At 41.7% G+C, this 118,659-nt stretch overlaps 1 protein-coding gene across 1 annotated transcript; it reads right to left on the bottom strand.

The window, feature by feature from the left end:
• Positions 1 to 15,682: 15,682 nt before the first annotated feature.
• On the bottom strand, positions 15,683 to 82,175 carry LOC132398692 (carboxypeptidase M-like). The gene is made up of 8 exons (XM_059978466.1): positions 81,804 to 82,175; positions 57,028 to 57,125; positions 38,231 to 38,406; positions 32,865 to 33,052; positions 27,957 to 28,109; positions 25,195 to 25,347; positions 21,596 to 21,744; positions 15,683 to 18,054 (listed from the first exon to the last, which is right to left on the bottom strand). The coding sequence occupies exons 1-8, from the start codon at positions 81,967 to 81,969 to the stop codon at positions 17,812 to 17,814; spliced, it is 1,326 nt and encodes a 441-aa protein (XP_059834449.1). The 5' UTR covers positions 81,970 to 82,175; the 3' UTR covers positions 15,683 to 17,811.
• Positions 82,176 to 118,659: the final 36,484 nt, after the last annotated feature.

The following is a 118,659-nucleotide window of genomic DNA, read 5'->3' as shown; positions in this document are numbered from 1 at the left end:
GAAGTAGACCATTCGGCCCTTCGAGCCTGCACCGCCATTTTGAGATCATGGCTGATCAATTACTATCAATACCCGGTTCCTGCCTTGTCCCCATATCCCTTCATTCCCCTATCCATAAGATACCTATCTAGCTCCTTCTTGAAAGCATCCAGAGAATTGGCCTCCACTACCTTCCGAGGCAGTGCTTTCCAGACCCCCACAACTCTCTGGGAGAAGAAGTTTTTCCTTAACTCTGTCCTAAATGACCTACCCCTTATTCTCAAACCATGTCCTCTGGTACTGGACTCTCCCAGCATCTGGAACATATTTCCTGCCTCTATCTTGTCTAATCCCTTAATAATCTTATATGTTTCAATTAGCTCCCCTCTCAATCTCCTTAATTCCAGCATGTACAAGCCCAGTCTCTCTAACCTCTCTGCGTAACACAGTCCAGACATCCCAGGAATTAACCTTGTGAATCTACGCTGCACTTCCTCTACAGCCAGGATGTCCTTCCTTAACCCTGGAGACCAAAACTCCAGGTGTGGTCTCACCAGGGCTCTGTACAAATGCAAGAGGATTTCCTTGCTCTTGTACTCAATTCCCTTTGTAATAAAGGCCAACATTCCATTAGCCTTCTTCACTGCCTGCTGCACTTGCTCATTCACCTTCAGTGACTGATGAACAAGGACTCAGAGATCGCTTTGTATTTCTCCCTTACCTAACTCTACACCGTTCAGATAATAATCTGCCTTCCTGTTCTTACTCCCAAAGTGGATAACCTCACACTTATTCACATTAAACACCATCTGCCAAGTATCTGCCCACTCACCCAGCCTATCCAAGTCACCCTGAATTCTCCTAACATCCTCATCACATGTCACACTACCACCCAGCTTAGTATCATCAGCAAATTTGCTGATGTTATTTTTTATGCCTTCATCCAAATCATTAACATAAATGGTAAACAGCTGTGGTCCCAATACCGAGCCCTGTGGCATCCCACTAGTCACCACCTGCCATTCCGAGAAACACCCATTCACCGCTACCCTTTGCTTTCTATCTGCCAACCAGTTTTCTATCCATGTCAATGCCTTCCCCCCGATTCCCTGAGCTTTGATTTTACCCACCAATCTTCTATGTGGCACCTTATCAAATGCCTTCTGAAAATCGAGGTACTCTACATCCACTGGATCTCCCCTGTCTAACTTCCTGGTTACATCCTCGAAAAACTCCAACAGATTAGTCAAGCATGATTTGCCCTTGGTAAATCCATGCTGGCTCGGCCCAGTCCTATCACTGCTATCTAAATATGCCACTATTTCATCCTTAATAATGGACTCTAGCATCTTTCCCACCACCGTTGTCAGGCTGATAGGTCGATAGTTCTCTGTGTTCTCCCTCCCTCCTTTCTTAAAAAGTGGGATAACATTAGCCATTCTCCAATCCTCAGGAACTGATCCTGAATCTAAGGAACATTGGAAAATGATTACCAATGCATCCGCAATTTCCAGGGCCACCTCCTTTAGTACCCTAGGGTGCAGACCATCTGGACCTGGGGATTTGTCAGCTTCAGTCCCATCAGTCTTCTCATCACCGTTTCCTTCCGAATGTCAATCTGTTTCATTTCCTCTGTTACCCTATGTCCTTGGCCCATCCATACATCTGGGAGATTGCTTGTGTCTTCCTTAGTGAAAACAGATCTAAAGTACTCATTAAGTTCTTCTGCCATTTCTCCGTTTCACATAATAATTTCACCCAATTCATTCTTCAAGGGCCCAACATTGTTCTTAACTATCTTCTTTCTCTTCACATACCTAAAAAAGCTTTTGCTATCTTCCTTTATATTCCTGGCTAGATTGCGTTCGTACCTCATTTTTTCTCCCCATATTGTCTTTTTAGTTAAGTTCTGTTGTTCCTTAAAAACTTCCCAATCGTCTGTCCTCCCACTCACCTTAGCTCTATCTTATTTCCTTTTTTTTAATGCTATGCAATCTCTGACTTCCTTTGTCAACCACTGTGGCCCCTTTCCCCCCTTTGAATCCTTCCTTCTCTGGGGGATGAACTGATTTTGCACCTTGTGCATTATTCCCAAGAATACCTGCCATTGCTGTTCCACTGTCTTTTCTGCTAGGCTATCCATCCAGTCAACTTTGGCCAGCTCCTCCCTCATGGCTCCATAGTTTCCCCTGTTCATCTGCAACACTGACACCTCCGAGCTGTCCTTATCCTTCTCAAATTGCAGATAAAAGCTTATCATATTGTGATCACTACCTCCTAATGCTCCTTTACTGCGAGATCACTTATCAAATCCTGTTCATTACGTAACACTAAATCCAGAATAGTCTTGTCCCTGGTCGGCTCTCGTACAAGCTGTTCCAAGAATGCATCCCGTAGGCACTCTACAAACTCCCTATCCTGTGGTCCAGCACCAACCTGATTCTCCCAGCTCACCTGCATGTTGAAATTCCCCCATAACTACTGTGACATTACCTTTGCCACATGCCAATGTTAACTCCCTATTCAACTTGCACCCAATATCCATGCTACTGTTTGGTGGCCTGTAGACAACACCCATTTGGGTCCTTTTGCCCTTACTGTTCCTCGGTTCTATCCACACAGACTCTACTTCTCCTGACCCTATGTCCCCCTTTGCAAAGGACTGCATCTCATTCCTCACCAACAGGGCCACCCCACCCCCTCTGCCCACATTTCTGTCCCTATGATAGCACGTATACCCTTGTACATTCATTTCCCAGGTCTGATCTCCCTGCAGCCATGTCTCCGTTATCCCAACAACATCATAGTTACCCATTCGCACCTGGGCTTCAAGCTCAACCACCTTATTTCTGACACTTTGTGCATTCAGATACAGAATTTTTAACCCATTTCTCCTCTCTCTCTTTGAATCGCTGCCTATTGTGCTTAACCCAGCTCCCCGAACTCCCATCGGGCTATACGCCCCTAGAATTTTGTTGTCCTTCCTAAATTTACTTATTCTTTCAACACATTTAACTCCATGTTCCAAATGAGTCCTCCTTATCACTTGTTCCGCCCCACCTTCCTCTACTACACAGTATTCTGGAACCATGTAGTCCCCACCTCACCTTTATTCTTCCTCTCGCTATCCTCCCTCACAATCTGGATCCCCGCCCCCTGCAAATTTAGTTTAAACCCCCCCGAGAAGCACTAGCAAACTTCCCTGCAAGAATGTTAGTACCACTCCAGTTCAGGTGTAAACCGTCCCTTCGGAACAGATCCCACCTTCCCTGGAACAAATCCCAATTATCTACAAACCTGAAGCCCTCCCTCCTACACCATCCTCTCAGCCACGTATTAATCTTTATAATCCTTCTGTTCCTTGCCTCACTGGCATGTGGCACAGGTAGCAATCCTGAGATTGTTACCCTGGAGGTCCTGCTCTTCAGCTTCGCACCTAACTCCCTGAACTCCCTACGCAGTACCCCCTCCCTCATCCTACCCATGTCATTGGTCCCTACATGGACCGCAACATCTGGATTCTTGCACTCCCTCTCGAGAATAACCTGCACCCGATCCGAGATGTCTCGGACCCCGGCACCAGGGAAGCAACGTACCATCCGAGACTCCCGATCTTCCCCACAAAATCTCCTATCTGCCCCCCTGACTATAGAATCCCCTATCAATACCGCTCTCTTCTCTTCCCTCCTCCCCTTCCTAGTCAAGGGTCCAACCTCAGTGCCAGACAGGACCACTGCAGCTTGTTCCTGGTAGGTCATCCCCACCAGCAGTATCCAAAACGGTATACTTATTGTTGATGGGAACGGCCACAGGGGTGCGCTTCTCTCTCTGTCTGCTCCCCCTGCCTCTCTTGACTGTCACCCATTTGCCTACCTCCTGTCTTTTCGGTGTGACTACCTCCCAATAACTCTTATCTCTCTCTGCCTCTGCCTCCTGAATGATCTGTAGTTCATCCAGCTCCTGCTTCAATTCCCTAACTCGGTCTGATAGGAGCTGCAGCTGGATGCACCTATTGCAGGTGATGGCAGGGGTAGGTTTTTTACTCAGAGAGTGGTGAGTGTGTGGAATGGGCTGCCAGCAAAGGTGGTGGAGACGGATATGATAGGGTTTTTTAAGAGACTTTTAGATAGGTACATGGAGCTTAGACAAATAGAGGGCTACAGGTAAGCCTAGTAATTTCTAGAGTAGGGATTTGTTTGGCACAACCCTGTGGGTCGAAGGGCCTGTATTGTGCTGTAGGTTTTCTATGTTTCTATGAATCTGCAGAGGACCATGGAAGGAAGAAAAGAGGGAGGAGCACCAGAGGGAGGTGATGGGCGGGTAAGGAGATCAGGTGAGAAAGAGGAATGGTGAAGGGGGGACAGGCATTACCCGAAGTTTGAGAAATTGATGTTCTTGCCATCAAGTTGGAGGCTACCCAGATGTAATATAAGGTGTTGCTCCTCCAACCTGAGTGTGGCTTCTTTGTATCAGTAGTGGAGGCCATGGACTGATGTGTCGGATTGGGAAACGGAAGCGGAACTAAAATGAGTAGCCCGGGAGATAAGAGTGTAGGTGCTCGGTGAAGCACTCTCACAACTAGGTTGGGTCTCACCAATGTGCAGGAGGCTACACAAGGAGCACCGCATACAGTGAATTACCCCAACAGACTGGTGAAGTGTCGCCTCACCAGGAAGGACTGTTTGGGGCCCTGAATGGTAGGGAGGGAGGAGATGTAGGGGCAGGTGTTCCGCTTGCAAAGATAAGTGCCAGGAGGGAGATCAGTGGAAAGGGATGAATGAACAAGGGAGTCACATAGGGAACAATCCCTGTGGAAAGGAGAAAGTGGGGTGGAGAGGAGGTGTGCTTGGTAGTGGGAACCCTTTGGAAATGTTGGAAGTTACAGAGAATTATGTGCTGAACATGGTTGCTGGTAGGGTGATAGGTGAGAATAAGAGGAACCCTATCCCTGGTGGGGTGGCAGAAGGATGTGAAATGCAACAGATGCAGTTGAGGGCAGCATTGATGGTGGAGGAAGGGAAGCCCCTTTATTTTAAGGAGGACATCTCCTTTATTCTGGAATGAAAAGCCTCATCCTGAGAGCTGATGTGGTGGAGATGGCAGAATTGAGAGATGGGGATGGCATTTGTTATGTTCATACTGTATTTAACAAGCATAATTTTGTCCATGTTTTAAACCAAAATAAATGAGTTGATTGAAACTGGCCTGAAATGATAATTCTGTTTCCCTTCCAAAGATGCTACTCAAGAAGCTGAAAGCTCCTTGCAGTCACCTTGTCCAATGCAATATTAGATCGAAAAGTTGCAAAATTGGCTGGCATGGTTCAGCTGAGCTTTAGAAGTCAAGAACTTGAGTCTCAAAGTTATTTATAGGCGATATCATTAACCTTTGCATAATCTGTCTTTCTCAGACAAGGAGCTGTCAAAAACCGACCTGCCCCAGAAAAATAATTTGTCTGAAGCCACTCCTTTTGTCTCTTCTCTCCATACCTTTTCAAACAGGCTCATTCAGCTCCACTGTCACAAGGATCATTACAGAAAATCTTTACGACTAAGTGCAATAAGCATATACAACAGTTCATCTCTGTGACAGGAGAACACATCATAGCAAAATAGTTTCTGTTATATTATTTCATACATTATTATTGCACAGTATTGTGTATATTATTATTCTGTACTTATTATTCATTAATATTATATTACTATTATTTATTATTGCTGAGTGTTTTAAAATGTTACTGCTCTAACGAAATAATTTCCCACTTGGGATCAACAAAGTATTTATTATTATAATTACTATACACACCAGAGGGGATCTGAGTTTGAATGCTATCACTGAGCATTCTAGAGAGCTTGGAAGACTTAAAATTTGTTTTAAATAGCATATCAACAATACTATGTACATAAAGGTGATAAAGGTTTCAAAATGATAAACACAAAATGGATTTTTAGTATTAGGTATTTAGGGGTTTTTAGTTATCTTAATCTTGTTTAGAATTTTAACTTTTCTTGTTTTCTAAGCATTCTATTAAGTATGGAACATTCATGTATTTCTGTGTGTAACCCTTACCCAACAGGCTGGTATATGTCTAGGGGAAAAAGGAGATCCAGCCACTCACCAACCCACCTCCCGTACACGCAGGTGCTGTGAGAATCGAGTTTTATGCCTCGCGCCCGCCAACAGTATCAAACCCACAACAAATACCGTTATGACATACACTTTAAAGAGTTTACTAAAATTAAAAGAGTAGTAGACAATACAATATATATATATAAAAAAACAAAAGGCGCCAACTTATCAAAGTTCAGTCTGTTTAGTGCACTCGTTGGAGCTCGATCAACGAACCATTCGACCCCTCGTCGCTTGCCTCTGACCTCCATGTCTTCGCACCTAGGACCACGCCCGGTGGTCTTCCGAGCAGTGCAGCGCACGTCCACCTTCCTCGACGTCTTCCTCCCGCACTGTCCTCCCACCAAAAAACCCGCGAAAACCCCTCCCCCAAGTTCCCAGCATCACAAGACGCAATAACATTCCCCATGATTAACAAATGAATACAATTACCATATCAGCCATTCTAAAGTGAAACAACGGCGAGAGAAACACTTATCCGACAAAGAAGCATTCCTACTTGTAACAAACCAAAGAGGCCATTTTGAGTAACATACACAGGACATTGTACATGTGTATTTACATTACAAATTGTGAGTGCTCATAAAGGTCTCAAGTATTCAAAAGCATTCAGAATGCTTTCATACTTTAGAGAGTTCTGACTGGGTCACATAAGAGAACTTTTTTTTTAAATTAATGGTGGGGTTCACCCCCCACCAATTTCCCACCCAGCGTTCTCAGGTCACATTTCCGTTTCCAGCTGGGAAAATTAGCAGCTTTAACTTACTTTGCAGGTCGGTGATGATGCAGACACATGATATCTGATCACAATTTCAGAGTTACTGTGTGGGTATTCTTTTAAAAAGTAGAAGCATTACAGTATTGCTTCCTATTCCTTCCTTAGCTGAAACTGCAATAACTGAATAATTTGACCAATTGAATAATAGCAATTGAAATAAAATATTAATAGAATCAGTACAAACAGAATAATGACACATGCAGGTGAGAGCAGATTTACGGTAGATTCCTAGTTAACAAGTGTTCAGTCTGCTTGCTCATTTAGAAAATGCAGAAACATTCTAGAGATCATGTCCAAACCAGATCAGATATAGCAACAGTATCGAACTATTGCAACAATCAGACACTTCAGCTCTCATTGTTTTCTGTTGACAAACCCAAAATTAAAATGAATTGAATTTCAAAACTTACAATGAGACTTATATTCCAAATTGCAGGCACAGTATTTGGACCAATCCACTCCTATATTCTCATACAGCAGAGTTAACTCAATGTTAGGTGGCGGGGGGGTTGGGGGGGTCTAAATTTAAGCATGATGTGCAGAGGATTTTTTTTACACACGGAATGATGGGTGCTTGGAACAGGCTGTGAGCGGTAGTGGTGGAAGCGGATAGTCGCAGTAAGTAGTATTATAGCTAGGCACAAGAATATCCATGGAATGAAGAACTATGGATCATGTTTAGTTTAATTAGTTTTAATTGGTAAAGGCAATATGGGCCAAAGGGCCTGTTCTGTATTCTTCTTTGTTCTAAATGTTTCATATTTAGATTTCACTGCTTCACCCAATTATACAGTTCAGCAAGACAGCAAAAGATACCATAACTAAAATAGTGAAAATAGCACTCACTTAACCTCATTAACTAGAGCCAAAAGAATTGTTTACTGCTTTTGATTCATGACGACATATTTCTTAGTAAAGACACACACACTGAATTTCCATCAAATGTATTTATTTATTTTTATTGAGATATGGTGCGGAGTAGGCACTTTGAGCTGTGCCGCCCAGCAACCCCTGACTTAACTGTTGCCACGGGACAATTTACAATGACCAAGTAGCCTACTAACCCGTACGTCTTTGGACTGTGGGATGAAACTGGAGCACCCAGAGGAAGCCTACATAGTCACATACAAACTTCTTACTGACAGCAGAAGGAATTAAACCCGGGTTGCTGCTATTGTAAAGAGTTGTGCTAACCACTAGGCAACCGTGCCGCATAAGCTCTTCCAGGAAAATCCTGGAAGGGGGAAATGGTTAGATCGATGTTATTCTGCAATGAAACAGATAAAAAGGGTTATGTACTGCACCAAGCTATGTCTTGGAACTCTTCCATCTCTATAACCTGACCAAAGATAGATTGTGCTATTAGCAAGATCTATTAAGTGCTTGCATACCCAGTGAAATCCATGATGAAGGAACTGCAGCAGATTCTATGGTTGGAAATTTCCACTGTTTTAATCCAGAGAGGAAGGAACTGCAATATGTATTCAGGTCAGAGTAGCTCTCGACTTGGAAAAGATATTGGAGATGGTGGTGGAAGTTATCAGGAGTTTGAGAGGCCTTTCAAAAAGACTTGATGAGCTGTTGCTGTGCCTAGTTCCGCTATTTCTCCATTTACAAAAAGCTGCATTCCAGGAAATCTTTTATTAAATAAAAATGTATCAATCAAAAAAGACATTTTCTATTAATTTCAGTGTCTCCAGTACAAAGGATTAATGATTTTTTAAAAATGAAAACCCGAAGTTACTTTTAAAATGAGGGTTGAATTAATGACAAACATGAAAAAATCTGCAGATGCTGGAAATCCAAGCAACACACTAACTGCTGGAGGAAATCAGCAGGTCATGCAGCAGCTATGGAAAAAAGTGAACAGCCGATGTTTCAGGCCAAGACCCTTTATCAGGTCTGGAAAGGAAGTGGGGAAGGAGTCAGACTCAGAAGGCGGGAGAGGGGGAGGAAGAAGTACAAGGAGGCGAGTGATAGGAGAAAATGGGAGAGGGGCAGCACAAGATGGCGGCAAAGACAAGTTCCCGGAAAGGATACGTACGTGCCTGTGGTAGCGGGTCTGGGTGAGCATATGGTCAAAGAGTCAGAGGACAGCAGAGATCACGGAGGGTGAGCAGTGATAGAGGGTTTCACTGATCTTACATCGAAGGGAAAATATAAATTTCTTCAGGGTAAATGATTATTGACATGATTCAGTCTATGGGGGGAGGGAGAAAAATCTCCTTTCTGTTACTTTTTACTTGAGGTTTTTCAATTTAATTTATATCACCACAACTTCGATTGCCTTCTTATTTCAGAAAATTTGATTTATTATTTGCTTACCACCTGTTATGTGACTGGCACTTAGGGCAACAATGAAGGTCCTCCATCTCTGTCTGTTCAAAAAACAATTTTGTTCTTAGTCTTGGCAGTGTTCAGGGCTTCCTTCATTGTGCCAGTAGCTTCCTCTTGGTTTTCACTACTGTCAGCCGTTCAAGTTCCAGGTAGAGACCATCGCACACAGATGTAGGAGGATTCTTCATTGCTGTTTCCATAACAATTTTTTTTACCAGTCAGGGTTGTTAGCCCTGAGTTGAACTCCTGAACCCAGTGGACGACTCTTGGTGTGTTCTCTACCCTTTGACCTGTTTGGTATGGGTGACTCCAGCAAATGTCAAAACATAAAACCCTGACTCCAGCCAACATAGCTCTCTGGGTCATTGAGGCATGCAAGCCTCCAGACCTTATGAAAAGGCACTGGTCTTCTTGGAGACATATGGATTTCTAGTGTTCTGTAAATGATATTTGAACAGCCATTGATGAACGTGAAAGAGACTCAAAGCTTTTGTTTTCTAAACATTCTATTAAGTCTAACATTAATGTACTTATGTGTACTTACATTGTAAATTGTGAGAACTCATAAAGGTCTCAAGTATTCAAAAACATTCAGAATGCTTTCATACTTCAGACACTTTTGACTGGGTCAAATAGAAGACTTTTATTTTATTAATGGTGGGGTTCAACCTTCCCGAACTTTGCTGCCCCCGCCTCCAGTTGCATGACCTGTAGACAGTGTCCACCATTTCTGTTTCTATTTCAGATTTTTAGCAACTGCAGTTAAATTATTTTCAAAATCTGAAGATTAGATTCTTGGCAACATGGACACCTTCCTGTAAGAAAGGGGTCAGTGTCTCATTTAGGGCAAAATAAATTACTCTTGGACAGTCTAAAGTTTTTGGAACGCTCTTGCTCAAATCAGAATCACTTTATTGCCGCAGATACGAGGAAATCTGCAGATGCTGGAAATTCAAGCAACTCACACAAAATGCTGGTGGAAGGCAGCAGGCCAGGCAGCATCTATAGGAAGAAGCACTGTCAACGTTTTGGGCCAAGACCCTTCATCAGGACTAATGAGGTGCTGGAGAATGAGAGGTGACCCGATAGAGGTGTATAATATGATGAAAGGCATTGATTGTGTGAATAGTCAGAGGCTTTTTCCCAGGCCTGAAATGGCTAACACAAGAGGGCACAGTTTTAAGGTGCTTGGAAGCAGGTTCAGAGGAGATGTCAGGGGTAAGTTTTCTACACAGAGGTTGGTGAGTGGGTGGAATGGGCTGCCAGCAATGGTGGTGTAGGCGGATACAATAGGGTCTTTTAGAGACTCCTGGATAGGTATGTGGAGCTTAAAAAAATAGAGGGCTATGGGTCTCCCTAGGTAATTTCTAAAGTAAGTACATGTTTGGCACAGCATTGTGGGCCGAAGGGCCTTTATTGTGCTGTAGGTTTTCTATGTTTCTATATAGAACAAGCAGAGCAGGAAATACCATTTAACAGATGTTGTGCAGGGATAGTTAAGGTATTACCCCAAGTGAGTTTTATTGAGAAGACAGATAGCTACAAGAAAGAAGCTTTGAAGATGTGTAGTCCTGGTGATGATGGATTTGTAGTGTCTCCCTGATGACAATTTGGTGAATAGGTGAAATGCTAGGGTGAGGGGAGTAATAATTTTTTCAGCTCTTTTTTATCACTCTGACGATGAACAGGTCTATTTATGTCAGTAGCTGATGGTGGAATCAGAATATTCTTGTGAATAATGTAAAACAGGCAATGGTGGATGGTGTGTGGAAGTAATTTTCACCAGATTCTTAATGAGCAAAAGAGTGAACAATTACAGTGAGTAGGTGCAGATCTGGAGATGAGGTTTCAATAGATCAATCATGATCTTATTTGACGATGAACCAGTATCAACGGCCAAGTGATCTCCTTTTCTGAGTCATTTGTTCATACATAAGTGGTATGCTGGTTTTGCACATCAAGGAAGTGATAGTAGAGAGAAGAGACATTAGAAATTTGGATGATGATGGTGATGATGATATCAGGTTTAATGGAGTTTGCTTGTAGATAGCAAGGGCTAATTCTGATGGCTGTTTGCTAGAAGCTGATAAGCAAAGCTTAAAGAAGGTGTCAATGGAAACAGAATCTAGAACAGTACAGGCTTATCTGCCCACAACATTGTGCTGACCCTTTAGCGTAATCCATGATCAATCTCTTTTCTCCATTTTTTCTTTATTCCATGTGCTTGTTGATGAATTTCTTAAATGCCCCTAATGTATCTGCCTCTATCACCACCCCTGGCCACGTGTTTCACACATGTACCACTCTGTGTGAAAAAAAACTGCCTCTGACATCCCCCCCCCCCATACTTTACTCTCAACACTTTAAACCTATGCCCCCTGATGCTCCCTGGTATTAGCCATTTCCACCCAGGAAAGGGCTTTGGCTGAACACTTGATCTAACCACTTATCATCTTGTTCATATCTAATAAGTTACTTCTCATCTTCCTTCTCTCCAAAGAGAAATGCCCTATCTCACTCAACCTATCTTCATAAACTATGCTTTCTAATCCAGACATCATCCTGGTAAAACTCCTCTGCACCCTCTTTAAAGCTTCCACTTCATTCCTATAATGAGGTGACCAGAACTGAACAAACAGAAACCTAGACAATTATTGTTTTAATTTACTTACAACCGACCAGGGTGATTTCTATCATGCCACATCAACTAAATTCATGCTTTCTATAGGGATTGTCACTTTTGGTGATGGTTTTTATTTGCTCATTGCAGGAGAATATTTCCAAAATCCATTTAATAGTGAAGCCTTTTGGGGGGGCAATGCTGTTGATTGTATTTTATTCCTCTTATGACCTCTGTTGCTTGAGCTCCACCAGGTTCTCATTTGTAAACTTGTCATCATGTGATTCTAATAATTCTACTTCAACTATAAAGATAAAGAGATTAGCTTTGTTTGTCACATGTACAATGAAACATGCAGTGAAATACACCATTTGCATCGGCGCCAAACATAATCTGAGGATGTGTGAAGGATATCTTTCATGTGCTGCCATGCTTCCAGCAGCAACATAACTTGCCCACATCTTACTAACCTATACATATTTGGAATGTGGAAGAAACCAGAGCACCTGGAGGAATAGCACATGGTCACAAGGAGAACATGTAAATTCCTTATAGACTGTAACAGGAATCCCAGTCACTGGTGCTGTTAAGCTTTATGATAGCCACTAAAATACAGCATCGCCTGTCTTGTCAAACTTCACCTTATTTACCATCTTGGCAATGTTATTATAGATACATTTTCAGGTTTGTAAACTCACAAGAGTCATGTACACACTGGCCAAAATGTCTTCCATAGCTCATTCAATGTTGTATGGGTTGCACTACCCAAAGAGGTACTTATGTAATCTATGGCTATCTTGTTTTCTACCTTTTCCAGTTTTCTGGACTGATTGGTTTGTCATTGGACCACAAAGGTAATAATCTCTGGATTACTACCAGTGCCACGTGCTAGTCAGAGTAGAAATAGGAGGATATTTCAGATGAATACGTGGCTTGAAAAATGGTGTAAGGGGGAGGGATTCAAATTTCTGGGGCACTGGAACCAGTTCTGGGGGAGGTGGGACCGGTATAAACAGGACTGTCTGCACCTGGGCTGGACTGGAACCAATGTCCTAGGGGGAGCAATTGCTACTGCTGTTCAGGAGGCTTTAAACTAATGTGGCAGGGGGATGGAAACAAGTGCAGAAAGACAGAGGGGTGTAAAATGAGGGTAGAAGCAAAAAGTAGTAAGGTGAAAAGTAAAAGTAGCAGGCAGGCAGGCAAATCCAGGGCAAAAAGCAAAAAGCGCCACTTTTCAACATAATTGTATAAGGGCTAAGAGTGTTGTAAAAACAAGCCTGAAGGCTTTGTGTGTCAATGCGAGGAGCATTCGTAACAAGGTGGATGAATTGAATGGTCTACTTCTGCACCTATTGTCTATTGTCTATGATCTATTGAAAGAAAAGGAGGTGGGGTAGCACTGCTGGTTAGAGAGGAGATTAACGCAATAGAAAGGAAGGACATTAGCCTGGAGGATGTGGAATCACTATGGGTAGAGCTGCATAACACTAAGGGGCAGAAAACGCTGGTGGGAGTTGTGTACAGGCCACCTAACAGTAGTAGTGAGGTTGGGGATGGCATTAAACAGGAAATTAGAAATGCATGCAATAAAGGAACAGTAGTTATAATGGGCGACTTCAATCTACATATCGATTGGGTGAACCAAATTGGTAAGGGTGCTGAGGAAGAGGATTTCTTGGAATGTATGCGGGATGGTTTTCTGAACCAACATGTCGAGGAACCAACTAGAGATCAGGCCATTCTAGATTTGGTATTGAGCAATGAGGAAGGGTTAGTTAGCAATCTTGTCGTGTGAGGCCCCTTGGGTAAGAGTGACCAAAATTTGGTGGAATTCTTCATTAAGATGTAGAGTGACATAGTTAATTCAGAAACAAAGGTTCTGAACTTAAAGAAGGGTAACTTTGAAGGTATGAGACATGAATTAGCTAAGATAGACTGGCAAATGATACCTAAAGGGTTGACGGTGGATATGCAATGGCAAGCATTTAAAGATCGCATGGATGAACTACAACAATTGTTCATCCCAGTTTGGCAAAAGAATAAACCAGGGAAGGTAGTGCACCCGTGGCTGTCAAGGGAAGTTAGGGATAGTATCAAGTCCAAAGAAGAAACATATAAATTAGCAAAAAAAAAGCGGCACACCTGAGGACTGGGAGAAATTCAGAGACCAGCAGAGGAGGACAAAGGGCTTAATTAGGAAAGGGAAAAAAGATTATGAGAGAAAGCTGGCAGGGAACATAAAAACTGACTGTAAAAGCTTTTATAGATATGTGAAAAGAAAAAGATTGGTCAAGACAAATGTAGGTCCTTTACAGTCAGAAACAGGTGAATTGATCATAGGGAACAAAGACATGGCAGACCAATTGAATAACTACTTTGGTTCTGTCTTCACTAAGGAGGACATAAATAATCTTCCGGAAATAGTAAGGGATCGAGGGTCTAGTGAGCTGGAGGAACTGAGGGAAATACATGTTAGTAGGGAAGTAGTGTTAGGTAAATTGAAGGGATTAATCCCCAGGGCCACATGGTCTGCATCCCATAGTGCTTAAGGAAATAGCCCAAGAAATAGTGGATGCATTAGTGATAATTTTTCAAAACTCCTTAGATTCTGGATTAGTTCCTGAGGAACTAACCACCAGGAAACAGTTGAGACCAGTTCATTGGCTATATTTAAGAGGAAGTTAGACATGGCCCTTGTGGCTAAAGGGATCAGGGGGTATGGAGAGAAAGCAGGTACAGGGTTCTGAGTTGGATGATCAGCCATGATCATACTGAATGGCGGTGCAGGCTCGAAGGGCCGAATGGCCTACTCCTGCACCTATTTTCTATGTTTCTGTGGTGAGAGACTCCAAAATGACATGGTGCACACTTCATATGATCTTCCAACACTGTAGTCACATTTTGCTTCACGGTTTGCAACAATCAATTGGAATGGGAGTTGGCGTTGGGTGGGGGGGGGGTGGCAGCAGCAGCAGCAAAAACATTAGCTTGATGTTGGCAGTCATATTGAGCATTGATGACAATAAACAAGGTTTTTACTGTCTAGATTATTCCCCACAAAATATTGTCCAATGAAGAGGCAAAGAAAATGCATAACCCAAACTCAGAAAAGCAGTATCATCACCCAAGTGTTTTCTCAGATAACCACATCATTGGAATATTGGTCTTCAAAACACTCAGATTCTCCACACGATCCATTTTAAGTTTACGTGAACCTCCGTATTGCCTTCAAGAAGAATAAGGTGACCTTTAGCTTTCTTAAAACTGAAGCAGTTTTCTCATCCCTGGAATGAACTTTTGTGAGGGGTCTCTTCTTCCAAAGGAACCCATCCTGTTATTCTTAAACACAGAAAATAGTCAATCGTCAGAGTGGGAGGAGCAAAAAATGGCACCAGATGTTTTTGAAGTCCTGGGTGACTTCTTCCGGGCCACCCACAATATAGTTTAAATCTCCTGTTCTCATTCTTTTTTACCTTTTCAAGATGACTGAGGTCCTGTTGCAGTCCCTGATCTAGCTACGCTCAAACTACATTCTTTACCGGCAGTGGGTTCTCGCTCTTGGAACTCACCAAATGGCTTCCAAGGATAAGACTTTGGACATTGTCTTTCATTTTGTCCATGTTGTTAACTGGGGTGAGTGCTCTCCTCTTTCATTTCTACCAGTTATGTTCAGTTTAGTATCAACAATTACTGCATCCTGTGATTTATTTTTTTGATTAGTTGCAGCAATATTCAAGAAATAAGTGGGAGAAAATGATTCACCAAATGAGCAAAGATAAACACACCTTTTTATAGTGAACAAAGCCCTGCAAGTCAGGATGCAGTCATTTCATTTTCATTTTAAAATCTTTTTATTAATTATTATTGAAGATTAACAAAAAAGATACATTGTCAATATGTCATTATGTACAATAAAGAATTAAATTAGCAAATAACTGATTAACAAAGCTAAGCAATATATCAATAATAATAAAAAGCAAAGTGTTAAGGATTTTTTTTGAAAGAAAAAGGAAAAAAAAAACCCTACTAACTGAAAAATAAAAACCCATTGGGAGCACAACCCTGGAACTATACATCATACAAGCTTCCGTAAAAAAAACTTCAATCCGCCAACTCAAATCCATTTAAGGAAAAATCGGAAGGAAACCATATTAATTATATCAAATCAGATGATAGTAGCGGACAAATAAACCCCACCTTTTCTCAAAATCAAATCGAGGATCAAAAGTTCAACTTCTGATTTTCTCCAAACTAAGACATAGCATCAACTGAGAAAACCATTGTATCAAAGTAGGAGCAGAAACATCTTTCCATTTCAACAGAATAGCCCTTCTGGCCAATAATGTAACAAATGCAATTACATGTTGGTCAAATGGAGAAATATCATGAATATATTGAGGGATTATACCAAATAAAACTGTCAATTTACTAGGTTGTAAATTAATTTTTAAAACTTTAGAAATTGTCGAGAAAATAGACTTCCAAAATGTTTCAATACAGAACACGACCAAAACATATGTATCAATGTGGCTGTCTCGGTTTTACATCTGTCACACTGACTATCAACATTAGCAAACATTTTAGACAGTCTCTCCTTTGGCAAATAGTAATGATGTGCAATTTTAAAATGAATTAGAGAGTGATTGGCACAAATCGAAGAAGAGTTAACCAACTTCAAAATCCGCAACCAATCTTCTGTTATCAGGGTCATGTTAAGCTCTCTCTCCCCCAATCTTGCTTAATCTTAAGTGAAGGGTAATTGTGCTGTTGTAACAATAAATTATAAATCTTCCCAATAAAACCCTTCACTAAAGGATTCATTTTAAAAAATAATATCTAACAGGCCAGAATCCTGTATATATGGAAAATTACTTAAGTATTTTTGTAAGTGTCTGACCTGAAGATACTGCAGGAAATGTGAATACAAGAGAGAGCATTTAGTTACTAATTTCTCAAAAGACATCAATCGGCCATCTTGGAACAGATCTGTGAAGGAATGAACTCCTTTATTCCTCCAAAGAAGAAAGGTAGGATCACCTAATGAAGGTTTAAATAAATAATTCTGATAAATTAAACTAAAAAGTTTAAATTTTTTGAGATTAAAAAAATTACAAAACTGGAACCAAATTCGTAATGACTGCTTACAGGATATAAATCACAGGATATAAATTTAAATTAGATGCAAAGGAGTCAAAAGCATTAAAGCAAATGTACGCAAGTCATATGCTCATAAACAGGAAATCCCATACAAAAAACAGAATGCTAGAAGAGCTTAATAGCAGGTCGGTGATGTAGTGGCACCTGCACCAGACTTCGAGGCAAGTTGTCCTGGGTTTGAACCCGGCTGGCTCCTCACATACTTTCTGTCTGTGCTGGATTGAGCATTGAGCTAGCATCTCGGCATGGTAGAAACAGATGTGTTTAAGAGACAGCAAGGTTGCCACCCAATGTGCCATAAGATGTGGAGAGGAAAAACACAGAAGAGCACAATGAATCAAGTAGCATCTATGAAGGCAACAGGTATACTAAGTCAATGTTTCACATCAGGCCCTGATCACCCATTGGGTACTTTCAGTGTTTTGTTTCTGTTCTACGTTCCAGTTTCTGTGTTACCTTTTGTCTTTAATGTCTATACAATATTTTGAAAACAATTAGGCAAGTAAAACATAGCATTGGCCTCAGTTATTTATATTTGTTGTTTCCATTGTATGACTTTAATTTTGGCAAAAGATAGATAAAGAAAGATGGCTGTAACCATGTAATCAATAGAATTTCATTTAAACCACCATGATAGATATGTGGTAATGTTATGCAAATACATACATTTTATCATTTAGGTGAAATTTGGTTGAAGCTTCATTAAAATATTAATATTTTAGTCATCTTGATTGTCCAGTTAAGATGTATAATCAGCAGAATATGAGATTCTGATAGTTATTTTTGTAAATGAATTTAGTTGTGAATCATATTACAACATTAAAACATCCTTGTCTGAAGAATCGAATGTGAATTTAAGTGACAAAAATATAGAAGAGATTAACAAAATGACATTTATGTATGTCGTACTAGCTCTGTCACTAGCATCAACTCTCTCCTCTAGAAACTCATTTTTATCATCCAATCGAATGTTATAGACTAAAGCAGAGAAATTTGACAAGTTGTTGGGAATTTCCAGTTGAACAGTTCTTGGGTAAAATCCCTTTGCGCTGACCTGAAAGAAAAAAAGTTACAAGAATTGGCTTCTTATTTTTTTAATTCAACTTCAACTACCAAAAAGTGTACTTCCCTTTTGAAGTCCAGAAAATTCAGACATTTCTCATTCTCCTTATCAAATCAAAATAAGTAGATACCGATACAAGAGATTTTGCCGATGCTGGAAGCAGGGGTCACAGGGGCTGGGGGTGGGAAGCAGTGACAGAGGGTCTCACTGAACTCCCGTCGAAGAGAAGATTTAAACTTCTTCAGGGTATATGTTAAGAATGCATTACCTTTCACAAATAATTATGAATCTTGTAATGTATTGAATATTTCAGTAATATTTGAGTAATCTTCTGCATGTATGTGTGTGTGTGTGTATAGTTTGATTAAATATTGTTGTTCATTTAAATAATTAGTTATGGGTTTTATGTAAAAATATGTTAATTGCATATGTCATCATGCCAAAACACAATACGTGGGCACCTCACAAAGTAAACTTGAAATTAGACCTGCACTTTTGGACTCCTGTGTGTCCTTTTGAACTAGTTTAATGTTTTGAAGTTACAAAAAGTAACAGATCTCCACAACCATGGTAACTTTTGGAACTGTTACAGGCCTTATAAGAGGACCTTTACACTTACGACTATGTGGCTAAGCACAACTCCGATACCATATTCAAGTTTGCTGATGTAGGTCTAATCAAAGATGGTGAAGAAGCAGCATATACGAAGGCGACTGAAAATCTGGCTGAGTGGTGTCATAACTACAACCTCTCACTCAATGTCATCAAGACCATGGAAAATTGTAGACTTCAGGAGAGGGAAACCAGAGGTCCATGAGCCAATCCTCATCAGAATATCAGAGAGGGAGAGGGTTTGCAACTTGAAATTCATAGATAATCTGCCCAGCACATAAGTGCAATTGTGAAGAAAGTATTTCATGCATCAACTTCCTTAGGAGTTTGTGGCGATTCAGTGTGACACCTAAAACTTTGACAAACTTCTATAGTGTAGTGGATAGTTATTGACTGGCTGCATCACAGCCTGGTATGGAAACACCATTGCCTTTGAATGGAAAATCCTACAAATGTACTGGGTTTGGCCCAGTGCACCACTGGTAAAGCCCTCCCAATTATTGAGCACTCCTACATAAATGCTGTCTCAAGAAAGCACCATTCCATCATCAGTGGTCTCCACCATCAGGGATCCGCACCACCCAGGTCATGCTCTCTTCTCACTACTGCCATCAGATAGAAAGTACAAAAGCCTCAGGACTCGCACCACCAGATTCAAGAACAGTTATTACCCCTCACCCAGTAGGCTCTTGAAAAAAAGGGGATAACTTCACTCCGCTTCACTGAGTTTCGTTGAAATATTCCCACAACCTATGGACTCACTTCAACTCATGTTCTCAATGTTTATTGCTTAATTATTTTTATTATTATTATTTCAAAGACAGGTGTGAAATAAGGGCCTGAAGGATCATTGGAGATCCAAGTCACTGCAACTATGGTCTATCCCAGCTGCTACCATCCGGGAAATGGTACCACAGCATAAAAGCCAGGACCAACAGGCTCTGGGACAGCTTCTTCCACCAGGCCATCAGACTGATTAATTCACGCTGATTTGAGTGTATTTCTATGTTACATTGATCATTCTATTTATTATAAATTAATATAATTTACTATGATTACACATTGCACATTTAGACGGAGAGGTAACATAAAGATTTTTACTCCATGTATGTAAAGGATGTTAAAAATTTCATTTCATTTCTTTTCAATTCATTTCATTTCTTTTTGTACTCATGTTCTCATTATTTATTGCTCGGGAGGGTGGAGTGAGGCTCAAATATGAGGGGAACAAATGCAGTGTGATAAAACATGTAAGCTAGGGGAAAGTGCTGCAATTTATTGTGTTTTTCTTACTGTTCTTTATGCTTATTGTGTTTGTATGTGGCATCTGATCCACAGTAACAATCATTTGTTCTTTACATTTGTGTACATAAATGACAATAAACATTCTTGAATGTTGCTCAAAAAATTAAGTATTTTTAGCTTACTACAAACACCAATTTCTTTCTCTTTTTGAAAGGTTCTTCAGCTCAGCAGAAAGATAAGGATATCTGAATAACTCTTTCAAACAGCTTGACCATTCCTTTAATTGTTCTCTGGACAATACTACAAACTTTATTTCAAAGTGGATAGCCTTTAGTACAATTTATAGACAAGGAAGCATTTCTTTAGCCACTGAGTAGTGAATCTGTAGAATTCATTGCCAGCAGCCAGATGGAGGCCAAGTCATTGGGTATATTTAAAGAAAAGGTTGATAGATTCTTGTTTAGACAGGGAATGAAGGGATACTGAGAGAAGAAAAGAGATTGAAGCTGCGGGAGAAATAGATCAGCCATGCTGAAATAGTGGAGATGACTCGATGGACCAAATGACCTAATGCTGCTACTATATCCTATGGTCTTATGGTCTTAGCACATGATTTTTGTGAGAACTCCATTCTCTGTCACACAGTAATCATTGTAGACTGACTGTTCCATGAAACTGACACTTAATGTGCAAATTTTTACCAGCGTCATATGGTCGAAGAGTAGTTCGTCTTGCCAGTATTATTTATATATATGATCCTTTTAATTACCTAAAAATGGACAGCACAAAGCCTTCCTGTAAATGCTTCCTTGCCTCCCACTCAATAGCTACAATTAAGCTGTTGCATTTCATTACACAAAGTGAACAGATTGTGCCGTCATTCCCTGTGCTTTTGGACATTTGCTATTAAATATACTCATGGATCTGAGTTATAATGAAAGATTGAAAAGGTTTGGACTTAATTCCCTGAAATGTAAGAGAATGAGGGAAGATTTGATAGAGGTATACAAAATTATGACAATTATAGATAGGGTAAATGCAAGCAGGCTTTTTCCAGTGAAGTCTAGTGAGACTACAAATAGAAGTTATAGGTTGAGGGTGAAAGGTGAATTGTTTTAGGTAAAATGATTTAGGGGGCAAAAGTTTAAGGGAAACACAAGGAGGTATTTCTTTACTCGGAGAGTGATAGCTGTGTGGAATGAGCTTCCTGTAGAAATAGTAGAGGCCAGTTTAGTTGTGTCATTTAAGGTAAAATTGGATAGGTATATGGACAGGAAAGGAGTGGAGGGTGATGGGCTGAGTGCGGGTAGGTGGGACTAGGTGAGATTAAGAGTTCGGCATGGACTAGGAGGGCCGAGATGGCCTGTTTCCGTGCTGTGATTGTTATATGGTTATATGGTTTAAGGGAGAACTTCTTCATTCAGAGGGTGCTGACAGTGCAAATGGTGGATGTGGAGTCGATTTCAAAATCTAAAAGAAATTTGGATAGATACATGGATGAGATGGATAAGGAGGACTATGGTGCAGGTCAATGGTAGTAAGCAGATTAATTATCTGCCACAAACTAGATGGGCCAAAGGGCCTGTTTCCATGCTGTAGTATTCTATGACTCTTCTATACCAAAACTTAGCATAATCAGTGAGGCCAGGAGTAGAAATAACTAATTTGAACTTACCTCCAGGGTGTACGTTCCAGGCAACAGAAGCCTATAATATTCTCCAAGTTCATTAGTTTTAAAAGGAATAAGGTTTTCCCTGCTGTGCACCTTTATAATTGCATCTTTAATTGGTTGATTATGAACATCCAGGACTTGTCCTTTCACACCTATACAAATAGAAATTATTTAAAAAGAAAATTATAAAACTATTTTAATCTATCTAAAATGGGCAAGATCAACTTAGCTACAATGGATTTCAACCATTTATGTGGAGGTGTGTTCTGTAAGAAAGCAATAAAACTTTTAGATGAGTGTTTGGTTCAATATTAGAAACAAATGAACAAAACCCAAACATTAAGTTGTGTTTGGACCCGACCTAAGCCCAAACACTCACTATATATATATATAAAGTAACCACTCCAATCTGATGCAGCCACAGTACCAGCTAGGTATCATTTGGAATCCTCCAACTAATTATTTTATGATTGCAAAATCACGTATGCTTCAGGTACAACATCATGAATTAGTTATTCAATAGTATAGTGAGCAGTTTTAGGTTCCGTATCTAAAGAAGCATGTGCTGGCATTGGAGGAGGTCCAGAGATTTCTTGTTTACAACAATGAATCCAGGAATAGAAGGGTTAACATATGGGGAGTACTTGGGCCTATACTCACTGGGGTTTAGAAGAGTAAGGAGGGACCTCATTGAAATCTATCAAATATTGAAAAAGACCTGGATAGTAGGACACAGAGAGGATGTTTCTAATAGTGGGAGGGCATGGGACCAGAGGGCACAGCCTCAGCATACAAGGAAGTCCTTAGAGATGAGGAGGAATTTCTTTAATCAGAGGGTGGTAAATCTGTGGAATTCATTGCCACAGATGGTTGTGGAGATAAAGTACATAACTGGATTTAAAGTGGAGATTGATAGGTTCTTGATTAGTAAGGGCAATAATGTTACAGGGAGAAGGGAGGATGATGTGGTTGAGAGGGGTAATAAATCAGCCATGACAGAGTAGGAAGAGACTTGGTGGGCTGAATTGCCTAGTTCTGCTCCAATATTTTATTATCTTAAATTGTATGTGACTGAATCTCAACATGCAAAGAGTGAGTCATGCTTCAGTTCTGGCAAGCAGCCCTCCAAAAGCACACATTGCTGAGATAATTTTCTGTGTTTTCTCATTTTAAATCTATTCTAATTCTGCAATTAAGAAATAAGTATAAAGTTGGAGAAATAGACTTAATGATCAAAAGTACAAACTGTAGCCAGTGCCCAGATTATTGCAGTGGGGATCTGCCTGCTGCACCACTGATTGAGAGACCTCAAGACGCCAGTCTGCAGACGCACAAAATACTGAAGGAAACTCGGCAGGTTTGCCTCGGTTTTCTGTACGCTGCTGTAGTGAGCTTAACTTCTCTAATTGTGTAAGTGTGTCCTCAGTTAAGGAGGGTGATGGTCCGAAGGGCCTGTTTCTGTGCTGTAGGGTTCTATGACTCTCCTATACCAAAACCCAGCACAATCACCGAGGCTGGGACAGGCCATTTCGCTTCTGATCTCCCTGTCGCATCAGATTCAAGTCACTAGTTAATCCGTTCTGGACCTTACAATAGTTAGTTTTTACACTTTGTTTGTTAATGTGTAATCCATCTGTCGATTTCATCCTTATTTTCATAAGTTGCTATGTGCTTTGTGTGCTATCTATACTACAGTGCTTTACACCCTGGTTCGGAGAAACTTTTTTCTCAATTGATGGTATACATGTATATAGTTAAATGACAATAGACTTGACTTGATTTGACTGACAGCAGCTTTTCCACCGCCACTGTAATACCTTGGATGGTGAACAGAATGTGCAGACATTTAACTTTGTCAGACTGCCTCTCCATACAGGATCATTATGATCTTACGTAGTGTAAAACTTTATTTTGCAGATCATCTCACAACATCAGCACATTGATTTTGTACAAATGAAACACAAAGTGTTACTGCTACAGAGAAAGTGTACTGCAGTTCTGACTGACTGAGTGCTTCTTAAAATTCCAGATTGTGTGTTGCATTTTGCCTCTTCTGTCAGCATTCCCATGTTAATTCATTCATTTATTGAGCTACAACATGGAATAGGCCCTTCAAGCTGTGCAGCCCAGCAATCCCGCAATTTAATCCCAGCCTAATTATGGGACAAGTTACAATGACCAATTAACCTACCAAAATGTACATCTTTGGACTGTGGGAGGAAACCAGTGCATCTGGAGGAAATCCACGCTGTCATGGGGAGGACATAGAAAGTCCTTACAGGCAGTGGCGGGAATTGAACCCAGGTCACCTGTACTGTAAAGTGTTGTGCTAACCACTGCGCACCATGCCGCAACATTCAGATTGGTTTCTGGCCAATTAACTTAAATCTCCGGAGGTGGAGCCAGTCAAACAGCCTTTTAACAGGAAGGTTCTTAGAATCAGGCTGTTAGATCAACAGAGCAGGAAGAAGGAATGGGATGCACCCTCTACAACCTACCCTCCCCCTCCACCCCACAGTCTATACTCAGAGCTTGTCATCACAGTACTGAGCCATCTCTTTGGAACCCATCTAAGACTCAAACTTTGATGGAGCCATTCCACAGCCAGCAGTGGAGTAATTCAGCACTGGATTTGTACCAGTTCCATACACAGTAGCACCGTCTATAGCACTTCTGCCCTATAATGACTCCTTTTAGCACTCAGCTCTACTGAGAAGTCATCCTGTGCAAGAAGTGAGGAATTAAGTGTACTAAGTTATATTCCAGCAGGTTAAAATATTATTTGAGTTAAAATTTGAGACAGGGAGGCTGCGGGGTGGGGGGAGGGGTGCAAGCTGATGTTCGACTCCATTTTACTGTTTAAAGCTTCTGTTTTGGACCAATTAAAGCGACGACGGAATTTGAAACACCGAGGCGAAGGCGGAAGATGAGCACTGGCTGCCTGCCTTTGGATTGCTGATGGGATCTCTCTGCTGCCAGAGAAGGGAGCCTGTGAGGTCAGTCACTGAGGATGTTACCAAGGCTTTTCTGCATTTTAGATATGGATTTAGACTATGGATTATGAATGTTTTTAATCATAGTTTTTTATATTCCATGTTTTTCACATGAGCTTTCTTGTTTTTTAGTGCAGGGGAGGGGGATTTGGAGGCCAATGTTCTTTTCTCGTTTTCTGTGGGGGAGGGGGTTTGGGGGTCAATGTTCTTGTTGTATTCTTGTTCATTTCTTTATTTGGGGAAAGGGGTATTTGGGGGTGGATGTTCTTGTTCATTTCTTCGCCTGGGGAAAAGCGTATTTGGAGGTCGATGTTCTTGTTGCATTTTGTGTGGCGAAGAGGGTTTGGGGGTTGATGATCATGTTGCTGTTCTTTTTTCTTGGTTTCATGGCTATCTGGAGAAGAAGAATCTCAGAGTTGTATATTTTGGTAATAAATTAACCTTTGAATCTTTGAAAATGCCGTGCTCTTCAGACCTCCAATGAAGATCAGTAGCTCAGAAGCTAACATTGAAAAATACTGCAGAGAATGCTGAATACTGTGATGATTTTCTCCTTTACGCATTAAAGCAAATATTATTAGCACAAATAGAACAAGATACAGCACAAACCTAAATGGACAAGCTTGAAGAAATTAATCAGGGAAATCTTATTCTCATTCCAGAAGTCCTTCAGTGTGTCTGGTGGTGGATTCATACAACACGACATCTCCACAGTTAGTTCGAAACATTGTGCCTGAATATAGTTGAAGTCTTGCATTCCACCTAAGGAAAAGGGTTATAGTTTAGATAAAATATTCTTATGGCCCAAATTTAAACTTTGTCCCTGCCAGTGAAGAACAAGTCTACCTGAACTGCTGACTTACAGCATCAAAGACAACACACACAAAATGCTGGAGGAACTCGGCAGGTCAGGCAGCATCTGTGGAAAAGATTAAACAGTTGACATTTTGGTCTGGGGACCCTTTTTCAGGACTGGAAAGGAAGGGGGGAACTCAGCGTAGAAGGTGGAGGGGAGGAAGAAGTACAAGGTGGTAGGTGATAGGTGAAACCAGGAGAGGGGAAGGGAGAGAAAGAGCTGGGAAGTTGATTGGTGAAGGAGATAAAGGGCTGGAGAAGAGGGAATCTGATAGGAGAGGACAGATGACCATGGAAGAAAGGGGAGGGGGGAGAACTATAGGGAGGTGATGGGCAGGTTAGGTGATAAAGCAAGAAAGGAAAATAGGAATGGGGAATGTGGGGGCAGGGGGTGGCAATTACTGAAAGCTTGATTCATCGATGTTAATGCCATTAAGTTGGAGGCTACCCAGATGAAACATAAGGTGTTGCTCCACCAACCTGAGTGTGGCCTCATCATGTCAGTAGAGGAGGCCATGGACCGACATGTTGGAATGGGAAGTAGAATTGAAAAGTGTGACCACTGGGAGATCCTGCTTTATGTGGCAGTTGGAGCAAAGGTATCAAAGACCCTGGTTCAATCCTGACATCAGATACTGCCTGACTGCAGTTTACATAGATTTCTTCCGGTTTCTCCAGCATCTTTCCAAATCTAAAGGATACATAAGTTTGCAGGTTAACTAGCCACTGTAAATTATGCCCCAGTGTGAAGGAGAGTGGATAGGTGAATACAGAGAATGTAGAGTCAGAAACACAAGAGTTTCTGCAAATGCTAGAATTCCAGAGTAACACACGTAAAATGTTGGAGGAAGTCAACAGGTCAGGCAGCATCTATGGAAGGGAATGAACAATCAACATTTCAAGCAGAGACTCTTCATCAGTACTGGAAAATCCTACAAAAAGTAGTGGATACAACCCAGTCCACCATGGGTACAGCACTCCCAGCCATTGAGCACATCAACATGAAACACAGTACTGGGAAAGCAGCATCCATCATTAGGGATCCTCCAAAACCAGGACATGCTCTCTTCTCACTGCTGCAATCAGGAAGAAGCTACAGGAGCCTCAACACTCTCACCACCAGGTTCAGAAAGAGTTACTACCCCTCAACCATCAGGCTCCTGAACCAAAGGGGATAACTTTACTCAACTTCACTTCCTCATCATTGGAATGTTCCCACAACCAATGGACATTTTCAAAGACTTCATCTCATGTTCTTGACATTTATTGCTTAGTTGTTATTATTATATTCTCCTTATTTATTTGCTCAATGTGCTGTCTTCTGCACTCAGGTGGAACACCCTAGTTGGGCAGTCTTTCATTGATTCTGTTACGGTTATTATTCTACAGATTTATTGAGTATGCCCACAAGAAAATAAATCTCAGGGTTGTATATAGTGACATATATGGACTTCGATATTAAATTTACTTTGAACTTTGACTTGTCTAAATAAGTGGCTGCCCCAATTAACCAACAGCTCATTAACCAGAATCTACTGTATTCAAAAATAGTTGCCTTAACTGCCATAGATGTAGTTGCTTGACCCAGTGACAGAAGTAACTGCAAAGGCTGGAATTTGGAGCATGAAAAAATAAATTCTGGAAAAACTCAGACAAAAAAGTGATTCTGCAGATGCTGGAAATCTTGTGCAACACAAAGAAACTGCTGGAGGATCTCAGTAGGCCAGGCAAGTTTTCAAGCTGACTATTTAATTTTGACTATAATGCTGCTGGAGTTTCTCCAGCATTTGTTGAATGCTGCTGGAAGAACTCAGCAAGTCAAGCAGTAGTTGTGGAACAAAGGAATGGTCAGATTTCAACCTGCTGCCAGCTTGCTCTATTGGGATGAATGTTGTGGGTGCATTCCGAAATAGACCCTTGGTGCCATAATAGCATAGCGGTCAGCATGATGATATTACAGCGGGGAGTGTCAGAGTTTGGAGATCAATTTCGGCATCATTTGTAAGGAGTTTGTACATCCTCCCCATGGAATGCATGGGTTTTCTGTGGTTTTCTCATGCACTCCAAGGACATACCGGTTAGTAGGTTAATTGGTCATTACAATTTGTCCTGTGATTAAGCTAGAGTTAGATCTGGGGTTGCTGGGTAGCACAGGTTGAAGGGCTGGAAGGGTCTATTCCGCGCTCAATCTCAATAAATAAATACTTAAATTAGGCCTGGACTCATCTCAAGCACACAGCAGGGTGGCCTAAAGAAAATTAAGAGTGGTCATGTATAGTAAATACCCAAACAAATTCTGAAACACTCCCTTTATCATTCTGTTTAGGTCAATAAGTGGAAAATCTATCAATATTTATTTATATATTTATTCTGAAATACTTGTTTTAAAATAATATGTAGAGACAAGGATTAAAAGAAGTGAGGAAACTTCCATTCAAACACCTCCCCTTATTTTGCATGTTTAAGTTAAGAACAACTTAATGCCACTCAGAAATAATTATTTGCATATAGTTTACCTTCCAAAGAATACCAATCAGCTCCAATGGTAATTCCATCGATAAAAATTGGTGTTGTTGCACATTCATCTCCGAAGTGCATTCCTGCATGGTTATAAGAGAAGTTCTTTGCAAGATAAACGAAGACATCATTGTCAGGGCAGCTGCTGATCCCTTTGGAGTTGGAGTATTTTGCAGAGACATAAACCAGAGTTAACATGACAATTCCAACAAAAAATCTCAATTAACACAATGGTGAGTTTCATCTGTTTTTGTCACTCCTTTACAAGGTATGAGAAATGCTTGCAAAGCTAAGATTTATTGCCTGAACACTAATTAACTGCATGACTTGCTCATCAAATTCCAAGCAGGTTCAATTTTTATTGCTATAGTCCTTAAAGTAGTATTTAGTGACAAGAAGTCACACGTAGGTACATCCTTTCTGTGAAGGAACCCCATTCCCAATAGGGTTTTGATACAAATCACTGGTTTTATGACCAACATTGTTCATCGTAAGTTATTTTTAATTCCATATTATATAATTATTTATGAGTTATTATATATTATTTAATTATTTATGGTTTTATATTGCTTTATTTCTACACTATTCTTGGTTGGTGCAACTGTAATGAAACCCAATTTCCCTCAGGATCAATAAAGTATGTCTGTCTGTCTGTCTGTCTGTCATAATTAATAATGTTATCTCCCACCCTGTATTCTTTAGATTTCTTCCTTGTTTTTTGAACTGGCTGAGTAAATTTCCTTTAATCTGTCATGTTTGGGACTTTGTTTATGTTTGACTGGTTGTTTTCCAGACATGGTTCCAGACAGATATTATTTACTTATAAAGACCATAAGGCATAGGAGCAGAATTAGGCCATTTGGCCCAACGAGCTTGCTTCACCATTTAATCACGGATGATACTTTTCTCCTCTCCTCATTCTCTAGCCTTCTCCCCGTAACATTTGGTGCCCTGTTCAATTAAGAATCTATCAACCTCTGCTTTAAACACACCCAACAACATAGCCTCCACAGCTGCTTGTGGTAACAAATTCACCACCCTCTGGCTAACAAAATTTCTCCACATCTTTGGTTTAAGTTGATGCCTTTCTATCCTGAGGCTGTGCCCTCTTGCTCTAGAAACCCCCACCATGGAAAAACATCCTTTCCACATCTATTCTGCCTAGGCCTTTCAATATCCAAATGGTTTCAATAAAATCACCCCCCCCCAGCTTTCTAAATTCCAGAGCTATCAAACTTCCTTTATTTGATAATCATTTCATTCCCGGAATCATCCTTGTGAACAGCCTCCTGACTTTCTCCAATGCCAGCACATCTTCTCTTAGATGAGGAGCCCTAAACTGTTCATAATACTCAAGGAGAGGCCTCACCAGTGCCTTACAAAGCCTCAGCATCACATCTTTGCTCTTGTATTCTAGACCTCTTGAAATGAATGCCAACACTGCACTTGCCTTCCTCACCACCGACTCAATCTGCAAGTTAACCTTTAGGGTTTTCTGCACAAGGACTCCCAAATCCCTTTGCATCTCAAATTTTTGGATTTTCTCCCTGTTTAGAAAATAGTCTGCACATTTATTTCTTCTACCAAAGTGCATTACCATGCATTTTCCAACATTGTATCTCATTTGCCACTTTCTTGCCCATTCTCCTAATCTGTCTAAGTCCTTCTGCAGCCTACCTGTTTCCTCAACACTACCTGCCCCTCCACCAATCTTCGTATCATTTGTAAATTGGCAACAAAGCCATCTATTCCATCATCTAAATCATTGATATACAGCATAAAAAGAACTGGTCGCAACACCAGTTCCTGCGGAACACCACTAGTCACTGACAGCTGACCAGAAAAGGATCCTTTTATTCTCACTGGTTGCCTCCTACCAATCAGCCAATGCCCTAATCATGTTAGTAACTTCCCTGTAATACCATGAGGTCTTAACTTGGTAAGCAGCCTCATGTGTAGCACCTTATCAAAGGCCTTCTGAAAGTCCAAATATACAACACCCACTGTAACCCCTTTATTTATCCTACTTGGAATTTCTTAAAATTTCCAACAGGTTCATCAGGCAAGATTCTCCCTTAAGGAAACCATGCTGACTTTGTCCTTTCTTGTCCAGTGTCACCTCATCCTTAACAATTAACTCCAACCTCTTCCCAACCACTGAGGTCAGGCTAACTGGTCCATAGTTTCCTTTCTGCTACCTTCCTCCTTTCTTGAAGAATTGAGCAACATATGGAATTTTCCAGTCCTTCGGCACCATTGTCAAGAGTCCAAGGATTCTTGAAAGGTCATTGCTAATGCCTCCACAATCTCTAACACTACCTCTTTCAGAACCTTAGGGTGCAGTTCAGCTGGTCTGGATGACTTATGTACCCTTGGGTCTTTCAGCTTTTTGAGCACCTTCTCTCTTGTAACAGTAACTGCACTCACTTCTCTCCTCCACACACACAACATCCGGCACATTGCTAGTGTCTTCCTCAGTAAAGGCTGATGCAAAATACTCATTTAGTTCACCTGCCATCTCCTTGGCCCGTTATTATTTCTCCAGCCTCATTTTTTGTGGTCCTATATCCACTCTTATCTCTCTTTCATTTTTTATATACTGAAAAAGCTATTACCGTCTACTCTGATACTGTTTGCTAGCTTGCTTTCATATTTCATCTTTTCTCTTCTAATGATTCTTTTGGTTGCTCTCTGTAGGTTTTTAAAAGCTTCCCAATTCTCTATCTTCCCACTAATTTTTGCTTTGTTGTATGCCCTGTCTTTTGTTTTCACATTAGCTTTGACTCCCCTTGTCAGCCATGGTTGTGATATTTGCCATTTGAGTTGTTCTTCGTTTTTGTAATACATATATCCTGCACCTTCCTCATTTCCCCCAGAAACTCACACCATTGCTACTCTACTGTCATTCCTGCCAGCATCCCCCTCCAATATAATTTGGCCACCTTCTCTCTCATTCCACTGTAATTTCCTTTACACTGAAATACTGCTATGTCAGACTTCACCTATCAAATTTCAATTTTAACTCAGTCATATTGTGATCATTGCCTCCTAAGGGTTCTTTCACCTTAAGTTCCCTAATCACCTCCGGTTCATTACATAACACCCAATCCAATATAGTTGATCTCGTAGTGGGCTCAATGACAAACTGCTCTAAGAAGCCATCTCGTAAGCATTCAGCAAACTCAATCTCTTGAGATCTATTATCAACCTGATTTTCCCAATCGACCTGCATGTTAATATCTCCTATGACTGACATAACATTGCCCTTTTCTATTTCCCATTGTAATCTGTGGTCCACATCCCAGCTACTGTTGGGAGGCCTGTATATAACTGCCGTCTGGAGTTTCTTAACTTAACCCACAAGGGTTCAACATCTTCCAATCCTATGTCACATCTTTCTACTGATTTGATGCCAATCTTTACCAACAGAGTCACACCACCCCTCTGGCTACCTTCCTATCCCTCCAATACAATGCATAAACTTGGACATTCAGCTCCCAACTATAACCATCCATCAGCCACGATTCTGTGATGGCCACAACATCATACCTGACAATCTGCAATAGTGCAGCAAGATCCTCCACCTTATTTCTTATACTCCATGCATTGAGATATAACACTTTGAGTACTACATTTGCAACCCTTTTTGATTCTGAATCCCTAATGCATTGATACTCACCCTGCTGGCTGTAATTTTGTCTTATCATCTGCCTGTCCTTCCTAACAGTCTGACTGCATGCTATCTTTGCTTTTTACCATCTGTCCTATCCTGAGTCCTTTCATTTCAGTTCCCACCCCCTGCCAAATGGTCATACCTCCCCCAGAAGAGATCCCAATGATCCAAGAACCTGAAGCCCTGCCCCCTGCACCAGCATCTCTACCAAATCATCCTGTTTCTACCCTCACTAGCATGTGGCACAAGTAGAAATCCAGAAATTACTATCCTGGAGGTCCTGCTTCTCAGTTTTCTGCCCAACTCTCTAAATTCTCTCAACATGACCCCTTTGCTTTTCCTCCCTATGTTATTAGTACTAATATGTACCTAGAAATCTGGCTGCTCTCATCCCTCTTAAAATGCTGTGGACACAATTTGAGAAGTCCCTGACCCTGCCAAAACATTTTTAATTCATGTGTTTTTCTCAATTATACACAGTATCATAATACATTCTGTAGTCAGCCCAGTCAATTTCAAAGAGCTTATTGAACAGACACCAGTGAACTTTGGGCAACACATACAACATGCTGCAGGAACTCATGGAAACCACGGATGCTGCCCAACCTGCTGAGTTCCTCCAGCATGTTGTACGTGTTGCTTTGACCCCAGCATCAGCAGTGTACTTTGTGTTAGTGAATTTTGGGAGTGTATGGAGCAGGAATCCTGGTGAGTTTAAACAAAGTGCAGGAACCGAGACCCTAGTAAACTGGTAGAGAGCATAGGGACCCTGGGCACGAATAAGATCAAAGCAAGCCTCGACAGTGAGGCCCTGTGAACATGAAGATAATGGAGCAGGGACAAAGGGAACTGTGGCAAAAGTGAGTTTAAATGGACTATAGTAACTTTAAAGGCACCAAGTTAACAGAGCATGGGAATTGAGGCCCTTGCAAATTTAAAGACAGAAGCCAGGGCAACTTTAAGGAAACACAGAAAACTAAGCATCGATAAGTTAATGGTAGGTTGGAACCATGGTCCCACTGTGTTAACAGTGGCACAGAGACCAGTGTCTCAGTGAGTTAGTGATAACAGAGGAACCAGGGACCCTGTGTGTTAGTGGTGAGACAGGAACCAGGGCCCCCAGTAAAAGTTTTACTCTGAATGAATCTTCAAGGTATTTTCCATCACTAGTATTTAGACCAACTCTGTACATAAAATTGTTTCTTGAAGGAACAGGCAGATATTTCAACATTACCTCCTATAAAGCTGTCATATGGGTAGCTGACTACAACAGCTCCTCCATGCAAACTTAAGGACAGTACAAACGTTTCGTTCAAAATCCAGTTCATTACGGCTTTTGTTTCTGGTTGCAATGTTGATGAGGAGTTCTTTACAGGAAATGTGGGGAAGTTTCTGTTCAGGTCAATGCCTGCTTTGTTGTTTCTGAAGTGGAAGATAACAAAAGTTCAAAGTGACCTTCTGTTAAATCAGCGAGTTTCCGACCAAATTGCTTTCACTATGACATTAAATAACACCCCCAATTTCTTTTTTTTAATCATTTCAACAGGTCTAACAATACCTTTATTTTTCATTTAAAAATACAGTATCAGTCTTCCAACAAAAATGGGCAGTTAGTAGAATCTGCAAAATGCCAAATGTGTAATGGCGATTATTGATGACAAGAGATGTATGACATTGATTATTTTTAACTGATCTTTGAGGAAATGCCAAGAAAATAGTAGATTAAGTTTACAGTGATTTTGCACATTAAATGAAAATTTAATATGCCATCTAATTTTCCAGAACTGTTCTAGGATAAATATAAAGAAAATATTTCCTTCTTTGTACAGCTGTGTTTATGCCTGTATCTTGTTTTTCAGATTGTGTTTTCCTCTTTTTCTTAACAACACAATGCAATAGTTATTTGGATAGCTGCTTTGTTCTATTCAGAGAATGTTGAATCTTTGTGAATAGAGTTAAGAAACTGCAAGGGTAAAAAGAAACACAATATGGGAATCATATAGGCATCAAAATAGTAGCCAAGATGTAGGGTTAAGATTGCAAAGGGAGCCGGAAAAGGCATGTAATAAAGGCAATGTCACAATTCTAATGGGGGACTTCAATATGCAAGGGGATTGGGAAAATCAGGTTGGGGTTGGATCACAAGAGCTGGAGTTTGTTGAATGTATACAAGATAGATTTTTAGAGCAGCTTGTGCTTGAGCCTACTAGGGGAAAGACTATTTTAAATTTGGTGCTGTGTAACAACCCAGATTTTAATAGGGAGCTTAATGTAAAGGAACCCTTAAGAGACAGTATTCATAATATGATTGAATTCATACTGCAATTTGAGAGAGCGGCGCATAACTCACATGTATCAGTATTGCAATGGAATAAAGGGAATTACAGAGGCATGGGAGAGGAGTTTGCCCAGGTGGATTGGAGGAGGATACCGGCCAGGACGTTGGCAAAGCAGAAGTAGCTAAAGTTTCTAAGAATAGTTCACAAGGCGTAGGATAGATATGTCCCACAGAAAAAGTTGTTCTCAAATAGCAGGGGTAGGCAACCATGGCTAACAAGGGAAGTTAAGGATTGCATAAAAGCCGAAGAAATGGCACATAAAGTAGCAAAAGTGAGTGGGAAGTTGGATAATTAAAAAGCTTCTAAAAGCCAACAATAGGCAACTAAAAAAGCTATAAGAAGGGAAAAAAAAGAAATATATGGGCAAACTAGTCGATAATATAGAGCAGGATACTACAAGTTTTTTTCAGTTATATAAAGAGTAAAAGGGAGTTGAGAGTTGATATTTTATCCACTGGAAAATGATGATGGTGAGGTACTAGTGAGGGATAAAGAAATGGCTTTAAACTTAATTAGTACTTTGTATCAGTCTTTATTGTAGAAGACACTAGCAGTGTGCCAGAGGTCCATGAGTGTCAGGGAGCAGGAATGAGTGCCATTGCTATTACAAATGAAAAAGTGCTAGGCCAACTAAAAGGTCTTAATGTGGATAAGTCACGTGGACCAGATGGACTACATCCCAGGATCCTGAAAGAGATTGCTGAAGAGATAACGGATGCACTGGTCATGATCTTTCAAGAAACACTTAATTTTGGCATGGTCCCAGAAGACTGGAGAATTGCAACTGTCCTCCACTCTTTAAGAAGGGAGGAAGAGAAAAGAAGAAATTACAACCAGTTAGCTTAACCTCAGTGGTTGGATAAGTGTTGGAGTCTATTATTAAGGATGAAGTTTCAGAGTCAGCATGCTTTCTGTAAAGGGAAATCTTGCCTGACAAATCTGTTAGAGTTTTTCAAGGAAGTGACAAGCAGGGTGGACAAAGGATTTTCAGAAGGCATTTGATAAGATGCCTCAGGTGAGGCTGCTTAACAAGATACAATCTTGTGGCGTTACAAGAAATATACTGGCATGGATAGAGGAATGGCTGATAGGCAGGAGGCAGCAAATGGGAATAAAGGGGACTTTCTGGTTGGCTGCCAGTGACTAGTGGTGTTTGTCAGGGGTCAGTATTGGGACTGCTACTTTTCACATTGTTTGTCAATGATGGCTTTATGGCAAAGCCTGTGGATGAAACAAAGATAGGTGGAGGGGTAGGTAGTTCTGAGCAACCAATGCGATTGCTGCAGGACTTGGACAATTGGAAGAATGGGCGAAAAAGTGGCAGATGGAATTCAGTGACAGGTAATATATGATCATGCATTTTGGTAAAAAGAATGTAGACTATTATCTAATTAGGGAGAAAATTCAACATCAGAGGTGCAAAGGGACTTGGGAGTCCTTGTGCAAGACTCCATGGAGGTTAATTCACAGGTTGAATCTGTGGTAAAAAAGGCAAATGCAATGTTGGCATATATTCCAACACTGATCTCCCAAAAAAATTCAAAGGCTATCAAACCCCATATTGGCTTCCCAGATGGACCAAAACCCAGGGTTTGGAAGGAGGTAGCTGAAGAGATTATGGAGACAATAGTAGTGATCTTTCATGGTTCACGAGATTCTGGAATGGATCTGGAGGAGTGTGAAGTTACAAATGTCACTTCACTCTTTAAGACTGGATGGAGGTGACATACAAGAAATTATACGTCACTTAGCTTGACTTCAATGGTTGGGAAGATGTTGGGAGTCCATTATTAAGGATAAAATTTCAGGAAACTTGGAGGCACATGAAAAAATAGGCCAAATCAAGATGGATAAGTTGCCAGGACTGGACAAAATATACCCCAGGCTACTGTGGGAGGTGAGGGAGGAGATTGCTGAACCTCTGGCGATGATCTTTGCATCATCAATGGGGACGGGAGAGGTTCCCAAGGATTGGAGGGTTGCAGATGTTGTTCCTTTATTCAAGAAAGGGAGTAGAGATTGCCCAGGAAATTATACACCAGTGAGTCTTACCTCAGTGGTTGGTAAGTTGATGAAAAAGATCCTGAGATGCAGGATTTGTGTACATTCGATGAGATATAATATGAATAGGAGTAGTCAGCATGGCTTTGTCAAGGGCAGGTCGTGCCTGACGAGCCTGATTGAATTTTTTGAGGATGTGGCTAAACACATTGATAAAGGAAGAGCAGCAAATGTAGAGTATATGGATTTCAGCAAGGCATTTGATGAGGTACCCCATGCAAGGCTTATTGAGAAAGTAAGGAGGCATGGGATACAAGGGGACCTTGCTTTGTGGATCCAGAACTGGCTTGCCCACAGAAGGCAAAGATTGGTTGTAAACGGGTCATATTGTTATATTCTGCATGGAGGTCGGTCAGCAGTGGAGTGCCTCAGGGATCTGAGCTGGGACCCTTACTCTTTGTGATTTTTATAAATGACCTGGATGAGGAAGTGGAGGGATGGGTTAGTAAGTTTGCTGATGACGCAAATGATGGAGGAGTTGTGGAGATTGTGGAGGGCTGTCAAAGGTTACAGCGGGACATTGATAGGATGCAAAACTGGGCTGAGAAGTGGCAAATGGAATTCAACCCAGATAAGTGTGAAGTGGTTCATTTTGGTAGGTCAAATATGATGGCAGAACATAGTATTAATAGTAAGACTCTTAGTAATGTGGAGGATCAGAGGGATCTTGGGGTCCATGTCCATAGGACGCTCAAAGCTTCTGCATGGGTTGACTGTGTGGTTAAGAAGGTATACAGTGCATTGGTCTTCATCAATCATGGAATTGAATTTAGCAGCCAAGAGGTAATGTTGCAGCTATATAGGACGCTGGTCCGACCACACTTGGAGTACTGTGCTCAGTTCTGGTCGTCTCACTACAAGAAGGATGTGGAAGCCATAGAAAGTGTGCAGAGGAGATTTACAAGGATGTGGCCTGGATTGGGGAGCATGCCTTAGGTTGAGTTATCACAGCCTTTTCTCCTTGGAGCAAAGGATGATGAGAGGTGACCTGATAGAGGTGTATAAGATGATGAGAGGCATTGATCATGTGGACAGTCAGAGGCTTTTTCTCAGGGCTGAAATGGTTGCCACAAGAGGACACAGGTTTAAGGTGCTGGGGAGTAGGTACAGATGTCAGGGGTAAGTCTTTTACTCAGAGAATGGTGAGTGTGCGGAATGGGCTGCCAGTAACGGTGGTGGAGGTGGATATGATAGGGTCTTTTAAGAGACTTTTAGATAGGTACATGGAGCTTAGTAAAATAGAGGGCTATGGGTAAGCCTAGTAATTTCTAAGGTAGGTACATGGTCGGCACAACTTTGTGGACCAAAGGGCCTGTATTGTGCTGTAGGTTTTCTATGTTTCAAAATAGTGTAGTACAGTAGCGTAGTGGTTAGCACAGTGCTTTATAGTACAGACAACCCAGGTTCAATTCCCGCCGCTGCCTTTAAAGAGTTTTTATGTTTTCCCCATGACTGCAAGAGTTTCCTCCAGGTGCATTGGTTTCCTCCCATAGTCCAAAGATGTACCAGTCAGTAGGTTACTCACACAAAATGCTGGTGGAATGCTGCAGGCCAGGCAGCATCTATAGGAAGAAGTACAGTCGATGTTTCGAGCTGAGACCCTTCGTCAGGACTAACTGTTCAGTTAGTCCTGACGAAGGGTCTCAGCCCGAAATGTCGACTATACTTCTTCCTAAAGATGCTGCCTGGCCTGCTGCGTTCCACCAGCATTTTGTATGTGTTGCTTGAATTTCCAGCATCTGCAGATTTCCTCATGTTTGCCAGTTAGCAGGTTAATTGGTCATTGTAAATTGTCCCATAATTAGGCTTGGATTTCATGGGGGGATTACTGGGCTGGGTGGATGGACTGGAAGACCCTATTCCATGTGGTATCTCCATAAATAAATAAATAAAACAGCACAGTTTCCTTCTTGTGTTTGTCATAAATGTTAAGTAAGTAATGCAAAAAGAGGAGGGAAAGTAGTAATGGTGTTCATGGGTCTTAGAGAGGTATGGGTTGAATGTGGCATACAGGGCTAAGTTAGATAAGTTGGGACAATTTGGGACAAGATTCCTGTTTCTATGTTGTAGTATGTTACAGATCCATGAGACTTACCAGCTGCAGAAAAGATTGTAACACATGAATGACAAACAGAGATGCTGGCTTGCAAATCAACCATGTTCTAATCAAGTAAAAAGCAACTAAAGAAGATGTTCTTACCTGCCTTGAGAGGGTTTGCAATATTCTGCATTTTCAGTTTCTGCATAGCCATCTGGATTCATGGATGGCATGATGTGAATCCGGGTACTGTTTATTATCTGAGTTATGGTAGAATCTTCTCCATACTTTTCAACCATATGGTCAATTAAGTGGAGCAACATTTCTCTGCCCACTATCTGTATTAGATCACAATATTGTGTTAATCTGAATATGCTTCAAAATACACTCTGTGGCCACTTTATTAGACACACTTTGTACTCCTGCTCATTAATACAAATATCTAATCAGCCAATCATGTGGCAGCAACTCAATGTATAAGAACATGCAAACATGGTCAAGAGGTTCAGTTGTTGTTCAGACTAAGCATCAGAAATGTGATCTAAGTGACTTTGACTGTGGAATGATTATTGGTGCCAGACAGGGTGATTTGGGCATCTCAGAAGCTGCAGCTCCCCTGGGATTTTCATGCACAACATTCTCTAGAGTTTGCAGAGAATAGTGCAACAGAATAAAAAACATCAGTATGCAGCAGTGCTGTGGGCGAAAATGCTTTTTAGTGAGAGAGTTCAGAGAAAAATGGCCTGACTAGCTCAAGCAACAAGAATGGCGACAGTAACTCAAATAACCAGAGGTTACAAAAGTGGTGTGCCATAGCAACAGAAGATCACAAATATACATTAAGTGGCCACTTTATAGGGTACAGAAGGTATCTAATAAAGTGGCCATTTTGAGTATGTCTTCAAAACTTTTAGCACACAATGATCATGTTTACTTTCTGGCAAGGTTAAATTACGATTTGCACTAAAAATTGGATTTACTTTTTGTTCTGATTGTGTTCTTTCTTGTAGAATTGTGTTTATGTTTCGTTGATGCTTTTCTTGTGAATGCTGCTTTTCAATGATTCTCTGGTTCCATTTAATATCAGAGAATGTATACAATATACAACCTGAAATTCTTACTCTTCACAGACATCCCCGAAACAGGAAATGAATGAATGACAGAAATACATGAGAACCCCAAAGCCTTTCTCCATCTCCCATGCCCAAACAGCAGCAAAGCATTTACACTCTCCCATTCCTCTTCCCCACCCCTCCTCCACCCCCACCTCAGCACAAGAATCAGCTCCCTACCACCTGGCATGCATAACAATAGCAAAGCCCAGAAAAAGACCAAGAACTACAGTCCATCAAAAACTATTGTTCATCCCAACAGTTTGACATTCCCCATTTCTCTCTCACTAATGAAGGAGACAGAGGTATCACTCCTGCCACAGTGAGTGGGAGACCAACAGTTTGCTGTTCCAATGTTATAGTCTGAAGCATCACTTATTTCAACAGCAGTGTACACTGCTGTCCTGATGTTCCGATCTCCTGCGACGCTTCAGTTGGCAACATCAGCGAGGAATCGGGTCATCTGCAGAGCCGCACCCCAGTTGTGCATGTCTTCTAGGCTGCTCCTGGAGATATAGAAAATGATAGGCCATTTGGCGAGCTCTAACAGCAAGAGCCCACCACCATGAAGAACAGCAGTTTGAGTGTAGCTGCAGATCACAGACATGATTATATCATGCGATGTGTCTGTCACTGCACCTGTGCATACGACAGTAAACCTGTCATTAACTTTGGTTTGTTTATTTATTTATTGAGAGAGTGTGGCATAGGCCTTTCCGTCCTTTCGAGTCGTGCCACGCAGCAACCCTAGTCTAATCACAGGACTATTTACAATGACCAGTTAACCTATCAACTGGTAAGTCTTTGACACGTGGGAGGAAAGTGGAGCACCTGGAAGAAACCCATGTGATCACAGGGAGAACGTACAAACTCTACAGACAACAGTGGGAATTAAATCCAGGTAGCTGACATTGTAAAGCATTGTGCTAGCCACTATGCTACCGTGCCTTTGTGTTCAACTAATAGAACATCAAAAGGCAGCAGTATGTTTTTTTTATCTTTAAGGCCTCTAACATGTATGCATAAATATCATTATTTATAAATCTAAAATTACAAGCCAAAGGATAATAATGGATAAAGTTCAGTTAGCAGAGAGGGGAGATGATGCTGGTGTGAGAATAGGACAATCAACGTGACTCTAAATTTGCTAACCTATATCTGAATGTTTCTGTTTTCACTGTCACTGCCAGTGATTTGAAAATCTCCTCAGAGGGTAAAGAGTTTTTCTTCATATCCTCTTACACCTTTACCAAAAATGTTAAATTTTGTGTTCCCTGATTGAAGAATCATCTGTTTATGGAAATAGCAACATTCCATTTACCCAGTCAAAAGCAGTCATGGTGTGTATCTGTCAAAAACTTCTCAACCTTCTTTACTTGTTTCTTTAACACCCCTGATAAAGGACTTGGATAGTGACAGTAATATTGTAGATTGGGTAATTCAAAGTGTGGAGGATTACATGAAAAATGCCAGTCTTTGCAAATGGATACTCAACTGAAAAGGAATCTTGCTCAAATCATTTTGTAACGAACAGCCACCATTGAGTTTTGGTAGACGCATACAAAATTATGAGGGATATTATCTATGAGGGGTAAATACAAGCAGGCTTTTTCCATTGAGGTTGAGTGGGACTACAACCAGAGGTCGTGGCTTAAGGGTGAAAAGTGAAATGTTTAAGAGGAACATGAAGGGAAACTTCTTCACTCAGAGGGTGGTGAGAGTGTGAAATGTGCTGCCAGTGCAAGTGGTGCATAGGGACTCGATTTCAACGTTTAAGAGAAGTTCAGATAGGTACATGGATAGCAAGGCTATGGTCCTGGTGCAGGTCAATGGGACTAGACAATTTAAATGGTATGGCTTGGGCTAAATGGGCTGAATGGCCTGTTTCTGTGCTGTACTTGTCTATGACACTGCCTCATTGGTACAAAATAATTGTTTTTTATTGAAAGCATTCATTGAACGTGTGACAACTTCAGGGAACTATGCAACCAATTTCCAAAGTGAGAGTGGATCACTCAGCACATCTTTTGTTTATTTTTAGTTGAGAGATACAGAGTAGAACAGGCCCTTCCGGCCCCCTGGGCGATGCCAACCAACAACCCACTGACTTAATCATAACCTAATTGCAGGGCAATTTACAAAGACCAATTAACCTACTAACCAGAATCACAAACCCTTCCTTCACCTTCTTGCTCCGATTTCTCATCTTTCTTTCCAGTCCTGATGAAGACTCTCAGTCTGAAACGTCGACTATTTATTCATTTCCATAGATGCTGCCTGGTCTGCTGATTCCTCCAGCATTTTGTGTGTATAACCTACTAACTGGTATGTGTGAGGAAAATGGAGCACCTAGAGGCATTCCATGTACACACGGAAGGATGTACAAACTTTCTTGCTGGGGATGCCAGAACTGAACTGCGAACTCCAATGCCCAGAAGTGTAAAAGCATTGCGCCAATTGCTATGCTACCGTGGTGCTCTGTGAAAGGACACTGCCATATTGTTGTCAGTGGGGATTGGAATAGGCAATGCACTTTGCACCAGCTTTGGGGGCAGGGGGGCTTCACAATGTAAAGAAAGGCAAAGTACTACATTTTGGCAAGAAGAATACAAAGGCCACATGTCCTCTGGGATGTAGAGATACAAAGGGATCTGAACATATAAATACAGAAATCATAAGTATCAGTACATTAAAATGTCAAAGTACATTTATTATCCACGTATGTATACAACCATGAGATTTGTCTTCCCACAGGCAGCCATGAAATAAAGAAAAACCACACACAACAAAGACCATCAAGCACCCAATGCACAAAACAAAAGAACAATCATAAACAAGAGAAAATCTGCAGATGCTGGAAGATTTGGATCCAAGGCAGAGTACAAAGTAAATGGCAGGATACTTGGTAGTGTAGAGGAGCAGAGGGATCTGGGGGTACCTGTCCACAGATCCCTGAAAGTTGCCTCACAGGTAGATAGGGTAGTTAAGAAAGCTTATGGGGTGTTAGCTTTCATAAATCGAGGGATAGAGTTTAAGAGACACAATGTAATGATGCAGCTCTATAAAACTTTAGTTAGGCCACACTTGGAGTACTGTGTCCAGTTCTGGTCGCCTCAGTATAGGAAGGATGTGGAAGCATTGGAAAGGGTACAGAGGAGATTTACCAGGCTGCCTGGTTTAGAGAGTATGGATTATGATCAGAGATTAAGGGAGCTCGGGCCTTACTCTTTGGAGAGAAGGAGGATGAGAGGTGACATGATAGAGGTGTACAAGATATTAAGAGGAATAGACAGAGTGGACAGCCAGTGCCTCTTCCCCAGGACACCACTGCTCAGTACAAGAGGACATGGCTTTAAGGTAAGGGGAGGGAAGTTCAAGGGGGATATTAGAGGAAGGTTTTCCACTCAGAGAGTGGTTGGTGCGTGGAATGCACTGCCTGAGTCAGTGGTGGAGGCAGATACACTAGTGAAATTTAAGAGACTACTAGACAGGTATATGGAGGAATTTAAGGTGGGGGGGTTATATGGGAGGCAGGGTTTGAGGGTCGGCACAACATTGTGGGCCGAAGGACCTGTAATATGCTGTACTATTCTATGTTCTATGTAATCCAACGCCACACACACACACACACACACACAGAGTCAGGCAGCTTCTATGGAAAAGAATAAATAGTTGACATTTCAGGCCGAGATCCTTCTTCAGGACTGAGAAGGGCGTAGGACTTGGCAGAAATGCTGGAATAAGAAGGTGGGGTAGGGGAAGGAGGCTAGCTGGAAGGTGATAGGTGAAGCCAGATGGGTGGGAAAGGTCAAGAGCTGGAGAAGAGATAATCTGATAGGAGAGGAGAGTGGATCACAGGAGAAAGGGAAGGAGGAGGAAACCCAGGGTAAGCTTTAGGCAGGTGAGAAGTGAAAGGACAGAGTGGGGAATAGAGATGGGGAGGGGTGTCGAAATTTGTTCATTGGAAGGAGAAATTGATATTCATGCCATTAGGTTGGAGGATACTCAGACGGAATATAAGGTGTTGCTCCTCCACCCAGAGGCGGCCTCATCTCGGGGGAGGCCATCGAATGACACCTCAGAACGGGAATAGGAATTGGCCTTAAAAAGTTTGGCCACCGGGAATTCCCATTTGCGGCACATGGTGCGGAGGCGCTCGACAAAGTGCTCCCCAATTTTATGACGGTTCTCAACAATAGGCCACATTGCGAGTACCGGACATAATAGGTAGCCCCAGCAGATTCGTAAATTGCTCAACCAGCAAAAAATCAAGCAAATAACCTCATTAAACATCAAACCCAAAATGGTCTAGTAGCCACAGCCAGTCAATCAGTTCAGCACTGTGTACCTGGCTGCAGACCACCGCGCGCAGACACAGTTCCGCTGAGCTGAAGCTCCTCGATCAAATCGCACAAATAGTTAAGAAAGAGCAAACAAAGACACGTGGGACAGGAAGTGCAGAGATCCCAATAGTGAGCCCACAGCCGTGGAGCCCATTCAGCACTGAGGAATTAGGGTTAGTGCTAGGCAATAAAAATAAACAAGAATATTGTTATTCATATCCAGAGAGATAATATTGAAAAGCAGAGAAGTTGTAATTGTGCAGACTTTGGTTAGGACACTAGGAATATTGTGAATGGTTCTAGTTGACAGAGATAGACAGATATTGAAAAGGTTTTGGTCTCAGCTCTCGCTGTGGGAAGGGTGTCACCTCTCTGCTCCTTTATTGGAGGGAGGGAGAGAAAGACAGACAGAACTTGTGGCATGTCAAATTATAAGGTGTACAATTAGTTTTAGTTGTACTGCAGATCATAGTCTCTCTTTGGGGGCTTTGTGATTGCTTGTTTGATGAGAGGTGGGGGCTGATGCTTCCTGTTGAATAAGTGGGGGTGGTGGAGGGGGAGGGTTGATTATTTGCTGCTGTTTGTGCGTGGGAGGGGGAAAGGGGCTCTGGACTTACTGTCATTCATTCTTTATGATACTCTCCTGTTTCGTGGATGTCTATGAAAGGTTGTATACTGTATACATTCTCTAATATTAAATGGAACCATTGAACCATTGATACCAGAAGTGAGAGGTTACACCTTACGACTGAGGGGGCTACTGAATGAAGGAAATGAAATGATTAGGAGAGAGGATGTTTTCCCTTGCAAACAAGATCAGAATGTAAAAATATAGATTAAGATAACCAGTTATAAGCTGAAATGGGAACAACTAAATCTAAATATAAACTGCGATAAACCTGTGAGTGCAGAACTTCCCACAGAAAGATTACCTCATTTCCAGAAGGAAATGAGCTAAGAACATGATGGAGAAAGGAAGAGGAAAACTGAATGAAGAGCCTGATAAAGTGTGATGGGAGGAAGCTATTGTGGGACATAACACTGGCATGGGCTATAAAAACAAGTCACAGAGGTGCCCTTCCAAAGGCTGCTTATTTACTCAGTGGAAAATCGGACTGAGCCTCAAAAGTCTGAATTTAACTAAAGTTCAAAGTAAATTTTATTATCAAAGTATATATATGTCACCATATACAATCCTGAAATTCATTTTCTTGCAGGCATACTCAATAAATCTATAGAATAATAACCAAAAATCAATGAAACAAACTGCAAATATGAGGGGTGATTGATAAGTTCATGGCCTAAGGTAGAGAAGTCAATTTTAGAAAACCTAGCACATTTATTTTTCAACATAGTCCCCTCCTACACGTACACACTTAGTCCAGCGGTCGTGGAGCATACAGATCCCTTCTTTGTAGAAGTGGTCCACAGCGGGGTGATTGATAAGTTTGTGGCCTAAGGTAGAAGGAGATGAGTTATACAGCTTTTGTTACGTACACGTGCAGTTCAACTCGACTGAAAATGCAGTAAGTTTTAAGTTAATAACTCATCTCCTTCTACCTTAGGCCACGAACTTATCAATCACCCATGCTACCACTTATGGAGGTCCAAGACGCTGACTTCTACAAAGAAGGGATCCGTGTGCTCCACAACCACTGGACTAAGTGTGTAAATGTAGGAAAAATAAATGTGCTAGGTTTTCTAAAATTGATTCCTTCTACCTTAGGCCATGAACTTAACAATCACCCTCGTACAAAAAGAAGAAATAATAATAAATGAATAAGCAAACAATAAATATTGAGAATATGAAATGAAGAGTTCTTGAAGGTGAGTCCATTGGTGTGGGAACATTTCAGTGATGGGGCAAGTGAAGTTGAGTAAATTTATCCCCTTTAGTTCAAGAGCCTTATGGTTGAGGAGTAATAACTGTTCCTGAACCTGATGGTGTGAGTCCTTGGGCCTCTTTAGAGAAATATCAGCATTGCAATGCATTGTTAGACATTTTTCAACCATTGAGAAACTTGCATTGATGCATAGTCCTTTAGTACAAAAAAAGCAATTTACAGAAACAGTCATCAGATATCATTATTCACAGTAAAATGGGCAGTGGAATACCCAGTCAAATGAGCAGGCTTCAAAGTAGGAGATAGAAGTGGAGAGGCAGGTTTGTGGGAGCACAGAAGAGCATTAAGGATTTGATGGTGTACAGCTACCACCAGTGACGAAGTAACCAAAGTCAGTTTCACAGAGAGGGGAAAGAATAAGGAAGTGCAGGGATTACAGGGTGTAGGTGGAAGTCCAGTTGGTAAAAAAGGAAAGAAAGAGACGAAGATTAGAGTTGCAAAAACAAACACACGCAAGAATTGGGGCAAAGCCATTGTGGGTCACTGGTGCCTGGATGATGGGCAAACAGCAAATGATGCAAGTTCTGAATGAGGGTAGACAGTAAGGGACAAGTCAGGAAAACATCTGAGAAGCAGATTCAAAGAATATTGGAGGCTTTGATGGCCTTTTGGACAGCAGTTGAAGTAAGCTCGGATGAAAACCGACAGAAAAATGCGACAGACATGGAAACTATCAATCTTGGTGTTGGCCAGAAACTTAGCTGTGCATGAGATTAGAAAACATGTTGGCCCAAAAGAGAATGGCCTGTGAGGTCTCAGTTGTGGAGCTCAAGACATGCCTTTAGCCTTCCCAATATATAACTGAGGTAATATGTTCTCAATTTTCTTTTACACTTTGGGATTATTATATCCTGATAGGAACAAAGTGTTCACTTCAGTGAGAACAGGGACAAGCCTCAAATAGTTTAATTCGTTCACCTCTATAGTTGCTTATTTATTGAGCTACAACACAGAGTAGGCCCTTCTGGACCCTTTGAGCTGCACCTCCCAGCAGTATCACCTCCCAATTTAAGAGTTTTGCTGAAGGGTCTCGACCTGAACTGTTGACTGCAGACTTTTCCGTAGATGCTGCCTGGCCTGCTAGGTTCCTCCAGCATTTTGCGTGTGTTGCTCGGATTTCCAGCATCTACAGATCTTCTCTTGTTCCTGATCCCCCAGTTTAATCCTGACCTAATCACGGGACAATTTTACAATGACCAATTAACCTACCCACCAGTATGTGTTTGGACTGTGGGAGTAAACCAGAGCAAACCCACATGACCATGGGAAGAATGTATAAACTCTTTACAGGCAATGGCAGGGATTGAACCCGGGTAGCCTGTATTGTAAAGCACTATATTAACTACTATGCTACCGTGCCGCATTTAACTTCTAATTCATTGTGCACAACAGAAAATTCTTTCCCATACATCATGCAACATAGTTAGCAGTGCAACTAACAAGGTTACAGAAGTTCTGGCTCTTGCCCAATTTTCAGAAGTGAAATACCAAACTGTGTACAAGAAGGCAGAAGTTTGCATTGCAGCTTTCCAATCAGAGAGGCAGTGTATCTTCTCACAGAGATCTGTCAGGGAAGATTTGGGAGCTGAATTAAACAGCAATTGGATAGTTCTGGTTGGATCTTGTAAAATCTGAAAATCCTGGTACCAAGACAAAAAAAAACTTAAAATACATTGAATGCTGGAGGATCTCAGCAGGTCAGACAGCAGTTAAGGGAATGAATAAATAGTCAGTGTTTCAGGCCGAGACCCTTCTTCAGGACCTGAAAAAGGACTAGAGTCCTGAAGAAGGGTCTCAGCCCTGAAGCATAGACTGTTTGTTCAATTCCATAGTGCTGCCTGAGTTGCTGAGTTCCTCCAGCATTTCATGTGGGTTGCTCTGGATTTCCTGCATCTGCAGATGTTCTCATGTTTAAACATTCATTGGTTATTAATGAAAGGATTTGAAAATATTTACTGACAGTGATGGGCATAGGAAAGGTCCGCATTTATGATCCATCCCTAATTGCCCTTGGGTAAGTAATCATGAACCACCATCTTGTCCTTGTAGTGCGGGAATGCTGCTGCTGGTAGAAATTCTAGTACATAGACCCAGTGATGGCAAAAGATCTACATACTGGAAAGTTAAATCCATCAACTTTAATCTTATGTACACACTGTTATTTTTCACTACTTAGTTTGCGGACTGTACTTTGCCTAGGAATGATGAAATGGCTAATTTCTTTATTCCTAGAATACTTTAAGGCAGGGGTTCCCAGCCTGTGGTCCACGGTCCCCTATCTAAAAGTTATTGGTCCATGGCATAGAAAAGGTTGGGAACCCCTGATTTAGGGTGTGGTATCTAAGCAAACAGTTTATTTTACCATACTATTAACAAACTGGGAATCTCTGTATTGAGAAAATTTTAACTAAGGAGAAAAGGAAATGCAAGTCAACAAATTTAACATCCTGTAAGGCATTGATAATCAAAATTTGATTCTGATTCTGGGGCATTGAGTTCAGGGTGAATTACAACATACATAAGCATTGGTTTCTGAGAGGAACTAATTCATCACCAACACAAATGAATCATGGAATGCAGGTTTGCTGACAAGACCATTTTATACTGTCCATGACCAATTGCTCAATAAAATGACAAGTACAACCCATGTGCTGAAGGTACTCTCACAGATCCATTGACGGTGGACAATCTATAAAGCATTTCCAAGTCACCGTGTTGTATGATCTGAAAATAATTGTGTTCCTGTGTCCTGCGACCTTTGTACTTGACATACCATACACAAAATGCTGGAGGAACTCAGTAGGTCTGGCAGCATCTATGGACAGTCACAAACAGTCTACATTTCAGGTCAAGACCCTTCATCAGATGTTCTGTGTTTGGAAAGTGTCCTGAAGCAGAGCACATGAGAATGTTGCAATACCTCATCTGGGTAAGACACTCTGCAATAACAGTCTGGCCTGTCCCATGCCAATGTCCACAGGCACTTACTGCTTTAGCATCTGAGAATTTGCAAATGTAACTGGCACTGTTAGCCGACATGTGCATTCTGACGTGCTTGCTGAAGGCTAGCTCACTGATGAAGCAGCTAGAGGCAGTTGGATATTAGTCACTCCCTGAAGATAGATAAAGATTTTATGCATTCCTTCACAGCTTGTACAGGCAGTTAAAATTAAGAAGATTGATTAAGGTAACATCTCTATCCAGAGTAGGAATAGGTCAAATTTCTCAGTTTTTTTTAATATGTATCTACCAGGGAAGGTGTAAGGCTCCTTCTGTATTCTCTTTACAGTTTGTTATAATTAACAGTTTCATTCTATCCTTCCTTCTGTTAACCTGCAGGTCACCCTTGGGTAAGGTGTAGCACCTTCTTAGCTGGGTCATGTGAAGGGATGGGAGCAGATGATGGATGGTTGTATGAGCAGCTGATGGATTTCACAAAGTACTGATAATGTGACCGCTGACACCAGGCAGACGAACTCTGAAGAGTATTGATAATGACTGGGGTTACCTGCCTTGTAAAGACGCTGCCCAGGAGAAGGCAATGGCAAACCATCTGTCGAAAAATTTGCCAGGAGCAGTCATAGTTGTGGAAAGACTATGATTGCCCACATCATACCACACGGCACATAATGAATGAACATAAGGTCAAGATGGAATCTTGGGGAGACCGATGGCAATATAGGGTGAACAAGATTGTATTAGCGTAAATGGGTGCTTGTTATTTGATGCAGAATACTTCACTGTTCAAAGTAAATTCAGTATCAAAGTACATACACATATAACCATATAACAATCACAGCATGGAAACAGGCCATCTCAGCCCTCCTAGTCCGTGCCGAACTCTTAATCTCACCTAGTCCCACCTACCCGCACTCAGCCCATAACCCTCCACTCCTTTCCTGTCCATATACCTATCCAATTTTACCTTAAATGACACAACTGAACTGGCCTCTACTACTTCTACTTCCACACAGCTATCACTCTCTGAGTAAAGAAATACCCCCTCATGTTTCCCTTAAACTTCTGCCCCCTAACTCTCAAATCATGTCCTCTCAAAACATTGTCACATACAACCCCGAGATTCATTCTCTTGCAGGCATTCACAGTAAATACATAAAAAATACAATAGAATCAATGGAAAAACTGCACACAATGACAGACAAACCACAAATGCATAAGACAACAAATTTTGCAAATACAAAATAGAAAAATACTTGAAAGTGAGTCCAAAGGTTGTGAAGTCAGTTCAGTGTTGGGGTGACTGAAATTATCCATTCTGTAATTCACAATCCTGATAGTTGATGGATAATAACTGTTTGTAAACCTGAGGCTCCTGTACCTCTTTTCTGAGGGCAGCAGCAGGAAGAGAGCATGGTGGGGGTCCTTCATAATGGATGCTGCTTTCTTGCGACAGCACTCCTCGTAGATGCGCTCAGTGGTGGGGATAGATTTATCCGTGAAAGAAAAAACTTTTTATTGGCTTTTCCGTTAAAGAATACTGGTGTTTCCATACCAAGCCATGATGCTACCAGTCAGAATACTCTCAATACCACAGAGGAGGCCCCAGACCCTGAGATTGTTTTCAAGCCACAAGTCTCACCTGCTAAGAAGAGTGACCTCCCTTGTCAGGAAAGACATTATCACGTGATACAGGTGTGCTTCTCTTAAAGAACAAGCTAAGACTTGCATTCCTGGTCCCATATCTTTCTTTTAATTCACTTAATGTTTTGGAGTCACCAAACATAAAAATACACTCATTTAAAAAAGAATAATTTAAATTTCCATTTTCTGCTGATGGCCTATTCCTCATAAAATGTGGGCAAATCACGTGTTCTTTAATTTTGATTAGTGGTGAAGTTCTTTTAATTAATTGTCATCTATTGAATGGACTTTATTTCTTACATCCTTCACATTCATGAGGAGTAAATATCTTTACGTTACGTCTCTGTCTAAATGAGCAATGTGCAATCATAGTAATTTATAATAAATAAAATAATCAATGTAATATAAAGTACACTCAAATCAGCATGAGCTCATCAGTCTGATGGCCTGGTGGATGTCCCGGAGCACGTTGGTCCTGGCTTTTATGCCAGATGGTAGCAGCTGGAATAGATTGTGGTTGGGGTGACTTGGGTCCCCAATGATCCTACAGGCCCTTTTTCCACACCTGTCCTTGTAAATGGTGTGAACCATGGGAAGGTCACAACTACAGATGTGCTGGGCTGTCTGCACCACTCTCTATAAAGTCCTATGATTAAGGGAGGTACAGTTCCCATACCAGGCAGTGATGCAGCCAGTCAGGATGCTCTCAGTTGTGCCCCTGTAGAAAGGATTTGGGGGCTCATACAACACTTCCTCAACCGTCTGAGGTGAAAGAGGCACTTTTGTGCTCTTTTCAGCACATTGATGGTGTCTACTGTCCACCTGAGATCCTCAGTGATGTGGATGCCAAGGAATTTGAAGCTGTTTACCCTCTCAACTCTAGATCCATTGATGTTAATAGGGGTTAACCCGTCTCCATTCCTCCTGTAATCCACAATCAGCTGCTTTGTTTTTGTGACATTGAGGGAGAGGTTGTTTTCTTGACACCACTGTGTCAGAGAGATGAGTTCTTCCCTGTAGGCCACTTCATTATTGTTTGAGATAAGGCTAATCAATGTAGTATCATTGGCAAATTTAATTAGCAGATTGGAGCTGAGGGTGACGATACAGGGAGTAAAAGAGGGGACTCAGTACGCAGCCCTATGGGGCTCCGGTATTGAGAGTCAGAGGGTTGGACAGGAAGTCCAGGATTCAGCTGCACAAGGCAGGGTCAAGGCAGAGGTCTCGAGTTTCTTGTTAGGCCTGGATGGAGCTATGGTGTTGAACGCTGAACTGTAGTCCAAGAACAGCATTCTCACATAAGCATTCTTCTTCTCCAGATGTGTAAGGACGGTGTGTAGAGCTGTGGCTATTGCACCATTTGTCGATTGGTTGTCAATCTAGTTGGTAGCACTAAATTAATTACCACCAGATTAATTGCCCATCTACAGTTACACCAATAAATTTGTGAGGCTTGTTCTGGACAAATGGTTTTCAAAGGCATTGAAGCAGTTAACCAAGTTAATTCAACCATGATTTATTCCCCTTTACCATACTTCTGGAAACTAACATGTGGAAGACATGCCCAACAACAGTTATTAATCAAGTTAGCACAGTAATAAAGTGGAAAGAATGAATCAATTGTTCTTTTTAAAGTTAAAAATAGCAAAGTAGAAAAAACAGGCTAATACAATGTCGGAACTGTGTGCTTTAAAATGGGAGAATACACAAGCTGGATAGCTGGAAGCTAATTAACCATGCTCGCATGTTGCAATGAGGAACTAATAATCCTACCACAGCTATGTGTGTTCTTCTGAGAAAACTGTATCAGGAAACTATATCCCAAGAACATTAAAAGAAGATTCCAGGTAACAGAATAGTATTACACTTACAGGGGAAATGCAGAACATGTAGTGTCACAGCCACGGACTCTGCTGCGGGTTCTCCGCACCCCTGCAGGCAGGTGCGCACAGGTTCTGTAATTGCGTTCATGAGCATGCACGTTCCAGCTAATTACTGTTACAGTATGGCAGTATTTAGATAGATAGACACTTTATTGATCCCAAAGAAAATTACAGTGTTACAGTAGCATTACAAGTACACAGATAAACAAATATTAGAAGAGAAGTAAGAAAGAATAAAAAAAGTAAGTTACCTATAAACAGTCTAACTGGAGGGGGTCATCACTTCCCGGCTATAGGTTGTCTCATTATAGAGGCTAATGGCCGAGGGTAAAATCACCTCATACAATGCTCTTTGGAGCAGTGCAGTTGTCTTAGTCTATTATTAAAGTGGTCCTCTGTTCAGCCAAGGTGGCATGCAGAGGGTGAGAAACGTTGTCCGGAATTGCCAGGATTTTGCATAGGGTCATTTGTTCAACCACAGCCTCCGGTGTGTCCAATTCGGCTCCAAAAATTGAGCCAGCCTTTCTAATCAGTTTTTTGAACCTGTTGGCAGAACCTGTGTTGAAGTCATTGCCCCAGCACACCACCATGTAGATGACTGTTCTGGCAACAACAGACTGGTAGAACATGTGAAGGAGAGGCCTGCACACTCCAAAGGACCTCAGTCTCCTCAGGAAGTAGAGGTGACTCTGGCCCTTCTTGTACACAGCCTCTATTGGCGCTCCACTCAAGTCTGTCATCCAGGTGCACCCCCAGGTGCATGTAGGTCCTTATCACATCCATGTTCTCACTATCAGTAGTAACAGGGAGCAGTGCAGGCTTAGTCTTCCTAACTCCCTTCTTTTCATTGTAGTCTTGTCGAGATTTGACCAAAAGCACAGCAATGCTTATGGTCCCTCCTTATGCTCATCCTACTCCAGGAAAGAGGACTACAATTTTGACTGATGCTTGAAAGGAGTATCATTAGTGATTCATTTAGTATTTAGTTATTGCTTCCAGCCACAATATTGGCATTAACTTTCAGTTTGAAAGTTTTAGTAGAAGTGTCTGTTGACCTTGCATTTATTGTTCTCCTTTTCCTTTAAATTCTATATCAGTTCTCATGACTGTGTGGCTAGGCATTGATCAAATCCCATCTATAAATTTGCTGATGATACAACCATTGTTGGTAGAATCTCAAGTGATAACAAGAGGGTGTACAGGAGTGAGATATGCCAACCAGTGGAATGGTGCCTCAGCAACAACCTGGCACTCAATGTCAGTAAGACGAAAGAGCTGATTGTGGACTTCGGGAAGGGTAAGACGAAGGAACACATACCAATCTTCATAGATGGATCAGAAATGGAGAGTGTGAGCAGCTTCAAGTTCCTGGGTGTCAAGATCTCTGAGGATCTAATCTGGTCCCAACATATCAATGTAGTTATAAAGAAGGCAAGACAGTGGTTATACTTCATAAGGAGTTTGAAGAGATTTGGCATGTCAACAAACACACTCAAAAACTTCTATAGTTGCACCATGGACAGCATTCTGACAGGCTGTATCACTGTCTGGTATGGAGGGGCTACTGCACAGGACTGAAAGAAGCTGCAAGAAGTTGTAAATCTAGTCAGCTCCATCTTGGGTACTAGCCTACAAAGTACCCAGGATATCTTTAGGGAGTGGTGTCTCAGAAAGGCAGCTTCCATTACTAAGGACCTCCAGCACCCAGGACATGCCCTTTTCTCACTGTTACCATCAGGTAGGAGATACAAAAGCCTGAAGGCACACACTCAGTGATTCAGGAACAGCTCCTTCCCCTCTGCCATCCAATTCCTAAATGGACATTGAAGCTTTGAACACTACCTCACTTTTTTTTATAAACTGTACAGTATCTCTGTTTTTGCTAGTTTTAAAAATCTATTCAATATATATGTAATTGATTCTTTGTTAATTTATTATTATGTTTTATTATTATTTTTTTCTCTCTGCTAGTTTGCATATTGCATTGAACCGCTGCGGCTAAGCTAACAAATTTCACACCACATGCTGGTGATAATAAAACTGATTCTGATTAAAGTCAGTGGAATGTCGACCTGCGTCAGTGACTCTTCCTCCCCCTCTCTCTGCAATTGGGCCATATCCGAACGTTCAGACTTATTGACAAGAAAGATGCAAGAGACATAATGAGGTAGCTTAAGAAATCAAAAGTTCATTTTTAATGTACAAGGGGTCCATTCAGGAGTCCTTTAACAGTGGAATAGAAGCTGTCCTTGAGCCTGGTGGTAGGGTTTCTCAAGCTCTTTGGTCCTTTACCCGATGAAAGAGGGAGAAGCAAGAATGACGTGTAGGAAGGGTCTTTGATTACGTTGGCTGCTTTGCTGAGGCAGTGAGAAGTGTAGACAAAGTCACTGGAGGCTAGACTGGTTTAATGATAAACACGGCTGTTCTCACAACTCAACTTCTTTTGATCTTATGCAAAGCAGTTGCTGTATCAAGCAAGATGTAATGCATCAGGAAACAATGTTAATTGTTAACATTGTTAAAAATCTACAAAAATCAGTGAGGGTCACCATGAACTTGCAGAATTTCCTTAGCCTTCAAAGAAAGAAGAGACATTGCTGTGGATGAATTTTGTGATCATTCATCTAAAGAAAGACTTGAGTGTAGAGAAGACCTTTTAGAAGGGAAACAATGATAATGTTCAAAGTCAAATCAAATAAAATTTATTGATGAAGTACGTATAAAGACTGTGATCTTCAACTATGTATTGCACAGATTGTGCTCATTCATTCCATGTATCTTATGGACATCCATCACTATTGATCTCTTTTGTTATGCTATACACTTCACAGAACAAAAGTGATCAATATTTGGGCTCATATTCCACATAGAAATGGAAGCAAAGCTAAAGCAAGAAAGCAGTAACTCCTCCATTATGCTTACAAATTAAATTTTAAATTATCAAATATCTGTTTATTTTGTCATCCTATAAAGCTAAAGAGAAGGATAATAAGGCTATTTTCAATATAAGATTTGACATCCATTTTCAATAGTTCAAAGTACATTTATTACCAAAGTAGGTATATATTAAATAACATTGGGATTTGTCTCTTTACATGCAGCCACTAGACAAGAAACTAAAAAGAACCAGTTCAAAAAAAAAGACCAACCAACACCCAGTGCGCAGAGAGATGAAAAAAAACACAAATCGTGGAAATAATAAAAGCAAGCAACAGAATTCAGAATGAAATTGAGCCCATAGACATGAAGCCTCACAGCCTCAGCCTTAGTGCAAAGAAATTTAGAGCAAACATCACGAAGCAGCAAGCAGTACTGGCCCAACCCTCACCTCTTGTTCCAACAACTGGCCTTTTCAAACCATCCAGCCCGGTGTGTAAATCATCCAAATATCGGGTCGTTCCTCGCTCTAAGACCCAGTCCCTGTAGCATCGATATGCTCTGGGCCTGGACCCTGCCGTCATGTTGCAGCCCATACCCGACCTTTCTAAATTGGCCCAGTGCTTAGATCGATTAAAGCTCGCCCTTGATTTATGTGACAGGCTCCGAAACTATGACTTTCCTCTGCTTCGCACCGCTTGACTCTCTCTCAATTTCACTCTGGCTACTTCTTCTCAAACATGCCTTGACCTTGCTCTGACTTTGCATCGCACCCGTACATCTCATATACAGTATATTTAAAATTAGACATATTTTTTAATATATGTCTAATACCAGAGGGCATGCACTTAAGGTGAGAGGGTGCAAGTTCAAAGGAGATGTGAGGGGAATTTTTTTTGCAGAGAGTAGCAGGTGCCTGGAATGTACTGCCTGGGTGGTGGTAAAGGCAGATACATTAGGGACTTTTAGGAGATGTTTAGATAGGTACATGATGTAACAAAAATGGAAAGATATGGACATTGTGTAGGCAGAAGAGATTAGTTGGCCTTTTGATGGCTAATTTAATTGTTTCAGCACAACATTGTTGGCGGAAGGGCCTGTTTCTGTATGTTCTATATTCTAAAAGTAATTACCTGGCCAGTTTTTTTATATGAATCCCAACTCTTTACCATCTCCACCCAACACACTCATGCAAATATAGTTTCATAGCAGTAATCCAAACAATTTCGGAGCAAGTTTTAAAGAGCTGAATCACGAAGTGTAAATTGTTATATTTAATTCAATGCAAGTCAGGCTAAGAAAAATATGGAAAATTATATTATGAGAAAAAGATTTAAAAAGAAAAACTATTATTGCAGCAAAAATTGAAATTGTGAATAATTACCCACCAATCTTGTTAAAAATCATTTTCAATGGGGATTATGTGGGAGCAACTAAAACTTTCCGTGCTTTAATTACACATGAATAGATGAGCCTTTATTCTTTCTGCTGAGCTTTTTCTAAGTACAGCAGCTTAATAATTTTCAATGTATTTGAACGATGAATCTCCCAGTGGATACCATGATCCTGCAGTTCATGAAGGCACTTTATGGTTTAAAGGAAGAGTAGACTGTTTCCACTCTAATACCTTGTACTGATATTTGCTGTGTTTTGAAATTATTTCCACAGAACTGCACTGGAAACAATTTATCAGAATTGCCAGTAGTAACTTATAATACACATATTCCTCTAAGGATTAAAGCTACAACAAAACTAGCAAACTAAATTGATTTCTCAAATGTAACTATACATAGCATCATTCAATATCATAATTTGAACTCTATACTGTCAATCAGATTGGGCTGTTAGTTCTGATATTAGCTGGAAAATGTATTGCTTATGTACCAAATTGAAATAGTAAGTCTTTGTATAAAAGAAAGAATTCAGATCTAGAAAAACCACTGACTTAAGTATTATTACTTCTAATTTATTTTTGTTTATTCGTTACATAGAAACATGGAAAACCTGCAGCACAATACAGGCCCTTTGGCCCACAAAGCTGTTCCAAACATGTCCTTACCTTAGAAATTACCTAGGGTTACCCATAGCCCTCCATTTTTCTAAGCTCCATGTACCTGTCCAGGAGTTCCTTAAAAGACCATATCGTATCTGCCTCCACCACCATCGCTGACATTTTATCTTGCCAAAATGCTGTTGTGAATTAAATTGGAAACTGTTAAATATAAAAGAAAAACTTACCTCATTACCATGGATGTTACCAATGTACTTCACTTCTGGAATCCCTACAACATGTTTCTCTGGGTGTTTTCCAATTGCCAGAACCCAAAGGTCAACACCTATATCAGAAAAAACATTAAAAAAGGCATTATTGACTGGATAATTAGTTTTTGTTTGGAATAAAGACAGATTCCCATAACAAATTTTGGCAATCAACATTAATTTAAATATTTACAACTCAAGTGGGGGTGTCATTTGTCCTATCAGTTTTTTTATTTACTCTAACCACTACAGTACAATACCAGCCATGATAAATAAATAAAACATTATCCAGCATAGCACTCTACCCAATTTATTGTGAAGACAGATGGAGAGACAAAGGGGATTGTACAAATTTAGATTGCCTTCTCTAGAGCAGGGGTTCCCAATCTGGGGTCTACAGACACCTCAGTTAATTACTGGGAATCCAGAAAGCTTTTGATAAAGTCCCACATAGGAGATTAGTGGGCAAAATTAGGGCACATGGTATTGGGGGCAGAGTACTGACATGGATTGAAAATTGGCTGGCTGACAGGAAACAAAGAGTAGTGATTAACGGGTCCCTTTCGGAATGGCAGGCTGTGACCAGTGGGGTACCGCAAGGTTCGGTGCTGGGACTGCAGCTGTTTACAATATACATTAATGATTTAGATGAAGGGATTAAAAGAAACATTAGCAAATTTGCTGATGACACAAAGCTGGGTGGCAGTGTGAAATGTCAGGAGGATGTTATGAGAATGCAGGGTGACTTTGACAGGTTGGGTGAATGGGCAAATGTATGGCAGATGCAGTTTAATGTGGATAAATGTGAGGTTATCCACTTTGGTGGCAAGAACAGGAAGGCAGATTATTATCTAAATGGAGTCAAGTTAGGAAAAGGGGAAGTACAACGAGATCTAGGTGTTCTTGTAAATCAGTCAATGAAAGCAAGCATGCAGGTACAGCAGGCAGTGAAGAAAGCTAATGGCCTTCTGGCTTTTATAACAAGAGAAATTGAGTATAGGAGTAAAGAGGTCCTTCTGCAGCTGTACAGGGCCCTGGTGAGACCACACCTGGAGTATTGTGTGCAGTTTTGGTCTCCAAATTTGAGGAAGGACATTCTTGCTATTGAGGGAGTGTAGCATAGGTTCACAAGTTTAATTCCCGGAATGGCAGGACCGTCATATGTTGAAAGATTGGAGCAACTGGGTTTGTATACACTAAAATTTAGGAGGATGAGAGAGGATCTGATTGAAACATATAAGATTATTAAGGGATTGGACACACTGGAGGCAGAAAGCATGTTCCTGCTGATAGGTGAGTCCAGAACTAGAGGCCACAGTTTAAGAATAAGGGGTAGGCCATTTGGAACAGAGACGCAGAAAAACTTTTTCACCCAGAGAGTGGTGAATATATGGAATGGTCTGCCCCAGAAGGCAGTGGAGGACAAGTCTCTGGATGCATTCAAGAGAGAGTTAGATAGATCTCTTATAGATAGCGGGGTCAAGGGATATGGGGAGAGGGCAAGAACAGGGTACTGATTGTGTATGATCAGCCATGATCACAGTGAATGGTGGTGCTGGCTAGAAGGGCTGAATGGCCTACTCCTGCACCTGAATCCCTGCCTGGAGCATCAGAGGTTGAGGGAAGACCTGACAGAGGTTTATAAAATTATGAGAGTATGGTTAGTCAGTGTCTCTTTCTATGGTAGAAGAGTCACTTTTTACATACACCTGTTAGGGTGCATTCTCCAGATACTGTATGAGGTAACTGTAGCCTTCAGCCAGAAGCAGATGTCATCAGGTGGTTCCCAACCTTCACAGAGTGTTTCAACCCTTAACCACGACACTCTCCTGTTGGTGGGCCGGCAGTGGTGGCCAAATCACTGCCCATCTGCTCCTGCCTTCCACCTTCCCTCCTCTCTCCTACTCCAAATCCAACAAGAGGCTTGTTCTGCCTCTTCCCCCATCCTACAAGCTGCTTGTTTTTTGCTCCCTTCGTCCAGGCCCAGAGCTGACAACAACCACCATGGTGATTTGGTTGGGAAACCTCTGCAGCCAATCTCCACAGGGAAAAACCATGCCTGCCATCCCTTGTCTTTGAACTCCTGAACTAAGGGCTGGTACTTCAAGGCCTTTCTCTCGTGGGCCTCTTCCCATCCCTCCTCCCACGGCACCGTCAGCTCAACCAGAATTATTTTCCAGTCAGTTGACCACAATACAAAGCCTGGGCTGAGGGTTGTGTGCACCACCTCTGGGAACTGCAGCCTCCTTCCCACATCGACCCTCATCTCCCAGGACCTGGCTGTTAGCAGCAGAGTTGGCTTTCCTTGTTTTTTAAGGCAAATGGTTGTTGGTACCTTGAACACACTGATAGGGGTGGTGTTGGTGGAAGCAGATAAGATGGTGGTGCTTAAATGGCATTTAAACAGACACATGTATATGAAAGGAACAGAGTCATAGCAATCAGGTGCAGATAGATAGGATCAATTGTATTTGGCATTCCACTCAACACAAACATTGTGGGCTAAACTGTACTGTACTGTTCTATAATCTAAGAGGTAATTTACAGTAAATAATTAACTTATCTGCACTTCTTTGGGACTGGGAGGAAGCCCACATTGTTCTAGCAATACAACTAGTCCCACCCTCTCCTTATTTCCCCTCATTGTCATTCATTCTCTCTTCCTCTCCCTCCCGCCACCCCCCTTCCCCCCCCCAGTCTCCCTCTCTCTCACTCTCCCCACCTCCAAAAACAGTGAAATTTGCAGCAGGAATAGGTTCCTCACCCCTGAAGCCTGATCCGCCATGCAAAAAGATTAGGTATAACTCAACTGCATCTCTCAGTCAGTCCATGGTAGCCTTTTGTTCATCTACTTCTGCCTTTAAAATATTCAAAATTCTGTTTGCATCGTCCTTTGAGAAACAAAATTCCAAAAATTTAGAACCATCCGAAATAAAATACGTGCATGTGTCATCAAAAGGCAACTGCATATCTTAACACAGCGACCCCTGATTCCACAACCTACAGATGCATTTTCAAGGACTCTACAACCCATGATCAGTATTATTGCCTTATTTATTTTGTATTTGCACAGTTAATCTTCTTTTGCACATTGGTTCTTTGTCCAGTCCCACCGAGGATCCTAGGTTGTTTGTCCATCTTCGTGTGTAGTTTTTCTGTCATTCTATTGTTTCTTTGTATCTACTGTGAACACCCACAAAAAAAATGAACCTCAGGATAGTATATGGTGACATATACCTACTTTAATATTAAATTTACTTTGAACTTGGCATGGTATGGTAGCATAGTGGTTAGCACAACACTTTACCATACCAGTGACATGGATTCAATTTCTTTCACTGCCTGTAAGGAATTTGCACACTCTTCCCATGATTGCAGGATTTCCTCCACATGCTCATTTCCTCCCACAGTCCAAAGATGTACCGGTTGGTGGATTATTGTAATTTGTCCATGATTACACGAGGATTAAATCAGGGGAATTGTTGGGCGACATGGCTGAAAAGGTCTGGAAGGATCTATTCCACGCTGTATCTCAATAAACTTTGACTAGTCCTAGGTTCTCCCCACATCCGATCTACCAAGATCTCTCAGGACCTTATGCTTCAGATAAAGTGTTCTTCACTAGTCCAAAAGGAATACAAGATTCCCTATCCAACCTTTCCTTATAGCAACTCCCTCCTATCCCGAGTATTCTTTTGTCCACTGCTCCTAATCTCACTTTTGAGAAGGTAGTCTGAGATGCCTTTGGTAGATTGGAAATGTATCACCTCACACTGAGTCCAGTGACTCTTAACTGCTCCCAGCACATTAACATCTTGACGAAGGGTCTTGGTCCGAAACATCGACTGTACTTCTTCCTATAGATGCTGCCTGGCCTGCTGCATTCCACCAGCATTTTGTGTGTGTTACATTAACATCTTCTCAGAGGGTTACAGGTATCAACCCTCAACAACAATGATCCATTAGGCACAGAGAGAACCTGCATTAACTGACAAATACAGTATCTTTATTATATTACTTAAGAGGATTACAAGCAGTGACAACTCTGGAAACCAACCATCGCAGAAGGAGATGACCCGACGTCATACATCAGGATCAAGAGGAGTAGCTAGCCAGCATACACGCATACTCCTTTTCCAAGAAATTGCCTTTTCTTTGACTGTTCAGGTATGATCAAAGAAACCAAGTGGGTGTGGATGTGTGTTTTGTAAATCCACGAGCTTGTTGTTAACTGAACCAATAAAGGTACTTTTCAATTAATACAGATTTCTCTGTGCCTAACTGATCATTATTATTGAGAGCTAATACATGAAATTAGTTACTGCCTGTAATGCCGCTGACATTTAGGGCGGCAATGAAGGTCCTCCATCTCTGCCTGCCCTTGGCAACCTTCCCTATTGGCATCATGTTTAAGATGGCGCTACTCAAGGCATGCAACAGCTTTCTGGTAGCTAGAAAGGCATAAATTCGACTAAAAACATTGCTCCGGCAGCTCTTAGGCTGTATTCCCTGGAGTTCAGGAGAATAAAGGGGAATCTCATAGAAACATTCCAAAAGTTAAAAGGCCTAAGCAAGTTAGATATGGCAAAGTTATATCCCATGGTAGGCGAGTCTAGAACAAGAGGGTATGACTTCAGGATTGAAGGCCATTCATTTAGAACAGAGATGCACAGAAATTACTTTAGTTAGAGGGTGGTGAATCTGTGGAATTTGTTGTCACGAACGCCTGTGGAAGCCAAGTCATTGGGTGCATTTAAGGCAGATATAGACAGATTCTAGACTGGCCAGGGCATCAAAGGGTATGGGGAGAAGGCAGGGGAGTGGGGAGACTTGAAGAATTGGATCAGCCCATGACTGAATGGTGGAGCACAGACTCGATAGGCCAAATGGCCTACTTTCTGCTCCTATATCTTATGGTCTTTTCTGAGGAAGATTATGATCAACTATCACTACAAACAATGAAGAAGCAGGCACAGGCAAAGCTGATTTGAAGGATGAACTGTGCTGGTGTATTGAAAAGCTGAAGCACAGCTTGTTCAAGATGGGGTCACAGACAAAATTGATATTACTGTCGGACGTGGAGTTGGAATGAGCGATTCAGAGAGGAGTCAATATGGAAGAGTTTCAATGTCCATTCACATAACCCGGATGAGCGGTTGGATCACTTCAAGCACTGAGCTGATTTGGTGAGATTGAGAACAGCTTCGAGCTTGAGCACCCTAAGTGTATCATTAGGCTGGAGTCTGGGTCCTAGAGCGAGACACTACCCGGTGCTTGGAGAACTTAAACACTGGCCCAGATAGACTGGAAAGCCCAAGTGTCAAGACCAGAGCTGAGGCTCAGGCTGATTTCACTTGCTCTCCATGATGTTCATTTGTCTCTCTGCAGTGAACTGCCGCAGTTGCAGAGTTACTGAGACTGAGGCTCGGGCCTACTCTGGCTGTTCCAGTGAGAGGATCTAAGGACTCAATCTATTGTTTACATGATTGTGTTTTTTGTCTTTCTCTGTGCAGTGATTTTGCTCTTTCTTTTTATTTTAATTGTTTTATTTGGTTCTTGCTTTTGTAAGCAAAATATCTTGAAGTGTACAATCTGTACGTTCGTTGATAAAAAAAATGTACTTTGAATCTCTTGTGGCCAGGTGTGGTTCAGGGTCCTCATTTCTGTTTCTACGGTATGTTTCAGCTTTAGTTAGAAATCAAACTCAACTGGTCCACTGCAGGTCATCCAGGACAGAATCAGGATCAGAAGAGTGAAAAAAGATAAAATTACTACAAATTACATAAATAAGTAAATAGTGCAAAAGATGAATAATGTAGTCATGAGATTCTGCAAATGCTGAAAATCTGGTGCAACACACGCAGCACACTGGAGGAACTCAGCAGGCCAGGCAGCAGAGGAATAAACAAAGGATATTTTGGCCCAAAATGTCAACTGTTTATTCATCTCCATAGATGCTGCCTCACTTGCTGAGTTGCTCCAGCAGTTTGTGTGTGTTAAAATGGTAGTGTGAAAGGACCATTCAGAAATATTATGGTGGAGGGAAAGAAGCTGTTCCTGAATTGTTGAATATGGGTTTTCAGGCTCCTCTACCTCCTCCCAAATGGTAGTAATGAGGAGAAGGGCATGTCACAGAAGGTGAGGATCCTTAATGACGGATGTTACTTTCTTGGGGCACTGCCTCTTGAAGATGTTTTCGATGGTGGGAGAGCTTGTGCCCATAACGGAGCTGGCTGAAACTACAACCATCTGCAGCCGCTTGTGATTCTGTGCGTTGTAGCCTCAATACCAAGCAGTGATGCAACCAGTCAGAATTTGTTAAATACCTATGAGATGGCTATTTAGAGCAGCTTGTGTTTAAGCCTACTCAGGGAAAGGCTACCTTAGATTTGGTGTTGTGGAATAATCCACATTTTATTAGGGAGCTGAATGTAAAGGAACCCTTAGGAGTCAGTGATCATACTATGATTGAATTCATACTGCAATTTGAGAGGGAGGAGCATAAGTCACATGTATCAGTATCACAATGGAGTAAAAGGAATTACTCAGGCATGAGAGAGGAGCTTGCCCAGTGGATTGTAGGAGAATACTAGCAGGGATGAAGGCAGAGAAGCGATGACTAAATTCTGGGAATAGTTCACAAGGCGCAGGATAGATATGTCCCACATAAGAAGTTGTTTTCAAATGGCAAGTGTAGGCAATCATGGCTGACAAGGGAAGCTATGAACTGCATAAAAGCCAAAGAAAGGGCACATAAGGTAGCAAAAGTGATTTAAAAGTTGGTTGACTAGGAAGCTTTTAAAATTGAACAATAGGCAACTAAAAAAGCTATAGAAAGGGAAAAGATGAAATATGAAGGCAAACTAGCCGATAATATAAAACAGGACACTGTAAGTATTTTCAGTTATATAAAGAGTAAAAGGGAGGTGAGAGTTGATATTGGACCACTGGAAAATTATGCTAGTGAGGTAGTAATGTGAGACCAATAAATGGTAGATGAACTTAATAAATACTTTGCTTCAGATTTTACTGTGGAAGACATTGTTGTATGCCATAGGTCTGTGAGTGTCAGGGAGCAGGAATGAGTGCCATTGCTATTACAAAAGAAAAGTGCTAGGCCAACTGAAAGGTCTTAATGTGGATAATTCTCCTGGACGAGATGGACTACATCCCAGAATCCTGAGAGAGGTTGCTGAAGAGATAGCGGATGCATTGGTCATGATCTTTCAAAAATCACTTAATTCTGGCATTATCCCAGAGGACTGGAAAATTACAAATGTCACTCCACTCTTAAAGAAGTGAGGAAGACAAAAGAGAGGAAATTATAACCTGTAAGCCTAACAACAGTGGTTGGGAAAATGTTGGAGTCTATTATTAACATAGAAACATAGAAAACCTACAGCACAGTACAGGCCCTTCGGCCCACAATGCTGAGCCGAACATGCCCTTACTTTAGAAATTACCTAAGGTTACCCATAGCCCTCTATTTTTCTAAGCTCCATCTACCTCTCCAGGAGTCTCTTAAAAGGCCCTATCATATCCGCCTCCACCACTATTGCCGGCAGCCCATTCCACGCACTCACCACTCTCTGCATATAAAACTTATCCCTGACACCTCATCTGTACCTACTTCCAAGCACCTTAAAACTGTGCCCTCCTGTGTTAGCCATTTCAGCCCTGGGAAAAAGCCTCTTACTATCCATATGATCAATGCCTCTCATCATCTTATACACCTCTGTCAGGTCGCCTCTCATCCTCTGTCGCTACAAGGAGAAAAGGCCAAGTTCACTCAACCTATTCTCATAAGTTGCCCCCTAATCCAGGCAACATCCTTGTAAACCTCCTCTGCACCCTTTCTATAGTTTCCACATCCTCCCTGCAGTGAGGTGACCAGAACTGAGCATTGTTCTCCAAGTGGGGTCTGATCAGGGTCCTATATAGCTGCAACATTACCTCTCAGCTCCTAAACTCAATCCCACGGTTAATGAAGGCCAATGGACTGTATGCCTTCTTAGCCACAGAGTCAACCTGTGTAGTAGCTTTGAGTGTCCTATGGACTCGGACCCCTAGATCCTTCTGATCCTCCACATTAATACTATATTCTGCCATCATATTTGAGCTACCAAAATGAACCACTTCACACTTATTTGGATTGAACTCCATCCGCCACTTCTCAGCCCAGTTTTGCATTCTATCAATGTCCCACTGTACATCTGACAGCTCTCCACACTATCCACAACACTCTCAACCTTTGTGTCATCAGCAAATTTACTAACCTATCCTTCCATTTCCTCATCCAGGCCATTTATAAAAATCATGAAGAGAAGGGGTCCCAGAACAGATCCCTGAGTCACACCACTGGTCACTGACCTCCAGATAGAATATGACCTGTCTACAACCACTCTATGCTTTTTGTGGGCAAGCCAATTCTGGATGCACAAAGCAAGATCCCCTTGGATCCCATGCCTCCTTACTTTCTCAATAAGCCTTGCATGGGGTACCTTATCAAATGCCTTGCTGAAATCCATATACCCTACATCTACTGCTCTACCTTCATCAATATGTTTAGTCATATCCTCAAAAAATTCAATCAGGCTCATAGCACATGACCTGTCTTTGACAAAGCAATGCTGACTATCCCTAATCATACTATGCCTCTCCAAATGTTCATAAATCCTGCCTCTTAGGACATTCTCCATCAATTTACCAACCAGTGAAGTAAGACTCACTGATCTATAATTTCCTAGGCTTTCTCTACTCCCTTTCTTGAAATAGGGAGCAACACCTGCAACCCTCCAATTCTCCGGAACCTCTCCCGTCCCCATTGATGATGCAAAGATCATTGCCAGAGACTCAGCAATCCCCTCCCTCACCTCCCACAGTAGCCTGGGGTACACCTTGTTTGGTCCCGGTGACTTTTTAGCCAAAAGAGTGGTGAATCTGTGGAAATCTCTGCCACAGACTTTGGTGGAGGCTGTTAGGGTAGGGTGAGAGGGCTGTTATATGGGGTTGAATGGAATCCTGGTTCAGCCTCAATGAAATGGTGGAGCAGGTTCAAAAGGCTGAATGGCCTAATTCTGCTCCTATGCTTTATGATCTAATGCTCTTCAATGTAAATGTGTAGAATTCTGGTCCTGTTTTCTCTAGGCTTCTTAGTGTTCACTTCTCCCATCCCGTATTATTTTCCCTTTGGCTCCATCGCAACTTAGCCTAATCCTCCTAAACCTGGGGATTAGAAGGTACAAATACTTACCAACATAGATAAAATATCTCTCACCTCTTAATAGAGGCACATCTGCAATTAGTTTATTTGGCTTCAAGGAATAAAAATGCAGCTGGATGTTGTTAAACAGATTGAGAATGTTAGATTAAAATAGTACTGTTTGATGACTGTTACCAGAGGGGAAAAATTGGAAGCACAGATCAATCTTCAGTGCTGGCGTGCCACATGGAAATGCAATGTCAACATTTATCCAGCCTGTTTGTATGAATCAGTAAATGTGTATAACATCTGCCTCCCATTTTAAGACCTTCAGCTACACTGAGGGAGACATACACTCAGTGGGCACTATATTACATACTTCCTGTAGCTAATAAAATGGCCACTGGGTGTATCTGCAGCAGCTTAATAGGAATCATTGTATTTATTAATGTCCATTAATGTCCAATTCTGTTATCCTCAGCTGAGTCAATACAATGTTGCTTGAATTACATACTGTTTATTTCCGCACAACTATACTGGTATAGTATACGGCATTTAAGAAAATACACTACAAGTGTCAAATGAAGTAACACTCAAAGCTGCTGCGCAGGTTGACTCTATGGTTAAGAAGGCATACGATCCATTGCTCTTCATCAATCGTGGGACTGAGTTTAGGAGCTGAGAGGTAATATTGCAGCTATATAGGACCCTGGTCAGACCCAACTTGCAGTACTGAGCTCAGTTCTGGATACCTCACTACAGGAAGGATGTGGAAACTATAGAAAGGGTGCAGAGGAGATTTACAAGGATGTTGCCTGGATTGGGGAGCATGCTTTGTGAGACTAAGTTGAGTGAACTTGGCCGTTTCTCCTTGGAGCAACAGAGGATGACAGGTGACCTGATAGAGGTATGTCGGATGATGATTGATCGTGTGGTGATTGATGATGATTGATAGTATAGTTATAACAGTATAATCTGTTTTTAAGGCTGGTGCATAGAAAGTGACCAAATTTAATAATCCCAGCATTGTCAGCAGAACTAAGTGGCTTTGTAATATCTCAGAAAAGTTGAAGGAGATATTAAAGGAGCTGAAGTTTAACTCTTTGCTTCTTTCCCTGAACTTATGTGGCATCTTTCATAAGTTTTACAATGCCTCAGTAAAAATTACAGATCTCTCAAGTCTCAATTTGTTAACTTCCCTCACTACAACAGTTAAGCAGAGAACTTTCCTAACTGGTGAGAGACTGGTTTGAATGACAAAGGACTAACAGGAAAACTGCTGGAGAAACTCAGCAAGTTAAGCACCATCGGTAGAGGCAGACAGATAATTACTGTTTCGGGTCAAAGGGTAGGCTCACTCAATCAAAAAATCGAATTCATGTAAATAAGCAGGATAAAGATGGTTGTGTAAGGGAGGACCTGAACTATCACCACTGTATCTTAAAACATGCAGTGTAATGTTAATTGTAGGTCTATGGTGTAATGCAAGCATAGACAAAATAACATAGTTCAAGTTGAATTCTTGCATACTCAAGGCCAAGTGATCCAGAGACCTGAAAAGCAGACTAAAGGGAGCACCCAAACATCAGCTGCAAGCTCACATGCAGGAGAGTGAAGAACGAAAAGCAACTGGAACCCAGATTTAATACTAGTATAATCACAGGACAATTTACAATGGCCAATTAATGTACTAACTGGTGTATCCTTGGATGGTGGGAGGAAACCCATTCACCCCGTACACCTGCCTTCTCACCATATCCTTTGATCCCTGAAAGATCAGGAAATAACCAACTTCCGCCTTATATATACCCACGGACTTGGCCTACACCGCAATCTGTGGCAGAGTATTCCACAGATGCACTATTCTCTGGCTAAAATAAATCCTCCTTACCTCTGTTCTAAAAGGTTGCCCTCCTATTTTGAGACTGTGCCCTCTAGTTTGGATACCCCCAACAGAAGAAACATACTGTCCATATTCATTGTACCTAGTCCTTACAGCATTTGATAAGTTTCAATGTAATCCCCATACATTCTTCTAAATTCTAGTGAGAACAGGCCCAAAGCTGCCAAACACTCCTTGTACGTCAACCCCTTCACTCCTGGAATCATCCTCATGAACCTCCTCTGGATGCTCTCTAATGATAACATATCCTTTCTGAGATAAGGGACCCAAAGCTGTTGACAATAATCTAGGTGCAGCCTGACTAGTGTCTTATAGAACTTCAGCATTATCTCCTTGTTTTTATATTATATTCCCATTGAAATAAATGCCAACATTGCATTTGCCTTTTTTTTTACCACTGATTCAACCTGTAAATTAACCTTCCAGGAGTCTTGCATGAGGACTCCCAAGTCCCTTTGCACCTCTGATGTTTGAAGTTTCTCCCCGTTTAGATTATAATTCACACTCTTGTTCTTTTCACCAAAATGCATTGTTATACAATTCCCAACACTGTATTCTATCTGCCACTTTTTTGCCCATTCTTCCAATTGTCTAAGTCCTGCTGCTATTTGAAAACAACTTCTTATGTAGGACATATCTACCCTTCACCTTGTGAACTATTCACAGAAACTTCAGCTGTCTCTGCTCAGCCATCATCCTGGCCAGTATTCTCCTCCAATCCACTTGGACAAGCTCCTCTCTCATGTCTCTGTAATTCCATTTATTCCATTGCAATGCTGATACGTGTGACTTATGCTTCTCCCTCTCAAATTGCGGTATGAATTTAATCATGTTATAATCACTTCCTCCTAAGGGTTCCTTCACATTAAGCTCTCCAGAAGGATTATACAACACCCAATCTAAGATAGCCTTCCCTGAGCAGCCTCAAGCACAAGCTGTTCTAAGAAGCCATCTTGTAGGCATTCAACAAATTCCCTCTCTTGTGATCTGACAGCAACCTGATTTTCCCAATCCCTTTGCATATTGAATTCCCCCATTACAATTGTGACATTACCCTTATTACATACCCTTTGTAATCTCAAATCTATATGTTGTCTACTATTTGGAGGCCTATATATAATTCCCATAATGGATATTTTCCCCTTCCAACTTCTTAACTCCATCCACAAAGATTCAACACTCTGACCCTATGTCATCTCCTACTAAAGATGTATTTCCATCTCTTACCAACAGAGCCACAACACCTTTTGCACAGTACTATATTTTGGTACAATATTATTATCTTTGCGCTGCACCTTTGTTGGAAAACAACTAATTTCATGCTATCTCACAGTGAAAATAAACCTGATTATTATTCTGTTAGTAATTCTGGACTTGACTGCTAAATAACTTGGAAAATACTGCTGGTTTAATCCATATCTGATAAGTCTGCCTTGCTTTTGCAGAAGAAATACATTCCTGCAATAACTATCACATGAAAAAGAAGCTGCATTGGCATTCCAGAGTCCAAGTGAAAACAAAGTTGAACTTGACTTTCAGGAAGCTTTACAGTTTTGTGGCCAGAAAAAGGATGTCTTGTGCAAGAAGGTGTACAAGTCATAAGACACTGGAGCAGAATTAGGTCACTCAGCCCATCGAATCTCCTTCACCATTCGATCATGGTTGATTTGTTACTCCCAGTCAACAATATTCCCCTGCCATCTACCTTTCGCCTTTCACATCCTTGCTAATCAAGAATGTATTAACTTTATATATACCCAATGACTTGGCCTTCACAGTGCCTGTGACAATGAATTCCACAGATCACCACCATCTGCCTAAAGAAATTCCTTATCATTTCTGTTCTGAGGCAGTGTCCTTTGATCCTAGATTCTCCCACTACTGGAAACATCCTCTCCACATTCACTCTATCCAAGCCTTTCAATATTTGATGTTTCAATGAAATCTCACTCATCCTTCTACACTCCAGCAAGTATGTCCACTTGCTATTACTTATAAGCACAGTTTCCTGCCAACACAATGGCACACCCTTGGAACAAATAATTGTTATTATTTTTGTTCCTACTCTCCCTATCCGATTACCCTAGATCAGGGATTTCATAATCGGCCATTGTTGTTGAGCATGCCAAGGACTTGGTCTAAGATTCCAGCTTGGATTTGGAAACCTGGGATCTCAGGGCACTGGAGACGGGAGGATCGAGGGTCGGTGTCACAGTAGGAGACCTACGTGTTGCCAGGGAAGACGAAATATCTACAGCTATGCGCCCGGAGACCCAAGATCTTTGAGATCTTTGGGCACAGAGCTCGAAAAATGCGACGTAACAGACCTTTAACATCGTAAACCAGCGAGTTGTTTGTTATGTCTCCTCGCTCGCTGGAAAAATGGAGACACCTCCTTCTCCCTTATTTTAGAGAGACAGAGAGAGCCTGTGGTATGTTGTATATCAGGTGAAACGCGAAGTCTTTGGGGTAACTGCAAGGCTGTGTCTTTGCTATTGCTTTGCTCACATTTAGGGTGCTCAGTCGCGGGTGCCGATGCTTTTTTTTTGCCGGTGGGGGGAGGGGAATTGTTGCTTGGTGCTGCTTATGCGTGGGAGGGAGGAGAGATGGGGGGTCTTTGGGGTTCTAGCATTTAACTGTTTTTCATTCTTTGGGGCACTCCTCAGTTTTCGTGGATGGTTGTGAAGAAAAAACATTTCAGGATGTACAAACGTTTATATCACATACATTTCTCTGACATTAAATTGGACCTTTGAACCTTTTTTATGTCATAAACCAATACCATTAAATAAGGATTCTGATTGGGAACCCCTGCCCTAGGTGGTGCAAGTAATGGATACATTAACAATAATAACCAAAAAAACAGCTTATGTGGAAAAGAAACAGAATTAGTTATTCAAGTTGATAATATTTCAACAGAACTGCTGGCAGTACCTTCAGGAAAATGTGTATTTAATTCCGGATTGACCAACCATGGACCAAGCATTGAAGGAATTCCTATCTACCAGTCTATGAGGAACCACAGACTGAGTTGTTCGAAACAAATTTTGAAGAAAATACACAGGCTATGATTGAAGAAACTGTGATGATCAGTGATTTCCATTCACAAACAAGATTGGGGAAGCACAGCAGTGCAGTAGATAGCACAACGCTTTACTGTACCAGTAACCCAGGTTCAATTCCCACCACTGTCTGTAAGGAGTTTCTCCCCATGAACATGTGGGTTTCTTCTGGGTGCTCTGGTTTCCTGCCACTGTCCAAAGACAAACCAGTTTGTAGGTCAATTAGTCATAAATTATCCTGTGAATAGGTTACAGTTAAGTTAGGAAGTGCAAGATGGCATAGCTCGAAGGGCCAGAAGGGCCTGCTCCACACTGTATCTCAAAAAAATAAAGACTTACCTGAAGGCACTATTTAGGTACCTACTTTTGCCAGTCTGATTGCCTACAGAATGTCTTCAAGTGCTGATAATCTCAAATCTTTCATCACTATGAGTGAAAACTAAGGAATTACTAAGCATGGAAGGAAGAATCAGAAAGTAAGGGACTTGCAACAATCAATTGACAAAGTCATGATACTTTCACATTGTAAATTGGAAGCAGAACTGGTCAATTACAGACAGGTCCAATCAATCTGCACAGGCAGGGTCAAAGACCAATGGTGTTGAGTTCAGAATCAGAATTATAGCTAATTATATAGGGGTGAAGTTACAGGAGCTGAGTTAGAAGCTGCACAAATTTGTTGGAACTTAAAAGCTGCAGCTCTGTATGTGGTACTTCATAATAGTTTTAAATAACCTTATTGCACAATTCTTCTATAGTTTCCTGTTATCCTTATATTTTACTTATATTAGTAATAGTGTGTGTTAATTTCAATAAACTTTAAGAAAAAAGTTTTGAACTGTGCATTTTTGTTTGGGTCTTGTCACATACATGGGCTCAACAGAGATAACCAGTATCAGTGAGTGGCACTGTTAGAACTACTGAAAGGTTTGGATTTGATGGATGGGGTATATCCTGACATTAAAGAGGTATGATTACAAAAAAAATATATTAAACAGAAAGTGAAGATACATAAATGGTTAGCAACTCCATGATATTTAATATGATATAAATATGCCAAGACTACCTTTGTTGATTATTCATAACAGCAGTCATACAAAAAACACAAGAACACTAGTCTACAAAAAAGAGACCATTTGGTCCATTGTCCATGCTGGCTCCAAATGCAATGCATCAGTCCAATTCCTCCAGTGACTTCCATGGAAATCTTACCATATCTTTCATATGGAAATGAACCGATACCACCTCACACTCCTGGGCATGTGCGAAGCAAGATGGAATACTTTTGGTGAGACCAAACTGCAGACGAGAGAAACTCTGCTCTATTCTGGCAAAGAAAAAGAGGAAGACCCTCATGAGGCTGGTGTGGCCCTGATGTTGTCCAAAGAAGCAGCCAGAAGTTTGATGGAATGGGAACCAGTGTCCAACCGTATCATCACAGCCAGAAGGTATCCATTATCCTGTGCTACACCCCAACTAACATTGTAGAGGAAGAAGAAAAAGATCTCTTCTACACCCAGCTTCAAGCAGTAGTTGGAAAGGTAGCTAAGCAAGATATGTTGATCGTCATGGGAGATCTGAATGCCAAAGTAGGCAGCGATAACACTGGCAGGCAGAGAGAGATGGGCCAGAATGGTTTGGGGAATATGAATGAAAATGGAGAACTCCTTACCGATTTCTGTGCCTTCAATGAACTGACAATTGGAGGTACCCTCTTTCCTCACCAATGCTGCCACAAGATAACCTGGGTCTCGCCTGACCATCAAACAGAAAACCAGATTGATCATGTCATAGTCTGCCAGCGCTGGAGAAGTTCATTGCAAGTTGTGAGAGCCAAAAGAGGAGCAGATATTGGATCTGACCACTATTTGGTAGTTGCAAAGCTGAAGATGAAGCTGTCAGCTAAGAAGAAGCAACAGAACACGCAAAGTTTGACGTTAGAAAACTACAGACGGAAGAGAACAAGAAAGATTTCCACATCGCCTTGCAAAACCACTTTGGAGCTCTTCAAATAGAGGAACAAGATGAGAGAACAGCAGTACCCGCCTGGATTATCTTCAAGCAGGCCACTGTAGGAGCCTGCGAAGAAGTACTGGGAAGACCACCAGTCAACAGTAAACCTTGGATCAGGGACGAGACATGGCAGAAGGTGGAGGAGAGGAAAAAGCTCAATCAGGAGTTGAATCAGGCCAGAACCCGGCAACAGAAACAAATCACCACTAACAGGTACAGCATGATGGCCAAGGAGGTGAAGAAACAGCTCAGAAAGGACAAGAGGTCATACTTCAATGAAATAGCAGAACAAGCAGAAACAGCGGCCAGTAAAGGGGACCTCAAGGCACTCTACACGACAACTAAACTTTTGAGAGGGAAGAAAAGCAATTTCAACAGACCTGTTAGAGACAAGACAGGCCACCTGCTCACTTCAGTTGAAGATCAGCTGGCGAGATGGAAGGAACACTTCCAGGAGGTATTGAATAGACCACCACCACAGAACCCACCTGACCTGGAGCCTGGAGACCCACTCAACATCAATATAGGTGAAATCACCAAGCGAGAAATTCGAAAAGCCCTGAAAAGCCTGAAGAACGGCAAGGCTGCTGGAGAAGCCAACATTCCTGAAGAAGCATTAAAAGAGGGTGGAGAGGTTATGGTGGACCATTTGCATATACTGCTGAATTTGATATTGAGAACAGGAGAGATCCCATCAGATTGGAAAAAGGGCCTCCTTGTGAAGCTGCCAAAATCTGGAGATCTTTCACTGTGTGGCAAGTGGAGGGGGATCACCTTGTTGTTCATTCCTAGCAAAGTTCTCACCAGCATCATTTTGGAGTGGATGAAAGATGCCATTGACCAGAGACTTAGAGATGAGCAGGCAGGGTTCAGGAAAGAGATCATGCATTGACCAGATAGCTACACTTAGAGTCATCGTGGAGCAGACAAAAGAATGGCTAACTCCACTATATGTGTGTTTTATTGATTTTGAGAAGGCATTTGACAGCCTGGACAGAAAGTCAATGTGGAGCATCTTATGACACTATGGTGTACCGGAAGAGATGGTGAATATCATCAAGCAGCTTTATGATGGCTTCTCATGCAGGGTCATCCACGATGGGAGACTGTCCGAAGAGCTCCTGGTCACTACTGGAGTCAGACAGGGATGCCTGCTGTCGCCTCTACTTTTTCTTGTGGTACTCGACTGGGCTACAAGAACAGCCTATGCTGGCTCAGAGAGAGGCATCCAGTGGACGTTAACAAGGAAATCGGAAGACCTGGCATTTGCAGATGATCTCACTCTTCTCTCACACCGGCTTCAAGATATGCAGAAGAAAGTAGATTCCTTGGGAAGAGACCTCACAGCGAGTAGGCCTTAAGATCAGTTAGGAGAAGACCGAAGTTCTACGCATTAATAACAAACAAGAGGAGCCATTACAGATTGAAGGACAAATAGTTGAAGATGTAGACAAATTCACCTACCTCGGAAGCAAAATCAGTAAATCAGGAGGTACAGATGAGGACATCAGAGCAAGGATCAGAAAAGCCCAACATGCCTTCACAACCCTGCGACCTGTTTGGAGATCTACGGCCATCTCTGTCAAAACTAAGCTCCGTATATTCAGCTCCAATGTGAAAGCCATCCTGCTATATGGATCCGAAACATGGAGAATCACTAACACCAGCTGCAACAAGATCCAGACTTTTCTCAACAAATGCCTCCAGCAGATCCTCCACCTCAAGTGGTACGACAGAGTGTCAAACCTAGACCTATGGAAGAGAGCAAACCAAGAGCCCATTGTATTCCAGATAAGGAGGAGGAAGGGGAGATGGGTTGGCCACACCTTGAGGAAGAGCCAGTCGAATGTCACTCAACAATCACTCGAATGGAATCCACAAGGGAAGAGAAGAAGTGGTCGCCCAAAGCAAACCTGGAGGCGTAGTCTTTTGGCTGAACTGAAAGCCGCTGGCCAAACTTGGGAGACTACAAAAACATCTGCTAGAGATCGCAGAAAGTGGAGGACTTTTGTTGAGGCCCTATGCTCCATAAAGAGAGAAAATGATTAAGAAGAAGGAGTTTCTGTACTAGGCTGCCAGAAAATATACTCCCCACTACACATCTATTGAAGTTTGTCAGAGTTTTAGATATCATGCCAAACCTTTGCAAACTCCTATGGAAGTAGAGCCACTGCTGTGCTTTCTTCATAATTGCACTTCCATGCTGGGCCCAGAATAGATCCTCCAAAATGATAACACCCAGGAATTTCAAGTTGCTGACCTCTCTACCTCTGATCCACCGATGAGGACTGGCTCATGGACCACCGGTCTCTTCCTGCTGAAGTCATTAATCAACTCCTTGCTCTTGCTGATATTGAGCAAGAAGTTGTTGTTGTGACACCACTCAGCCGGATCTTCAATATCCTTCCTATCTACTGATTCACCACCTTTGATTTGGCCAAAGACAGTGGTGCCATTAGCAAACTCGAATTATGGCATTGGAGCTGTATTTTCCCTCATAGTCATAAGTATAAAGCAAGTAGAACAGAAGCCCAAGCACACAACCTTGTGGTGCATCTGTGCTGATGGAGATTGTGGAGGAGATTTTATTGCCCATCTGAACTGACTGGAGCCTGCAAGGACTTGAAATTTATTGATAGTTTTGAGAGGATGATGGTATTGAATGCAGGTCAATAATGAACATCCTAACCTATGCATCTTCATTGTCCAGGTGTTCCCAGGTTGAGTGAAGAGCCAGTTAGATGCCACCTACTGTGGTTCTGGTGCTCCAGTAGGCAAATTGGAGCAGATCCAAGTCGCTTTTTAGGCAGGAGTTGATATGCTTCATGACCAGCCTGTCAAAATACTTCATGACTGTAGTTGTAAGTGCTTCTGGATGGTAGTCGTTGAGACAGGTTACCACTGAATAAGTGAAAACTGCTTGAAGCATTTGAGTGCTTCAGACTGACAAAGTGGGCAGTTAAAGAGTTCATTAACTCTCCAGCCAGTTGATCAACATACGTCTTCAGTAAATGGCCAGATACCTAGGCTAAGCCGGATGCTTTTCGTGGGTTCACTCTCCTGAAGGGTGCTCACTTGTTGGCCTTTGAGACTGAAATCACAGGATTATCAGGGAAAGCTAGTATATAAGGCATTAGCTCACCTGGAAGCGAAGTCCGATTGTTGCCTGTGAAGCTTCATTTTACTTCATAAGAGGTGATAGCACTCAAGCCATGCCACAACTATTGAGCATGTTCCTGATTCAAGTTTAGTCCGGAATTGCCACTTTGCCCGTGAGGTGGCTTTCCTCAGATCGTACTTGAGCCTCATGTAATTTTCTTGGTCACCGGACTTGAATGTAGCAGATGGCGGATCTCATGATTCATTCAGGGTTTCTGGTTGGGGAAGACTGGATGATTTTGTGGGGACACTGACGCGCTATCAATAACTCTAGGAGACTGGAAGTAGAGTACAAAATGATAGGCTTTTACTAACAGCGAAAACGGGCATGACCATGTTGAAGACTGTGGGAGAAGCAGTGCCCCAATCACCTTTATACAGGGGTCTATGGGAGGAGCCACAGGAGCAGTCAGCAGAGGGGCGTGTCCAGACAGGTATACATGGTTTACCACAGTAAAGTAATGTCGTCCATTACTTTTTAAACAAAGTTCGTGAGAACCATGGCGCTTCCGAACGACAGATGAGTCCTTGAACACGGCCCGGATCATTGACATAGCCAAGCCGATCCTCTGCCTCCCGCGACCACCTCTTTGATGTCCTAATCTCTGGAGCTTTGCTCTTTAGCCTGGACATGAAACGGTAGGCATTCCTTAACTGAGTATAACAGTGATCTATCCAATCACAAACCCTTCGGTTGGGTCTCGGCCCGAAACGTCGACTGCACCCTTTTCCATAGATGCTGCCTGGCCTGCTGAGTTCCTCCAGCATTTTGTGTGTGTTGGTAACAGTGGTCTAGTATGTTGGGACCTCTGGTGCTACAGGTTATATGATGATGGCAATTGGGCAGGATTTTCTTCAAACAAGGCTGGTTGAAGTCCCCGACTATGATTTAAAATGCATCGTAATGGACTTGTTTGGAGACGGCATCATGCAGATTCTGAAGAAGGGTTTCGATCCGCAATATCAGCTGTTTATTCATTTCCATTTATGCCGCCTGACCTGCTGAGCTCCTCTAGCATTTTCCGGGTGTTGCTTTCTCGTGTTTATGCAGTTATTTCAAGCGCTTGATAATAGTCTTGGCATGTAAACTGCGGTCAGGTTTATGGATGAGAACAGTGCCCAGGTAAACAGAAAGGACGGAATTTGACCGTTAGGCGTTCAACATCAGGAGGAACACAAATTCCAAAAAACCGCCTATTAACCTTCCCACTGTATATTTTTTTTTAATAATTTTTTATTGCATTTTTAAATGATTACAAAGTATGAAAAAACAATGTATATAACCCATACCCCCTCCACTTAACCCCTCCCCCCTAACTGCCCTATAGAAAAAAAAAGAAAGAAACTTCCCACTGTATATTAACAGCAATATTCAATCCTGCATTTTACGACAACCGCTTGTTAAATGACACTGCTTAAAAGAAAAGCAGGCAATTGTTCTTAGAATGCACCGGGACTGCAGAGATAATTGCCGGTAATGCTAATTGAGAGACCAATGTTGGGAGCACTAGGATAAAAGGCCTGCTTTTTCTCTTAAAACAGTGACCCAGCGGAAAGGCGGTATCACACTTCAACAAGTCTTCAGTATCATTTGAGGCCGCTTTCTAAGTTGATACATAAGACACGGGGGACGCCATTTAGTCCCGAGAATGTGATGGCGAGTTCCTTTTAGAATCATTCGTCCTTGTGGTGAAGGAAATCCTGACTGCCGCTGTTAATTCGGGGTTTCCATGAAATTAATAGTGACGAATAGGTTATTTATTTCCATTGGGTGTGACTTGGATGAGTCGCATTGTACTCTTGTCCTTGAGATTGTGGATATGACAGATGCTGATGAATAATAAAACTTGGGAACTTGCTGCAGTCTATCTTGTAAGAAGTTCACTCTGAGGTATGATAATAGACAAGAGACAGTAGGTGCAGGAGTAGGCCATTCGGCCCTAGACAGCAGCGCCTTTCACTGTGATCATGGCTGATCATTCACAATCAGTTCCCCGTTCCTGCCTTCTCCCCATATCCCTTGACCCCGCTATCTATAAGAGCTCTATCTAACTCTCAGATGCATCCAGAGACTTGGCCTCCACTGCCTTCTGGGGCAGAGCATTCCACATATCCACCACCCTCTGGGTGAAAAAGTTTTTCCGCATCTTTGTTCTAAACGGCCTACCCCTTATTATTAAACTGCGACCTCTAGTTCTGGACTCACCCATCAGTGGGAACATGCTTCCTGCCTCCAGCGTGTCCAAACCCTGAATAATCTTATATGTTTCAATCAGATCCCCGCTCATCCTTCTAAATTCCAGTGTATACAAGCCCAGTCGCTCCAATCTTTCAACATATGACAGTTCCACCATTGCGGGAATTAACCTTGTGAAACTACGCTGCATTCGCTCAATAGCAATAATGTCCTTCCTCAAACTTAGAGAATGATGGTGCAATGACTGCACAAAGTGGAGCGCGGTGCGCCGTTAGGCTGCTGTTGACCTGGATGATGCCTTGTTTCTGAAGAGTGGTTAAGATTAGAATAATCCATCGAATCTCTGACATGCCTTAAAGGGAATGGGCTGAAATCAGCTCAAGGTCTGAACGGTACTTATGTAGCCAATCTTGATAATTTTCTGAATTAATTGTGATATTGATAGTGGAGCATATCTGCCTGTGGTAATCCAATTGAATGTCGAGGCGTTGCATTTTGTAAGAATGAGTGAGTGAGTGAGTGAGTGAGTGAGTGAGTGAGTGAGTGAAGCCTCCGTCGGTCCAGGTCGACCATGAATGTTGTGTCCTAGCTGTCTAGAAACGCAAGCCTGGTCAGTACAATATGGAGAGCAAGCTGTTGCCCACCGAGCAGAACGGCAGAAACCAATGCACTTTTGTACCAGCAGTGTCGCAGGAGTTTCCAGTCAGTCTTAGGGACTCCAGCTCCGGATTTTTCCCCCAAACTCCCAGCCTCCCGAAGCCTTCCCCATGAGTGGGTATAGCCGCAAGGCAGCGGAGTTTTGAGATCAGAATTGTCTTTCTCCTAGATGAGCTGCCAATCACGGCTGACGAGCTCCAGTTGGCCGAATCGACTGACTTTAAGGGTCAGTAACCCGTCATTGCCCCTTCTCCTGTCAATAGAAACGGTTCCGCCGAGCTTAGTTTTCTTTAAGTAGGATTCATAGCCGGGTGTGGTAATGCGGACATGTTCAATGCTCCCAAATATCGTCTGTCAACCGTCCAGCTCCTGGTCTTTGTAAAGATGAGGCAGTCAATAAATAGAAGGATCTTTAGGAGCATTGATAGACAGAGATCTTGAGGTGCACGTCCAAAGCTCCCTGGTAGGGTGGTAAAGGCAAAAAGTATACTTACCTTTGGATAGCGGGGTGGAGATGCCGAAGGAGGTGGCATTAGCCTGGAGGTCACCTTGGGCAAGGTGTAGCACCTAATTAGCCACCCCCTCATCAGAGTCACGCGAAGCCATGGGAGCAGGTGATGGATGCTCATATGAGCAACTAGTGCATATCACAAGTCCTAGTTATGCGACCACTGACGCCAGACAATCTCTGAAGAGTATTGACAACGGTTGGGATCACCCGTCTTGTAAAGGCACTACCCAGGAGAGACAATAGTAAATCACTTCTGTAGAAAAAAATTGCCAAGAACAATCATGGTCACGGAAAGACCATGATCGCCCACGTCGTAAGATACAGCACGTAATGAATGATGAACCTTCATGGGTCCGGGCAGTGAGTACTGTATACGATTAAGGAAGTCATGTTGTTGTTATGTAAAACTTTGGGTAAAACTTTGGTAAAACTTTCAGGTAACCCACGCAATTCTGGTCGCCACACTATTGAAGAGATGTGAAGGCTTCAGAGAGAATATCGGCTTACTAGGGTACAGTATTGCTTGGATAAGAGATTAGTAGCTTTTAGGAGAGCTTGGACACACTTGGATTGCTTACCCTGGGGCACTGAAGGCTGAAGGGGTGAAGTATTCAAAATTCTTAGAGACTAAGGGTAGGTAGAGTCTTAACCCGCCTTCCTCCGTGGGGAAATGTAACTATTAGTGGGTACATTTTGATGTGGGGGGATATTACTTGACATATCGAAATGAGGCCACACTCGGGTTGGAGGAACCTCCAGTCTGATGGCATGAGCATCGATTTCTCCAGTTTCCGGTAATGACCCCCCCCCCCCCCACACTTCACCAGTCCCCATTCCCTTTTCCCTCTCACTTTATCTCCTTGTCTACCCAACGCCTCCCTCTGGTGCTCCTCTCCCTTTTCTTTCTTCCATGACTTTCTGTCCTCTCCCAGACTACCCCTTCTCCAGCCCTGTATCTCTTTCACCAGTCAACTTCCCAGCTCTTTACTTCACCCATTCTCCTCCCGGTTTCACCTCTCACCTTGCATTTCTTTCTCCCCTCCCCTCATCTTTTTATGTCTACTCGTCTTTTTTTCCTCTCCAGTCTTGCTTAAGGGTCTCGTCCCGAAACGTCGACTGTATTTTTTCCATTGATGCTGTCTGCCCTGCTGAATTCCTCCAGCATTTTGTGTGTTAAACTCAGGGAGAGCATCGTCCTAACTCCCTGTGCTCAAAACTCACTGGAGCAAAATAAACGCACAGAATATAAAATCTTAATTTTAAGCGACGTATTTAAACAGATCAATTTGCAACAATTTCAGATCGAAAACATTTTTATACAACGTATTCAGTTGTACGTGTACAGGAATCGGAGGTTAGCTACAAAAATACAGGGCTGAGGTTGGACATCCCGGGCTGTTAAAAAGATAGTACATAGGAGAACTGACCCTATTACAGGCGTACATTACAGCACTGAGCTAAATGTTCCGATCATTGTTTATCTGCGTATATTTCACATTAGTCATGTAAAACTAAAACACGGATACAGTAAGTTAGTATTTCCATGCGCGGATGATGCACTCTTTCATACACACCCTTACACCGAACATCAGCACAGGAGCGGGCCATTCGGCCCATGATGTTGTGCAAAACCAGCTAAAAAGCTAATCAAAAGCACTTAAACACTAATCCCTCCTACCTACTCAATGTCCATACCATCTTCCTAACATCCATGTGCCTATCCAAACGTATCATAAAAGCCTCTAATGTATTTGTCACTACCACCATACCAGCCAGCGCATTCCAAACATCCATCACTCTCTGAGTAAAAAAATTTATCCCTCACATCTCCTTTGACCCGAACCCTCTCACCTTCTCACCTTCAATGCATGCCCTCTGGTATTAAGACATTTCTACCCTGGGAAACAGATACTCTCTGTCCACTCTGTCTATGCCTCTCATAATCCTGTAAACCTCTGTCAGATATGCCTTCAGCCTCCGGCGTTCCAGAGAAAACAACCCAAGTTTATCCATCCTCTCATGATAGCTCATGTCTTCTAAACCATACTTACCTTCGACGGATTTGCCAATGCTATACAAGTGTGTAATTGACGAGTAGTTTGAGTTGATCCGATGTAAAAACGATTCCAGTTCTTCCGCGTTGTGGTGTTTGAATTCCAGACTGAAACTATAAGGAATCATCGTCCAAATCCACAGAAACTTTGTGCCTGGAAGCATCTTTCAAAAAGTTTTGTGGAAGTTTCGAAACTCAAGTTGTAGTAACAGTCCGTTCTCCAAACTTCCGTTCACTCAAACAAGAATAAAACTTCTTATAATTTATCTTTAAATCTTGTTCTTTTGTTAACACAAAGTAGTCCTCCTATGTGTTCACTATCTGCAAATGCTTAAATCAACGCCTGAAGCAGAAATCCAAGTATTACCGATAGACTAGTGGCATGAATTAAAAGTCAAACTGACTCACCAAACAGAGCCTAGATCTTTAATTGACAGCTAAATCAGCCATACGTACGTACTTAAGGCGTCAACAAGCGAGAAACCCGGCGAAAATTAATTCTCCAATGCGAGCTATTTCCTCGCCCTAACCACTGATCGCACATTGCAGAGATTACATATGAGATTTTGTCCTGGGATTGCTAATTACGGTATAATTAGTGGAAATCAACATCAGCGACCGCTCCAAGCCACTGTGACCCTCAGGGGGTTTTATTATAGGTAAGTACAAAAGTTAGACAACAGACTACAGAAATAGGCACATTATTCCTAATTCTAAGTAATTGCTTGTGGTCTTCTGCTACTGTAGCCCATCCACTTCAAGGTTCGACGTGCTGTACATCCGGAGATGCTTTACTACACAATACAGTTATAACGAGTGTTTATTGGAGTTACTGTCGCCTTCCTGTCAGATTGAACCAGTCTGGCTATTCAACTCTGACCTCTCTCATTAACAAGGCGTTTTGCCCAAAGAACTGCCGTTCGCTGGATTTTTTTTTTGTTTTCTTTTTCATTACCCTCTGTAAACTTTAGATACTGTTTTGTGTGAAAATACCAGGAGATCAGCAATTTCAGAGATGCACGAAACACCCCAACTGGCACCAACAATCATTCCACGGTCAAAGTCACTTAGAATATTTTTCTTCAGCTTTCTGATTATTGGTCTGAACAACAACTGAACCTCTTCATCATGTCGGCATTGAGTTGCTGCCACTCGACTGGCTGGTAAAATGGCCTCTGGGTAATCTCTTACTATCTTTCCTTTCGGTTTTCTCCCTCCCCCTCTACTTTCAAATCTCTTACTATCTTTCCTTTCGGTTTTCTCCCTCCCCCTCTACTTTCAAATCTCTTACTATCTTTCCTTTCGGTTAGTCCTGACGAAGGGTCTCGGCCCGAAACGTCGATATCGCTTCTCCCTATAGATGCTGCCTAGCCTGCTGTGTTCTACCCGCATTTTGTATGTGTTGTTGTTTGAATTTCCAGCATCTGCAGATTTCCTCGTGTTTTATCTGTGCATTTATTTGTCTTCTATACTGTCTTTTTTCCCCAACGTCTCGTTGCGAACCTTGTGCACAAAGCCAACTCACCATCAACTTCCTAAGGATAATTATAACAAGGCAACAAGTGCTACAGCCACGTGAATAAGTTAAGAATCAAATGAAATTAAAGGTAGAAATTCATGGAGATATACAGTAAGTTAGGCAGGATCTCTGGAGAAATAGGGTTAACCTTAAATTAATCACAGAGTGCTTTACACCTCTTTGGTAGAGGCGTATTTTCACCCTGCCGCCCAGAAAGAAATAACAGGGTGTATAATAACGAGTTATAATTACAGAAAAAGCAATGCAGTTAGACAATAAGGTGCGAAGTCATAACAAGGTAGATAGTGGTGAGGTCATTGAACTAGAGGACTCTTCAATAATCTGCATAGAATCTGTCTTTGAGCCTGATGGCGTGTAAAGGAAATTCTTGATCAACTCGTGGTCATTGAGCGTCTAAAATCTATGATATTGTTTGGATCCGCAAGGATCAATTCTTGGTCCGCTGTTGTTCTCATCTAAATGCCGCCATTTCATCAGATTATTTATATCTATTAATATCAGATTAATAGAGTAGAACAGAACTTTGTTTTCATTACTCAAAACGAGATTGCGGTGCTACTCCAGTCCGTGCAAAACAGATATTTACAATGCAAACGATACGGCTTAATTTTTTTAATCCCATATTTACATGCAAAAAGTAAGTGACTCTTTGATAGTCCGTAACACTCAAACGCCATTGGCAAATCAGGGTGTAGCATCATTCAACTGCACAACAGCCCTCGGGAAGAAGCTGTTTTTCAGTCTTACGGTCTTGGCTAGGATGTTTCAGTATCTCCTACCAGATAGCAAGAGATTGAACGGACAAGTGTCCGGAATGGGATGGGGCTTTAGTGATGTCACGAGCGCGCCGTAGGCATGCAGAGTTGTAGGTTATTTCCAAGTCCAGTAGTTGAGTCCTATTGATGTGCTAAACTGTCCTAATCGCCCTTTGAAGTGCTTCGTGATCTATCTTACTACAGCCGGAGTATCACATTCCCATTCCGTATGACAGTATGCTCTCTATTGACATATCGATAAAAGTTGGCCAGAAATTTTTAGAGCTGATTCTCCTTCAGCACCTCAGGGACTATATTTGCTGTTGTGCCTTCGTTCTTATCAAGTTTGTGTCGACGGAGCAAGAGAACTCCTCGGTGATTTTCATCCCAAAAACTTGAAACTGGAGTGGATTTCTCAACCTCACCATTTGTGAATAGTGGGGCTTGTTTGGGACCTCTTGCCTTCCTGAAGTCAAATATAATTTCTTTTGACTTCATGATGTTGAGTAAATTACCACAGCAATGCATATGACTCTGGGCTATATTTGTCTATTAGGTCAGGTGACCCTGAGGCTCTAAACCCCTTGGTCCGTTGTTTTATTAGCATCACAGACTGGATGAATTCAAATTTTCTTAAACCAAATAAGTGAAAAACACAGGCATTTTGGTTTTTACTAGTAATAAAAAGAAGTGTGATTCTTGGAAATAAACTTAATCATCTCCCCGTACAAACCAAGCCCTAAGGAAAGAATTTAAATATTATTGACTCTGTTAAATTTCAAATAACATATTAACCATATTGCTAAGACTGTGTTCTTTCATTTAAGGAATGTTGAAAGAGTTTGATTTCTTATATTGTCTCAAAATACAGAAAAATGAAACACACTTTTGTATTTAGCTGATTAGACCAATTTTCAGCACTCTTTCAGCACTGCCTAAGATAGATATAAACCGGCTGCAGCTTGTTCAGAATGCAGCAGCAAGAATCACAACCAAAAAAAAGAAAATTTGTGCACATTTCAACTGTTTTGGCATCATTACACTGGCTGCTTGTGTCCTTTAGGATCAATGTTAAAATACTCTTAATTGTATAATTGGCTCTGAATAATCTAAATCCTCTGTATATTTTGGACTGTCTATCCCTTTACATCCCTAATCATAACTATAGATCCATGAACAAACAAGAGAAAATCTGCAGATGCTGGAAATCCAAGCAACACACACAAAAGGCTGGAGGAACTCAACAGGCCAGGCAGCATCTGTGGAAAAGAGAACTGCCAACATTTTAGGCGAATGGTCTTGGCCCGAAACATCAACTGTACTCTTTTCCATAGATACTGCCTAGCCTGATGAGTTCCTTTAGCATCTTGTGTGTGTTGTTTAGATCCATGAATACTGGTTTGCTTAGAGTTTCCTAGAGCCAAGCATATAAGATGCAGCCATTTGCTCTTATACACCAAATATCTGGAATTCTCTACTGACTGAGATATGCCAGGTTAGTACTGTGGAATGTTTCAAAATACTTCTAAAAACCCACATTTTTATGTGTTTTTAACTTATTGATGCCAATCACATTTATATAATTTGGTATATTCAATTACATTTTATTCCAATTATAGAACTATGCAAAAGTCTTAGGCATGCTAGACATTTGATATGGTTTCAGATGGTACAGCCTCCACAGAGCCCTGAGCTCAACATCATCGAGTCTCTCTGGGATTACCTGGAGAGACAGACGCAAGCGAGACAGCCAAAGTGTCTACAGAAGAACTGTGGCGAGCTCTCCAAGATGCTTAGAACAACCTACCAGCCGATTTTCTTATAAAACTGCACAACAGTGTACCTAAGAGAATTGATGCAGTTTTAAAGGAAAAGGGTGGTCAGACTAAATATTGATTTGATTTAAATTTTTTTATTGCTTATTATCTTTACTGTTCTTTATAGTAATTTTGAGATGCTTAGAAACATCTCTCTTCATTATTTTTGAAAGCACCTTCACTTTACAGAATTGTTTTTACATGAGCCTACGTCTTTTGCAATATTTAAATATTTGTCTTTACTTATGATTTTTAATTTATTCTCACATTTTTATTTATTTATGTATTTATTTGTTGAGATACAGTGGCATGGTTCAAAGAGCTGATTCCACACTGTACCTCAACAAATGAATACATAACTTACAATGACTAATTGACCTACCAACCCATATATCTTTAGGCTGTGGGAGGAAACTAGAGCTGCTGGAGGAAACCCATGTGGTCACAGGGAGAACGTACAAACTCTTTACAGGCAGCGACAGGAATTGAACAGGAGTCATGGTGTATGAACCACTACGTTACTGTTATGCCCCAATTTATTTTTACAATCTATGTAAAGCATTTTCAGCCTACATCTATATAAATAAAGTTAATGTTATTATCATTTATTTTTCTCTCAACTCAAGCTAGTAAAACTAGCACACTCATCTCTCAATATACTAGGAACTTTCGGACTATTCTAATGGCGTTCAGTATTATAGCTTTCTGAAGATTTACACGGATATTGCTGTGTCATCCTAATTGCTTACTGCTATTTTGTATGCCCTTGGGATGTAGTGCCAGTTCTAGATATCACTGTCTGGACAATTAAGTTCATGTTCCAAAGCTTTCAATTTCTTCTTTTAATTCAGCATATTTCTGGTGTTTTTCACATTGATTTATGTAAGTTATGTGTGTTTGAAATTGCTGTATCTTTTAAGTAAGCTGTTCTTGCTTGATTATCCTGTATTAGTATATCTAGGCAGTTTTAAAATATTGCCCTATTTGTAATAACAGATTGGTCATAATATAATTTGTAGGATTCTGACTCTAAAACTGGATCAGGGTTGTATTTATAGTAAAGAATGAATTCTTTTGTGGGTTTGTATTTTAAAGCAAGATTTTGGAGAAAGATGTTTGTCACTTAATTGTGTCTGTGTAAGTAATTATAATTATAATTATTATTATTATGTGTATTCATGCTTTTGTGTCTTCTGCCTCATGGTAATGGGTGGTAAGGTGGAGATGCGTCTCTACCAAAGGAGCTGTAAGGCACCCGTTCCCCCTGCTAGCCTGCAGGTCACCCTTGGGCAAGGTGTAGCACTGGCTTAGCCTTCCCCCCCCCCCCCCCCAACACCAAGATCAGGGCAACATGAAGCCATGGGAGCAGGTAGTGGATGGTTGTATGAGCAGCCGGTGCACATAACAAGTCCTGGTCATGCAACCACTGACACTAGGCAGATAATCTCTGAAGGGTATTGATAATGGCTGGAGTCACCCATCTTATAAAGATTCTGCCCAGAAGAAGACAGTAGCAAACCACTTCTGTAGAAAAATTTGCCAAGAACAATCACAGTCATAGAAAGACAATGATCATCTACGTTATGTGACACGGCACATAATAAACAAATGCCTGATGATGGGGGTGAGAAAATAACTTTAATTATGTTGGCTGCTTTACCAGTGAGGTGAGAAGTATAGATAGAGGCCATGGAGGGTGGCTGAAACATTCACTGCTTCTCTACAGATACCACAGCTACAGATATTTTTCTTTTTGTGATAGATTACCACCTGGTTCCTTAAACTCATCCATCATGTGCTGAAAGAAAATATCTCAAAAGGGGAACAGGAACAGGAACAGACAAACCAGTGATGCAAAAGAACAGCTGTTTTGTTGAAAGGGGTAATGAAACCATGAAATAGCATGAAAGGCACATGACTGCACATACATTAGAAAGGTTTATGCAATAAGGCATCTTCGGTATTAATGCATTTCTCCTTCTATGGACAATAACAGAAAACCCGCAGTCAAGGCAAGAACCAACAACTCAAAATTGTTTATCTTTTGACCATCAAGCAGCTTTGAACTATGCCATCCAATATTATAGTAAACCACAGATGTGCAGTGGTGAATATATTGACTGCCTGGTATGGAAACACCCATACCCTAGAACGGATAATCCAAAAAATGCAGTGGATAGGCCAGTCCATCACAGGTAAAGCCCTCCTCACCATTATGCATATCCACATGAAATGCTGTCACATGATGGGTAGTATCCATCACTAGGAAACTCCACCACCCAGGACAAGCTCTCTTCTCACTGCTGCCATCAGGAAGAAGACACAGAAAACTGAGAACTCACACCAGCAGGTTCAGAAACAGTTACAACCAACAGAAAATCTGCAGATGGTGGAAATCCGAGCAACACACACAAAAGGCTGGAGGAACTCAGCAGGTCAGGCAGCATCTATGGAAAAAAGCAAAGTCAATGCTTGAGCTTAGAGTGTGGATCAGTACTTGGAGCTATGATGTTGTGGCCAGTACAGAGATGTGGATGGTTCAGGGGAGGGAATGGTTACTTAGAGTGCCAGGCTTTAGATGTTTCAGAAAGGACAGGGGGGAGGCAAAAGAGGTGGGGATGTGGCACTGTTGATCAGAGATAGTGTCACGGCTGCAGAAAAGGAGGAAGTCATGGAGGGATTGTATGTAGGTAGAAGTTAGGAACAGGAAGGGGTCAATAATTCTACTGGGTATTTTTTAGTAGACCACCCAATAGTAACAGGAACATAGGGGAGCAGATAGGGAGACAGATTCTGGAAAGGATTAATAATAACAGAGTTATCGTGGTGGGAGATTTTAATTCTCCAAATATTGATTGCCATCTCCCTAGAACAAGGGGTTTAGATGAGGTGGAGTTTATTAGGTGTGTTCAGTAAGATTTCCTGACACAATATGTAGATAAGCTTACAAGAGGAGAGGCTGTACTTGATCTGGTATTTCGAAATTAGCCTGAGCAGGTGTCAGGTCTCTCAGTGGGAGACCATTTTGGAGATAGTGAACACAATTCTATCTCCCTTACCATAGCATTGGAGAGGGATAGGAACAGATAAGTTAGGAAAGTGTTTAATTGGAGTAAGGGGAAATATGAAGCTATCAGGCAGGAACTTGGAAACATAAATTGGGAACAGATGTTCTCAGGGAAATATACAGCAGAAATGTGGCAAATGTTCAGGAGATATTTGCGTATCATTCTGCATAGCTACATTCAAATTAGACAGGGAAAGGATGATAGGGTACAGAAACCAGGGTGTACAAAGGCTGCTGAAAATCTAGTCAAGAAGAAAAGAAAAGCTTATAAAAGGTTCAAAAAACTAGGTAATGATAGAGATCTAGAAGATTACAAGGCTAGCAGGAAGGAGCTTAAGAATGAAATTAGAAGAGCCAGAAGGGACCATGAGAAGGCCTTGGCGGGCAGGATTAAAGAAAACCCTAAGGCATTCTACAAGTATGTGAAGAGCAAGAGATTAAGATGTAAGAGAATAAAACCAATCAAGTGTGACAGTGGAAAACTGTGTATGGAACCGGAGGAGTTAGCAGAGGTACTTAATAAATACTTTGCTTCAGTATTCACTACAAAAAAAGGTATTAGTGATTGTAGGAATGATTTACAGTGGATTGAAAAGCTTGAGCATATAGACATTAAGAAAGAGAATGTGCAGGAGCTTTTAGAAAGAATCTAGTTGGATAAGACTCCAGAACTGGACGAGATGTACCCCAGGCAACTGTGGGAGGCGAGAGAGAAGATTGCTGAGCCTCTGGCAATGACGGGGGAGATTCCAGAGGATTGGAGGGTTGCAGATGTTGTACAAGAATGGGAGTAGAGATAGCCCAGGAAATTATAGACCAGTCAGTCTTACTTCAGTGGTTGGTAAGTTGATGGAAAGGATCCTGAGAGGCAGGATTTATGAACATTAAGAGAAGTATAACTTGATTAGGAATAGTCAGCATGGCTTTGTAAAAGGCAGGTCGTGCCTGACGAGCCTGATTTAATTTTTTGAGGATTTGACTAAACACACTGATGAAGGAAGAGCAGTAGATGTTGTGTATATGGATTTCAGCAAGGCATTTGATAAGGTACCCCATGCAAGTCTTATTGAGAAAGTAAGGAGGCATGAGATCCAAGGGGACCTAGCTTTGTGGATCCAGAACTGCCTTGCCCACAGAAGGCAAAGAGTGGTTGTAGATGTGTCATATCTGCATGGAGGTTGGTGACCAGTGGAGTGCCTCAGGGATCTGTTCTGGGACCCCTTCTCTTCGTGATTTTCATAAATTACCTGGATGAGGAAGTGGAGGGATGGGTTAGTAAATTTGCTGATGACACAAAGGTTGGAGGTGTTGTGGATAGTGTATACGGCTGTCAGAAATTACAGTGGGACATTGATACGATGCAAAATGGGCTGAGAAGTGACAGATGGAGTTCAACCCAGATAAGTGTGAGGTGGCTCCTTCGGTAGGTCAAATATGATGGCAGAATTTAGTACTAATTGGTCTTCATCAACTGTGGGATTGAATTCAAGAGCTGAGAGGTAATGTTACAGCTATATAGAACCTGGTCAGACCCCACTTGGTCAAAACTGTGCTCAGTTTTGGTCACCTCACTGCAGGAAGGATGTGGAAAATATAGAAAGGGTGCAGAGGAGAGTTACAAGGATGTTGCCTGGATTGGAGAGTATGCTTTATGAAAACAGGTTGAGTGAACTTGGGCTTTTCTCCTGGGAGCAGCGGAGGATGAGAGGTGACCTGATAGAGAGGAATTGATCATGTAGATAGTCAGAGGTTTTTTCCTGGGGCTGAAATGGCTAACACGAGAGGGCACAATTTTAAGGTACTTGGAAGAAGGTACAGAAGGGATGTCAGGGGTAAGTTGTTTACTAGAGAGTGGTGATTGCGTGGAATGGCTTGCTGGGGAAGGTAGTAGAGGCAGAAACGATAGGGTCTTTTAAGAGACTCCTGGATTGGTACACGGAGCTTAGAAAAATAGAGGGCTATGAGTAACCTGAGGTAATTTCTAAAGTAAGTACATGTTTGGCACAGCTTTGTGGGCTGAGAGGCCTGTATTGTGCTGTAGGTTTTCTATGTTTCTATGTTAAGTTAAAACATTATTTCCATTTTGTTATACAAACTTCAGCCCAGATAATTATCAACAATGATAAGAATAATAACAACAATAATGAGGTTATTGATAGTTACCTTTATTACAGAGACCTCACATACTCCCTGATGACTACAGCTATGGGAAGTGCACCCAGCTCCTGACACGGGGGACAAGGAACTCTGTGCTCTGAACTATCTGGGAAATGTAGAGCTTCATAGTTGAGACTTTTATTGAGATCGTCACACCCAAGGAACAGGCTCCAGATAATGGGTGACTATCAGGAAAACTGAGGTTGGTATGAAGTCAGTGGAGGATTGCGCTGTGTCCTGTCCCCTCACTAACAGGTATAGGAGTCTGTCTGGGGATGGAATAATATTCCTTCAGGGGTGATTAGCAGTAGTCAGGTATCTAGCACTTTGAAAGCTTAAGGCTCAGAAGAAAAAGGTGATAGGACACTTCATCGTGAGGGGTCAGACAGAAGATCCTGAGCCACATAAGAGATGCCAAGATGGTGTGATTTGTGCTAGGTGCCAGGGTCAAGGGTATCTCAGGTTCTGCAGAATAAGTATAGGGACTTAGGTAATAAGTTAGGAAGCAGGACCTTGAGGGTAGTGATCTCTGGATTACTCCTGGTGCTATGTGAGGTCAGAAGTAGAAGGAAAAGCCAGATGAATTTTCAGTTGAGGACCTGATGCGGGGGCAGGGATTCAAGTTCTTGTTCTAATGGGATCTCTCCTAGGTTAGAGGTAATCTGTTCAAGTGGGATGGGTTGCAGTTGAACCAGAGAAGGACCAATATTCTTGCAGGGAAACTTGTTAGTTTTACATAGGGGTTTAAACTGGACTGGTGGGTTTAGGAGGCCAGATCTTTGAAAAGGAACAAATCATGGGAAAGCAAGTCTGATAATCAGGACAGATAGGGGCACAGTAAAAGCAGAGAAAGAAATATTCAGTGAACTACATTTATTTCAATGCTTGAGGCGAACAAACTTAAGAGCATGCATTGACTCTGAGGACTCATTGTGAGAGCCATAACAGAAACATTCTGCGAGAAAGGCAGGACTGGCAGATCAGTCCTCCAGGATACAGCTGCCACAGGCATGACAGCAGGTGTGTAGATACTGCCACTTGCTCCTGGTTGTAAGAATAATAGGGATTTATTAGTGGGAGAATTTATGTTTCCTGGTATTCACTGGACCACGAAGAATATTTAAAGCTGGACAAGGTGGAATTTGTGAAACATGTCCAGAAGGTTTCCTCAGTTTCTTTCGCCCTCTCTGAACATTGGGGTTTGTTGGTCTTCTTTTTCATTAGTGGGTTCTTTTGGGTTTCTTACTTTGTGGTTGCCTGTCAGGAGGCAAATCTTAAGGTTGTATAATGTATACATACTTTGATAATAAATGTACTTTGAACTTTTGAGTCAATCTATAAAGGGCCCAACTTGAGGAAATGCAGTATTGAACCTCCTCTTATGGAAAGAGGCAGGGCAGGTAATTAAAGTGACAGTCAGGGAGCACTTTAGCTCTAGTAACCATAATTCTATTAGTTTTAACAGTTTTGGAAAAGGATCGGATAGGTCTACAGGGAAGGTTAAGGTACCAAACTGTTGCAGGACTAATCTGGGGGGGGGGGGGGGGGATTAGGCAGGATCCAGCAGAGGTCAATTGTGAGAGCCTAGTTGAAGGGAAAGGAATAAATAGCAAGTGAGAGGCTTTGAAAATGTTTTATCAAGAGTCTACGAGCAATATGTTCCTGTTAGGGTGAAGGGTAAACCTGGCAAGTTTTGGGAACCTTGGTTGAGGAGAGATATTGAAGCTCTGATTAAGAAAATAGAGGAAGTATACATCAGGTTTAGGTGGACAGGATTGAGTGAATCCCTCAATGGCTATAAAAAGATTATGAATACTCTTAAGAGGGAAATCAGGAGGACAAGGAGAGGGTAAGAGGTGGGTATGGCAGGAAAGCTTGAGGAAACTCCCAAGAGGTTCTCGTGCTATACTAAGAGTTAAAGGGAGGTTAGGGAGAGAATAGGTGCTCGTAGAGATCATCAGGGCCTCTTATGTCTCGAACCACAGGAGATAGGTGGGGTTTTTAACAAATATTTCTCCTCAGTGTAAACTAAGAAGAAAAATCATGGTTGCTCAAGAGAAAAGAGAAGGGGAGATGGATGGAGAATACACACATTACCAGAGAGGAGGTATTACAGCACATTAAAGTGGACAAATACTTGGACTTTGTGAGAGGCTACAGAAAAAAATTGTGGAGGCTCTTGCAGAGATATTTGCTTCATCAGTAGCCATAGATGAATTTCCTTAAGACTGAAAGGTGGTTAATGTTTTTCTGTTGTTTAAAAAGGGTAACAAGTACAGGCCAGAGAACTTCAGATGGTCAACCTGACATTAGTAGTGGGGAAGTTGCTGGAGGGAAATTCTGAGTTACAAGCTCTAACAATAGAATCTGGTTAGGAGGAGTTAATATGGCTCTGTATGTGGAAATTCATGCTTAATGAACCTTGTGTTTTCTGAAGAGGTGATTGAGAGATAGGTGATGACAGCGCGGTGGATGTTCTTTATTTGAATTTTAACAAGGCCTTTTACATGGTCCCATATAAAGATGTAAACAAGTTTGAAAGAGTGCAGAGAAAATTTACAGGGATGTTGCCAGGACTGGAGGACCCTAGTTCTGAGGAAAGGTTGAATAGGTTAGGACTGTAGTCTTTAGAACATAGAAGACTGAGAGATTTGATAGAGGTATATAAAATTATGAGTGGTATAGATAGGATAAATGCAAGCAGGCTTTTTCCACTGAGGTTGGGAGCGACTGCAAATAGATGATGATGATGATGACTTTGACTCAGGCTTGAGAGGCCAGTGTCAGGCATTTACATGCCTTACAAGATGCAGAACGAAAGACTGTGTGGAGTGCCACTCCTCACACAGACATATTGCAGTATTTTTCTTTATTTTACAAGGTCAAATTGCGAGCTCAACACTCAACCCAGCACGGATGGAAAGCATACTCGGGAATGGCCCGACTGGATTCGAAGCCCAGAAACTCCGTTCCGGAGTCTGGCGCTGATGTCACTGTGCCACCAGCCAACTACAACCAAAGGTCATGGGTTAAGGGTGAAAAGTGAGAATTTTAAGGGGAACATGAGGGGAAACTTCTTCACTCAGAGGGTCATGAGAGTATGGAACAAGCTGCCAGCACAAGTAGTGCATGCAAACTGGTATTCAACACTTAAGAGAAGTTTGGATAGGTACATGGATAGTAGGGATATGGAGGGCTATGATACCAGTGCAGATCATTTGGAGTAGCAGTTTAACTGGTTGTTAGCATTGACTATATATAGGCCTGTTTCTGTGCTGTACTTCTCTATGATTCTATGTTAGGCCGGTGTGGAAAGTTAGGTCCTAATGAATCCAACGAAAACTAGATAACATTGCATTAGCCTTCCTCACTACTGACTCAATTAACCTGCTCCTTTTGTATAGTAGGGGAATTAAGGGTTATGGAAAAATGGCAGGTAGGTGGAGTTGAGTCCATGGCTAGATCAGCCATGATCTAATTGAATGGTGGAGCAGGCTCAATGGACCAGAGGGCCTCCTCCTGTTCCTATTTCTTATTTTCTTATGCCCACTAACTGAGTCCTAATGCAGGGTGTTGACTTAAAATGTCAGCATACAATCTTTGCCTCTAGAGATGTTACTTGACCCACTACATACTTCCAGCATTCTACGTTTTGTCAGAGAAAATGAAGCCGTTACTGCCAAAGGACAGGATATGATGATGAAAATAAGTGAGATGTGTGTTCACTTGGAATGCCGCAGCTGAACCATCTCTGGCTTCAGTACTAGATGGAATGTTACTCTGGCAAAAAGGGGAAAAAATGCTCATGATGTTTAACTAGATTCCAGTCAACAAGCCAGTCATTGTTACTGAAACTGGAATCTGTTATAGTCAATAAAATGCATTAATAAATAAAATCTGAAGTATTTCCCAGAGAGGAAGTGAAATACCTTCCAGCAGACTTTAAAAGCCACATGCAAGGAAAATGAATTACTTGTTAACATTTAACATAATACAAATCTGCAGCACTAAATGAAAACCATTCATGTAAGTCAGCTGGTTGATTTACGCTACTTAAATAAATAATTCTTCTCAACAGTGACTCTCACATCAAATGTCTCCAATATATAAATCACATGCTAAGCTTTTAGGTTCCTGTTGGTGGCAACTGAAGCACAAGAGTTCTCTGCAAAATTGAAATTAGGATTTGATCTGGAACCATCAGGAGAAGGAAATTCTCATTCAAAAAAAAGTGGAAGATGATCTGGAGTGGTTTCATTTTTATTATTTTGTTATGCAAGTTTTTAAAGATCAAAAGTCAGCAAATTCTCTGCTCAGACTGAGTTGGAGAGACAGGATGAAGTCATTGAAGGACACTCATGGTTTGGCAGTGTCGAGATGAACACCATTGAGACAAGTTCTCGTTGAAGAAAACTCTGGAAATGAAGCATAAAGAAATCCCAAATCCCTAAACAAGATGAGACTATTTAACAAAAACAATTGGACAAAGGTTCAAAGGTTCATTTATTATCAAGGTATACAAGTCTGAAATTCTTCATTTCTCTGGGTAGCCATGAAACCAAGAAAGAAAAGAAAAGCAGCGCAATCAACAAACCTCCCCAAATCCTTTCTCCCACATAAAAAATCGAACGAAAACAGAACAGCCACAACAACCCCAAAATCCTTCCTCCTGCGTAAAAAAATCGAACAAAGACAGAACAGCCACAACAACCCCAAATCTTTTCTCCCATGTAAAAAAAAACAAACGAAAACAGATCAGATACATCAACCCCAAATCACTCCTCCCGCACAAAAACGAAGCAAAACGGGTTAAGCTTATTGACCCCTAAATCCCTCCTGCCACACAAAAGAACAACAAAATGAATCAGGCACATTGATTCCCCTAATCTCTCTTCCTGCACAAAAAAACAAAGTGGATCAGGCACATTGACACCCTCCCCCAAATCCCTTTCCCCACACAAAAAACAAAAAAATGGATCAGGCACATCGACCTCCAAATCCCTCCTCCCACAGAAAAGAAGAACAAAACAGATCAGGCACATTAACCCCCAAATCCCCCTCCACAGACAAAAAAAAATTAGAAGATTGGAGGTAAAAACACAGAACATAGAGTCTATAGTCCATAGTCCACATCCAGAGCACAGAAAAAACCTGGACAATACACTCCGGGCCCAGACGCATTAGTAGGCTCTCCCCTCTCCGGTACAGAACAACTGGCCAAAAGATATGCAGCTGGCGCTCACCTTCTGCACTCACTTCGATGTTTCAATCTCCCTCATCGCTTTAATCAGTGAACAATGGAAGTTTTAATCAGTGAAATGGAGCCAAATATCAGCTAGCACCCCATTCTGCAGCCTGCCCGCTAAGAGATTCACACACACTGCCTCCCAGAATCCTCTCAAGACTACAGAACGCTGAAGCACCCAGATGATATCCAAACAACAGAACACAGGCTCCAGCAGTTCCAGAATCACATTCAGGATGAGAAACAAACGCAAAAGACAAAAAAAGTGAAAAAGGTGGTTTCATGATCTATCCAGAGGATGTTGACCAAAGGAACATTGTACGCAGGCGCCAGGTTGCCCAGAAGATGATTGTAAGAACTTAAATTTTTTACCTTGCTGAATTATTCACATATATATTATGATGCAAACATATGGAAATTGTTCTCACCCTTTTGATTGGTCAGTTTCTAATGGTCTGAGTTAGAGTTACTGCCTATTGGAATGAACCTCAGAAAGAGTTTCCTTGTAGATTCAGAATCAGAATGAGGTTTAATATCACCAGCATATTTCATGAAATTTGCTGTTTTTGTGGCAGCAATACAATGCAATACATAATAATAAAAACTGTGAATTGCAGTAAATACATGTAAGTAGTTAAATTAAGTAAGTCGTGCAAAAAAAAGTGGTGAGATAGTGTTCATGGGTTCAAGGTCCATTCAGAAATCTGATGGCAGGGGGAAGCAGCTGATCCTGAATCGCTGAGTGCATGCCTTCAAACTCCTGTACCTCCTTCTTGATGGTAGCAATGAAAGCTGGGCACGTCCACGGTGATGGGGGTCCTCCGTGAGCTATTACACTTACTGGATGTATGATGACTAAACTGGCCTTCATAATCCCACTAAAATTCACTGGACATAGAAACATAGAAAACCTACAGCACAATACAGGCCCTTCCTCCCACAATGCTACACCAAGCATGTACTTACTTTAGAAGTTGCCTCGGGTTACCCATAACCCTCTATTTTTCTAAGCTCCATATACCTATCCAGGAGTCTTTTAAAAGACCCTATCGTATCTGCCTCCACCACCGTTGCCGGCAGCCCAATCCATGCACTCACCACTCTCTGCATAAAAAACTTACCTCTGCCATTTCCTCAGTACCTACTGCCAAGCACCTTAAAATTGTGCCCTCCCATGCTAGCCAGTTCAGCCCCGGGGAAAAGCCTCTGACTATTCACAAGATCAATGCCTCTCATCATCTTATACACCTCTAACAGGTCACCTCTCATCCTTCGTCGCTACAAGGAGAAAAGGCCAAGTTCACTCAACCTATTCTCATAAGGCATGCTCCCCAATCCAGGCAACATCCTTGTAAGTTTCCTCTGCAACCTTTCTAGTTTCCACGTCCTTCCTGCAGCAAAATGACCTGAACTGTGCACAGAACTCCAAGTGAGGTCTGACCAGGGTCCTATAGAGCTGTAACATTACCTTTTGGCTCTTGAACTCAGTCCCATGGTTGATGAAGGCCAATGCACCGTATGCCTTCTTAACGACACAGTCAACCTGTACTGCAGCTTTGAGGGTCCTATGGACTCAGGCCCCAAGATCCCTCTGATCCTCCACACTGCCAAGAGTCTTACCATTAATACTATATTCTGCTATTATATTTGACCTACCAAAATGAACCACCTCACACTTATCTGGGTTGAAGTCCATCTGCCACTTCTCAGTCCAGTTTTGCATCCTATCAATGTCCTGCTGTAACCTCTGACAGTCCTCCACACAATCCACAACACACCCAATGTAAGTTGTAAGGACAATGTAAGAAGTTTGGTAAACAAGACTAAATATCGCTTCATCAAATTGAATTGGATATCTGGCCCTCACCTGGCTCCCTCTAAGTTTTTGTACAAAGAGCATGAAAGGAGTAACAAGATGGCATTCAGTTTCCCACTGAACTCTGGATGATTGGATGGCCATTGGGTGGCAACTTGATTTTGGCAAGGTAACATACCTTAGTAATTGATTACCATGTTTTCCTTCCATTTTGTCTATGTAAACAATATTCAAGTCTTGTTTCTTTCTTCAATATATGTTTCTGTGTTCAAAGCCATTTTATTTCAAATCCATGTTATTTCCAGCATTTTAATTCCCATTCCCATTCGTGTTCCAACATGTTGATTCATGGCCTCCTCATGCCAAGATAAAGCCACCTTTAGGGTAGAGGGGCAACTCCTTACATTCTGTCCGCATATCCTCAAACCTGATGGTATGAACATTGGTTTCTCCCTCTGGTAATTTTTCCTCCCCTTCTCCTCTTCTTCTAATACCCACTCTGGCCTCTTACCTCTTCACCTACTTATCACCTTCTGCTAGGTCCCTGCCTCCTTCCCTTTCTTCCACTCTCCTCTCTTATCATATTCCTTCCTTTTCAGCCCTTTACCTCTAAAGATGTCCTTTAACATCTGCTGGAAGATGCTGAGGATCTTCTATGAGGCTGTGGTGGCCAGTGCTATCATGTTTGCTGTTGTGTGCTGGGGCAGCAGGCTGAGGGTAGCAGACACCAACAGAATCAACAAACTCATCGTAAGGCCAGTGATGTTATGGGGGTGGAACTGGACTCCCTGACAGTGGTGTCTGAAAAGAGGATGCTGTCCAAGTTGCATGCCATCTTGGACAATGACACCCATCCACTCCATAATGTACAGGTTAGGCGCAGGAGTACATTCAGCCAGAGACTCATTCCACCAAGATATAACACTGAGCATCACAGAAAGTCATTCCTACCTGTGGCCATCAAACTTTACAACTCCTCCCTCAGAGTGTCAGACACCCTGAGCCAATAGGCTGGTCCTGGACTTATTTCCACCTGGCATGATTAACTTATTATTATTTAATTATTTATGGTTTTATATTGCTATATTTCTTCACTATTCTTGGTTGGTGCAGCTGTAACTAAACCCAATTTCCCCTCGGGATCAATAAAGTATGCCTTTCTGTCTGTCTGTGTCTGTCCTACCCAGCTGGCTTCACCTATCACTTTCTATCTCGCCTCCTTCCTCTCCCCCTACCTTTTTATTCTGGCATCTTCCCCTTTTCTTTCCAGTCCTGAAGAAGGGTTTTGTGTGTGTTGATTTAGATTTCCAGCATTTGCAGACTTTCATTTTATTTCCTGCTGTCATTCAACTATTAAAGGACATTGATTGCACCATAATTACTTCTCATAAGAGAGCCTTATCTTTTAAAGAAGTATCACATCTCTTCTTCTTTAATGTGCTGAAAATGTGCATATGTGAAATCCAACCAAAAAATGGAATGCTGCAACAAGTGATCAATTATATGTATGAGATTAATCCATCTGATAGTTTCTTCACTCCTGCTGAATGACGCATCCCTTTCTGAGGTGTCTCTCCTTCAGAACATCAGTACAACATGAGAAAACTTCATGTTTCAGCAAATTCTCAAAACACACATTTTTTGACAGTGTGATGACTTAAGTGGTTTTACAATACACGATCATCCCAATCTTCTGAAAATGAAACCAATTTGATGCAATCAATTGGTTTCAACATGATCATGGATAAAGATAGATCTGGTCCTCGGGTTGAAGTTCTAAACTGTAAAAAGGCCAAATTTGAAGAAATGAGAAAGGATCTAAAAAGTGTAGATTAGGACATGTTGTTCTCTGGCAAGGATGTGAGCGATAAGTGGAAGGCCTTCAAAGGAGAAATTTTGAGAGTGCAGAGTTTGTATGTTCCTGTCAGGGTTAAAGGCAAAATGAATAAGAACAAGGAACCTTGGTTCTCGAGGGATATTGGAAGAAGAGAGAATGTATAATATGTATAGGCAACAGGGAGGAAATAAGATGCTTGAGGAGTATAAAAAGAGTAAGAAAATACTTAAGAAAGAAATCAGGAGGGCTAAAAGAAGACATGTCAGGGCAGTCAGGGTGAAGGATAATCCTAAGAGCTTCTACAGGTATGTTAAGAGCAAAAGGATAGTAAGGGATAAAATTAGTCCTCTTGAAGATCAGAGTGGTAGGCTATGTATGGAACCAAAAGAAATGGGAGAGATATTAAATGGGTTTTTTTTGCATCTGTATTTACTAAGGAAACTGGAATGGAGTCTATGGAAGCAAGGCAATCAAGTAGGGAGATCATGGAATTTATACAGATTAAAGAGGAGGAGGTGCTTGCTGTCTTGAGGCAAATCAGAGTAGATAAATCCCCAGGACCTGACAGGGTATTCCCTCAGACCTTGAAGGAGACTAGTGTTGAAATTGCAGGGGCCCTGGCAGAAATATTTAAAATGTCGATATCCAGGGTCAGGTGCCAGAGGACTGGAGGATAGCTCATGTAGTTCTGTTGCTTAAAAAAAGGATCAAAAAGTAAGCCAGGAAATTAAAGGCCAGTAAGTTTGACATTGGTAGTAGGTAAATTATTGGAAGGAATTCTAAGAGATAGGATCTACAAGTATTTGGATAGACAGGGACTTATTAGAAAAAGTCAGCATGACTGTGCAAGGTAGGTCATGTTTAACCAATCTAGGTAGGTCATGTTTAACCAACCAAGTTTTTCAAGGAAGTTACCAGGGAAGTGGATGAAGGGAAGGCAGTGGATGTTGTATATATGGACTTCAGTAAGGTCTTTGACAAGGTCCCGCATGGGAGGTTAGTTAGGAAGATTCATGTAGGTATACATGGAGAGGTAGTAAATTGGATTAGACATTGGCTCAATGGAAGAAGCCAGAGAGTGGTAGTGGAGGATTGCTACTCTGAGTGGAGGCCTGTGACTAGTGGTGTGCCACAGGAATCAGTGCTGGGTCCATTGTTATTTGTCATCTATATCAATGATCTGGATGATAATGTGGTAAATTGGATCAGCAAATTTGCTGATGATACAAAGATTGGAGGTGTAGTGGACAGTGAGGAAGGTTTTCAAAGCTTGCAGAGGGATTTGGACCAGTTGGAGGAATGGACTGAAAAATGGCATATGGAGTTTAATGCAGACAAGTATGAGGTATTGCACTTCGGAAGGTCAAACCAAGGTAAAACATGCGAGGTAAATGATCGGACACTGAGGAGTGCAGTAAAACAGAGGGATCTGGGAGTACAGATACATAATTCCCTGAAAGTGGCATCACAAGGAGATAGGTTTGTAAAGAAAGCTTTTGGTACATTGGCCTTTATAAATCAAAGTATTGAGTATAAGAGTTGGAATGTTATGGTGAGGTTGTATAAGACATTGGTGAGACTGAACTTGGAGTATTGTGTGCAGTTTTGATCACCGAAAGGAAGGATATTAATGATGTTGAAAGAGTGCAGAGAAGGTTTACAAGGATGTTGCCGGGAGTTGAGAAATTGAATTACAAAGAAAGGTTGAATAGGTTAGGACTTTACTCCCTGGAGTGTAGGAGAATGAGGGGTGATTTGATAGAAGTGTATAAAATTATGATGGGTATAGGTAGTGTGAATGCAAGCAGGCTTTTTCCACTGAGGCCAGGGGAGAAAAAAAAACAGAAGTCATGGGTTAAGGGTGAAGGGGGAAAAGTTTAAGGGGAACATGGGGGGGGGGGCTTCTTCACACAGAAAGTGGTGGGAGTGTGGCATGAGCTGCCAGATGAAGTGGTGAATGCGGGCTCACTTTTGACATTTAATAAAAACTTGGACAAGTATATGGATGAGAGGGGTTTGGAGGGATATGGCCCAAGTGCAGGTCAGTGGGACTAGGCAGAAAAATGGTTCGGCACAGCCAAGAAGGGCCAAAAGGCCTGTTTCTGTGCTGTAATGTTCTACGGTTCTATAGTAATTATATATTGTGATAAGCTGCTTCCTCATTGAAGTCTCATCCAACTATAGTAACCACTACTTCAAAATAAAATTCACAAGCTCTGGCTCAAGTTGTTATTTCTCTTTACTTCCTGAAACCTACAGTCACGCTAAGCTCAATTTTTGCCAAATGTGTTCTGATATTCCTGTCCAACTGCAAATGTCATTAATTTTGTGCAGTTCCTATGTCATATTTAAGTTTGCTGTCGACACCACTGTCGTAGGCTGAATCAAAGGTGGTGATGAATCAGCATATAGTAGGGAGATTGAAATTCTGACTGAGTTGGACCACAACAACAACCTCTCACTCAGTATTAGCAAGACATAAGAGCTGATTATTGACTTCAGGAGAAAGACATCAGAGGTCCATGAGCTAGTCCTCAACAGAGGATCAGACGTGGAGAGGTCAATAACTTTAAATTCCTCGGTGTTATCATTTCCGAGGACCTGTCCTGGGCCTAGCACATAAGTGCAATTACAAAGAGGCACAATTAGAGCACCTCCACTTCCTTAGGAGTTTGCAAAGATTTGGCATGACATCTAAAATTTCTATAGATGTGTTGTGGAGAGTAAATTGACTGGCTGCATCACAGCCTGGCTTGGAAACACCAATACCCTTGAATAGAAAATCCTACATAAAGTTATGGATAGGGCCTAGTCTATTATGGGTAAAGCCCTCCCAACCATTGAGCACATCTACATGAAACACTGTCACAGGAAAGCAGCATCCATCACCCAGGACATGTTCTCTTCTCACTGCTGCCATCAGTAATGAAGTACAGGAGCCTCAGGATTCATATCACCAGGTTCAGGAACAGCTAGTACCCCTCAACCATCAGGCTCTTGAACCATAGTTCATGACCTCACTTAACTTCACTTGCCCCATCACTGAAATGTTCCTGCAGCCAATGGACTCACTTTCAAAGACTCTTCATCTTATGTTCTTGATATTTATTGATGATTGATTTATTTTTTATTATTATTTCTTTCATTTTGTTTTTGGACAGGTTGTTGTCTTCTGCACTGTGGTTGAACTGTGTTGAACTGTGTTGGGATGTCTTTCATTGATTCTGTTATGATTATTATTCTATAGATTAATTGAGTGTCCCCACAAGAAAACTAATCTCAAAGTTGCATATCATGACATATATGTACTCTGTTAATAAATTTGCTTTGAACTTTGGGATGTTCATAGGAACTGCTTTATCTGCCATAATTTGCAATATCACTATTGCCATCACTACTGCCATTACTTTTGCCATTAAGAGACCTAAAAAATCCACATATAATTTGGTTCAGCCAAGGCTGGAGGTTGAGAGAAATTTCTGCTGGAACCTTGCAAAGTTCTTGATGCCTTCACTGTTTTATATGTCTATCTAAATAACAAAATTTCAAACTGTAATGATACAAAATATTCCAGGGTGTTCATCATCCAACTGTAGATTTATTGTTCTCCCTTATGATGGAATAACTGGATCCCAAGACCAAAGCACTCTGAACATTTAATCTATAATCTTTATAAGCTGTTAATTTAACATTCTCTTTCACTCCCATGCTAAATGCGTTTATACACCTGTGAGAAGGAATTGTTATATGTAATGATTACAAACATCACATAATTCCAACACATTAGTCCAGCATATATTTCTCTGGAACTTCCACCATCTCCAATGGGATTCCACCACAAAGCACATCTTTTCCACCCCCTCCCACTTTCTGCTTTCCCTATATGATTCCCTTGTCCATTCATCCCTCCCCATTGATCTCCCTCCTGGCACTTATTCTTGCAAGCGGAACAACCTGCCCCTTCACCTCCTCCCTCATTACCATTCAGGGCCCAAAACAGTCCTTCCAGGTGAGGCGATACTTCACCTATGAGTCTGCTGGGATCATATACTGCGTCCAGTGCTCCCAGAGTGGCCTCCTGCATATCAATGAGACTCGACATACATTGGGAGACTGCTTGGCCGAGCACCTATGCTCCACCCACCAGAAAAACTGGGTTCTCCCAGTGTCCACCCATTTTAATTCCACTCCCCATTCCCATTCCAATATGTTAATTCATGGCCTCTACTATTGAGATGAGGCTATGCTCAGGTTGGAGGAATAACATCTTATATTCCATCTGGTTAGCCACCAACCTGATGGCATAAACATCGATTTCTCAAACTTCCAGTAATACCCTCCCCCCTCCCTTCACCATTCCCCATTCCCTTTTACCTCTCTCACCTTATCTCCTTGCCTGCCCATCAACTCCCTCTGGGGCTCCCTCCACCTTTTCTTACTTCCATGGCCTTCAGTCTTCTCCTATTAGATTCTTCCTTCTCCAGCCCTGTATCTCTTTCACCAATCAACTTCACAGCTTTTTACTTCACCCCTCCCCCTACTGCATTCACCAATCACCTTGCGATTCTCTCTACCCTCCCTCTACATTTTAAATCTACTCCTCATCTTTTTTTTCCAGTCTTGCCAAAGGCTTCCAGCCTGAAATATCGACCATACTTTTTTCCATAGATGCTGCCTGGCCTGCTAAGTTCCTCCAGCATTTTATGTGTGTTCAGCAGTTATGGTTTCCTTACTTGAGGAAGGATATACTGGCTTTGGAGGCAGTACATGTCACAACCACGGATTTGGCAATCACACTCGTGAATATGCACGTCAGCTAATTATTATTTCAGTGTGATGGTATTTAACTCCATACCTGTTGTCGTAGTGCTTTTTGAGACTTGGACACAGCAATGCCTTGTTGTCCCCATTCCATCTTGCCTGAGAAATTGCACTGTCAGGTCACCTGACTCTGAAGACTAGCGGTATTCATTTTATTCTTAGTTGTTCTTTACAGCCACAGTTTAGACTTAGTTTTCCACTTGAGAGTTTTAGTTAACAGCCCTGTTTTGGCCAAGCCTTTATTGTTTTCATTTCCCTTTAACATTGTTCTCATTAAAGTCTGTGAACCATCGACATGCTTCAGTGTCTCTCACTCCGCACTTGGTGCCATATCCAAACCTGGTGACGGTGTAGAGGAGGTTCACCAGGCTGATTCCAGAGATGAGCGGGTTAGACTATGAGAAGAAGTTGAGTTGCCTGGTAACATACACGCTGGAATTCAGAAGAATGAGAGGATATCTTATAGAAACATATAAAATTATGAAAGAGATAGATAAGATAGAGGCAGAAAGTTGTTTCCACTGGTAGATCAAACTCGAACCAGGGGACACAGCCTCAAGATTCTGGGGAGTAGATTTAGGATGGTGATGAAGAGGAACTGCTTTTCCCAGAGAGTGGTGAATCTGTGGAATTCTCTGTCCAATGAAGTAGTGGAGGCTACCCCAGTAAATATATTTAAGACAAGGTTGGATAGACTTTTGAATAGTAGAGGAATTAAGAGTTATGGATAAAAGGTAGGTAGGTGGAGATGAGTCCATGGCCAGATCAGCCATGATCTTAATGAATGGCAGAGCAGGCTCAACGGGCCAAATGGCCTACTCCTGCTCCTATTCGTGTGTTGCTTGTATTTCCAGCATCTGCAGATTTTCTTTTGTTAATGATTATAAACATTTTTAATTGATCAAGATTGCTTCAAGGGCAAGTCCATAAAGTGTACATGTGACCTTTTTTCTGAAGCAACTACAGGCGGGTGCCAGCTATTTAAGATCTTTAATAATCCTTGGATAATTGGGTTACTTTACATTTACTTTCTAATACTGTGCTGGGATATTACCAATAAAAGTGTGAACTGGTCAGGTTTGTGATTAGGGATTTTCCCAGATGTGGGAATTACTTTTTCCTTGTAATGGTTGGTCTTCTGAATTATCACTCCTGATGTACTCTCCAGTTTCTTTCAATCCTCCAAAAACTTCTCTGTTCCTCCAATCCAGTCCTGCTGCTATGTGTTTCTCCACATGTCCATTTATGGATGTTTTTTATTTCTTTCAAATACCACTGATCTAGAGGTCATGTCTTTATGCATCCACCAGATGAATAGGCACTATCTGTACTCTTTATGCACCGTTCAACAGACCTGATGTTTCAGCAATTACACACCCACTCCATTGTCCCTGAGCCAGAGCCTCAGTTCAGCCAACTCTTTGACAGGAAGAGCTCTGTCTGCCAAGCCTGATGGGATACTTTGCATCTTCTACAATGCTTCAGGAGAAATCAAGGATTAGAACGGCTAAAAGAAAAGTGGAACTAAGACATGATTACTTTGAAGAACTAGAATATAAAAGCAAGGATGTAAGGCTGAGGATTTATAAGGCCTTGGTCAGGTGACATTTGGATCATTGCGAGCAGTTTTGGGCCCCATATCCAAGGAAGGATATGCTAGCATTGGAGAGGGTCCAGAAGAGGTTTACAAGAATGATCCTGAGAATGAAAGGGTTAACATACAATATGAGGAGCATAGTCTCTAGAGTTTAGAAGATTAGGGTGATGGAGGGTGGTTCTCATTGAAACATACCAAATATTGAAAGTCCTGGACAGAATGGACATGGAGAAGATGTTTCCATAGTGGGAGAGTTTCAGACCAGGTGGCAGAGCCTGAGAAAAGCAGGATGGCCTTTTAGAACAGTGGTGAGGAGAATTTCTCTAGCCAGAGAATGGTGAATCTGTGGAATTCATTGCCACACATGTCTGTGAAGGTTAAGTTATTGAGTGTATTTAAAACAATTGTTAATAGTTTCTTGAATAGTAAGAGCATCAAAGGTAACAGGGAGAAGGCAGGGGCGTGTGGTTGAGAGGGAAAATAAACCAGTCATGTTCAAATGGTAGAGCAGACTTGATAGACTGAATGGTCTAATACTGCACCTATCTCTTATGGTCATATACTCTACAGGTATACCTGCTCCTCAGGTCTTATGTTGAGAGGTGATTGTCATCAATATGACTCCTATCGTTTTTGTAATGTTGTTATCTGTATTCTAGATTCAGTCCTTTTTGGACCATATGCCCTTTAGTTTTATCATGCTCTAAGCATAATTTTAGTGTGATAGATAACTTGATAACTTCGCAGGATAGCTGATGAACTATTTCATCAGCTATCCTGTGGAAATAACTAATTTTAATAATGGAAAGATGAAAGACTGTAAGTATTTGTTATTTCTGTTCTGTGTTATATATTATAACATGTGATAGGCTGCATATATGGAGATCTGGGCATGTTCAGTTTCTGTTAATAATTTCTAAATAAGTTATAGACAAAGAAAATAATGAGATTTCTAAAAGCTAGCATGGTCTCAGTGGGCTGAATGACCTCTAAACAGAAAGTAATTTATCACATCTACCTGGAGCCCTCTATGGTGGCAAAACAGATTTCATATTCTCTTTTGCAACATAACTTAGAGTTAGAAATTGTTCAACCCTTCCCAAATACATTGATTGGAGCATTGAAAGAATCTGAAGTACGAACTTGAAACAACTGATGTAAGCACGGAAACTGAATTGGTGAAATCAAAATTTCCTCAATAAACCATGCTCCTCCTCAGCCCCAGAGGAAATAAATAAATCTCACAGAAGGCAAGCATAACTCCAGTAAATAGTCTGGTTAGTCTTTTTGCATCATCTCTCACCAAAGGTCTGGTCTATGTCTGCATTTTGAGCAAATTATATTCACAATGGGTTAGCTTTCCTCACCAGTTTCTTCTAGGTACAAACTCAGATTACTCTCCCAGACCATCCAAACACAAGCTAGTTATAATACTGTGGGTAAAACAGGTTTGGTGCTTCGCAATACATCTGTAGTCACCAGCCTGCAGGCCAGGCCTTAAGTAATCGTCATGGAAGCACTAATTCCAAAATACAAGACCCACTTGATGAACTCATCTCCTTTCTCTCCCAATTTTCTGCATGACAGCAGCCACTTTTTACTTATTTTAAAATAAATAAACAGTCCTTAAAACCGTGCTGCTTGCTAACGCACAATTTAACCCTAGCTTGTCATGGGACAATAAACAATGACCGATTAACCTACCAACCAGTACATTTTTGGGCTGTGGGAGGAAACGTATAAACTCCTTACGGGCAGCAGTGGGAATTGGGCCCAGGTCAGTGGTACTGTAAAGCATTCTGCTAACCACTACACTACTGTGCCATATGTTTGGGTGAGAAATACAGGTTTTTTTCCCCAAAAAACCTACCTGAAATTAAAGAGATCCAGTTAGGCTCCTTATGCCATCAATAAAGGATTTAAAGGGTTAAATTATGAGCACGAGGTTTAAACGTGGCTTCTACACACTTGCTTGGAAGGACGAAAGTAATCTTGCATTCTGTTCATATAGATCAATTTGTTACATCAGTGCTGTGCGGTAAAATAATAACAGAAAGAAAGTGTGGTGTATGTAGATAATAAACTGCAAGATCACAATGAGGTAACTCCTCCATGGATGGCCTCAAGCCTGGCTGCGAAAGGAGGAGAGTTGGGCATGGGATAACAATCCCATCCTGTAAAAACCCAGAACTACAGAGATGTCAACAGTAGCCCCAAAGACCTCAGCCCTGGGAGAGAAAGGTTGTTTGAAGATGGGCTACACTTGGGGACAATTTGAAAGACTGACCCAGGATGGAGGATTCTAATGAGCTGCTGTCAGCCGCCTATGTCACAGTAGGGGTAGTGGGTTTACGTAGCCAAATAAGTCATAATGAAGAGCATTATGTGGTCCAGAGGCCATTTTATTGTACATGGAAAACATTCTTATAACAATGGGATAGAAGATGTTCTTGAGCCTGGTGGTATGTGCTTTCAAGGTTTTTGTACCTTCTGCCCAGTTGCAGGGAGGAGAACAGAGAACATCTGACATTGAGGGAAAGATTGTCATCAAGACACCTACTTTGCCACTACCTGTATGCAAGTTTGTCATTGGACCTCAGAACATATGACAATATAAACTAATTTACTAGTTTCCAGTCCTGCAACATATTAAACCAAGCCATGGCAGTAATTAGGCATATGCTTTCATTTTATGTTGTGGATTTAAACGTGTAGATGAAAAATTAATCAAGACAACACATTTGCATGAAAATGTTAAGATTATGAATTAGGGGTGGCATGTAGCGCAATGGATAGTGTAAAGCTATTACAACGCCAGCGACCTGGGCTCAATTCCGCCCAAAAGTAACATTATTTCATAGATTCAAAGATTAAAAGTAGATTTATTATCAAAGTGTAAATTCAGTATACAACCCTGAGATTCGTCTTCCCATAGACAGCCACAAATCAAAGGAAATCATGGAACTCATTCAAAGAAAAACATCAAACCCCCAATGTGCAAACAAAAGAACAAATTGTACAAGTGGCAAAAAAAAGAGCAAAAATCAGAATTTCAAATATCAACGTCCAAAGTCAATGAAACAGTCCAGGAATATTCAGTTTCAGCTCAGTTCAGTCTATCCTAGTGTTGTGTTGTTCATTAACTGCAGGCCACAGAGCCAGACCACCCCAATCAAAACCACACAAAATAGCAACAAAAAAATGGAGCGACCAGAAACCAGAAACACATCATAATGTGAACTAGAGTCCAGCCCACAAACTGTATTGATCAAACATTACCCAAGACCCAGGTTTTCAGCAACATCCCCTAAGGTATCGAGCAAGAGCAAGAGAGAGCCAGGTCACTCACAGGCAGACAGCACTGAACACCCTAACATTTCTAAACATTATTGGTTTTGCATTTGATATATAATCAAGGCACTGATCAGACTGCACAGAATATTTTCCTGGTTGCTTTGGTTTTCTCCCACAATCCAAAGACATACCAGGTAGGTTAACTGGTTATTTTAAATTGCCCCGTGATTAGGTTAGGGTTAATCGGATGTGTCAGGAGTTTGCTAGGGTGGCGTGGCTCAAAGGGCTAGGAAGGCCTACTCTGCTCTGTATCGCTAAATAAGTACTGTAAATAAAAACATTTTTTACTGTACTTCAGTACATGGGACAGTAATAAACCAATTACCAATTTCTCTTCAACTGCCATCATTCAACTGCTAACTAGAAGGCTCTGAAAACATTATATCAACTTGTTAAACTTGGTCTCCACCATATCACAGACAAATTCCTATTCTCATTCGAGTCCTCCCACTTTCTCCAAACCCGAGGTGTAACCATGGGCACCTACATAGACCCCAGATATGCTTGCCTTTTTGTCAGCTATGTGGAACAGTCCATTTTCCCAGCCTTCACTGGTAACCCTCCCCAACTCTTTCTGTGCTACATTGATGACTGCATTGGTGCTGCTTCCTGCCCATTCAGAGCTCATCAATTTCATCAACTTTGCCTCCAACTTCTAACAACAAGTAAACAAATTTACTTGGTCCATCTTATACATCTTTTTCCTTTTTTTTAATCTCCCTGTCTTCATTTCTGGAGACAGTCTATCTACTGATAACCCTTATAAACCTACTGACTCTCACAGCTATCTTGACTATACCTCTTCCCACCCTGGCACTTGTAAAAATGTTATTCCCTTTTTTCAGTTCTTCCATCTCTGCTGCATCTGCTTTCAGGATGAGGCTTTCTTTTCCAGAACATCAGAGATGTCCTTCTACAAAGAAAGAGTTTTCCCATCCACCAGCATTAATGCTGCCCTCCTCTCTATTTCTCACACATCTGCTCTTAGCCCATCCTCCTGCGGCATTCATAGAGATAGGGTTGCGCTTGTCCTTACTCAGCATTCTACAAACCTCCGTAACCAGCATATCATTCTCCATAATTTCTGCCATCTACAACGGGATCTTAACACTAAACACATCTTTCCCTCCCCACCCCCACCCCCCACATTTTCTGTATGGATTGCTCTTGATATGACTCCCTTGTCCTCTTATCCCTCCCTACTGATTGAGGGACTGCTTTGATGCACACCTTAGCTCCATCTGCCACAAGATGCGGGATATCCTATTTCAATTTGACTTCCCATTCCTGTTCCCACATGCCAAAGCAAAAAAATAGTTAAGACCAAAATTGGGCCATTGAAGACAGAAACCGGTGAATTTATTATGGGGAACAAGGAAATGGCAGATGAGTTGAACAGGTACTTTGGATCTGTCTTCAGTAGGGAAGACACAAACAATCTCCTAGATGTAAAAGTGGCCAAAGGAACTAGTGTAAAGGATGAACTGAAGGAAATTTATATTAGGCAAGAAATGGTGTTGGATAGACTGTTGAGTCTGAAGGCTGGTAAGTCTCTGGGACATGATGGTCTGCATCCCAGGGTACTTAAAGAGGTGGCTCTAGAAATCATGGACGCATTGGTAATCATTTTCCAATGTTCTATAGATTCAGGAACAGTTCCTGCTGATTGGAGGGTGGCTAATGTTGTCCCACTTTTGAAGAAAGGAGGGAGAGAGAAAACAGGGAATTATAGACCAGTTAGCCTGACGTCAGTGGTGGGAAAGATGCTGGAGTCAATTATAAAAGAGGAAATTACGACACATTTGGATAGCAGTAGAAGGATCAGTCCGAGTCAACATGGATTTATGAAGGGAAAATCATGCTTGACTAATCTTCTGGAGTTTTTTGAGGATGTAACTATGAAAATGGACAAGGGAGAGCCAGTGGATGTAGTGTACCTGGACTTCCAGAAAGCTTTTGATAAAGTCCCACATAGGAGATTAGCGGGCAAAATTAGGGCACATGGGATTGGGGGCAGAGTACTGACATGGATTGAAAATTGGCTGGCTGACAGGAAACAAAGAGTGGTGATTAACGGGTCCCTTTCGGAATGGCAGGCTGTGACCAGTGGGGTACTGCAAGGTTCGGTACTGGGACTGCAGCTGTTTACTATATACATTAATGATTTAGATGAAGGGATTAAAAGTAACATTAGCAAATTTGCTGATGACACAAAGCTGGGTGGCAGTGTGAAATGTTAGGAGGATGTTATGAGAATGCAGGGTGACTTGGACGGGTTGGGTGAGTGGGCAAATGTATGACAGATGCAGTTTATTGTGGATGAATGTAAGATTATCCACTTTGGTGGCAAGAACAGGAAGGCAGATTACTATCTAAATGAGTCAAGTTAAGAAAAGGGAAAATACAACAAGATCTAGGTGTTCTTGTACATCAGTCAATGAAAACAAGCATGCAGGTACAGCAGGCAGTGAAGAAAGCTAATGGCATGCTGGCTTTTATAACAAGAGGAATTGAGTATAGGAGTAAAGAGGTCCTTCTGCAGCTGTACAGGGCCCTGGTGAGACCCCACCTGGAGTATTGTGTGCAGTTTTGGTCTCCAAATTTGAGGAAGGACATTCTTGCTATTGAGGGAGTACAGCGTAGGTTCATAAGGTTAATTCCCGGAATGGCAGGACTGTCATATGTTGAAAGATTGGAGCGACTGGGCTGGTATGTACTGGAATTTAGAAGGATGAAAGGGGATCTGATTGAAACATATAAGATTATTAAGGGATTGGACACACTGGAGGCAGGAAGCATGTTCCCGCTGATGGGTGAGTCCAGAACTAGAGGCCACAGTTTAAGAATAAGGGGTAGGCTATTTAGAACAGAGATGCGGAAAAACGTTTTCACCCAGAGAGTGGTGGATATGTGGAATGCTCTGCCCCAGAAGGCAGTGGAGGTCAAGTCTCTGGATGCATTCAAGAGAGAGTTAGATAGAGCTCTTACAGATAGCGAGGTCAAGGGATATGGGGAGAGGGCAGGAACGGGGTACTGATTGTGTATGATCAGCCATGATCACAGTGAATGGTGATGCGGGCTAGAAGGGCCGAATGGCCTACTCCTGCACCTACTGTCTATTGTCTATTGTCTATCCCTGGCCTCCTCTACTGCCATGATGGGGCCACATTCAGGTTGGAGGAGCAACACCTCATTTTTCTTCTGGGTAGCCTCTAAGCCGATGGCATGAACATTGATTTCTCCAGCTTCCAGTAATTTTCTTCCCTCCACCTTCTCTCTGTTTCCATTCTTCATGTTTGTTCCCCTCTCTTTCCCACACCTGCCCATCACCATCCTGTGCTGCCCCTCCCCTTTTGTTTATTCCGCAGTCTACTCTCCTCTCCTACCAGATTCTTTCTTTCTTGCTCAGACCTTTACTTTTTCCATCTGGCATCTCCCAGCTTCTTATTATCTCACCTGTCCCCTCGCCCACTTTCACCTATTGCCTGCCAGCTTGTACTCCTTGCCCTTCCCCCCATTCTTATTTGGGCTTCTTCACCCTTCCTTTCCAGTCCTGATGTAGGTTATCAGCCTGAAACATCAACGTCTTACTCTTTTCCATAAATGCTGCTGGACGTATTGAATTCCTACAACATTTTGTGCGCAATGTTCAAGATTTCCAGCATCTACAGTATCTTTTGTGTTTAAGAAAGAAGTGGGCCTTCTGCCCCCTTCCTTTCCAGTCTAGATGAAGGGTCTCAGCCCAAAACATTGAATGTTTATTTCCCACCATAGATGCTGCCTGACTTGCTGAGTTCTTCCAGCAATGCATGTGTGTTGCTCTAGATTTCCAGCATCTGCAGGATCTCTTGTGTTAATGTTAACTCTGTTGTTCTTTCAGCATTTAATGTTTACTTTGTACTGATGATTGCAGAATAGATCACCGGAGTGAGTGATGGTGAAAAATAATCACCAAAATTCTCAACATTCTGGGAACTTGCCAGTAAACAGTACAGAGTCTTCCTATTTATATTTTGACTCCAAATAGTATATATTCAGAAAGTTCATTACTGTTACCAGAAACTATTCTCTACGTATTTCTCAGTAAAATTTTGACTAACCCAGTGACAGTTCTGGTTCTTTTTAAGGGGATCTCTGTCAGGAAATTGATATTCTATCTGTTCTCCTGAATCTTCCTTTAATTTGTGAAAATAAGAGAATTTTTAAAGTTCTTATTAGACATTATCATAACCAGTTACTGCCAGTTTTATTTTGTGCTATTAGCCAAGAATACTTGGGTATTTTTTTGCTTAAATTGTGTTAAACAATTTCCATTTTTCATTAGTATTAATAGTTACCGTGCAAGGGAAAGCCACAGTGGCCGGGTCTCTGGCACCAAGTCTGGCTCTGAGCTCAGAAGGGAAGAGGGAAGAGGGTAAAGGTGGAGAGCAATAGTGAGAGTGGGTGGAGTACCTGGTAAGGCTCTGAAAACCTGTGCCAACCAACTGGTGGTTGTGCTCAAAGACATTTTCAATCTCTCATTGCCACAGCCGGAAGTTCCCACCTGCTTCAGAAGGGCAACAATCATACCAATGCCCAAGAAGAGAAGGGTCAGCTGCCTTAATGCTTATTGTCCATTAGCACTACATCTACTGTGATGAAGTATTTGGAGAGGTTGGTTAAGGTGAGATTAACTCCTGTCTCAGCAAAGACCTGGACCCACTGCAATTTGCCTATCACCACAATAGGTCTAAGGCGGATGAAATCTCATTGGCTCTTCACGCAGCCTTGGATCACCTGGACAATACAAACATCTATGTCAGGATGCTGTTTATTGACCACAGCTCAGCGTTTAACACCATCATTCCCTACAGTTCTGATCAAAAAGCTCAAAAACCTGGACCTCTGTACCTCCCTTTGCAATTGGATCCACAACTTCCCAACCAGAAGACCACAAACTGTGTATATCAGAAATAACATCTCCACTTTGCTGACGATCAACACTGGTGCACCTCAGGAATGTGTGCTTAGCCCACTGCACAACTCCCTCTACACCCATGACTGTGTTATTCTATTTATTTAGCAATGGGGATGTGTACATATGTATATGTTGTTTGTAACTGTACTTAAGGTAGACACTTCTGTTTATGTTGTAATAGGACTATAACTACACTGTGAGGTGTATGATATTCTAATTCATGTGCAGTTTTAAGTTAACTTTGTGGGTCCGCTGCGATCAGGTCGCTTTCACTGTGTGCTGTGCCTGCGAGGCTGGGTCTGGCAGCGCTTCCACTGTGTGCTGTGCCTGCGAGGCTGGGTTCAACGGAGTTTTTATTGTGTACTGCATATGCGAGGCTGAGTCGGGCAATGCCGTGGAAGTCCATAGCGGGGGTATTCCCTTCTGCCACCGGCATGAGATAATGAGTCTATTGGGACCCTGAGGACTTCGGGAAACTGTGTGGTGGTTTCTTTCGAACTTACAGTCTTTTAACATCTTTGGACTATTTTTACTGTGCCCATGGTCTGTTTTTTTAAATCAATTATGCCATTATTTACACTGTTGTAACCATATGTTGTAACTCTGTGGTTTTGTGCAGGTCTTGTAGCTTTAGGTTTTGGTCTTGTTTGTCTGGTGGGATTGGAGCTCCTTTCCGGGGAACGTGCTAAGATGGTAGCGTGATATTAATAAGCAGCATCCTCTCCGGACTCTGGATTGGGGATTGCCAAATGTTATGTGGATTTTCTGGTGTAGTCTGTTTTTGTGATAACATTCCGGAGGAACATTGTCTCATTTTTTAACTGCATTGCATTTGTGGTTTCTAAATGACAATAAACTGAATCTGAATCTGAATTAAAGATGGTATGACCTGGTGTCTAATAAATGGGGTTCTTCATCCTCAATAGGGGAGAGAGAGAGAGAGATCAGGGCTGTCAGGAGTTCTAACTGGACAAAAATATAATTACAGAATTATTATTGTGTTTTCTGGTAGATAATTTTTTGTTATATTGGCAAAATATATTTGTTATATTTCTTTTTCACTATTTTCGCTGATTCCTGTAGGTTTGATTTTGATGCACCTAATACACATCCTGGCACTAAAGTGACTCCAGCCATCTTTCCCTTTGGTCATAACCGAAATATCTAACACCTGGATTAGAGAACACGTCTTATGAGAAATGATTGAACAAGCTGGGGCTTTTCTGTTTGGAGCGGATGGAGGATGAGAAACAACTTGATAGATATGTAACACACACAAAATACTGGAGGAACTCAGCAGACCAGTCAGCATCTATAGAAAAAAAGTGCAGTCACAGTATTGGGCCAAAACCCTTTTGAACAGTCCTGCCGAAGGGGTTCAACCTGAAACGTCGACTGTACTTTTTTTCCATAGATGCTGCCTGGCCTGCTGTGATCCTCCAGCACTTTGTGTGTGTTGCTTGGATTTCCAGCATCTGCAAATTTTGTTTTGTTTGTGATTTGATAGGCGTGTATAACATTACAAAATATTTTGATAGGGTGGACAGTCAGCATCTTGCCCCCAGGGCAGCAATGGCCAATAACAGAAGACATCCATTTAAGGTGAATGAAAGACAGTCTGAACAAGATGTCAGAGGTAATTTTTTACAGTATTGGGTTCCTGGAATGTACTGCCAGGGAGGTGCTAGAGGCTGACAATTGGGACATTTAAAAGACCCTTAGGGAGGCACATGGTTGTTTAAAAAAGGGCGGTTATGGGCTGTGTAGGAGGGAAAGGTTAGATTGCTCATGAGGAAGGTTTATATTGATCATCACAGTATGATAGAGCTGAGGATGAGTCAGCATGTTTACAAATAGATGACAAATGTAACATGAATGTAAGGAAGGACAAGCCAATGATTGAGTACAAATGCAAACAGAGTTAGATTATGTGATTGGTCAGTATGAAATTGTGGGCATCACTGAGTAGTGGCTGAAAAAAGACCACAGTTGGGAGCTTAACATCAAAGAATATTCTTTGTATCAAAAGGACAGGCAGGAACGCATAGACAGTAGTGTGGGTCTCTTGGTAAGAGATGTAATTACATCTTTAGAAAGAGGTGACATAGGGTCACAGAATGTTGAAGCTTTGTGGGTAGAGTTAAGAAACTGCAAGGATAAAGAAAGCGTTATGGGAATCATATATAGGACTCCAAAAAGTAGCTAAGATGCAGGGTTGAGATTGCAAAAGGAGCTGGAAAAGGCATGTAATAAGGGTAATGAGACAATTGTAATGTGGGACCTCAATATGCAAGGGGATTGGGAAAATCAGGTTGGCGTTGGATTGCAAGTGAGGGAATTTGAGATGGCTTTTTAGAGCAGCTTGTGCATTAGCCTTCTCAAGGAAAGGTTATCTTAGATTGGGTGCTGTGTAATTACCCAAATCTTATTAGGAAGCTTGTCAGCCTGGGAAGGCAGCCCATCTCAGAGAGGGAAAACTCTGATTTCGAACCTCTGCTACCTTGCAGCTATACCCACTTATGGGAAAGGCTTCGGGAGTAAACCCTGAGGACAAATCCGGAGCTGGAGTCCGTAAGGCAGTCCAATGTTGTCTTCAACCTTGCTCTGGCAACTCCTGCGACGTCACTGGTGCCAAGCTGTATCGGCCTTTGCCCTTCCCTTGGACAACATCGGTGGTGTGGAGAGGGGAGACTTGCTGCATTGGCAACAGCCGGTCTTCCATACAACCTTGCCCAGGCCTGCACCCTGAAAAAGACTTTCCAGGCACAGATCCATGGTCTCATGAGACTAACGGATGCCATACATTAGGGAGCTCAAAGTAAAGGAACCCTTAGGAGGCAGTGATCATAACATGATTGAATTCATATCATAATTTGAGAGGGAGAAGCATAAGTCACATATATCAGTATCACAATGGAATAAAGGAAATTACAGAGGCATGAGGGAGGAGCTTACCCAGGTGGATTGGAAGAGGATGCTGGCCAAGATGAAACTGAGCCAAGAGAGCTGAAGTTTCTGGGAATAGTTCACAAGGCACAGGATAGATATGTCCCACAGAAGAAGTGGTTCTCAAATGGCAAGGGCAGGCAACCATGGCTGACAAGGGAAATTAAGGACTGCATAAAAGCCAAGGAAAGGCATATAAGGTAGCAAAAGTGAGTGGGAAGTTGCGTAATTGGGAAGCTTGTAAAATCCAACGAAAGGCAACTAAAAAAGCTATTAGAAGGGAAAAGATGAAACATGTGGGCAAACTAGCTGATAATATAAAGCAGGATACCAAAAGTTTTGTTTCATTTATAAAAAAGAGTAAAAGGGAGGTGAGAGTTGATATTGGACCACTGTAAAATAATGCTGGTGAGGTAGTAATGGGAGCAAAGAAATGGCAGATGAACTTAATAGGTACTTTGTGTTTGTCTTCACTGTGTCTGTGGAGGACGCCAGCAGTGTGCCAGAAGTCCATGAGTGTCAGAGAGCAGGGTTGAGTGCCATTGCTATTACAAAGGAAAAAAGTGCTAGGCAAACTCATAGGTCTTAAGGTGGATAAGTCACTGGATCAGATGGACTGCATCCCAAAGACCTGAAAGAGGCTGCTGAAGAGATGGCAGATGCATTGGTCATGATCTTTCAAGAATCACTTGATTCTGGCATGGTCCCAGGTAGCTGAAAGATTGCAAATGTGACTCCACTCTTTAAGAAGGGAGGAAGGCAAAAGAAAGGAAATTATAGGCCAGTTAGCCTAAACTCAATGACTGGGAAAGTGTTGGAGGTCTATTATTAAGAATGAGGCTTCAGAGTACTTGGAGAGTAATGATAAAATAAGTCAAAGTCGGCATGGTTTCTGTAAATGGAAAACTTACTGACAAATCTGTTAGAGTTCTTTGAGGAAGTAAT

This window comes from Hypanus sabinus, chromosome 8 (genome assembly GCF_030144855.1).
Source record: "Hypanus sabinus isolate sHypSab1 chromosome 8, sHypSab1.hap1, whole genome shotgun sequence".
Taxonomy (NCBI): Eukaryota; Metazoa; Chordata; class Chondrichthyes; order Myliobatiformes; family Dasyatidae; genus Hypanus; species Hypanus sabinus.
This window is presented reverse-complemented; position numbering and strand designations above follow the sequence as displayed.

What these genes read in the sequence shown, in the direction of transcription:
- LOC132398692 (XM_059978466.1), bottom strand. Translation starts at nt 81,969, where the DNA reads ATGCTTCCAGGCACAAAGTTTCTGTGGATTTGGACGATGATTCCTTAT. An exon ending in ATATGACAGCTTTATAGGAG is followed by an intron (nt 28,110 to 32,864) that starts GTAATGTTGAAA and finishes CCAACTCCAAAG; the next exon opens with GGATCAGCAGCTGCCCTGAC. An exon ending in CTGGAACGTACACCCTGGAG is followed by an intron (nt 18,055 to 21,595) that starts GTAAGTTCAAAT and finishes TTTTTCTTTCAG; the next exon opens with GTCAGCGCAAAGGGATTTTA.